Source organism: Cetorhinus maximus, chromosome 9 (assembly GCF_964194155.1).
Source record: "Cetorhinus maximus chromosome 9, sCetMax3.hap1.1, whole genome shotgun sequence".
In the NCBI taxonomy this organism is placed as follows: Eukaryota; Metazoa; Chordata; class Chondrichthyes; order Lamniformes; family Cetorhinidae; genus Cetorhinus; species Cetorhinus maximus.
In genome coordinates this window covers 9,711,111-9,855,289 of record NC_135887.1, presented here as the reverse complement: position 1 = coordinate 9,855,289, position 144,179 = coordinate 9,711,111, and the positions used below count along the sequence as shown (strand labels likewise).

General features: G+C 42.8%; 1 protein-coding gene across 2 annotated transcripts; it reads left to right on the top strand.

Moving 5' to 3' along the window:
• The first annotated feature begins 75,295 nt into the window (after positions 1-75,295).
• LOC144684354 (carboxypeptidase D-like) lies at positions 75,296-143,609 on the top strand. Of its 2 annotated transcripts, XM_078548021.1 has the most exons (21): positions 75,296-76,108; positions 78,374-78,631; positions 99,787-99,929; positions 101,883-102,052; positions 102,895-103,262; positions 104,549-104,740; positions 105,471-105,638; positions 110,308-110,417; positions 113,012-113,114; positions 116,374-116,516; positions 118,300-118,469; positions 119,119-119,421; positions 123,709-123,904; positions 128,487-128,622; positions 129,444-129,593; positions 132,330-132,425; positions 133,198-133,262; positions 134,297-134,428; positions 135,029-135,214; positions 140,956-141,058; positions 141,637-143,609. In XM_078548021.1, exons 1-21 carry the CDS (start codon positions 75,460-75,462, stop codon positions 141,861-141,863), a joined length of 4,068 nt encoding a protein of 1,355 aa, XP_078404147.1. In that variant the 5' UTR covers positions 75,296-75,459; the 3' UTR covers positions 141,864-143,609. The 2 variants fall into 2 exon arrangements, with proteins under 2 accessions (XP_078404147.1, XP_078404148.1); XM_078548022.1 differs by lacking the exons at positions 75,296-76,108; positions 78,374-78,631 and adding an exon at positions 94,621-94,640.
• Positions 143,610-144,179: the final 570 nt, after the last annotated feature.

Below are 144,179 nucleotides of genomic sequence, written 5' to 3'. Positions count from 1 at the left end.
TGGAGGGTGGGGCCAGGTTAGAGCAAAGCGTTCAACACACTGTTCACTGTTTTGGTTGTGGCAAGTATACAACTGGCGTTCCCCTAGAAACAAGATGGAATCACGCAAACTGCCATCAGTCTCAATTTATGTTTCCTGGAAAGATATTTATTTGTTTATTTAGCAGCAACAACACAGGGAAACATGGAGACCGTTGTTCTCCCAATGAGTAGAACACTGCGAGAACAACATATACAGGTAATAGAGAGCTGCCAAAGTATGTATAATGGCTTATCCTTCCCGCCAGAATCTACTTCCACAAGCTTTCAATGGGATCGTAACTCTTAAGAACGTCGCCTTTCTTACAATGTATATGGCCAGCTTTACAAGTTTTGTGTTCTAACATTTTTTATAAGATTTGAGCGGAGAAAGTACTTTTTGTTTCAAAAACACAAGGTAAATTTAAAAAATGAATGGTCCCTTCTTGGTCTTCTAGAATAATGATAATTTGTTGATCACTGATTGCAAAGGATGTAAGTGTCAACCTGATCCAGGCTGCTCCCAGTTAATGAAAGGGCTGATTGTATTCAATCCCTGGGATCTGGAGCTACTGCCCATGGTTGTCAGTGCTTCAGTATGGCAACTTATTAATATTTTTTCCCCTATTTAGATGTAGCTTCAAGATATATTTATTTCCACAATGAGCGCATCATTTTAAGCATTCTTTTATTAAAATCATTTTAAATAATTTCCACATTCTCATTTCGGTTATTGGTTTTAATTACTGGCATTATTAACCATCGTTAGGGAGTTTATGACAGTCCATTAATACAAGTACATCAATTGTGTTTGTTAACTGCGCATAAGCACAGTTTATAAAATTAATTCTAAAGAAAGGGCATAAACGCAGTCAAGCTCTGTATTACTATAATGATATGTATAAAACGCGGTGTGTAGCTAAGCAGAAGAACAAACAATACATTTCCTCCTTTACAGACTTTGAGAGCAGATTTTCTACTCTTGGTGGTAAAACTCAACACCTGCTGCTTTGCTTAAACTCTAATGTGTGAGGTTTCCTGTGGTCGGTGTCTGTGAGATATTGAAATGTATGCAGGTGAGCTCTCAGCCAGCACTGGGCTTGGAGCTGAGAACTTGAACTCTTAAAAGGGTGCTCGTCAGGAGTGCAGCCACTTTTTAAAAATTCATTCTCAGGATGTGGGCTTCGCTGGCTGGGTCAGCATTTATTGCCCATCCCTAGTTGTCCTTGAGAAGGGGGTGGGGAGCTGCCTTCTTGAACCACTGCAATCCATGTGGTGTAGGTACACCCACAGTGCTGTTCGCGAGGGAGTTCCAGGATTTTGACTCAGCGAGAATGAAGGAATGGCGATATATACCCAAGTCAGGATGGAGAGTGACTTGGAGGGGAACTTTCAGGTGGTGGTGTTCCCATCTATCTGCTGCCCTTGTCCTTCTAGATGGTAGTGGTTATGGGTTTGGAAGGTGCTGTCGAAGGAGCCTTGGTGAATTCCGGCAGTGCATCTTGTAGATGGTACACACTGCTGCTACTGTGCGTCGGTGGTGAAGGGAGTGAATGTTTGTGGATGTGGTGCTAATCAAGTGGGCTGCTTTGTCCTGGAAGGTGTCAAGCATCTTGAGTGTAGTGGGAGCTGCACTCATCCAGGCAAGTGGGGAGTATACCATCACACTCCTGACTTGTGCCTTGTGGATAGTGGACAGGCTTTGGGAGTCAGGAGGTGAGTTACTCGTCGCATAATTTCTAATTCCTACTCTTGTAGCCACAGTATTTAAATGGCTAGTCCAGTTCAGTTTCTGGTCAATGGTAACTCCCAGGATGTTGACAGTGGGGGATTCAGTGATGGCAATGCCATTGAGTGTCAAGGGGCAATGGCTGGATTCTCCCTTGTTGGAGATGGTCATTGCCTGACACTTGTGTGGCACAAACGTTACTTGCCACTCGTAAGCCCAAGCCTGGATATTGTCCAGGTCTTGCTGCATTTGGACATGGACTGCTGCAATATCTGAAGAGTCACGGATGATGCTGAACATTGTGCAATCATCACCGAACATCCCCACTTATGACCTGATGATGCAAGGGAGGTCATTGATGAAGCAGCTGAAGATAGTTGGGCCGAGGACACTACCCTGAGGAACTCCTGCAGCGATGTCCTGGAGCTGAGAACTGACCTCCAACAACCACAACTATCTTCCTTTTTGCTAGGTATGACTCCAACCAGCGGAGAGTTTTCACCCTGATTCCCATTGACTCCAGTTTTGCTAGGGCTCCTTGGTGCCACACTCGGTCAAATGCTGCCTTGATGTCAAGGGCAGTCACTCTCACCTCACCTCTGGTGTTCAGCTCTTTGGTCCATGTTTGAACCAAAGCTGTAATGAGGTCAGGAGCTGAATGGCCCTGGCGGAACCTAAACTGGGCGTCAGTGACCAGGCTATTGCTAAGCATGCGCCACTTGATAGCACTGTTGATGACCCTTTCCATTACTTTTCTGATGATTGAAAGTAGACTTATGGGACGGTAATTGGCTGGGTTGGATTTGTCCTGCTTTTTGTATAGCACATAGCTGGGCAATTTTCCACATAGCTGGGTAGATGCCAGTGTTGTAGCTATACTGGAACAGCTTGGCTAGGGCAAGGCAAGTTCTGGAGCACAAGTCTTCAGTACTATTGCCGGAATATTGTCAGGACCCATAGCCTTTGCAGTATCCAGTGCCTTCAGCCATTTCTTGATATCATGTGGAGTGAATTGAATTGGCTGAAAACTGGCATCTGTGATGCTGGGGACCTCTGGAGGAGGCCAAAATGGATCATCCACTTAACACTTCTGGCTGAAGATTGTTGCAAATGCTTCAGCCTTATCCTTTGCACTGATGTGCTGGGCTCCTCCATCATTGAGGATGGGGATATTTGTGGAGCCTCCTCCTCCAGTGAAGTGTTTAATTGTCCACTGCCATCCACGACTGGATGTGGCAGGACAGCAGAGCATAGATCTGATCTGTCGGTTGTGGGATCGCTTAGCTCTGTCTATCACTTGCTGCTTATGCTTTTTGGCATGCATGTAGTCCTGTGTTATAGATTCACCAAGCTGACATCTCATTTTTAGGTATGCCTGGTGCTGCTCCTGGCATGCCCTCCTGTACTCTTCATTGAACCAGGGTTGATCCCCTGGCTTGATGGTAAAGGGAGAGTGGGTTGTCATGAGGTTATAAGTTGTGTTTGAGTACAATTCTGCTGCTGCTGATGGCCCACAGCATCTCATGGATGCCCGGTCTTGAGTTGCTAGATCTGTTTGAAACCTATCCCATTTAGCACGGTGGTAGTACCATACAACACGATGGAGGGTGTGTGAATGTGGGACTTCGCCTCCACAACAACTATGCGGTGATCACTCCTACTGATGCATCTGTGCAGGCAGGTTAGTAAGGATGAGGTCTAGTATGTTTTTCCCTCTTGGTTCCCTCACCACCTGTCACTGACCCAGTATAGCAGCTATGTCATTAGCAGCTCGGTCAGTAGTGGTGCTACCGAGCCATTCTTGGTAATGGACATTGAAGTTCACCACCCAGAGAACATTCTGTGCCTCAGTGCTTCCTCCAAGTGGTGTTTAATATGGAGGAGCACTGTTTCATCAGCTGATGGAGGGTGGTACATGGTAATCAGCAGGAGGTTTCCTTGCCCATGTTTACCCTGATGCCATGAGACTTGGGTCCAGAGTCGATGTGAAGACTCCCAGGGCAACTCCCTCCCGACTGTATACCACTGTGCTACCACCTCTGCTGGGCCTTTCCTGCCGGTGGGATAGGACATACCCAGGGATGGTGCTGGTATCTGGGACATTATCAGTATGGTATGATTCTGTGAGGATGGCTATGTCAAGCTGTTGTTTGACTAGTCTGTGAGACAGCTCTCCCAATTTTGGCACAAGCCCCCAGATGTTAGTAAGGAGGACTTTGCAGGGTCGACAGGGCTGTGATTGCCATTGTCATTTCCGGTGCTTAGGTCAATGCCGAGTGGTCTATCTGGTTTCATTCCTCTTTTGTGACTTTGTGGCAGTTTGTCACAACTGAGTGGCTTGCTTTCAGAGTCAACCACATTGCTGTGGGTCTGGAGTCACATCGACAATGGTCATCATTAGAATTTTAATTCCAGATTTCTATTGAATTCAAATTCACGACGGCCGCGATGGTATTCGAACCCCGGTCCCCAGAACATTACCCTGGGTCTCTGGATTACTGGTCCAGTGACAATACTGCTACATCATTGCCTGCCATTTAAAAGGCCACAAGTAAGGGCAAACATTTTGTTTCAGATACAAAGTCCAGCTTTTTCCAAAGGCAATTGAAGGACTGTAAAATCCAATGGCTGCACAATAAATATGCAGAAAAGAAATCAAGTCTGTGGGCTATTGATGGAATTACCCTGGTTGTAGGCAGACAAAGCCAGCTTGAAATGGGTGTGAGAGGAATTGCCTCATTGACCATACCAGGGCACCCTCTGAGGACAACGGGATAGGAGATGACAACCAGGCCCAATGCTGTGTGCACTCCCTGCAAGACCTTGCCATGGTAAACCTACCCAACCAGATACGTGACCCACTAGAGCACTCCAAAAGTTAGGGCCAGCAATCTGTTGCACATATGCTGTTAGCTAATGCCAACCCCTCAGTCAGTTCTTTCATTGCTGACATTACATAGTTATAGGGCTGTAATTTATGATTGAAAACCTTGGCACACTCATGCCATCAAAGGGTTTTGCCCATAAAAGTAATGTAACTCAAATTAATTGCAATGTTTTTGGGCAAAATGTTCCTGCCATTTCACAAGTAAACGTGGAACATAATGTCTTAAGTCTAATATATAAAATAAAATGAAACAATGCACTTAGCTTTTGGAAGATTAAAGCATCAACATTTAGTAACCTACTAGTATTGTTAATGCCCCTCGTACATGTTCATTAACAGTGGTAGTCAGTTTTGGCAAATGTTCATATCTCTAAGGCAGTCTTTCTCGCTATGTCACCAGCAGTTAACACTAAAGAAAAATGCACTGTAGCAAAATGCCAAGGCTACTTCAGCAGCACCTTCCAAACCCATGACTTCTAACATCTAGAAAGACAAGGGGAGCAGACGCCTGGGAACTCCCACAACCTGCAAGTCCCCCTCCAAGTCACACATCATCCTGACTTGGAATTAAATTGCCATGCCTTCATTGTCATTAGGTCAAAATCCTGGAACTCCATATCTTACAGGACTCTATATCTCACAGATTGCAATGGCTCACCACCACCTTCTCAACGGCAATTAGGACTGGGCAATAAATGCTGGCCATGCTAGCAATATCTACGTTCCATGAATAAATAAAAAGAAAGAAGCATTTTAAGTAGATTAAAAACTTAAACACAAATACGTGCGAGTTGTTTGGACTTGGAATGCATTGCATGTTACAGTGGTGGAAACAGTTTCAATAGTAGCTTTCAAAAGGAAATTAGGTAAATGCTTGAAGGAGAAAATAATTACAGGAATGTGGGGAAAGAGCAGGGGACCAGCACTAATTGAATTGTTCTTTCAAAAGAGCTGGCAAGGTTGATGGGCTAAATGGCATTTTTCCGTGTTCTTCTATTCTATGATTCTATGGCATATGGTCACTTAATGCCACCAAGGATGGTCTGTAACATCGGCATTCACCTATCACTATGAATTTGTTCCTTCAACTTAAAACATGACAGGGATGCTTCTCTGTCTCTAATATAAGAGAATTGGCCCAAGTGGAGGCGGGCTCAGATATCACAAGTCCAGAACTGCTTGGAAAAGGTCACCCAGGAGAAGCTTGGCTGTAACAGCATTAACACAGTAAAAGAAGGTGAAGTTACACATCTTCCCAAAGCTATCATGCTTGCCTTCTCACTTACACATACAGCCATACACTAAATCACACAAACAGTGTCTTGTAACACAAGTTATGTTGGGAAGTATCTTGTGACAGCATTGTAACATTGATCACTTGTTGGTTATTGCAGTCCTGGGACAGCAGCTTGGCAGCACAGCCAGTGGGCTAGGACAACACATCCTGTCATGCACAGCATTGTATCCCTCCCATAACATTTGCCAACACCAGTACAATCACAGCCATCTGGTTGATGCTATTAGTGAGAGTAAGGGAATAGCACTGGGAGAATCGCAATATGCAACTGAAAAGATAAAAGTAGGAACAGGGACCTGTTTATTGTCCACTCACTCCATCACCAGCACATCATGGCTGTAGAGTGCTATCTACAGGATTCAATGTAGCAAGTCATCAAAATTTCTTCAGCAGGATCCTGCCAAACATGTGCCCTCTGCCACCTAGGGCAACAAGTCTATGAGAGCACCAGCACTGTTAACTTTTCTTCCAAGTCACACAGCATTCTGACCTTGGCACTGTTCCTTGGCCGTCATTGGGTTAAAATCATGGAGCATTGCATATAAAGCACTGTGAAAGTACCGTCACCATGCAGACTGCAGACATTCAATAAGAAGACCTGGAACCATCTTCTCAAGGGTAACTAGTGGTGGTAGAAGCAGGTCTCACCAGAGCGTCTATATCCTGAGAATTATTTTTTTTTAAAGACCCATTGCTTTGAGAGATGCAGCAATGCGTTGACATTGGGCAGCCGTGTCACACACATGATGCTACTTTAGTGGAAAAGCAAATAAAAGTCTTTCCTCAAAGAGCCAATGTAATAGTCATCTGTGCAATAGATGTGGGCAGGACATTTGCTGCGTCTGCAAAGGGACAGGAGAAGAACTGTTGAAGGCACTTGTGATCTTGACTGACACCCACAGTGCCAACCTTACGCTGCAGGTGTCCTTGCAGCAAAGGCACAGGCTCCCTATGGCCTGTGGAACCAGTTCCCCATTGTCAAATCTAGGTGTGCCAGGGCCTGCAGATATGGCTGATAGTACTGTGACTGGCGTTACTAATGTGGCTCTGGTGTCTGATTATCTTGCTGTCATGCCACCGGTCATCTTGCACCAGATAAAATATGAATATCATTATTTCTCTTTATCTGTTCCTGGGGTATGTGTATCATTGGCAAGGTCAACATTTATTGTCCATCCTAATTGCCTTTGAGAAGGTGCTAGTGAGCTACCTTCTTAAACCACTGCACTCCACCTGGAGTAGTACACACACCATGTTATTAGAGAGGGAGTTCCAAGAATTTGATTCATTGATAGTGAAGAAATGCTAATATATTTCTAAGTCAGGATGGTTTGTGACTTGGAGGGGAACGTACAGGTGGTGGTTTTCCCATCCATCTGCTGCCCTTGTTCTAGCTGTTAGAGGTCGTAGATTTGGAAGGTGCTATTGAAGGAGCCTAGACAAGTTGCTGCAGATGGTCTTTGTTGTAGGGTGGCCGAGTTGTGCTATTAATGATAGAGTTGATCTGCAGACACTTGTTGGGTGGAAACATAAAGTTTATTTACAATACACTTAGCAGCAACTACACGTGTGCTTTCAACTCCAACACCATCTCTACACTAACTGCTGTGGTAGCCCGCACTGCTCTCCTATTGGTTACTACAGATCATGGACAGGATCTTTAGGTCGGAGGGGAGGGGCCCACTCACCGACACGCAATGATGACTTTGGACGGAACTCCCGGCATCACCCCACGTCATTCCCATTTTCAGGTCGGCGGGGGCGCAGCCAAATCAGCTGTGCGCCCGCCGACCTGTCAACAGCCTATTGAGGCCATTTAAAAAGTCATTAGCATAATTGAGGGGCCTGCCCGTCAAACCTTAGGGTTGGCGGACAGGCCAGGAACCCTGGTGCGCTTAAGAAAAAGCATCAAACCTCATCCACGGGCGGGATGAGGTTTTGTGAGGGTTTTTAAATATTTAATAAAGGTTCGAATTAAAGTGATGGACATGTCCCAACTCATGTGGCAGTGTCACATGAGGGGACATGTCAGGGAAATTTTTTAAACATTTGTCTTAAAAGTTTTAATTCCGAGGCGATATCCCTGAGGCAGCACTTAGCCTCAGGGAGATCTGTGCACTCTTTCATGCACATGCGCGAAAGAGCATACTCCTGGCTGAGGGGATCCACCCTCCCCCCCCGCCCGCACAGGGAGTGCATAGCGCTTCCTGGCAGACGTCACGCTCGGCGGGCCTTAATTGGTCCACCCATGTAAAATGGCAGCACGCCCCCAATTGGGGGCGCCGATCCGAGGCGCGTCTGCTCGCACCCGCTCCTGTACTTCCCCCCAGACAGGGGGAAAATTTTTCACCATGTGATCTTCCTTGACAAATATTTCTCTTTATCTGTTTGGAATATGTGTATCATTGGCAAGGTCAACATTTATTGTCCATCCTAATTGCCTTTCAGAAGGTGCTAGTGAGCTACCTTCTTAAACCACTGCACTCCACCTGGAGTAGTACACACACCATGTTATTAGAGAGGTACCTTAAATGTACCTTAAAGGTACGTTACACACTGAATAAAATCATAATCACTACATTCGTCCCCCTTTAACTCTTGCCATACATATTATATTTACATATTTTTCAATACAACATAATACTTACACTGGGTAAGGAAATTCAGTCTTTCAGGTGGTTTCCTGATACGTGTGGAACGTTGCAGCTCTACAACTTCAGATTCTTTGTCAGGAACCTCCTTTTCCGGAGTAGCCTGAACATCAGGTGCTTTGGTGGGCACTTGCAGCTCTGTATCCTCAACTCTTACAGGAACATCAGACCTGCCTGTCCTGAGTTGATTATCCTCAACAGGAAACACAGACCCGGTCATGGTCACTGGTGGGACCAAATCTTGGCGATTTGTCTCTCCCTTCCTTAAATGGTCCATGTGCTGATGGATGATCCGGCCTTCCACCTCCACGTGGTAAGATAGAGGTCCAGGCACCACACTTATTTCACCCGGAAACCACTTTGGTCCTTCCCCAAAATTTTTCACGTATACCGGCTCTCCCATGGTAAATTTCTTCTCACAACTATGCCAGTCATGTCTAGTTTTCTGGCTTCCCCGACTCCTTTCCACCTTCCCCTCTAAATTCGGCGTTATTAAGCTCAATCTCAACCTGCGACAGTGTTTCAACAATAACTCCGCAGGTGTGATACCTGTTGTTGTGTGAGGGGTAGTCCTGTAAATGAAAAAGCGTGCTAGGTTGGTTGCCAAGGAATCGCCAGTTAGTTTTTTCATGCCTGCCTTGAACATTTGAACCGCCCTTTCGGCCAGTCCATTTGAGGAAGGGTGGTACTGTGCAGTTTTCACATGAGTGATACCGTTGAGGCTGATAAACTGTTGAAACTCAGCATTCGTAAATGCCGTGCCATTATCGGAAACGACTACTTCTGGTAGCCCATGAATGGCAAAACTCTGGCTTAGTTTCTCAATTGTAGAAGCCAACATTGGTGACTTCACCACATATACATCCAACCATTTTGAATGGGCATCGACAATGAGCAGAAACATTGTTCCAGGAAAGGTCCAATGTAGTCAATGTGTAACCGCACCCAGGGCCTACCTGGCTACTCCCATGGGTGTAACGGAGCTGTCGCTGGCAATCTTTGCAGTTGCTAACATTGCACTCAGTGCTTTACTAAACTCTCTAGTTCACTCCATCCCAGGACACCATAGGTAGCTGCATGCTATGGTCTTCATTCGGGAAATTACTGGTCGGGCACTGTGTAGTTCAATTAAAAGTGGCTCCCTTCCCTTTTGAGGAACTATCACTCGTGCTCCCCACAATAAGATGCCCTCCTGGCTGGTTATTTCATGTCTTCTGTTGAAGTACAGTTTCATTTCATCAGATACGGGCTCCTGTGACCAACCATGCACCATGCAGCATTTGTTCTCGTACTTGAGATAGGACTGGGTCCGGACTTGTCCTGTGTCTGATCTGTCGAGCACATACCAGCAAGGAATCTAAGAAATTTAACAGTAAAACAAGTTCCTGTGGAGCTGGGACATGCTCATCATTTTCTTGTGAAGGCAAACGACTAAGTGCATCGGCCTTTGCGATTTGATTACCAGGCCTATGTATGAAAGTGTATTCGTATGCTGCCAGAATTAAAAACCCTATTAGTATTTCTGTAACTTCTTTCTACATGCCCTCTTCTTTCTAGTGCAGACTTTAATCCCGGCCTTCTTTTTGACTTCACTATTGGCCAGACTTCTCTCAGACGCAAGCTCAACTTACCTGAGCTCAGTGGCTGAGTCTCCCAAAATTTCATTATCTGTCTGCTTCCGAGAAAATTCTGCGGCTTTTGCTTCCAAAGCCTCTTCAGCTTCATTTAGCTGATTCTTCAGCTCTTCCATCTCTTTTTTGTAGTTGTTTGCTGCCTCCTGGAAATTTGAACATTGTTGTGTCTTCTCTACCAACTGACTCTTCAGTTTGTTCAGAGAAGCACTGAATTCTGAAACAGAAATACCTGGAAAGAAAGAACTCGTTCTGTTGAAGGGTCATGAGGACTCAAAACGTCAACTGTGCTCTCCTCCGCCGATGCTGCCAGACCTGCTGAGTTTTTCCAGGTATTTCTGTTTCTGTTTTGTTTTGGATTTCCAGCATCCACAGTTTTTTGCTTTTAAGCACTGAATTCTTTCTGTTTCTCTTCATAATTTTCCAGAGGTACAAACATTGGCCTGAGGGAATCTTGTAGTGTGTGAAGGTCTTTCAACAGGTTTTCTTTTTCCCTTCAAAGGTTGCTCACCTCATCTCAAACTCTGTCATCAAGCAGGGTCTCTCCGAGTTCCTTCTGCTGTTCTTTCAGCTTTTGGCAAAGACAGCCTGCATTTCTTCAGGTTGTTGAGTCCTTACACATTCCTTTTTCAAACAGGAACACTTCCAGCTTCCTTTTGGAATCTCAGTGGCCAATCAAGATTGAATTCCGTTAGCCAATTTTGCCTGAGAAGGCTTGGTCACCTGCCTCTCAATGCCAATACTGGTAGCTTTGCTGACTGACTTCCATAATTGCCATTTTGCGCACCCTGTATTGCTTTTGAATCTCTTACTGCACTTTCCATGTCTAGCGCTATCTCCAGCATCTTCTTGAAATCCAATTTCATTTCAGACGATAATCTTTTCTGAATAGAGTCCTCTTTCACACCACGCACTAAATGATCTCTGAGCATGTTGTTCAGAGTTGTACTGAACTCACCATGTTCCATTAGCTGCTTCAAATTTGCCATGTAGCATGCAATTGTCTCACCCGGGGCTCTATTTCACAAATTAAACCTGAACCTCTGCATCGTGACTGCAAGTGATCCTCCACAAGGTCCACCAATTCATCAAAATTCTTCAAATCTGGGGTATTGGGTGCCGTCAAACTTTGAATCAAGCAGTAGGTTTTGCTCCCACAAGTACTCAAGAGGATCGCTCGCCTCTTCTCTTCCGTAATTTCATTCACTTGAGAAAAGAACGTGAGGTGTTCTATGTATTGAGACCAATTATCTGTGGCAGGTTCAAAAGGATCAATTCTCCCAAATTGTGGCACTTTGAGAGGGGATAACTTCTTCAATTCTAATGGAGCTTGCTACTTACAATCACTGGGCGAGGTACAGTGCCAATCTCTTTTTAACTTGATTTCTTCTGTTCAATCCTGCTTTAATCCTCATTTCCAGTTTGTTGCAGAGTGGCTGAATTGTACAAGTAGTGATAGAGTTGATCTGCAGACATTTCTTTGGTGGAAACATTGGGCAGAACTTTGCTCTTGGTTGGCGGGCTCGGTAGTCGGTAGGCAGGCTGCTGCCTGCGATCAGCACTGGACCGTGATTTCATTCTGGTGGGCTAATTAAGGCCTGCCCAGCCGGGGGGGAAGGAAAGCGAGCGTGCCCAGCGCAAACTTTGTGCCTGCGTGCGAGTGAGCACTTCATAATCGCCCTGAGGCACAGAGCTGCCTCAGGGAGATGAAGCGTTGTTAAAAAAATAAAATAAAAAAATAAAAATGTCATAAAACATGTCATGTTATGTCATTATTTCAATTTTAAAACTTTTATTTTATTTTTATTTGCTTTTGGAAACCTCATCCCACCCAAAAAAATGCAAAGGCCGCTTGGCCTTTTCACCTGCCCGCCAACAGTTAGCTTGGATGGGCAGCGAAAAATTTAGGTTAAGTGATTATTTAACGGCCTTAACAGGCCTTTTAATTTTCGGTGGGCACACTGCCGACTCCAGTGTGCACCCGCCGACCGGACTATCGCGTGACTGCACGTTGACGTCGGCACGCTCGGCTGACGTCAACGCGCATCAGTTCACGCTCGAGCGGGTCAGGCACGCGCCCGCCAGCCGAGCAAAACTTCCTGCCCATTAAGTTTATTTATAATGTACTCAGCAGCAACTACACGTGTGCTTTCAACTCCAACTCAATCTCTAAACTGACTGTTGAGGTAGCCCTGGCTACTCTCCTATTGGTTACCACAGATCATGTGATATTCCTTAACAAGTATTATTCTTAAAGGTACGTTACACACTAAATGAAACCATAATTACTACAATTAGCCTTTCCTGCACTTATGGGAAGCTAAATTTGTGGTCTGAAAACTGCAGTCATTGTTTATTTCACTACATCATTACGTGAAACATGTTTCAAAAATGTTGAAGGTTTTCACTTTTTTTTGAGTAACATTTGTCCTATCTTGGTGATACAGGTAGTATTACTTCTGTATAAGTCTGGCATCACAGCTGAAGATTAGTGCCCATTCATCCCAGTTAATAGGCAATGTTGCAACAGAGTCATGGGGCAGAATTTTCTACCTGCCAGGCGGGCGGGCCCGACCCAATCTCCGGCGGGTGGAGAACCAATCCCCGCCGTAGAAGAGGGACCCGCCACCATTTTAAGTGGGTGAGCTAATTAAGGCCCGCCCAGCGTGACGTCCAGCGGGAAGCGCTCTGCGGGCTGGGTGGGGGGTTCCCCAAAAGCGAGAATGCACACATCTCCCTGAGGCTAAGTGCTGCCTCAGGGAGATCGCTGACAGTTGTAAAAATTACAATTAAAAATAGAAAAAAAAAATCCTTAACATGTCCCCCTCATGTGACAATGTCACATGAGATGGGACATGTTCATAAATTTCACTAAAAGTTTATTAAAGTTCTTAAATCCCTACATAAAACCTCATCCCGCCGGTGGATGAGGTTTCATGTTTTCTCTATTTGCCGCCGGGGCTCCTGGCCTGCCCGCTGACCTTAAGTTTGGACGGGCAGGTCCTTTAATTGTTTAAATGATGCTGTCAATGGCCTCAGTTGGCCGTTGACAGGTCGGCGGGCACATAGCTGATTTTGCTGTGCCCCCGCCTTCCTGAAGATTTAAATGGGGCGGGATGACATCGGGGGTTCACCCCAACATCATCCCGCGTCATTTTGCATGTCGGCGAGTGGGCCCCACCCCCTGCTCACCGACGGCAAAATTCAGCCCATGATGTCATTGATCTTATGTTGTTTGACTTGTCTGCTCATTTTATAAATACAACATACACTAAAGTCCCATCAACTGTATTCTATTAGGATTATATGAAGACAAAAAAATTAAATTTCAGCATGTGAGATTCTAAGGTGAATGTGTACAATGTGTATTCTCTCTCTCAGTAGGTGTAACTGATCCTGCTATCTTAGTATCTTCACTGTAAAACACTGGTACTTCATTTGAGGTAGGAGGGTGGTTGTTTTCAGTGTAAACCTCAAAACGCTTGCAGTTTAAATATTTCCATGCCAGGAGGTATTTTAATCAAAACTTTCAGCCAGACCCTCAGCTCAGCAGAGAAGGAATTGCTTCATGCAAATACATTAAAAAAATAATTAAACTATAAAAAAAGCATTTGGCATAATTTTATAAACAAAATAAAGTAATAACATTTACCAGATTCAATAGTAAATGCATTCAAGTGTTAAATGTTATCTTTTCTCATTTCGAACTCCCAACATCAGTGCAGTTCACAAACCACAAAAGAGTGACTGTTCCTCAGAGAAAAAAACCTCAGCGATAAGCCAGACAGACCAAGCTACTTCTTTTGTCGCTGCTATTGCCCCCTATTTCTTCACTGGCAGTGCTGACGAATGCTGGACAAGTTCAACAGCTATCTTTCCCAAATGGCCATTCTTCATAAGTGAGCCCAGTGTAGTCAGTTCACTCAGTCATGGGGAGGTATGAAAGATGAACCCAATACTCTCCACAATGATGTCCACGTATTCAGACGGGTTTTGAGACGGGTCCCTGGTTTCTATGGAAATGCTGAGATCAGTTGCAGCACAACTTCCATTTTCCAAGCTGACATCAACTCATCAAAAACCCAGGATTGAACCGGTGACCTTCTTGGCCTGTACGGTTCAACTATTCACTCATTTAATCTACTGAACCCATTGGATAATTTAACTTTTTAATCTGATCACAGCCAATCACATCTGAATTCCAACAGAAATAAGTTGACCTATTATTTTGATCAGTTTACAGTTCTAATTTCCTGTTGCATTTGGAACCATTTCTTGATACCTCCCACATTATTGAAAGCCAAAACCAAATCAAAGGAAACCAGCAAAGCGCTGGTATTTTGAGTTTTCTATCGGTGTCATACGCATCAGAGTCATATAGGACTTGATTTTCACTCTGTGCAAGTGGGTGCATTTTTAATAGGTTTCAATTCGGCCCATATTTTCAGATGTTAAACAAGATATGCTTTTCAGCTCTCAAGAGAGCTCAGTGGACAATTGCACAGCTTAGTATGGTAGTGTGCAACATAAAAGTAAATAGGTCACAGGGTTCGGTGCCCTGTTTGTTGTTGCTCTTAGCTAGAGCAGCAGCGATTAGTGCTTCTGGGCTAGAAAAGGGTAAAACCAACAATGGCTTCAACTCTTGACCACAGGCCAATGCCCTCTACTGGAAATTATGTGTCTGTGTGTCAAGTAAGGGCAGAATTGGGCTTCATGATCAAAAACATGCTCAACATCGATGGTCACAAATGAAGCGTGGTTTCTTGAAATACATTCTCTACATGCTGAAATGAAGGTTTTTGAAATGATTCAACTTCATCAGGGAGACGACTTATGAAATATATAATTTCCACTGTACAACCTCACGAATGGAGCAAAATTAAAATTGTTGTAATTTGCAGAGAGTTTTAAAAAACGCTAACTACAAGTGCAGCACTAGTTGTCTCATACAGATTATTTCATAAGCTTTTTACAACCTTATCACAAAATCGCAGAATTGTTACAGTGCAGAAGGAGGCCATTTGGCCCATCGTGTCTGCATTGGCTCTTCGAATGAGTAATATCACCTAGTTCAGACTCAGCATTCCAAACCATCACTGCATGAAAAAGATTTTTCTCATATCACTATTGCTTCTTTTACAAATTACTTTAAATATGTGCCCTCTCCTTCTCAATCCTTTCAAGAATGGGAACGGTTTCTCCCTATTTACTCTATCCAGACCCCTCATGATTTTGAATACCTCTATCAAATCTCCTCTTAGCCGTCTTTTCTCCAAGGAAGCAGTCCCAACTTCTCCAATTTTACTTCATAAATGAAGTTCCTCATCCCTGGAACCATTCTTGTGAATCTTTTCTGCACTCTCTTCAATGCCTTCACATCCTTCCTAAAGTGTGGCACCCAGAACTGGGCGCAATACTCCAGCTGAGGCCGAACTAGTGACTTAAAGAAGTTCAACGTAACCTCCTCGCTCTTGTACTCTGGGCACCTATTAATAAAGCCCAGGATACTGTATGCTTTACTAACTGCTCTCTCAACCTCTCTGGCCACCTTTAATGACCTATGCACATATACACCCAGGTCCCTCTACTCCTGCACCCCCTTTAGCATTGTACCCCCTATTTTATACCGTCTCTCCATGTTCTTTTACCAAGATGAATCAATTCACATTTCTCCACATTGAACTTCATGTGCCACCTCTCCAACCATTCCACCAACTTGTCTGCGTCTTTTTGAAATTCTACACTACCCTCCTCACAGTTGACAATGCTTCCAAGTTTTGTATCATCCGCAAACTTTGAAATTGTGCCCTGTACACCAAAGTCTAGGTCACTAATATATATCAGAAAAAGCTAGGGTCCCAACACTGACCCTTTGGGAGCTCCACTACAAACCTTCCTCCAGTCTGAAAATTATCCATTAGCCATTACCATCTGTTTCCTGCCACTCGGTCAATCCCGTATCCATGTTGCTACTGCCTCTTTTATTCCATGAGTTATAACTTTGCTCACAAGTCTGTTGTGCAGCACTGTATTAAATCTCATAACATTCTGGTCACCTTTCCCCAAAACCCACAGTTACCTGATTTATTCCAATCCTCAGCAGTACCAGATCCAGCAACACCTCAGCCCCATCAGCCAACTAGCACCTGGCTGGAGGACTAAGCCCATACACACTGCTGGACTCCCATTCCCTTTACTCCATTTACCACCCCCCCCGCCCTACTGTTTGTTTCCTGTCTGCTCACCAATTCTCAATCCATGTTAATATATTACCCCCAATCCCATGTGCTTTAATTTTACACACTCACCTCTTATGTGGGACTTTATCAAAAAGCTTTCCGAAAATCCAAATACACCGCATCCACCGGTTCTCCCTTATCTATTCTGCTAGTTACGTCCTCAAAAAACTCCAGTAGGTTTGTCAAACATGATTTCCCTTTCATAAATCCATGTTGAATTTGTCTAATCCCGTTAATCTTTTCTAAGTGTCCTGTTATCACATCCTTTATAATGGACTCTAGCATTTTCCCTACTATTGATGTTAGGCTAACTGGTCTGTAATTCCCTGTTTTACCCCTCCCTCCTTTTTTAAATAGTGGAGTTACATTTGCCACCTACCAATCTGCTGGGTATGTTCCAGAATCTACAGAGTATTGTAAGATGACAACCAACGCATCTACTCTTTCCACGGCCACCTCCTCTAGTACCATGAGATGTAGATTATCAGGCCTTGGGGATTTATTGGCTTTCAGTCTCATTAATTTCTCCAGCATTATTTTTTTAGTAATACTAATTTCCTTCAATTCCTCCTTCACACTAGACCCTCAGTTCTCTAGTGTTTCTGGAAAGTTATTTGTGTCTTCCTCCATGAAGACAGAACTAAAGTAGTTGTTTAATTGCTCTGCCATTTCCTTGTTCTCTATTATAAATTCTCTCATTTCAGACTGTAAGGGACCTACATTTGTCTTCAATAATCTTTTTCTTTTCACATACTTATAGAAGCTTTTACAGTCAGCTTTTATGTTCCTTGCAAGTTTACTCTCATGCTCTATTTTTCCCCTCTTAATCAATCTCTTGGTCCTCCTTTACTGAATTCTAAACTGCTCCCAATCCTCATGCTTGCTACTTTTTCTAGCAACTTTATATGACTCCTCTTTGGATCTAATACTATACTTAATTTCTTTTGTTAGCCATGGTTGGGCCACTTTTCCTGTTGTGTTTTTGTGCCAGAAAGGAATGTATAACTGCTGTGATGCATACACTCATTCCTTAAATATCAGCCATTGCCTATCCATCGTCATGCATTGAAATGAAGTCCCCCAATCTATCAGGCAATATATGCCTCATACCTTCGTAGTTTCCTTTGTTTAGATTTAGGACTCTAGTTTTGGATCCGACTGCTTCACTTTCCATCCTAATGAAGAATTCTATCATGTTATGGTCACTATTCCCTAAAGGCCCCCATACAACAAGATTATTAATTAAACCCTTCTCATTGCACAATACCAAATCTAGGACAGCCTGTTCCCTAGTTGGTTCCTAGACTTACTGGTCTAAAAAAAATCTTGCACACGCTCCAGGAATTCACCCACAACAGCATTATTGCTAATTTGGTTTGCCCAGTCTATATGTAGATTAAAGTCACCCAAGATTAATGTAGCATCCCTGTCAAATGCATCTCTAATTTCCTGTTTAATGCCATCCCCTACCTTACCATTACTGTTTGGAGGCATATGGACAACTCCCACTAATGTTTTCCATCCCTTGTTTCTTCTTAGTTCCACCCAGACTGATTCTACATCTAGATTTCCCAATATTCTCTCACTATTGCACTGACTTCATCCTGAACTATCAATGCCACCCCATCTCCTTTTCCTTTTTGCCTGTCCTTCCTAAATATCGAGTACAATTGGATATTCCGTTCCCAGCCTTGGTCATCCTGCAGGCATGTCTCTGTAATAGCAATCATATTGCACCTATTTGCATCTTTTTGTGCTGTTAATTCATCTACCTTTTGGCCACCACTTTCTGTCTCTTGTAAAAGGTAGGAAATACCTCAGAATCAGAACAATATGTAAAACTAACAGTTGGATTTATTCGTGGGGTGATACCACAAGATGCTGAGAATGCAATGCTTAAAAGCAACCATTTTTTTAAGAAAATCTCTTGCATAGTTTGGTAAATAGTTGTATCTTTGGATGAAATGGTCTTTCAGAGAGCTCCATGATGTGTGGTGTCGTACGTGGACAATGTGAATTTAACTTCACGGAATTTGGCTCTTCTGCCAGAACTAAAAATATGACAGAGTTTATATCAGTGCTTATTCCAGTCTCCTATCCTTGAGAACCAGGTTGTCAATGATCTATGATGAAAGGTAGTGGGTGGAATCACCCCAAGTTTGCACAAAGTGCGGGAGTGGGCGGGCAAAAGGACGTTTTACCCGCCAGTTGCCATGGCGAGTTTTCGCCCCGCATTGTGCCAATCCCGGTGCCTACTGCCTCATTAATAACGCACTCACAGGAAACAGCAGGGTCGCTGGCAGGTGGGCTCGGATTTGCCCGCCATGACCTCGGCACTTCCTCGTTCCAGGCACCATGTTTAAAAGGGCACCAGAGCGCACGCCTATTTCACGTGTACAACTCAGGGGTGGAATCATCCCAGATTTGTACAAAGTGCAGTAGCGGGCAAGAAAAAAAGTCATTCTACCCGCCGGCCGCACTGCCGGTTTCCACGACGTATTGTCCCATTCCTGTCTCATTAATTATGCCGCCACAAGAAACACACCATCTCGCTGGCGGGCAGCCTTTGATTTGCCCATCATGCCGTTACCTCGTTGCTTCTTCGCGCAGGGCACCATGTTTAAACTGCAGCCGCACGCGTACTTCTCAATGCTTGCAGCCCAGGACAGCTCCGGTGAAGACATGGACCCAAAAGCCAAGAAGAGTGCAGCCCCCCCACCCCCACTGATTCAGTGATGCATCCCTGGGACATCTTCTGGACACCCTGGAGGCCCGCCAAGGTGTCCTCTACTCTGCTCTGGCCGCAGGAGGCCCATCAGTCTCACTACTCCGGCTTGGGAGATTGTGGTAAAGGGGGTCAGTTCAAATGCTGCACACGAGAAGTCAGCCATCCAGTGCAGAAAACGGATGAATGTTCTCATCCATGCAGCCAGGGTAAGGCAACCATCTTAACACCCTAGACTCACACACTCACAAACTTATCACATGTTTACAGGGATCTCACACTTCAAGGGACAACACTACTAACTCTCACACACCCCCTCACATCTCCATCAGGCTCATATCCTCTGGAGCTCACGTCCTCATCCCGTCCATGGCTCCGCTCACCACACAAACATTCCACTCAGTGCCATGTGTTCTGCTCACACCCTCTCCACCTGTTTTTGTGCAGGAGAAGCTGGCTCACAACAGCAGGGAGAGATCCCAGACCAGGGGTGGAGTGGACCACATTAGGCCCCTCACTCACTTTGAGGAGTGTGCTATCGCGCTGACTGGTGAGGTCATGGATCATGCCTGCGGCAATGATGACGTCAGTGGCATACACCCACATGAGAATTCTGCACCACATCATCCCTCTCTCAACGCAACTGTGAGTGCTCTCTCTCCTGCTTTTAACTCTGCTGCCATGCACTATTTATCTCTACTCTGGTTCACAGGGAGCTTTGCCAAGCGACCAACGCCCCCAGCCAGCCAGTCCTTCAGCTCCATCCAGGTCCTCACCTCCAGGGAAGAGGATACCTCCTTCATTGAAGAGCTAGAAATAAGCAGCCTGGAAGACCCATCACAGCACTTACCCACACCCTGCACCAGTGCAGAGACACACCTCGGTGGAACCTAGATCTAGAGCAGGCTAGGGTTCACAATCTGGTGGTCACCGCATGGACGTGTGTCCACATCAGGAGGAGGCAGGTTTAGCTGAGCTCCCTGGCACTCAGAGGACTGCTGGGTAAGAGGTGCCTGTGAGGTGTGAGTCAGATGACGAGCCCCTGGATTCAACCTTCCAACTTTTCATGGAGAGTTAGCAGAAGGTGGGGTAGATCACGCAGAGCTGTAGGAAGCCCTCAACAGGGTGGCACACAACTCGGAGGAGTGCATCCGCCTGCTCTCTGATGAAGCGGTGCCCACATGTGCGCATATCGAAGTCTCCATGGGAAGGATGGCATATGCCATGGAGACTCTGGACCAGCAGAATGCGGAGATGCATACAAGCTTGCACTCCATCGCTGTAGCAATGGGTGGGTTCCTGCAGTGGCAACGCAAGAGGGAAGCTGGGCACCTCAATGTCCCTCCAGGTGCCCCTTCTCCTCAAGGAGTCAGGCCGGGGCCCTCAAACACCCCTGGGTCATCCACTCAAGAATTTCAGAGGCTATCCGCTCCCTCCGGGTCCCCTTGGCCTGTGACCCCCCCCTTCAAACTTGTCTTCTGTCACTGCAGAGGCAGCAGCTGGCCCACAGGAGGACAGCCAAAGCAAGCCAGGGCTCTCAAGGTCTCGGCTCTCCAGAGGACGCAAGCCAAAGTCATCAGAGGCAACAGGGCCAACCAATGCTGCGGATGTCAGGGCAGCACCTAGAAGAAGTGGTAGGCCTAGAAAAGTTATGAAATTCTGATCACGTGGTTGCACGGGTGAACACATTTTGTCACTTTATAATCTGAAAAGATACTCACTTTCACTGAATAATGTGTAATGTTGTCTTTCAGCTTCATTGACAGGCTTTGCGAGTCTTCCCACTGCATTCCCCGCCAACCCCACCCCCCCAGTAGCAGATCAGCTGCATGGAGTCGAGCCACGAGTGATTCTGGAGGAAGTGTGTGTGTGGCAGGGCCTTTTGGAGCCTCGAGCGAGCACTCTCCCACGTATGTGGAGCCTTCATCCCTCATACTCATCTCACTGTCTGGAGCATTTTCAGTGCTGTCTGCTGGGGTTCTCTTTCAGCTGCCTATCTAAGCTGACCTGTATCTCCGCCCACCCACTGATCACACTCCCATGCAGCATCTATGCCCATCCAACACGAGGCTCCGCTCACTTTTGATTTCGACAGCCATGGTAGTCGTTAAGTTTCTGATCAGCTCCCCCGTCCTTTCCCCTCCCCCAGTCACCCATGTCCATTCCCCCATCACTGTTAATCCCCCTGGCATCATCTTCCACCTCCCCACTGTCACCTACCAACCCAAACCCTTGTCTTTCCAGGATGTGCAGGTAAACGTGCACGTTCCCTACCTTCCCGAGAATCCCACCCCACCCACATTGACCTCTCCGACCTCCTGCTCCCCACCCCCAGGGTCCATGTCTGTCTCCGAGTCTCCACCAACCACCCTCACCATGCCTTCTACCGCTAATGTTGCATTCTCACCCTCCCAACCTTCGGGCTCCCTCTGCCCCCTCCCACAATCACCATTTCCCTTGGCCACGCCCACCCACAGTTCACTCCCCAGGAGACAGTCATTGACTTCACAGGTCCCTGCTTTGCAAGTTCACCCCCCCTTACTCCCTCCTGCACCCTTACTCCCTCCTCCCCACAGACACCTTCCTAACCCTGGACTCCTTTCCCCCCTCCAAACTCCTTTCCCCCCCTCCAAACTCCTCCTTCCATTGCACCTTCCTCCCTCCTTACATATACCTCCTCACTTGCTGCATTCTCCATGTTACATCCTCATCCCCCGTACTCCTCCTCCCCCCTCCCAACCTCGCGCGCCCCCCCCCCCCCCCCCCCCCCTCCCCCCCCCACCCAGTACACCTTCCTCTCCCAGTCAAACCTAGATCTTCCTCCCCCACCCCTCCATGCACCAACCCCCCCGGCCCCGGTACACCTTACACCTTCCTCTCCCACTCATAACTGGACCTTCCCCTCCCCACCCCCTCGCCGATCAAAGCCTTTGTATCCTGCTGAATTTCCAGGTCTATTAACCTTACCAGATCCCATTGGCAAGTTGCCTCCCAGCCTCAACTGTGAAATTTGGTAAGGGAGGATAGCTTCCATTTTTTACTTTTTATAGTAATGTGTGAAATAAAGTCAGAAAGTCATAGCATTACTTCCCTTTACCTCCTTACTTTAGTCTTGTGTATAACACCTCATCCCACCCTATATATAAGCTTATATTCGTTATTCCCCATCCTCCAACAGAAATCTACCAAAATGCCATTTTGAAAGTGTTCTCTGCACTAGTTAGCCTATTATTATACAAGTCAGCAATCATAAATAAGAAACAATAATTCTCAATGATTTTCATTAAGCATATGGTCTTTAATTTTGAATTTAAAGCTTCTAGTCTCCGCCAGACCTCAGAATGAACGGTGCCAACATTGGTGGCAAAAGTAGAACTGCCTCCTTCTGGATGGAAGCATTAAAAACTGTTAAAAGGTGCTATCTGTCCTCAAGCATTTGTGTCAGGAAATTGTAATTTTTTTTGTCTGGTAAATATCACTGTCATATTTCTTATGTACTGGGAGACAGGCTGTTAGCGGTTGTGCTTATGGTAATTGTAGTAAAATCCAGAGTGACTACAAGAGACTAGAACCACTATAAGAAGTGGTTTTGATATGTTAATGAACCAGGAGGAACTTCAATCAGAGTTTTACATAAAACAATAACAGGAGTAATTTTGAATTGAGATGTTTTAGTTCAAAGGGGGTTATCTGCAGGTTGTGAAGAGGTGTAAGTAAATAAGGTAAAGGGAGGGTATGTTAGTTTTTAATAAGTCTAAGAGCTATGTTAAAGAAACAAGCTTGATCAATTCTGGGAAGAAAGCATTTCTGAAGAGACCGGTTGAGACAATAGAGATCAAAGGGAAAGGATGCATTTAAGGGGGTGGCTGCTTAGATCTCCCAGAAGACAGCAGGCAAGCTGGTCAGAACGCCCAGAAGACAGTGTGAACAAGGTGAGAACAAGGGGAAGGTTAGCTCTGAGGGTAGTTAAGTTAAGATCTTGTGGAACTGTTTTAAAGTAATGTTTACTGTGTGAAGCCATTCTGTGTTTAAGTATAAGTGTGTTTTTTTTCTCTCTATTTTCTTTTAATGAATGTTTACTATAAGATCATGAGAACTAGTCAGGAACATCATTTCCTGATTTCAGAACCTCTCCTTATACTATACAAATTACAAAAACCATTTTGGCAGCTGTTTCAAGTTTCTCTCTGGGATTTGGGCAGCTCAGCATTTACCAAGCACCGTGCCATAACAGTTGTTACTATGGAGATGCGTTGAAAGCAATCTGTTAATCTATTAGATTCATTTTGTCTACTCAAGACACTGAGGTACATTACTGCTTGACATAAAACAATATTTCATCATGTTACCTTGGCACAAATTGCATAGGAACCGTACGTAAGTGCCAAATGTATCGAAAATTATTGAAGCCAATAAATATATTAACTAGTACATGTTAGTGTTATCAGCACAAAAGCTATTTTTCTCTCAATTTCTCAGCAGTAAATCCTGCTAGTAATTGTACTGATTTTAATTTGTTCTTGTTTCAATCTGAGATTAACTGAAAGATGTTTAGGCACAGAAGCCAGCCATTTTGACCCTTTAGGCTTTTGCAATAAAAGAAATATTTGCATTTATATTATACCTTCCAGAAGCTCAGGGCATCCTAAAGAGCATTCCAGCCAATGAGGTTCATTGAACTGTAGTCACTGTGGTAATATAGAACCACATGAACTTCCTGTCACTTTATTCACTGCCCACGTCTCATATATCTGATGAATCTGGGTTATTGATCGTCTAGCACCTAAAATGAAGAAGGAAGAAGAAGATCAAAGGAACATTCCCATGAGATGAGTAACTCACAGAAGCTAATGCCAGAGACAGAAGCCAAAACTTTAGAAAATAAGTCCTGCCATGATCTTCAATCAATAATATTTTTTAGGAAAATAGACATTAATTATGAAAAAAGGAAACTTCCCTCTGTTCTTTTTGGCAGTTTACCTTAATGGATTACAGGTTTGAGCAATTCTTTAGTTCCTCACTTTTTTCTATATTTATATAAATTTATGGAAATGCTGTTACCTTCAGAAAGGTTATAAGGTGTTATCAAAAACAAAATGCGATCAAACTAAGCTTTTTGATTTTTTTCACAGCAACGTAAATGTTACATGGCTTTCCTTATAGAAACAATTAGTTTCTTTCAGTCCGGGAACTTTTAAAAAAAAAATTTTCATGGGATATGGGCATCGCTGGCAAGGCCAGCATATGTTGCCCATCACTAACTGCCCTTGCAAAGCAGGTGGTGAACGCTGTTCCTGAACTGTAGGTACACCCACACTGCTGTTAGGGAGGGAGTTCCAGGATTTTGACCCAGCGACAGTGAAGGACCAGCGATATAGTTCCAGGTCAGGATGGTGTGCGACTTGGAGGAGAATTTGCAGGTGGTGGAGTTCCCATGCCTTGTCCTGTCACTCTAGGTGGTAAAGGTCGCAGGTTTGGAAGATGCTTTCAAAGAAGTCTTGGCGAGTTGCTGCAGTGCATCATATAAATGGGACACACTGTGCGCCGGTGGCGGAGGGAGTGAGTACTTAAGGTGGTAGATGGGGTGCCAATCAAGCAGTTTGTTTTGTGCTGGCTGACTGGGAGGATCTTAACATAACAGGCCTATAGACAGCAGGGGGCAGGTAATGATCCGGGAATCTATTTGTAATTGAAGTGGGTTCTGCCTCAGCTGTTTAACAATGATGGTATTAACATCTAATACGATGGCAAAATGTGGTCTCTCAAAACTAGAGGTTCCAGGAGCTCAAGAAAAGTGAGTGGCATCTCACCTCTGTTTCACTTGCCTGGTTAACCCTGTTCCACACAGATTGGGAAACCATGTGCTGGCTGTTAAAGTCGGAATTTTGGGTGAAATCTTCAGTTAATTGTGGATTTATTACTTTAATTACATGCCTGACAGATTGATGGGCATTCACAAGTGCTTGCAAACCTGCCTGGGTTAAACCCCGAAGTGGGTGGGGACTTGTTGGACACCACTTTTCAAGACTGTGACTCCCCACCTACACCAGCCGAACTCACATCCCCTTGGCAGTTAAAATTCCGCCTATTCAGTCTCCAGTGCAGTTGCTAAGCTAACAAGGCCTGAAGAACTATAAGGTGGTTCGTGGGCACCCAAACCACCATTATTTACTTGCTAGCTTTGGCCATAAGTGATTGCGGATTGTTGGATAAATGGGTCAACGTAACCTGTGCCTGATCCTGACTTTACCCAGATTCCATTCCAAGCCACCTCCAGCTGGGGTGGTTGAATAGCAACCTGGAGCTTTATCAAAGGGGTAGTGAGGCCAATAACCATTCCTGTCCATATCAGCACAGGCTGCAAATTGAATTTAATAGAGCATACCAGAGAGCTGCATAACAAAATAGTAGGGCAGCATTAATGAGCCGAATACCCTACTCTAATTCTGATGTCTCTTATTTCTTAATAAACCAGACAGGTAAAACCACAGCTAACCAAGCAGTGGGTATAATTTTCTTAAGGAAGGATTGCCTGTTAAGTATTGCCTTCCAGCAATTCCTTGCAATTTGAAACAGTTTGAAGCCAAGGAGAGAGAAAGCCTAATTAAGTTAAGTGAAAATCTGAACATTTAAGAACAAGTCTGGTATGTTTGCACTGGGGAAAACAGAAAAGAAAACTATCAAGACTAGAGGTTGCTGTCTGCCTGTCAGACAACTCTCCTTCAGAAAATCACCATGGGTCTGCACCAACTTGAAGTAATTTGCAGATCGAATTTCTTCCAATGTTTTTTTTAAAATTTATTCATGGGATGTGGGTGTCGCTGGCTAGGCCAGCATTTATTGCCCATCCCTAATTGCCCTTGAGAAGGTGGTGGTGAGCTGCCTTCTTGAACCGCTGCAGTCCATGCGGTGTAGGTACACCCACAGTGCTGTTAGGGAAGGAGTTCCAGGATTTTGACCCAGCGACAGTGAAGGAACAGCGACATATTTCCAAGTCAGGTTGGTGAGTGGCTAGGAGGGGAACTTCCAGGTGATGGCGTTCCCATGCATCTGCTGCCCTTGTCCTTCATATTCTGAATTTTGGACTGTGTTGGTGTTCATTTACAGCTATTGCTTTTAACAGTGTTCCAAAAATAAGATTATACTGAGAATAGACAAAATGGACAAAAATATTTGCACTTTTTAGCTTCATGATGAATTTGGGAATGGCATGAAAAACATTTTTCTTTTAATTGGGGAGCCAAAGTGATGCAAGGCATTGGGAAGATTGAGTAATGAAGGAATGGTTAGATGTCTCCAAGATATAATTTTAAAAGCTGAAAGATTGTGGAAGGAATGAGGCAAGGGGTGAGCTCCCACTGTTTCTTTGTCCTGGTGAAATCATAGGAACATTCTTTATCGACTGATTTAAGATTTTGTAATAAATCGTGAGCAGTGGAAATCTTTCCATTACGAGTGCCTCAATCCTGAGGACTGAGGAAAGAATGAGTTGGAGTGGAAGACAGTAATATGTCTCCAGCTCAATAAAGGACATAAAAGGAGGTGGAAGAACATGTAACATGGTTACTCAGGGCCAATATGGAACAGTATAGAAAGTGAAGAAAATGCACCCAGCAGAGGTAGCTGTTAAAAACTAAAGATGAGGGTGGGTGGAAGAGTTTTGTCCTTATATCATGTAAGACAGTGTCAATAAAATCAAGTGAGCCTTTCCAGGTATAGAAATAGTATCTACATCTCAAGTGATCTTGCCCTTTGTAGAAAGTTACAAGCTGCTGAAAGGAAGAGGAGTGTTTGCACAAAAGAGGAAACTAAAGGTGGTATTTAATAGAGATGGCGGGACTGGAGAACCAGTGTGGGCCCCAGGTCACCTCTTTTCAGGAAGGCCTGCCGAATTAAGTGCCAATCAGGCACTTAAGTGGGCAGCGGCTGGCCTTCCGTGGAGTCAAGGGCCCCTGGGCAGAAGTCCCGCCCAGCGAGAGCTGCCAGCCAATCAGAGGTTGACAGTACTTCATTGCATGGCAGTGCCACCCGGAGGCAATGGCTGCTGCCGGTAGCACATCCACCCGCGGGCAAGGATCGCCGATGAACCCAGGCAAAGGTGGCTGCTGACAGGGTTGGGGTGGGGTGTGTCATGGGTGTGGTTCACAGTGGAGGGGGGGTCAGCAGCAAGGGCAGGAGTGTGGTTCTCAGCGAGCCCTCCCTCCTTCCCAATGCCAGGACCCTCGGTTGGGCACTGAATCCCTCCCACTCCCTGAAAGACTGCAAGCAACCCCAGCAGGATTTAATTTTTACGGGTTTCCTGCATGATGAGTCCCCTGCCCTCTGCTGGGTGAATACAAGCTGTGGCAGGATGAGGCCCAAAAGTGGGCATTAATTGCCCAGGTAAGGGCCTCAACTGATGACAGAGCAAGAAGGCCAACCACAAGCCTTCTCACCACAGACTTAATCAGGGCACCCTCCCACCAGATCAAATGTTTCCCCGCCATCAAACTCGTCACAGGCGAGGGTGTTAAATTCCACCCAAAGCTTCTTAGAGGTACCTTTAGCAATGGAGGTGATGTAGACTCCCTATTAGAGGTCATTGGAGATGGTGAGGCCAAGGATGGCTAAAGCTGAAGAAGGATCAATGGACACTAAACATTTGGCTCATAAGTCACACATCATGTTCTATATTAGACCCTGAAGAAGCTGAGGGGTGAGAATGACTACCCTTGACATCAAGGCAGCATTTGACTGAGTGTGGCATTAAGGAGCCCTAGCAAAACTGAAGTAAATGAGAATAAGGGGGAAAACGCTCCACTGGTTGGAGCCATACGTATCATAAAGGATGATGGCTGCCGTTGTTGCAGATCAATCATTTCAATCCCAGGACATCGCTGCAGGAGTTCCTCAGAGTACCGTCCTAGGCCCAGCCATCTTTAGCTACTTCATCAATGATCTTCCCTCCATCATAAGGTCAGAATTGGGGATGTTCGCTGATGATTGTGCAACATTCAACACGACTTGCCATTTCTCAGATACTGAAGCAGTCTGTGTCCATGTACAGCAGGACCTGGACAATATACAGGCTTGGGCTGATAAGTGGCATGTAACATTTGCGTCACATAAGTGCCAGGCATTGACCATCTTCAACAAGAGAGAATCTAACCATCGCCCCTTGACATTCAATGGCATTACCATCACTGAATCCCCCACTATCAACATCCTGGGGGTTACCATTGACCAGAAATTGAACTGGACCAGCCATATAAATACTGTGGCTACAAGAGCAGGTCAGAGGCTGGGAATTCTATGGTGAGTAACTCACCTCCTGATTCTCTGTCCACCATCTACAAGGCACAGGTCAGGAGTATGATAGAATACTCTCCACTTGCCTGGATAAGTGCAGCTCTAACAACGCTCAAGAAGCTCAATACCATCCAGGACAAAGCATCCTGCTTGTTTGGCACCCCATCTATACCACCTTAAATGTTAACTCACTCTAGCAACAATGCACAGTGGCAGCAGCATGTACCATCTACAAGATGCATTGCAGCAACTTGCCAAAGCTCCTTTGACAGCTTTGAAAGGTGCCCTTTGGCACCTTCCAAACCCATGATCTCTACCACCTTGAAGGACAAGGACAGCAGATGCGTGGGAACACCACTACCTGCAAGTTCCCCTCCAAGCCATTCACCATCCTGGCTTAGAACTTTATCATTAGTCCTTCATTGTCATTGGATCAAAATCCTGGAACTCCCTCACTAACAGCACTGTGGGTGTACCGACACCACGTGGGCTGCAGCGGTTCAAGGAGGTGGCTCACCACCACCTTCTCAAGGTCAATTAGGGATGGGTAATAAATGCTGGCCTTACCAGCAACACCCTCATCTCATGAACAAATAAACAGCCAATGTAATATAAATGTAACCCTAATATAGCCCTGAACTAGATTAATCTGCAAAAGAAATGGGGGATGCCTGAGTTTTTCTCTTGTAATACTCCAGCATGGTGGTTCAGGGTGTTATTCAATTAACAACTATGTGATTATGACTTTACGGACAGAAGTCTAACATTGCTCCCTTCATCCTACATTAACACTCCAGCCTGTCAAAAAGAAGAGTGCTATATAAAGGCCATGCTTCCTTAAATAGTTTACAGATTTCCAAATGCCCAATTTAAAACCACAGTTAAAGTTAAATTGATGTTTGATACATGTATGTTTCAAAATTTGTTATTGTCAGGACTTGTAATTGAGTTACGCCCTCCATTATGAGCAGTTGGGTGGTTCCCAGCTCCTCAATTTCCTGGCCTGCCTCCAATTTCTTTTTGACTGTCTTCAAACTAAAAGAGATGGGTTTTAAGACAGGTCTTAAAAAAGGTTTTAAAAAGGCTTAAACAAAATTAAGGGGGTTTAAAGTCTGACTTATATCACCTTGTAATGTTTTAAGATTGTTATCCTGGTTTCTTTAGTCTATAAACTCAGACACTTTTAACTAAATGACGTCATTCCCTTAATTGTCAATTTAAAGTTCTCATACTTGTATTTAAATCCTTTTATGGGCTCACCCCTCCCTAGCACTGTAACTTCCTAAGGCACCAGAACTGTTTCTTCGACTCTGGTCTCCTGTGTATCCACCTTACTATTGGTGGCTGTGCCTTCAGCTATCTAGGCCATATGATCTGGAATTCCCTTGCTAAACCACTGCATCTTTCTTTCTCCCTCTCTACCTTCAAGCCTCTCCTTAAAATTCATTCCTTTTAGCATCCTTCAGATCTGCAACCATTTTTCATTGAATATGATTCCATAAAGTGTCTTGGGATGTTTTTCTAAGCTATATAAATGTAAGTTGTAGTTGCTGCCATCTTCTAGCCCATATAGAAAGATCGAAGGTAATTGCAATATTCTGAGTTATAGACTTGATATAGTGTTGAATTGAATTTAATAGACTTGAATGCCATGTTGCTACCTCATCATGCTAACAAATATAGAAATTGAAGGTTTATCATATGGAATCTTGGGTTTATAGTTGGGGGCATTGATTACAAAAGCGAGGAAATTAAACCTATATAAAATTCTAATTCAGCCCCAGCTGTAGTATAATTCCCAATTCTGCTCACCATGGAAGGGTGTGAAGATTTTGGAACGGGTACAGAAGGGATTTAATAGAATGGTTCCAAGGCTATGGGATTCTGGTTGTGTGGACACATTGGAGAGGCTGGGGTTGTTCACCTTACAGCATAAAAGATGAAGATGAGATTTGATAGACATCTATGAAACGATGAGGGGATTAGGTAGTGTAAATGAAGAGAAGCTGGTTCCAGTGGCTGAAGGGTCAATAAGCAAAGGGCACAAATTTAAGGTGATTGGCAAAAGAACCAGGGGTGACATGGGGAGAAACATTTTTACCCAGCGAGTGGTTAGGATTTGGAATGCATTCCCCGATAGGGTGGTGAATACAGATTCAATAAGGATTTGGATAAATAGTTGGAGGAAAGATGACAGGGATATGGGAGGAAGTGTGAGGAAGTGGGACTAACTGGATTGCTCTTTGAAAGAGCCAGTGCAGAATCGACGGGGTGAATTGCCTCCTTCTGTGGTTCTACGATCCTAATCTACATCTGTAGATCTGGGTTTTGCCAATAAGCTTCTTTACAACTTTCAAACCTGTGACCTCTACCGCCTAGAAGAACAAGGACAGCAGTTGCATGGGAACAGCGGCGCCTACAAGTTCCCCTGTGAGTTGTACACCATCCCGACCTGGAAAAATATCACTGTTCTTTCACCGTCGCTAGATCAAAATCCTGGAACTCCCCACCTAACAGCACCATGGGTGTATCTAGACCACAAGGGCTGCTGCAGTTCAAGAAGATGTCTCACCACCACCACCTTTTCAAGAACAATTAAGGATGGGCAGTAAATGTTGACCTTGCCAGCAATACCCACACCCCATGAATGAATAAAACAAACTGCCATTCATCCTACGATTGTGTTTGTCTTACACATAAATGTTTACAGCTATACGTTATTTACATTCAATATCATTTAATAACTATTTTGATTTTGGCCAACAACAACTTGCATTTTTATTCCACCTATAAGATGTCCCAAAACACTTCACAAAGAGAAAGACACTGAGTAAAAAGAGGAAAGAATGCCCAATGACTCTTACAGAAAAGTTTTGATTGGGTATCAAAAGGAGGAGAGAGAGGTGGCAAGGCAAACACATTTTGAAAGACCATATCAGAATGTGGGACTAAAGGCTCTGCCATTGAAGGTACCTGAATGTACATCAGATTAGTGCCAAGGAGGCTATTGTCAGAAGAGTGGAAGGCATCACTGGCATATAGGTCTGGAGGAGATTGCAGAGGGAGGGAAGATTACGGCCATATAAACAAGGACAAGAGGTGGAATTTATTGTGGCTGATCAGGTGTGCCGACGTCATCAGCATAATCATTTAAGCGTCGGTTCTAATCCTCTTTTCTTGTAATTATCACAAATAATGAGTAGCATATGATATGAATTAAACAAACCGAACCTGTTCTTGGTTGGGTGAAACAGTTAACTTTAAGGATAATTGCCAAGCGTGTCTATGCACTGTTTAATGGGGCTGGATTTTAACTGTTCAACAGGCTGGCAGCGGGGAGGTCAGGTAGCATGTGAGAAACCGGTAAGCTGCAGCAGCCCACTTGCCTGTGGCTTTTTAATCCAACCATTACATAGCATCTGACTTCTGGGTTTCCTGACCAATTAACACAAGTGGTCGAGATGAGAACCAAATGAGGCTATTTCAGCTGGAGTAGATAAAGGCATGCTGCTTAGATGAAAGTTGAAGGATTATCTTAAAAGAAAAAACTGTAGCAATGGACCTACAAGGTTGCAAGGCAGAACCTCATTTCAGTGATGCTGCCATGGAGACGATGCTGTGGGCTATAAGGGGCCACAGGGAGTTTCTCATTCCTGCTAATGGGAGGAAGAAGCCTGCCACAGAGAATAAAGGGGATTGGCTGGAAATTGCTGAGGTAAACAACGGAGTGCGGTGCCGCACTCCTGGATAGGGTGCCACAAGGGGTTTAATGACATGAACAGATCGATAAAAATGAGTGGCGTGTTACATTCGAGTATATCCTGCTGACCTCAAACCCCCTGCCTTCCCAAGCCTACTCCTAAAGATTAATTCTCATAACACCTTATCTTGCAGGACACATCCCTCTCTATCTCGACACCTGCTCACATCTCAATCTGATCATCCACCTCTGACATTCACCCTCATTTTAATCAAATGTCAGACTCATCCCTCACAATGTTGCCCATCCATCCACTCATCCACCCTCAATCATAGGTTTCCTCTCTCTCTTTCCTTGCAGGAGTGGAGAGCACAGAGCACTAGCGATAGGCAGAGAACTGGGAAACATCCTCCAACCATCTCCATACTGACAGCTGCAGAAGAGGGGTCTCTGGGGATAAGCCAAGTCTCAGGGTGCCTGGCCACTGGAGATGGGGATCCCCAAGCTACCTAGTGACAGAATTAAATAAACAGTTATTCATGGAATGTAACACTCAATCATGTTGACTTAATTTCAGCAGACAGTGAAATAGGATCATGTGCACATAATTCACTTAATACTTTCTAACCCTGACAGCTCTACTTTATGTCTCTAATTTCCACAGGGTCATCAGGCATCCTGCAGGAGATGGTACAGGAAGAGGGCAATGAATTCTCGGAGGAGGTTCCTCACTCCAAGGGTGCATCATCGCAAGACCATCCATCAGCTCAGATGCACACACTTTGCTGGGACCTTCAGGCAGGTAGTCGGGTCACAATGAGCAAGGGCAAGTGGTGGAGACAAGAACCACAGTGGAGAGTCCCTGTTAGAGGGTGCAGATGCTGCAAGTTCTGCTCAGCTGGACATAGATTTTGAACCTCAGGGGTCACTGACAAAGCAGATAATTCAGGAGCTGCAGCAGTATATGGGTGAGGTACTGGCTGCCTTTCCAGCTGTACTGTGCATGCTTGGGAAGAGAATGGAGCAGTCCATCTTAAACATGAGTGCCCTGCTATTGCAGGCCTTCACAATGCTATGCATGGAACGAGCGGCCACCTGCATGGAACACCAACATGGCACTCACCAGCGGTTTGCACACTCAAAATGCCACCTTAAACAGGACTGATCAAAACTTAACCTTTGCCCTTCAGCACCCCACTGATGTGCAGGAGAATCATCTCCACCCCACTGATGTGCAGGAGAATCATCTCCACCCCACTGATGTGCAGGAGAATCATCTCCACCCCACTGATGTGCAGGAGAATCATCTCCAACTCACTGCCGGCAGGGACGTGAGGATGAGACCCAAGAGGGAAGATGGGAAAAGGGTACATGGAAATGGGGAGTCTGTGCACTTCAGACTGGTAGGAAAAGGAAGAGTAAAGAATTGTTGTTGCACACTGGTACGCACATGGGTGTTTAACACCATATTAGATAGTCACGTTTCTACTTAATTTTTCTGTAAGATTAAAATGATTTCTTTGCAACATTTTGATGTATTGCCCATTTTTTGTCTGCTGCTGGGCACGTGGCCTTCTCATTCACAATGAACAGTAAGACAAGGCTTAAAGCTGAGCAATGGATATCTGTGACAGGGATGTTTTGATGATTGTAGGATTGCTTCATGTTGGGGGATCGGAGTTAAGTGGGTTCAGATTTTGACTGCCAGTTGGGTTCACTGCTCAGTCTAACTGAGGTATGCCAGGATTATGACATACCAGGCTAGCTATGTGTGTGCTGCTGCCAGTGCTCTGGCTATATTAAGTCTCTAACACAAAAACAGAATTACCTAGAAAAACTCAGCAGGTCTGGCAGCATCGGCGGAGAAGAAAAGAGTTGACGTTTCGAGTCCACATGACCCTTCAACAGAACTGAGTAATATTAGGAGAGGGGTGAAATATAAGCTGGTTTAAGGTGGGGGGGGTGGGGGGAGAGAAGTTGGGGGGGGGGCGCGGTGGTTGTAGGGACAAGCAAGCAGTGATAGGAGCAGATAATCAAAAGATGTCACAGACAAAGGAACAAAGAGATGTTGAAGGTGGTGATATTATCTAAGAGAATGCGCTAATTAAGAATGGATGGCAGGACACTCAAGGTACAGCTCTAGTGGGGGTGGGGTGAAAGACTAACAGGGCATTAAAGGTATAGATTTAAAAATAATGAAATAGGTGGGAAAAGAAAAATCTATATAAATTATTGGAAAAAACAAAATGGAGGGGGAAGAAATGGAAAGGGGGTGGGGATGGAGGAGGGAGTTCAAGATCTAAAGTTGTTGAATTCAATATTCAGTCCAGAAGGCTGTAAAGTGCCTAGTCGGAAGATGAGGTGCTGTTCCTCCAGTTTGCGTTGGGCTTCACTGGAACAATGCAGCAAGCCAAGGACAGACATGTGGGCAAGAGAGCAGGGTGGAGTGTTAAAATGGCAAGTGACAGGGGGATTTGGGTCTTTCTTGCGGACAGACCGCAGGTGTTTTGCAAAGCAGTCGCCCAGTTTACGTTTGGTCTCTCCAATGTAGAGGAGACCGCATTGGGAGCAACGAATGCAGTAGACTAAGTTAGGGGAAATGCAAGTGAAATGCTGCTTCACTTGAAAGGAGTGTTTGGGCCCTTGGACGGTGAGGAGAGAGGAAGTGAAGGGGCAGGTGTTGCATCTTTTGCGTGGGCATAGGGAGGTGCCATAGGTGGGGGTTGAGGAGTAGGGGGTGATGGAGGAGTGGACCAGGGTGTCCCGGAGGGAACGATCCCTACGGAATGCCGCCAGGGGTGGTGAAGGGAAGATGTGTTTGGTGGTGGCATCATGCTGGAGTTGGCGGAAATGGCGGAGGATGATCCTTTGAATGCGGAGGCTGGTGGGGTGATAAGTGAGGACAAGGGGGACCCTATCATGTTTCTGGGAGGGAGGAGAAGGCGTGAGGGCGGATGCGCGGGAGATGGGTCGGACACGGTTGAGGGCCCTGTCAATGACCATGGGTGGAAAACCTCGGTTAAGGAAGAAGGAGGACATGTCAAAGGAACTGTTTTTGAAGGTAGCATCATCAGAACAGATGCGACGGAGGCGAAGGAACTGAGAGAATGGGATGGAGTCCTTACAGGAAGCGGGGTGTGAGGAGCTGTAGTCGAGGTAGCTGTGGGAGTCGGTAGGCTTGTAATGGATATTGGTGGACAGTCTATCACCAGAAATTGAGACAGAGAGGTCAAGGAAGGGAAGGGAAGTGTCAGAGATGGACCATGTGAAAATGATGGAGGGGTGGAAATTGGAAGCAAAATTAATAAATTTTTCCAGGTCCCGATGAGAGCATGAAGCAGCACCGAAGTAATCATCGATGTACCGGAGAAAGAGTCGTGGGAGGGGGCCAGATTAGGACTGGAACAAGGAATGTTCCACATACCCCATAAATAGACAGGCATAACTGGGGCCCATGCGGGTACCCATAGCCACACCTTTTACTTGGAGGAAGTGAGAGGAGTTAAAGGAGAAATTGTTCAGTGTAAGAACAAGTTCAGCCAGACGGAGGAGAGTAGTGGTGGATGGGGATTGTTCGAGCCCCTGTTTAAGGAAGAAGCTAAGGGCCCTCAGACCATCCTGGTGGGGGATGGAGGTGTAGAGGGATTGGACGTCCATGGTGAAGAGGAAGCGGTTGGGGCCAGGGAACTGGAAATTGTTGATGTGTCGTAAGGTGTCAGAGGAATCACGGATGTAGGTGGGAAGGGACTGGACAAGGGGAGAGAGAAGGGAGTCAAGATAACGAGAAATGAGTTCCGTGGGGCAGGAACAGGCTGACACGATCGGTCTGCCGGGATAGTTCTGTTTGTGGATTTTGGGTAGGAGGTTGGGCGACTATCAGGTTGGAAGCTTTTAAATTTTTTAATCTATACCTTTAATGCCCTGTTAGTCTTTCCACCCCACCCCGACTAGAGCTGTACCTTGAGTGTCCTGCCATCCATTCTTAATTAGCACATTCGTTTAGATAATATCACCACATTCAACACCTCTTTGTTCCTTTGTCTGTGACATCTTTTGATTATCTGCTCCTATCACTGCTTGCTTGTCCCTACAACGACCTCCCCCACCCACCAACTTCTCTCCCCCCACCTTAAACCAGCTTATATTTCACCCCTCTCCTAATATTACTCAGTTCTGTTGAAGGGTCATGAGGACTCGAAACGTCAACTCTTTTCTTCTCCGCCGATGCTGCCAGACCTGCTGAGTTTTTCCAGGTAATTCTGTTTTTGTTTTGGATCTCCAGCATCCGCAGTTTTTTGTTTTTATATATATATTAAGTCTCTCCTCATCCTCCACTGAAGAGGCAGCGTGCTGAGCACCTTCTCCCTCCTGGAGCTCCAGTTCTCGTTGCTGTGCTATGTTGTGCAAGTCACAGCCCACCACTATCAAGACGCATATTCAAGAGCACCCCAGATCTGTCTGGATGATGTTGAAATATGAATTTACTCTATTGTAGCTTATTTGAGCTGGGGACTAAGAAGAATGATAGCCTGAATCTATGGCTTCTATCCTATCTAAAGACCATTACCTTTTTTGACTTGTTTGTCAGACAATGCTGGAGATTGGTGAGTAATTGTTAGTGACTGTTAGCAGCATGTTCAGTAGCACTGTTGTCAGGGTGATAGAAGGGCAAAACCCAACTCCAATTTATAACAATTACCATTTTGAAAAGCCACATTTGTTGGATCATCTAAACGTGTTATGAAGTTCAATATATTGAACCCATTCAATTATCTTTATTGTGGATTCAGAGCTGAGGAAGTTTAACCAGTCCCTTCTTTATGATTACTAAACTTGAGCTGCACATCAGCACACAACAACAGAGGAATTGGTCTACAATTTGTCTAAATTGTCCACACTTTTCCACAGGAGGCTCACCATGTTTTCCTGCCACATCTGTGAAAAATAACATGTCACAATTCAAATTTACTCGGATTTACTCAAATTTACTTACAGTCAATATTTTATACAGCAACAAAAGCCGCAGAAAGAAACTTCTTCAGTTCTCTGCCTGAAGGCAGGTCTTTGGTGATTATTTGCCAAATTATGACAACATGCAGTGATTTTTTTTTTTCACTCCAGATAGGGTCTACCTCAGCTAGAATGAGGATCGAATCCTGTGCTGTGGCGTTCATACGATCCACATGCTAGCCATCTAGCCAACTGAGCTAACCAGCTCCCAGAAACTAAAGGAGAACAATAACCAGGATTAAAGTAAGTTTATATCCTCACAAAATCTCAAGTTGCCTTTTTTCATTGATTGTTGGACCACGAGATTCTGGGAGTATTTCTTCATGTACTCCTTTTGAGTGCAAGACCAGTTAGTTCCTAGTGCATGTTCAAGTGTTTTGATCCCCTTGCTTTCTTCCCACTCTTACCCATTCTAATCCAATTCACCTTCTACCATGGATTTGTAGACCTGTGCTTCCTGCCATTAAAGGGAATTATTTAATCAAGAATTTACTTCGTCTATTGTTTTGTAACTTAATCACTGTCTCCATTTTAGCTTTTTAAAAAAACACATGCAAAATAAGACAGACCTCCACAATCCTGGACACCAATCTCCTAAAGATAAAACAGTGGTGTTGCAACCAGACAATACTTGACTCACTTCACCCACTTCAATCAACCTGATACAGTTAGAGTTCCAAATAATTCATAAAGGAGATCTTTTGTAAATAAAAAAAAATGAAAGGAGTCAAGCAACTGGTTTAAAAAAAACCCAGAAAACTATTTATGCATCTGGGTTAGGACCACTCATGCATACAGCAAATCTTATGTGCAACCTTGACTTGTCAATAGAGTTACCTAAAACCATGTACACTGTGCAAAGATATACACCATGAAAAAGCTTGTAGACGCCAGTGCATAATCATGCAACATAATAGCTGTATCACCATCATTGTGTTTGTCTTAAAACGCTATGCAACTCATTGTAAACTAGAGCGTTCAGTGAAACGCAGATTCCATTGGAATGCCAATTGTATTGTCAAGTGTGCCCTCTTACCCAGTGTTGTTACTAAAACTGGGTCAGGCTGTAGTTATGTATGATCTCTGTAAGAGTTATGTTGCTATGGTGATGCAACTTGAATTCAACCACTGAAGTTAATATGTTTCTAAATGCCAAGCATTTACTTTAAAGCTAGTTTGCTGGCTTGCTTAACAATAGTGACTACGCTAATTTTTAATTTTTAGTGGCTAAAAGGGATGGGGTGGAATTTTCCATGCCCGCTGGTGCCAGGGGTGTTCAGCGGCATGAGCGGACAATATGGTGAGAAGCCCAGAAACTGGTTTCATGACATCGTAAAACCAGTTTGCGATCGTCCGCTCAGCCCGTCGATGGGGGGGGCTGCGTTCCCCACTATCAGACGTCGGGAACCTCATTGTAATATCACTGCACAGTCAGCCCGCCAGAATCATCCCTCCACGCTGGATCGTCCGCCCACGTCAGCGGGAAGACACGACGGTGCAGAACACGTCTTGATAAGTGTGACGTGCAGAAGTCGGGACTTACCACCTGGGCCTTGCTCACACCGCGGACATCCAAGGAGCAGGAGATGCTGCAGCCTGACAGCAATGGCACATTGGAGGAACGTCCATGCCATGCTGGGTGGATCCTCGTGGACATGGCTCTGCTGCGAAGCAGCTGATGGGAGTTGGAAAGTCACCATTGAGGGTCTGTTCATAATGGACGATGGTCGAAGGGGAAGGTCCAGCTGTGTTTGGGAGAGGAACGGGGGGTGGGGGGTGATGATAGAGGAAGGTCTGGGTTTGACTGGGAGAGGAAGCTAGGGGTGTTGGTGGGGGGGTGGGGGGAACAAAGGTGTTGGGGTGTTGAGGTTGGGGGGAGGGAGAATGGTGTGGGAGGGGGGAGTGAATGGAGGAGAAAACAACAACTGGGGAGGTAGATGTAATGGGGTTGGAAGGTGTAAGGGAAGGAGTTTGGAAGAGGGAAGGAGTGTAGAGAGGGGAGGGAGTAAGGGTGGAGGAAGAAGTAAGGGCGTCTGAAGGAGTTAGGAAGGGGGAAGTAGTAAAGCTGGAGGAAGAATTAAGGCTGGAGGAAGGAGTCAGGAGGAGGGAAGGGCTAAGGGTGGAGGAAGAACTAAGGGTATCGGAAGGTGGAAGGACTAAGCTGGGGTTGAGGGGGAGCCCGGGGCGGGGGCAGGGAAGATGGACTAAGGTGGGGGGGTGTGGTGGGAGTCTTTGGTGGGGAAAGAGTTCCGGAGGGGAAAGGGTTCTGGAGGAAAAGAAGGTCCGGTGGGGGGGGGGAAGAGTTCCGGTGGGGGCTGCGGAGAGGTCTGGAGAGGGGAGATGTCCAGAATGTGCAAGGGAGGGCTCTGATGAATCCATGACTCCCTCCTGGTAGCAAACTGAGGAGGGCGTGGTACTAGGGAATGGTGAGAATGAGTAAGAACACAGTGAGGTGGTAGGGTGGGAGAGTGAGGGTTGGACGGTAGCGGTAGAAGGGATGGCGAGGGTGGTTGGTGGGGACTCGGAGGCAGACATGGACCCTGGGGCTGGGAAGGAGGAGGTTGGAGAGGTGAATATGGATGGGGGTAGGATTGTTGGGAAGGAAAGGAACATGCACATTCACCTAGACATCCCCGAATGAAAAGGGTTGTGGCTGGTAGGTCACTAAGGGGGAAGGGATGCCGAGGGTGGGGGGGGCGGTCAACTGTGATGGGGGTAAGGAAATGGGTGACTGGGGGAGGGGAAAAGACAGGGGGGTGAATGAAATACTGAATCACCGCCAAGCTGTCTAAATCAAAAGTGAAACGAGAGTTGTGGTGGGCGAGATCAGGCGCTGCATGGGAGTGTGATCGTGGGGTAGGCATAGATACAGGTCTGCTCCGATGGACAACTGAAAGCAAACCCCAGCAGGCAGCGTTCAAAATGCTCAGGATATTGAGGTGAGTGTGATAGGTGAACGATCCATGTGCACGCAAGAGTGCTTGCACGAGGCTCCAAAAGGCCTTGACCCACACACACACACACACACACTTCTCCCTCCAGAATAACTCATTGGCCAACTGCTCCCTCTGTGGTGACAGAGGACGAGGCTGAGGGGGTCACAGGCAAAACGGATTCGGAGGTAGAGGACAGCCTCTGAAATTCCTGAGTGGACGACCCAGGGGTGTCCAGCTGCTGCCCCTCTTCCCTTCAGGTTCCCGGGGAACCGGCCTGACTCCTTAAGAGGAAGGAGCACCTGGAGGGACATCGAGCTGCCCCGTTTCCCTCTTGCATTGCCACTGGAGGAACTCACCCATGGCTCCCCCTGATGGAGTGCAGGTCTGCACACATCACATCCTGCTGGACCAGGGTCTCCATGGCATCCGCTATCCTTCCCATGGAGTTCTCCATACGGGCACATGTGGGCACCACTTCATCAGAGAGCAGGTGGACGCACTCTGACTCTTGAGTCACTCTGTTGAAGGCTTCCAACAGCTCTGGGTGATGTTCCCCGCCTTCTGCTGACTCTCCTGGGTGAGTTGGAAGGCCAAATCCAAAGGTTCATCATCTGACTCGGACCTCACAGATGCCTCTTCCCCAGCAGTTCTCCGAGTGCCAGGGAGCTTGGCCACATCTGCCTCCTGCTGCGGACATGTATCCGTGCGATGACCATCAGATTGTGAACCCAAGCCTGCTCTAGATCTACGTCCCGCCAAAGTGTGTGTCTCTACACTGGAGGATTTTGTGTGTAAGCACTGTGATGGGTCTTTCAGGCTGCTTATTTCCAGCTCTTCAATGGAGGAGGTGTCCTTTTGGCTGGAAGTGAGGATGTGGATGGAGCTGAGGGACTGGCTGGCTGAGGGCATTGGTCGCTTGGCAGAGCTCCCTGTGAACCAAGGTGGGGATAATTAGTGCATGGCAGCAGAGTCAAAAGCAGAAGAGAGAGCACTCACATTTGCGTTGAGAGAGGGATGATGTGGTGCAGGATCCTCACGAAGGTGTTTGCCACTGACCTCACCGTCACGGCAGGCTTGGTTCGCATCCTCACCAGTCAGCACGATGGCACGCTCCTCAAAGTGAGTGAGGGGCCTAATGTGGGCCACTCCACCCCCGCCTGGGACCTCTTTCTGCTGATGTGAGCCAGCTTCTCCTGCATGAAAACAGATGGAGAGAGTGTAAGCAGGACACATGACACTGAGTGGAATGGTTGTGTGGTCAGCGGAGCCATGGATAAGTTGAGGATGTCAGCTGGAGGCGATATAAGTCTGATGGAGATGTGAAGGTGCATGTTGGAGTTAGTGGTGTTGTCCCTTGAGGTGTGAGATCCCTGTGGATGTGTGATGGGTTTGTGAGTGTGAGAGTTGAGAGTGATGAGAAATAAGACTTACCTTGACGGAACGGATGAGGCCATTCAATCTGTTGTGGCACTGGGTGGCTGTCCTCTTTTGCAGGGCATTAGCGCTGACCGAAGATGCCACCGCCTCCCATGCTGGATTGGTGCTGCTGCCCATCCTGTGTCCAGAGCGGGGGTAGAGGACATCACGGCGGGCCTCCATGGTATCCAAAAGGCGCTCGAGGGACACGTCACTAAACTATTGGGGGCCGCAGTCTTTTTGCCTTTCGGGGCCATCCTGTCTTCTGTGCAGCATTCTGTGCAATGGGCTGGAAACACTGAGAGGTGTGTGTGCGGCTGCACTTTAAACATGGTGTCTGGCATGATGAAAGCAGCGAGGTGATGGTGTGGTGGGCGGAATGAGAGCATGCCCGCCATGGAAGCGGCGTGTTTCCCAGGAATGCATAATTAATGCAGTGTGTTTGGAACGCTATAGTGTGAGAAGCTGCCATTGCAGCCGGTGGGTATTTTCCCACCCACTGCCGCATTTAGTGCAAATCTGGGACGATTCCGCCCATGGTTCTAGTTTGGAATTTGTAATGTAAAACATTTTGGAATTCATAATGTAAAACATTTTCCATTCATTTGTACTTTTGCAATCCATCAGGTATTGTGATTTCCAAAAGCTGCTTAATAATGCAAGCTCTATTTTGAAAATATTCCAGTGAATTTTCTGCTCCTCAATGTTGCAGATGTTAACAGTGCTTGGATATATATCAGATCAGGTATTTTGCACAAGTCAGGTTTAAAGGTTCCTCTAGTATTACACCTTAATCTCAACATTAGCAAAGCATTCCTTTTTGCAACAGTGTGAATTATTCAATTTCCCACAACAGCGATCCACAAGTGGGCCTTGATACTATTGGGATGGTGGAAAGGGGGCAGGGGAACTTCATGGCAAGTGATGACCAGGGCAAGGCACGGAATGTGGAGGTCCTAAAAATTCACTGACTCCTAGCCAACATCCATCCAAATTGACTGCCCTGCCAGTGGTCAAGAATAGCAATTTAGTGCCAGGAGGCCACAGCTAGTGACCTTTGTGGGTACAGTCTCCTGCTGTCAGTAGACTAAGGGCTCCTGAGGAGATCGGGCTTCATGTCTTGGGTAAATGAGTTAGTTGGCCAACCGAACTCTAACTGCACGCCTTCCTATGTTTTCATCAATTGCTGCTTGCAATCAATAACAGGGAGAGACTGATGTAAGAATAAACAGTGATGGTTTATTGAGACATAGGGCAGAGCACCAGGTCATACATGCTCACTCAGAAACCTCCAGAACTAGACTTACGGTTCCCAGTTGCCTGTGCTGTACAGCGATGTGTTAGTGGTATCACATGATCAGTACACTTGCATTCTTTTAAAGGGACAGGGTACCTCACTTTACCACATCAGGAGTTCAGCGAGATCGAAGCAGGGTGTGGGGGAAGGATGAAAGGGCGAGCAGGTGGCCCATTATGACTCCTTTGAGGCTTGGGAAGAACATTCCTGCTCCTATTGGCCCACAAGGAATTCTAAAAGGAACAGAACATTAATACTTATCTTGGCCAGCCTGCATCTTCCGCCTTGGATCAGTTGTCAGGTAGGCAATGGCATGGGATTCCTTTCAATGTTGCAACATGGATGATTGCATTGGGCCATGATTTTTTTTTATGTTAACTAGGCCGGTGCCTGCCTTTTCGAGGAGCCTTGTCAATGGCCTGATTTGGAGTAATAAAGGTTAAAACAGGGAGGGCACCGTGGGATATAATTCCTCCCACGCATTCCTGAGGGGTGGAGAGGCAAAGGAGTTAAACCAGTACCAGTCTCTGAAAGAACCAGTTTGCGCCAAGTCATTGGAGGATTTCTGTTTTGGGCCTATATTTACTGGGGCTTGGATTGAAACGGTTGAAACTTATTTTTGGTCACCCTCACAATTTAGATAAGGAGCCCAATTCTGTCAGTCAGCATTTGAAACCGTGTTCCTTGTGCAAAGAACAGCAAATTGACTCCTGTGTCGTGCTTTGCTTTTCATAGTTTTTTTTTAAATTTATGGGAAGATGCTAGTGCTGAGAAACTATTCAGATTGACACCCAGTGCAAGTATTAACCACTCCAAGTTCAGGTTTAGTAGAACAGATGCAGAGTATGTATCATGTACATCGATCCAACAACATGTCTTAGTAAAAATCTTAGAAGAGCAGCTTAATTGCAACAATGGCCATTTATTTTAATTTTTCCATACCATCCATCCTTTGGCCTCACTGGGTGGGATTGCCAGGGTCAGTTTTGAGTTGTAGTTCATGGCCACTGGAAATTAAATTGCGACTGCCCAAAGTAATTTTGCATATAATTTGTAAAGACAACCAATGGATGACACTACCAACATACATACAAACATACGAATTGGGAGCAGGAGTAGGCAACTCGGACCCTTGAGCCTGCTCCAACATTTAATAAGATCATGGCTGATCTGACTGTAACTTCAATTCAATATTCCTACCTATCCCCACAACCTTTCACCCCTTGCTTATCAAGAATCTATCTACCTCTGCCATGAAAATATTGAAAGACTCTGCTTCCATCGCCTTTTGAGGAAGAGAGTTCCAAAGATTCATGGCCCTCTTAGAGAAAAAATATTCTCCTCATCTCTGTCTTAAATGGGTGGCCCCTTATTTTGAAACAGTGACCCCTAGTTCTAGATTCTCCCACAAGAGAAAACATCCTCTTCACATCCACCTTGTCAAGACCCCTCAGGATCTTATATGTTTCAATCAAGTCGCCTCTTAATCTTCTAAACTCCAGCAGATACAAACGTAGCCTGTCTAATGTTTCCTCATAAGACAACCACCCATTCCAGTCTAGTAAACCTTCTTTGAATTGCTTCCAATGCATTTATAGCCTTCCTTAAATAAGGAGACCAACACTGTACACACTACTCCAGATGTGGTCTCACCAATGCCCTGTACAACTGAAGCATAACCTCCCTACTGTTGTATTCAAATCCCCTTGCAATAAACAATAACTTTCCATTACCTTTTCAAATTACTTGCTGTACCTGCATACTAACCTTTTGTGATTCATGCACTAGCACACCTAGATCCCTCTGAATCTCAGAGCTCTGCAATCTCTCACTATTTAGATAATACACTTTTTTATTTTTCTTGCCAAAACAGACAATTTCACATTTTCCAAAATTATACTCCATTTATCAGATCTTTGCCCACTCACTTAACCTATAAATATCCCTTTGTAGCCTCCTTATGTCCTCTTCACATCTTACTTTCCTACCTATCTTTGTGTCATCAGCAAATTTAGCAACCATACCTTCGGTCTCTTCATCCAAGTCACTTATATAAACTGTAAAAAGTTGAGGCCCCAGTACTGATTCCTGTTGCACACCACTCATTACATCTTGCCAACCATAAAATGACCCAAATATGCCTACTCTGTTTCCTGTTAGTTAGCCAATCTTCTATTCATGCCAATATGTTACCCCTACACCATGAACTTTTATTTTTTGCAATAACATTTGACATGCTATCTTTTCAAATGCCTTCTGGAAATCTTAGTACAATACATCCACCAGTTCCCCTTTATCCACAGCAGATGCTACTTCTACAAAGTGTTATGACACAGCAGATGGTAAATGCTGAGCTGTTCAAATCCCAGAGGGAAACTTGAAGCAACTGTCACAACTAATTTTCAATTTGTATGTTTCGAGATGTGGGCTTTGAATTCAGCAACAACACCACCAAATCTTAAAAGGTTTTTATAAAACTAAATTAAACAATTATTAATAAAGAGAAATTGTTTTAAATGCATACATAGACCTACAAATTACTACTATGATAACTTATAAATCCCCTAATCAATCTAACTCCAGTTACACTTTCGTTAAGGCAACAGTAAGACACATAGATTTTAAAAGACCCAGGCAAAGGAACATGATACTCTGAACAAGTCGAATTCAAAGTGAAGGCACTCATTGGTACATACAGGCTGCAGGCTTTTCATACTTGTTGGATCTTAAACTGCCTCCCTTACAAACAGCCATCTCTTCTTTATACATATTTTCCTCTTTGAATGCAAATTTCCATTGTTTCGCTATGTCTTTTGAACTTTACTTCTCTACTAATAAAAATTCTATCATAGTACCAATTCCACCAGTAATCTTTGGGAAAAATAAATAAGCACACTATTTCTCACTACTTCTGCTGGCTAGGTATACATTACACCCCCTTCTCTGAATTCAAGCCACTACAATTTGTTTAAAAATATTACGTTCCCTTTACACTTCACATTCTCAAATTTCCTGTGTTTACCTAATTAATATTTCAAACCTAACTTCTCTTCTTACATCAAAGCACCCAGACTAGCTGTCTCTAATTCAATTAAGTCTCTCTCACACACACACAGACACATCCCACTTTTACTCTATTTTACAATAAATTCCAATAACATTTTGGGAATTATTATATCTTCCTGACAAAAGACCTCCAATAAATTGGTTAAACATGATTTCCCTTTTACAAAACCATGTTGACTCTGCCTAATTACCTTGATTTTTTTTCCAAGTGCCTTGCTATAACATCTTTAATAATAGCTTCTAACATTTACCCTATGACAGATGGTAAGCTAACTGGCCTGTAGTTTCGTGATTTCTGTCTCCCTCCCTTTTTGAATAAAAGAGTTACATTCGCTATTTTCCAATCTCATGGAACCTTCTCCGAATCCAGGGAATTTTGGAAAATTAAAACCAACACATCAATTAACTGCCTAGCCAATGCTTTTAAGACCAGTGATGAAATCAGTCAGGGCCTAGGGACTTGTCTGCCCGCAGCTCCAACAATTTGCTCAGTAGTCGTTTGGTAGTACAGAATTTGAGTATTGCTGAAAAAAGACATTTTGTTGAAGCTTTTCGTCTTGCACTCATCAGGATAATCGCAATAATATCATTATCATGGTAAGCAACAGCTTTATACTGTATGACAAGAGAGCACTGATTGGTTGGCAAGTGGAGTCTGATTGGTAGAGGCATTGCTGTGGAAAATGCACCAGTTAATGGTGACTGACAGCTAACTGCCTAGCGTTGTTTGAAATTTAAACCAGGCAGTTTCGCTTTGATTGGTTCCCTGTTGATTGTAATTTTCTTGAGTTCCTCCTTCCCTTCCATTTCCTGATTTACAGCTATTTCTGGGATGTTACTTGTAGCCTCCATAATGATGCAAAATATCTGTTCATTTTTTTCCTCTTTGTTCTTTCATAGGATGTGGGCATCACTGGCAAGTCCAGCATTGTTGCCCATCCCTAACTGCCCTTGAACTGACCTTGCCAAGACATTTCAGAGGGCAGTTAAGAGTCAACCACATTACTGTGGGTCTGGAGTCACATCTAGGCCAGACCAGGTAAAGATGGCAGATTTCCTACACTAAAGGACATTAGTGAACCAGGTGGGTTTTTACAACAATCAATAATAGTTTCATGGTCACCATTACTGAAACTAGCTTTATAATTCCAGATTTATTAACAGAGTTCAAATTCCACCAGCTGCCATGGTGGGACTTGAACCCATGTCCCCACAGGATTAGCCTGGGCCTCTGGATTACTAGTCCAGCAACATTGCCACAAAGCCACCATCTCCCCCAGTTCATCTGCCATCTCCTGATTTTCCATTTTTAATTCCCCAGGCTCATTTTCTATAGGACCAACGCTCACTTTGTTAACTCTTTTTTATTTTAAATATCTATAGAAACTCTTACTATCTGCCTTTATGTTTCTAACTAGCTTTCACTTGTACTCTAATTTTTCCTTCCTTATCAATCTTTTGGTCATTCTTTGCTGTTTTTCATATTCTGTCCAACCTTCTGACCTGCCACCCATCTTTGCTCATATGTTTTTTCTTTAAGTTTTATACTATCTTTATCTTTTTTAGTTAACCACGGATGGTGGGTCCTCCCCTTGGAATTTTTCCTTCCTGTTGGAACGTATCTATTTTGTGTATTCAGAAATACCCCCTTAAATGTCAGCCACTACATCTCTATGGACCTATCCCTTAACCTAATTTGCCAGTTCACTTTGGCTAGATCTACTTTCATGCCCTGATAATTGCCCTTTTTTAAGTTTAAAATAATAGTCTTAGACCCACTCTTCTCTCCCTTAAACTGAATGTAAAACTCAATCATATTCTGATCTCTGCTACCTAGGGGAGCCTTCACTATGAGGTCATTAATTATACCTATCTCATTGCACAATACCAGGTCGACTATAGCCTGTCCTCTGGTTGGTGCCAGAATGTGCTGTTCTAAGAAACGATACTGAAAACATTCTATGAATTCCTCATCAAGGTTACCTTTGCCCGTCTGATTTTTCCAGTCTACATGTAGGTCAAAATCCCCCATGATTATCACTGTACCTTTCTGACAAGCTCCCATTATTTCCTCATTTATACCCTGTCCTACCAGATGGTTACTGTTAAGGGGCCTGTACATCACCCCCACAAATTACTTCTTGCTTTTATAATTTCTCATCTCTACCCAAACTACTTCTACATCATGCTTTCCTGAACTTAGGTCATCCTTCTCTATTCTGCCAATACTATCCTTAATTAATTAATTAAGAGAGCCACCCCTCCATCTTCTCCTAGCTTCCTTTCCTTCCTAAATGTCATGTACCCTTCAGTGTTCAGGTCCCAATCTATGTCACCCTGCAACCATGTCTCCGTGATGGCTATCAGATCGTACTTATTTATTTCTATTAGTGTTATCAGTTCATCTATTTTGTTTCAAATGCTACATGCATTCAGGTATAGAGCTTTTAGTTCTGTGCTTTTATTATTTTTGTAACCTTTTAGCATTATTACTCTTAGATTTGTACTCTCTGCCCCTTCCTGTTCCACATTAATACTTTTCTTTCTTGCCTTGTCTCTACTCTTTGATTTAATACATCTTCCCAAATTTGATCCCTTGCCCCCTACTATTTAACTTAAAGCCCTCTTTACTTCCTTAGTTATGCAGTGTGCTAGAACACAAGTCCCAGCACTGCTCAGGTGTAGACCATCCCAATGGTACAGCCCCACTTTCCCCGGTACTGTTGCCAGTGCCCCAATGACTCTGAGCCAAAGCTCCTTGAGCAGCAAACACTGCAGACGTGTTTGGCCTGGATCACACTGGCATCCAGGAGCTCCCACATGCTGTAGCAGTGGCACATCACCTGTCCTGCCATCCTTAATGTGTCTTAATTAACTCCTTCATTCTATTATTCACTTATTTTTTTAAACATATTTTATTAAACTTACTACCAATTCCTGTGCTATTTTAAACCTTAGGAATAGAATAGACTTAACCACTTACCAGATACTCAGCAGCTAGCCTCTTTCCCTGTGGTAGAGTAAGAACCAATTCCTATAGGGTGAAAAAGTTAGAAAAAGCAAAAGGAAAGGAACACCTCCTCCCCAACTCACCATCTCCCAGGTATACACTCAGTACCAAACTGCACTCGTTTGCAAGGCGGCACTAAAGAATTTACACTAAACTGAACTACAGTTACAGAAACCAGATTAAACCAGTTAGCTAATTAACTACTCGGCTCTCTCAGGAGAGTGTGGGTTCCCTGTCTGAGACTGGCAGAAACTTTACTGAATTACTTACACAGTACTTTCCAGTTACTGCTAATTACAGACGATACTAGGTTTTTCAAGAACAAAATTAACAATTTAAACTCCCCTGCTCACTAAACTCTCAGGTATATTATCGAGTCTCCTACCACTATTGCTCTTCCCCTCTTTTTCCTCCCCCCTTGTGCAGCTGAGCCACTCACAGTGCCATGAGCATGGCTGCACTCCCCAGAGGAACCGTCACTCTCACCGTTTTCCAACACAGAAAAATGGTTCTCGAGCAAGATGCACCCTGGGGATTTCCTGACTAACTGCCTGACACCTTTCTTCTGACTGATGGTCACCCATTCCCTCTCTGTTTGCACTTCCGTAAGCTGTGGTGTGACCACATCTAAAAACGTGCTAACCACGAAACTTTCAGCCTCATGAATGCACCTCAGCGCCTCCAGCTGCTGCTCAAGCTCCGAAACTTGGAGCTCAAGCAGCTGCAGCTGGTGGAATTTCTTGCACACATGGTCAGTCAGAGCGCAAGGAGCGTCTAAGACTTCCCACATGTTGCAGGCAGTACATAACATGGGACTGAGCTGCCCTGCCATGCCTCTAGTTGAAAAAAAACCCCTTACTTTAAGTTAAATACGGCATAAAAAAGTTGAATTATTTATGTACTTTAAATAAAAACTAGAACTTACCTTTCCTTAGCTTAATCTATTTTAAACTGGAGAAAAACTGGAGAAAAACACTTACCCACTACTCACCAGTCAGCTCTCACCTTTGTGTTGACGTCACTTTTTGAAGCTTCCCTGCACTCACGCCAGTTCTGGTCTCTCTGCCACTCTCTTGCGCTGCCTTGTGATGTCACTCTTGTTATTTTCAACAACAGCTGACTGCAGGATACTCTTCCCAGACTGCTTCACCGCGATGCTGACAGCAGGACACTCTCTGAAGATCCAAAAAGGGCAGCCGAAGGCTGGTGACCCTGTGCTACGGGCCGTTGGGGCAAAGGTACTCCTTTGGAGTGATAGTGTTCTGCTCGGCATGGCCAAAGAGCTGAAGTTGTGCTTGTTAGTTGGTGCTTGAGTGCATACGCAGGAATCCAGGGAATGAAATCTTGAGAGGGAGAGATGAAAACCCTACAAGGTGGGCCGTTGTTGATGCTGTGCAAGTTGGAGCAATGTTTGGAGAGAATTCCCAGGTTAGATCTTCAAAGGTGAAGACCGGAATCCCTCATGACAGTGATAGGGTTTCAGTGAGGTTGGTTGACTCACAGTGTTACTGACATCTGGGTGGGTCGCTGAGAAATCCATGGACGTTCTCTTGGGCACATCTGCCATTTATTCTGTAGTGTGGTGTATTCAACCATATGTTTGCTTGTTAATTCGCATGTACCTCATATTATCCCTGAATGTTAGAATATAAGATAGATATTGTAAATTGTTTTATCGTTCTGACCTTGTATCATTAAAGTTTGTTTTTGTTTGTTCAAAACCTGTGGAACCTTGCGGCTTTATTCCATTAGCAAGTCTCTTGAATCTCAAACTGTGTCTACTTTAAACAAAACGTTATTGGTCCCTAACCAAATCTTACCAAAAACATGAGGGCCCTGGTCAAGGATAATAATAAAATATCTGACATAAATACTCATGTCTTAATTTTATATTATTCTTTCTGTAAAAGTTAATGCCATTGAATTATGAGCAAACCTACTGGTTGTACACAAATATTTGCCCTCCCAGCAGAATTTACATACATACAAGCTCTTTGTCAAAAAGTAACTTTCCCCTCTTCAGCTTTTCCTAGCTTGTTCAGCTTTCTGCCCTGTTCCGTAGATCGTCTCTGCTTTCTATTGTTCCTCCTCCCAGTTTCTTGTGCACATCTGGTTGCTCTTTAAGAGTCCTTCTATGGAACGGCAGTTTTAACCATGTTCCTTGGTAATAATTAAATAAAATAATGAATGATTAAGAAAGCAGGAAATCAGGAATGTGAGGCACTGAAGAACTGGTGAAGGGAGGGGAGAGGCAAAGACAGAAAACGCTGCTTGTAGAAATTTAGATTGCTTGGCAGATTAAGTTATAATTAGAAGCTTCACACACTTAATAGAAAGCCCCCTGAAAATGTAAAAAGCACCCATTTCTTGTAAATTACTGAATGGATGAGTGAAAAGCCTCTTCAATATTAGTACATACATCTGTTAGCTTACCCAAAACTTTCAACCAGGGGTGAAGAAATAAATTGTGTACTCATACAACACAAAATCTTGGATGATCGTAATTTTGGTAATTATAACAAATCTTTGGTTTAAGCAGAGGGAGTTGAACAGTTTCTTTCTCTCCTCCTCTTATTTAATTAACACATATAAATCGTACTTAGGGAAACATTTTCTGGAAGTTTTCAGTCCAACACGAAAATCACAATAAACAGCCTGTGAAAAGATGTCCTTGGGGCAAAATTTTAGCTGCGGCACGCTGTTCCCAACAGCAGAAAAGGAAGGGGACGCCACTTCTGCTCTCCTTTTTTGTTGGTCCCCACACAATTACAATTAAAATTTGAAGTACTGGTGGCAAGCAGGGGAGACATGTCTTCACATAGCGGGGAAGATTTTCATTGGTGAAGCCGCAGCTTTCCTGCCTAACGCCATTTCCTTTAACCAAAGACTTACTGAGAGCACAAAGGGTGCTATTCAAATTTAAATTTCACTTGTAAATATTTCACATTATATGTGTTTCACTTTAGTCATGTGTGCGTGTTGAGCCTAGCTTAATCAGAGTGCTAGATGTACTGGCACGCCTCATGGTTGGCACGCATTGATGGTTAGAAAGAAATTGGATAGATTTCTTTATTGTGGAAGAGACGATGTGTTTTTACTTTCACTCTTTTTTGCAAGTCCATGTTAATGTCCAGTGTTGTACTCTCCACTCTGTCGGACATATTTGAACCTACAGGCTCAGCTGGCCCTCCCTTCTATGCCCTGTAAAGAATATTGTCTGAGATCATTCTCAGCAGGGATAATTGAAACATTATGAACTCAAAACTCTGTAAGGACTCTGACAGCCAACACCTTGAGATGGACACACAAATGGACAGTATACTGACAGTGCCCTTTAGGCCCTTCATTTTCTTCCCTTGACTGACAGGTCCCACCTCCCCCCCTCCCCCCACAACCACATCCAGGATTCCAGGCCCATCCCACTTCACTCCTCTATGCCTCTGACCCCACCCTCTTTCCTCCCTTGGATCCATCTTCCACTCCCCCATGCCCCACTGCATCCCCCCTACCCAATCATCAGTGACTAACCCTACCCAGTCCCAAGCCTCCATGCAAGCTGCTATTCTCTTTTTTTTTTGTAAAAATATACTTTATTCATAAAATATCTTCAATCACATTCAAAACCATTTCAAAAACAACATTACAAGGGTACAATCCAGGTTAAACTTTTACAAAATGTATCACCAGGTGCATCAGTACAAACAATATTACAATCATTTACAGCCTTTCATTTTGATCTGTACAGCCCGAGGGGCTCTAAACAGTTCCCAGTCTCTCGGTGCGCTGTGGTAGAAAGGTCTTAGACAGCGACCCTTCCCCATTGCGCCTTTGCGGCAGCTGCCCCAAGCTTTAGTGCGTCCCTCAGCACGTAGTCCTGGACTTTGGATTGTGCCAGTCCGCAACAATCGGTCGGGGACAACTCTTTGTGCTGGAAGACCAACAAGTTTCGGGCAGACCAAAGCGCCTCTTTCACCGAGTTGATGATCCTCCAGCTGCAGTTGATGTTTGTCTCGGTGTGTGTCCCTGGGAACAGCCCGTAGAGCACAGAGTCCTGTGTCACAGAGCTGCTCGGGATGAACCTCGACAGCAACCACTGCATCTCTCTCCAGACTTTCTTTGCAAAGGCACAATCCACAAGGAGGTGAACAACGGTCTCTTCCCCACCGCAGCCACCTCGAGGGCAACATGCAGAGGGGGTGAGCTTCCTGGCGTGTAGGAAGGATCTGACGGGGAGGGCCTTTCTCACCACCAGCCAAGCTACGTCTTGGTGCTTGTTGGAAAGTTCTGGCGATGAGGCATTCTGCCAAATGACTTTGACAGTCTGCTCGGGGAACCATCCCACAGGGTCCACCCTCTCCTTATCCCTCAGGGCCTCTAGGACGTTACGTGCTGACCACTGCCTGATGGACTTGTGGTCAAAGGTGTTTTTCTGCATAAATTTTTCCACCAGGGACAGGTGGTACGGCACGGTCCAACTACTTGGAGCGTTCCGCGGCAGCGTGGCCAGACCCATCCTTCGCAACACCGGGGACAGGTAGAACCTCAGCACGTAGTGACACTTGGTGTTTGCGTACTGAGGGTCTACGCGCCGCTTGATGCAGCCACACACAAAGGTGGCCATCAGTATGAGGGCGATGTTGGGCACGTTTTTTCCCCCTTTATCTAGAGGCTTGTACATCGCGTCCCTGCGGACACGATCCATTTTCGACCTCCAGATAAAGCGGAAGATGGCTCGAGTGATCGCCATCGCGCAGGAGTCTGGAATGGGCCAGACCTGCGCCACGTACAGCAACAGCGAGAGTACCTCACACCTGATGACCAGGTTCTTACCCGCAATGGAGAGGGAGCGTCGCTCCCACATGCCCAGTTTCCTTTTCACCATAGCCACTCGCTCCTTCCAGTTTCTAACGCATGCCCCGGTCCCTCCGAACCATATCCCCAGCACCTTCAGGCCGTCAGCCCTGACAGTGAAGGGGACAAAGGATCGGTCAGCCCAGTTCCCAAAGAACATGGCCTCGCTCTTCCCACGATTTACCTTGGCTCCCGAGGCCAGTTCGAACTGGTCGCAGATGTGCATCAGTCTGCGCACCGACAGCGGATCCGAGCAGAAGACGGCGACGTTGTCCATGTACAGCGAGGCTTTTACCTGAGTGCCTCCACTGCCTGGGATCGTCACTCCTCTTATGCCCGGATCCTTCCTGATGGACTCGGCAAAGGGTTCTATGCAGCACACGAAAAGGACAGGCGAGAGAGGACAGCCCTGCCTGACTCCAGATTTAATCGGAAAGCTATCTGTTTCCCACCCATTGATTGAGACTGCGCTACTGATGTTAGTGTAGAGCAGTTGGATCCAATTTCGAATTCCCTCCCCAAACCCCATTTTGGAGAGCACATCCCCCATGTAGGTGTGCGATATTCTGTCAAAGGCCTTCTCCTGATCCAAGCTGATGAGGCAGGTATCCACACCCCTGTCCTGTACATAGGCAATCGTATCCCTGAGCAGCGCCAGGCTGTCAGAGATCTTCCTGCCTGGCACAGAGCAGGTCTGGTCAGGGTGAATCACCAATTCCAGAGCGGATTTGACCCGATTGGCGATGACCTTGGACAGAATCTTATAGTCCATATTCAACAGTGAAATGGGTCGCCAATTTCTAATTTCCTCCCTTTCCCCCTTGTGCTTGTAGATGAGGGTGATGATGCCTTTCCTCATGGATTCTGACATACTACCGGCCAGGAGCGTACTCTCGTACACCCCTAGCAGGTCTGGGCCGATCAAGTCCCACAGAGCCGAATACAACTCCGCCGGCAAGCCGTCGCTTCCGGGGGTTTTACTCTTCTCGAAGGACTCGAGGGCCTTAGTCAGTTCGTCAGGAGTTAGCGGTTTGTCCAGGCTCTCCCGCGTACTGTGGTCTAAGACCTCCGTGATAGAGGACAGGAAGGACTGGGAGGCCGTGCTGTCCGTGGGCTTCACGTCATACAGTCCGGCATAAAAGGATTTGCTGATCCTCAGAATGTCGGACCGTGATGACTTTACTGAGCCGTCTTCTTCCTTCAGGCTGCTGATCACAGAGCGCTCTCTGTGTACCTTTTGGAAGAAGAAACGTGAGCACGTCTCATCCTGCTCCACGGAGCGGACCCTGGAACGGAAGATGATCTTGGAGGCCTCCGAGGCAAAGTGCGAGGCTTGCTGGCCCTTCACCTCTTGGAGCTCCTCCTTGACATCGACCCCCATCGACTGCAGCCGGAGCAGATTCTGCATCTTTTTCTGGAGTCGGGACATTTCCCTCTGTTCCTTTCTAGCTTTCTGGGTGCCTTTGAGGATGAAAAACCTCTTGATGCTTCCCTTGATCACTTCCCACCAGTGTGTCAAGGACTCAAAGAGGGGTTTCACGGTTCTCCAACCTTTGTAATCCCTCTTGAGCTCCTCAATGTTCTCTGGGGTCAGCAGTTGCACATTTAGCTTCCATGCCCCCCTGCCCACCCTCAGGTCCTTCTCCAAGTGGCAGTCCGCCAGTAGGAGGCAGTGGTCAGAGAAGAACACCGGCTTGACCTCGGTGGATCTGACTGTGAATGCACGGGACACAAACAGGAAGTCTATCCTGGAACGAATGGACCCGTCTGGCCGCGACCAGGTGTATCTACGCTGCGCTCCGTCTGCAGGGTTGCTGAAGACGTCGTGCAGCTTGGCATCCTTAACTGTTTCCATCAGGGATCTGGACGTAGCGTCCAATCTGCTTCCGGCCCTGCCGGATCGTCCAGCCGCATCGATGATGCAGTTGAAGTCCCCGCCCAGAATGACCGGCCTGGAGGTCGCCAGCAGCAGTGGGAGCTGCTGAAAAACCTCCAGCCGCTCAGCCCCTTGTGCCGGGCCATACACGTTAATTAACCGGAGTGGAGCGTTCTTGTACATTACGTCTGCTACGAGGAGTCGCCCGCCCACCACCTCCTTGACCTCGGAGACGGTGAAGTTGCCTCCCCGCAGCAGAATACCCAGGCCGGAGGAACGAGAGTCGTTTCCGCCCGACCAGATCGATGGCCCGTGGGACCACCATCGTGACCATTGCCTGTAGGAGCTGAGGTGCGGTATCGCACACTCCTGCAGAAACAACAGGTCAGCTTTGACCTTGGCTAGGTAGTCCAAGGTCGCAACACATCGCGTAGTAGATTTAATGCTACGCACATTTATGGATACAATCTTTAAACCCATTTTAAAGCATTTATTCTCCTACCAAACCCACTGTCTCTGAGAGTCCCAGACCTTTAGTCTGCTCCTTCATACCCGTAGTGAGCTCAAATTCCTTCACTTTGGATGGGCTGAGGTAGATCTCCTTGGCCGTGTTCTGCTCCGGTGGCATCTGGAGGTTCACGTAGAGAGTGGGTTTTGAGATGACCTTTGCTGGAGAAGCTTCTCCAAAACTCACCCCCTCTGGGGTGTTGCTGTTCCCGGCTTCCTGGAGCTGGGGTGCGATGATTGCCTCACTGCTCCCAGATTCCAGGGGCTGTGGTGCACTGGCCTCCTCAGGTTGCAGGCAAAGTTGGGGTGCGCTGGTCTCCTTGTTGTCTCCAATTTTCTGGAGCTCGGGTGTCTCGTCCTCCAACGCCCTGGAGCTTTGCCGCCTCTTCTGTCGGTGCCGCTCTGGCACTTCATCATCCGAAGAGCTGCTGCCCTTGTCATCCGTGTCGGATGGGAGACGCCTCTTGCCGCTTCTCTGGGAAACGCCTTTGCTTCTTCTTCGCTCCCTCTTACTTTTCTTGTTCTTCACCGTCCGCCACTCCCCCTGCTGCTTTTCCACTGCTGCCTCCTCCTCCATTGATTCGCTGTCCTGAGGACTGGGAGGTTCAGGGGGTAGTGCTGTTGATTGGCTCTCTGTTGCCTCAATCTCTTTCTCCACCTTGTCTCTCTCTGTGTCCTCCTTTGTCCCGTTGAGCTCCCTGGGGGCCTTGGTGGTTGGAGTGACACGGAACATTTCTTCTGCTTCCCCCTGGTCGGCTTTGGCTGCCTGTGCGTAAGTACGGCAGCGTTTGGGGCAGGTCCTGTAGAGGTGACTTGCCTCGCCACACAGGTTGCAGCACTTGGCCTGTTTGCAGTCTTTTGTCTGGTGCCCTTCCTGTTTGCAGATCTTGCAGAGGGAGGCGCTGCAGTTGGCCGCCACATGACCAGCCTTGCCGCATGAGCGACAATGCTTGGGTTGCCCAGCGTAGACCAGGTAGCCCCGGTTTCCCCCGATGGCGAAACTGGAGGGAGGGTGGAAAATGGCTCCCTTACCATCGGTCTTTAGCGTGACCTTAAACAGGCGTTTGCCTGTCCAGATCCCCAAGTCGTCTCGAATCTCGGTGCCGCTCCCCACCTTATCGAAGTACCTGGTGAGGAAGGTGACCTGCTATTCTCTTGCTCCCCTCCCCTGTGCCACAGAGTTCAACAAGGAAAACTACTGGCCTCACACAACTGCAGAAAGCTGATGGTTGCATGCCACCTTTAAATGAATGTGAACCACGTGCCACAAGATTCTAATGCGCGGCTGACCTTATCATGAAGGTAGAACGTAAGTACAGAGATGTTTTAATATTATGAGTGTTCATGGCATTAAAATGTATTACAATTAGGAAACCACCACCGGACGGCATGAAGCCTGACCCACAACAAGACATGCCGCTGAGTTAATCTCTAAATTTGAACCTGCCATCAGGAAAGTGAAATTTCAGCTCTCGCCTCACTAAGTCACCCTGCCCACCATATTTTCCCCTCTTGCAGGCTTAATAAAATCCCCTCCCTCTTGGTGTGCACATTGATATTAGACTTTAATATATAGTCACGAAAGAATTTGTCAATTTAACTATAATGGCAGTTTAAGGCTTGAGGTGAATTACTAAAGCAGTGTTCATCCATCAGAGTCATAAGGAAAAACCTTTGCTTTCCTTTGTCGATCTATCCAAGAGCAGAGGTTTTCAAACTATCACTCAAAAGTTAATTAGCTATTAAGTTTTAATTTAATGCTTTGTAAGAACACAAGAGTAGAATTATGCTGAAGAGAATGATTATCTTTGTCCTCGGGATGCAGGCCGTAACACTGGCAAGGCTATCCCTTGCTATTACAAGTCATTTATTATCTATCCCTATCTGCCTTCAGAAAGTAGTGGTGAGCCGCCATCTTGAATGATCGATTTAAAACTGAATGACTTGCCAGGCAAATTCGGAGAGCACCAAGATCATACCACACACTATGGGACTAAGTCACACATAGGCCCAACTGAATAGAAGTAGGGGTGGCAGGTTCTTTCCTCCGAAGGGCAATAGTGATCCAGTGAGGTTTTAACTAAATATGAACATACGAGTTAGGAGCAGGAGTATGGCACTCGGCCTTTCGAACCTGCTCCACCATTCAATAAGATCATGGCTGAACTGACTGTAATGTCCTGCCCACCCCTAATAATCCTTCACCCTCCTGTTTATCAACAGTTTCCCAACAGCTTTCATGGTTGTTTTCCCTTGTGATATATTAAGTTACCAGGTTGAATGAATTCAGTTTCACAATTGTTTTGGTAGGATCGAACTTATAAAATTACGGCTTGTTAGCCCAATGTTTAACCTATTACACCATCAGGTCCATTCAAGTAAGAGGTGTAATGCAACTTACTGCAATAACAAAACAAATCTTCCTAACATCCTCGAAATAATAATGCTCTGAATCAATGCCAATAAACACATGCAGGTGTCCTTATCAGCACAGTACATCAACTAGCAGAGAGCTGGTTTGGTTTTATGAGTTAACCCTGAAACTGATGCAGGGAGATAAATATTCAGCTGAAAGTAAAAAACATGTAGCATCTTGTTCCTAACTTTTCGGCTGCTTTCTTTACTTCAGGAAAAGAGAACGAAGATTTAAACCATACCAAATGATTTTTAAAGCTTTTAGTCCATTTCCCATTTCAACTTTAAAAATTTTGGTTCCCTCTCTAACATCAATGTCGACTCAATAAGGCACAGAAACTGCTTGTAGTAGATTCAGCACGCCTCTCTTTGGCATATTTTTTGTGCTTTGGCAATGTAATGGCTTGATTTTTAACCATAAGAAACATAGAAAATAGAAACATAGAAAATAGGAGCAAGGCCCTTCGAGCCTGCTCCATCATTCAAAATGATCATGGCTGATCCTCTATCTCAACGCCGTAATCCTGAGCTCTCCCCATACGCCTTGCTGCCTTTAGAGTCCAGAAATCTATTCACTTCCTTCTTAAATTTATTCAGTGGCTTGGCCCCCACAGCCATCTGACCATGGTCAACTTTCCATTGGATACTAAGGGAGGAATTCAGAAGCCCAGTTGCAATTGAGTTGTGAGTGTAATATCATTCTTTTCGTCAGGCTCCCCAGTTTTGCACAATTCTGAATCAAGGACAACTAACCTTAATGGCGAGCGTTATGGCTTTGTTACTTGGAACAACACTGGTGTTTTCTTTTTGATAAACCTTAATAGCTAATGATTCAATATTGACCATTGGTGTCAGTGGTTAAGCTTTATTCATCACAAGTTAGATTTGATGCATTACAACATTTGAGCAGTAGTTTACAAGGTATAATTAAAATTCTATTATCCCATTTGTGCATTGGGTGAGTCTTGCAGTTACAAGTGCCTGGATCCACTGCTTGAACCCATAGCTGATGCTTCAAATGTCGCTTGAAGTCATCGATACATTCTGTCTGTTCAGATTCTCCCTTCTTATACCCCTTTCTCCAATTTGAAATCACTGAAGTTTTCTAAACCAATCATTGACTCGCACTCATTGTTTGGTTATAGGTTTGGCATGTACACAAGATCAGGTTTCAGTTTAGACCGAAACTGACATTACTTCTAAGACCATAAGACATAGGAGCAGAAATTAGGCCATTTGGCCCATCGAGTCTGCTCCGCCATTCAATCATGGCTTATAAGTTTCTCAACGCCATTCTCCCGCCTTCTCCCCGTAACCTTTGATCCCCTTACCAATCAAGAACCTATCTATCTCGGTCTTAAATACACTCAATGAGCTGGCCTCCACAGCCTTCTGTGGCAATGAATTCCATAGATTCACCACTCTCTGGCTAAAGAAGTTTCTCCTTATTAATCTATTATTGGAGTTTTTAATCGATGTAGCTGCGGCAATACAAAGGGGCATCTTTTACACTGAAGACTGTCTAATGACTCTGTCTAGAGCCCCCAATCCTGCCCCTGCTCCCACTCCCCCTTATCTTGTCCTGAGCCAAGATGCTGTCCTCCCTTTATTCCTTATGACATTTCAGTTAAGGTGCCTAGTCTTGGTTCTCAACGGAATGTAACTGCCTCTACTTGCTGTTCTGTCCTTTCTTATTTCTGCAGTAATTTTTAAAATTTAGTCAGCCATGTTACCCATTGCTTCTCTTTGAGTTGTCCTACTTTTCCTTCTAACTGTCTTACTCTTAACCACATCTGCAAGGCATGACAGTTTCTTAGGTTAATACATAGGTAAAACAAACATGTAAATACGTATATAGACATTCTTTGGATTACAGGGTGTTATGACGTAGCAGGTGATGTTTGCCAGGCAGACCAAATCCACAAGGGAAACTTGGCTATGCTATCACAATAGCTTTGCGATTTGTAGAAGATTTGGGAACTGAATTCAGAAGTAATGAATCCACTAACACCTTTAGAGATTTTAAAAATTAAATTAAAACATTAACAAAAGAAAAGATTTCAAGCACATACATAAGCTTATAGTTACTTAATATTATAACAAATCCCAAGATTCCTAATTCCTGACTCCCAGCTACACACCCCCTTTAAGGCAACAGTTGAAAATAGATTTTAAATTTAAATAGCCCAACAAATTTACCACAGTACCCAATTCCAAAGGCTTTTCTCCAACTTTAGTTACTGGACGCAGCAGACTTTTGCAAACATGGCTGGAGGCTTCCCTGAGACTATTTTACACACTCCTTTTAGTTCTTATATGGCCCCCCAGCATTATCTTACTTCCTTCTTTATATATGTTTCCCTCTCTTTAATCTGTAACTTCCATTGTTCCATATGTCTTTGGAACTTTACTTTTCCCATAATATAAAAATCTTTCATGTTGCCAATAGGGTCAGTACCTTTTGAGAAAAATAAACATAATAACCTTGCCCTATTTATCTTGTTAGTTGTAAACATCCTTACCATCCCTTTGAAACCCAAATAACTCCTTCATTTATCTAAAAATGCAAATTTCCTTCACATCCTCCATGCTAAGACCTCGTCCATGTTTACTCATTAGCATTTCAAATGCCATTTACCCCTAACTACTTTTGATAATTTCAAGCTTGCAGCCTATCTGATTTTAATTTAGTTAAATCACACAGACAGAACCATCTACCCTCACACTCATAAGCCTACTTTACAATAAACCACAATAATATTTTGAAACTTATTATGATTTCGTGACAAGGGTAGCAGTATTCTAAAATATAAGTATGCCTATAAAATATACATTTTCTCCTTATCTTAATGAGTAACTAATGAATATACTGGAGGACTCTCAGATACATTAACAACTGAAAGAAATACTCTCACATGGTGTGCTTCAGCTGTAATATAACTCTCTTATGAAACTTATTTGTGAAGCTTGTACCCATAAAGGTGAAGGATGTTAGTGTTGGGGAATGGAACATTTTCCATTTCAGACATTAGTATTAAGCACCACAGTCCAGGAATGGCATGGTCAGATGTAGAACGAAGCACCTTGTAATGTCACAGCAAAATGCCTGAACCTAAGGTTCCTACAGCCTTATAACATTTTTCTATTTCCCATACCATCAACACTTGGTTGCAGTTGCCATTGTAGTTCTAAATTTGAACATAAGGATATAAGAAATGAAGTGGGCCATTTAGCCCCTCAAGTCTGCAATGGAATTAGCCTCTGACTGTACCTGTACCCCTCCAGCTTTGAGAGCCTGCCCACTGTACTTGATTGAATGCCCAGTGCACCCTCTGGCCACTAATAGGCCAATCCAGGTGAAGTTGATGTCGGGTTGCAGCTCCCAACAGGTTGCAGGGTCAGGACCTGGATTTGAGCCCAACAATGGAGTCCTGACCCAAAACACAAAATCCTGCCCTTAGAATCTTATTTTTTTTTAATATGTTGGTAGAAGCCATTTAAAATTAGGACGGTCCAGCCCAGAACAGGTGAGCTGCCAACCCTACATTAGGAAGGAAGGCATAACTGGAGATGTATTTAACCCAAATCACCAAGTGATACTGAGGGGCATAGGTGAAAATCTGGGAGCAGGCCGTCAAACCTTTTTGTGTGCTGTAGTGAAACCTTAGAGAAACAAAAATAGCTCTACACAGCAGCATTTGAGATGGACAATCAGTATTTCCTGTGTTCTATTGACATATCAGCGTGTACCAAAAAATAAACCCTGTGCTTTCAAATGCCACTGGCCCCAGTCCTTGGGTTTCTGGAGAATGCCTTGTAATTCGTGCCCGCACAAACAGTAACACAGGGGTCCTGCACTGTCTCATCATCGGCATCTGGTGGCAAATTGCAAACTTCGTCAGTTCGAACTCTTCTCCTTCCACAAGCCACAAAAATGGAAGTGAGTGACTTCTGTGTCAAGTGAGGGCCCACATCAAATGTGGTTGTATTAGTCTAAAGATGTAGTTACTGCAAAATAAGTATTTTGATGAGTCATATCACAGAAATCAGTCACTTTTAGTGAGTGAATTCACGGACTACACTATTCATGGGCTTCACAGACTAAGGACGGAATCTTTCCCTTCCCGTTGGTGATGGGCGTGTTTGGCGGCATGAGCGGACAATATGGTGAGAAGGCCAAAAGTCGGTTTCACGCCGTTGTGAATCCAGTTTGCGATCATCTGTTCAACCTGTCAATGGCAGACCGTGTTTCCAGCCGCCGCATGTCGGGAGCCTAATTTCAATACTTTAGCATCTCATTATAAGCCCTGCTCGCTGGAATCATCCCCCCCACGCTGGATCATCCCGCCACGTCGGCATGCTTTCACAACTGAACATAAGCGGTGTGCACCTGCAAGCTGCACTTCACTCGGGACTTTGAGATTTGTTTGTCAGCCTTGCTTCATGCAGCACTCATGGCCATCAGAACCAGACTTCGCAGGCTGCACCACATCACTTTTAGGGGGGGATCAAGGGCAGGTCTCTACCTACCAGGCCAGCTGTAAGGCGGGGGCAGCAGTTCAACAGCTGCAGGGCTAGGGTTTGCTTGGGGAAGAGGGAGAAGTGGCTTCGGGCAAGGGAAGAGGCTGCAGGGCGACGGCTGTACTGAGGAAGGAGGGTATCCCTGGGTGTGTGTGGGGGCACATGTTGACCTGTGTAAGTGGCCTCAAGATGGTGAGGGCTGAGGAGGCAGTTTCCAGAGGAGATGAGGCCAGATGGAGATGTGAGGGTGTGTGCGAGAGAGTGAGTGAGTGATGTCCCTTGAGCTGGCAGTGAGTCAGATGCCAGTGAATGTGTGATGGGCTTATGAGTGTGTGAGTTTAGAGTGATGAGATGATTGCCTTACATTGAGATCATCATCCTTTCCTGCACTGGATGGCCGATCTTTCCTGTGCAGCATTGGCACTCATCACCACCGTCACCACCTACTAAGCCAGAGCGGTGAGATTGCTGGACCTCCTGCGGCCAGAGCGGGGGTGGAGGACATCATGGTGGGCCTCCAAAAGGCATTCCAGTGACAGGTCACTGAACCCTTCCTGGCTTTCATATCTTCACTAGAGCAGTCCTGGGCTGCAAGCATTGAGAACTGTGCGCGCAGCTGCGGTTTAGATATGGCACCCGGAGTGAGGAAACGGTAAGGTAACAGCATGGCGGGGCGATTCAGAAGCTGCCTGCCAGTGAGACCGTGTGTTTCCTGTGGCTGCATAATTAATGAGGCGGGAAGCGGACGATATGGTGCGAAAACCCGTCATTGCGGCTGGCGGGTAAAACGTCTTCTTTCACGCCAGCTACCACAACGAGAGTGATAGAGTTTAACAGCAGAGAAAGAGGCACTTCGGCCCATCATGTCCATGCTGGTCATCAAGCCCCTATCTGCTCTAATCCCATTTTCCAGCACTCGGCCCTCGGATGATTCAGCCCTAAAAATCCTGCTGTGTTCTATTCAGTATGTTTTACTGTACCTTCTGACAGTACAAAAATTAATTTAATTTAATTCTGTAAAATATCTTTATTTTATTATTTAAATAGTTGTCACCTTTGCAACACTAGTGGTTTATGTGTTTCAAATATAGAATTATAGTAAATTCCAAAATGATGAAAAATACACCAGAATAAGTAGAGAAAAGTCAAGACCAGGCCATCAAGGGAAAAAAAATGACACTTCATTGTTCAAAGATGGGATACTAATGCTACCTTTGAAAGATCAAAATACGCAGAGACAAGTTAAGGCCCAGGTCACCAGATGACATCCAGTACATTTCTAGATTCCCCATACAAAAACTGCACTTCTGTCTAATTTAATTTTTCCCCTGCCATACTTGTGATGATATAAATAGTATATCTGTACCTTAAGTTGCAATAAGTTCATGTCCCACTGCATGCTCAGTGCAATTGCCCGGCTCACTACCACCTTCTCAAGAGCAATTAGGGGCAGGCAACAAATGCTGGCCTAGCCAGCGATGCCCACATCCCATGAATGATTTTTTAAAAACTCATTTTACATATCATAAGAAAGGCTTTTGGTTTTCATGAAAAATATTGAAATTCCACAAGATTGAAAAAGAATTCAGCTAATTTCAGGGGCGTTAAACATCCAGCAGCAGCAAAGCCGGAGATCTTCCACCACAACCAGCCAAACTGACAATCTGGCAACCAGAGTCCAGTATCTGGAAGTCAGCAGAGCCTGAAAGCTCCTGATAATGATTCAGGCTGCTGGGGGAGGAGGGGATGGTTAGTGGCGGTGGTCAGAGTTTGGATTGGGGGAGTAAGCAAGATAATGGAATTGCCATCATGAGATGGGAGTCAGTACCAGTTCCTGAGGTCATGATCAGGGTTGGGAGAGCCTGATGGTTTCCCTATGCACCTTGTGGGGAACAATTCTTCCTCCTCCTGGCCCACAAGGAATACAAACAGGACCTGATCTTCGGTACTTAGCTTAGCCAGTCAGCTCCTCCCACCTCAGATCAGCTTCCAGGATTCCCACAGCCCAAGCCTTCCCAACTTACTGTTACGTTTTAGGCACAATGCTGATGATGCCACTTGGCTACGCCATTTTGAATATTAACTAGCACCCGGCCCCCACCCCTGCCTTTTACAGGAGCCTTGTGGAGACCTGATTGGTATTTGTAAAGATTTAAATGGGCAGAAATAGGGTCAAGTTGTGGGAAGGTGAAACTTTGGGATTGAGTAACCCTACCCTGGCCTGAGCCATTTGCACCCATTGTAGGGTTGGAGGCAGAGGTCATGGGTGGACAGTAAAACTCAAAGCCTAGGAAGCTCATCATGGTAGAAAATATGCAGAAAAGTTCCATGAATATATATTTTCCAAATTAGCATAGTGACTGGAAGAACAATCAATACTACTCTCACATCAGCTGCAACATTTGATTCTTTCATGGGATGTGCGCATCTTTGGCCAAGCCAACATTTGTTGCCCATCCCAACATTTGTTGCCCATCCCTAATTGCCCTTGAACTAAACATCTCAGAGGACATTGCTGTGGGTCTGGAATCACATGTAGGCCAGACCAGGTAAGGACTACAGATTTCCTTCTCTAAGGGGCATTAGTGGACCAAATGGGTTTTTATGACAATCAATTCAAGGCCACCATTACTGAGACTTTCAATTCCATGGTGTTCAATTCCAGATTTTATTAATTGAATTGAATTAATAATTGTCACAGTGGGATTTGAACCCATGTCCCTAGAGCATTAGCCTGTGTATCTGGATTCCTACATTATTACATTACCACTATGCCACCATCTCCCCCTGAGATTTTATGAATGTTTACTAATGTTTGCCATGTAAGCAATTCTGCTGTTGAGCCAAGTCACATGAATGCCCATGAAATTACTATGTTATCAACACCATTTTCTGAGGGAGAATTGTTGAACAACTGCATGCTAAAAACTGCAGAAGTAGTGTGTTCAAATAAGTAGCAAGCTTTTGCAAATATCAGCCTCTCAAGTAACACAATCTCTGAGAGAATCAAAGATTTAGTTGAGAATTTGAAACAGCCAACTCTTGTCAAAGCAAAGTGTTTCACTCCTTTTTGAATTACAGTTGATGAAAGCATTGATGTAAATGACATGGGCCAGCTGGCAGTATTCATTCATAGAGTTGATGGGAACAGAAGAGCTTGTTAGAATTGGCATCAATGAGAGACACAGCATCAGCAAACTGCCTCTTCAATAGTTTGATGGGAACTCTGAATAAACTGGCGGTGGACTGGGCAAGAGCTGTGAGTGTGGCCACAGCTAGGGCACCATCAGTGGTCTGCAAGAAAGCTGGAGTTGTGATATATTGAAAGTCAAATTGCAAACTAACAATCCAACCTAGTGGTAGATGCAGGAAGGATGTTCCCGATGGTGGGGGAGTCCAGAACCAGGGGTCACAGTCTGAGGGTATGGGGAAGATCATTTAGGACTGAGATGAGGAGAAATTTCTTCACCCAGAGAGTGGTGAGCCTGTGGAATTTGTTACCACAGAAAGTAATTGAGACCAAAACATTGTTTGTTTTCAAGGAGTTAGATATAGCTCTTGGGGCGAAAGGGATCAAAGGGTATGGGGAAAAAGCGGGAGCAGGCCTTTGAGTTGGATGATCAGCCATGATCATAATGAATGGCGGAGCAGACTCGAAGGGCCAAATGGCCTACTCCTGCTCCTAGTTTCTATGTTTTCACTGCATTTTGCATCAAGACTTGTGCAGTAAAGCTTTGAAAATGTGTCTTAGTTTGGATGTGGCTATTAAAAGCGTAAATTGTTTTTGAGGTACAGGCCCCAAATACTGGTAGTTGGAAGATTATGCCACCCACAGTAAAATACCAAAGCACACTGGAGTTAAGTGGCAAAGTTCCTGATTGAAGGAGCTGTTCCTTACTGAATTACTGATCAAACTCTTCATGGATCAAAAAGGGAAAGATGTTACTGACTTACAGGACAATGAATGGTTTCAAGTCGATATAAACATACTAATTAGGAGCAGAACTGGGCCATTCGGCCCCTTGAGCCTGCTCCACCATTCAATAAGATCATGGCCAATCTGACTGTGGCCTCACTCCACTTTCCTGTCTTCCCCCCATAACCCTTGACTCCCTTGTCTATCAAAAATCTATCTAACTCTGCCTTAAAAATATTCAATGACCCTGCCTTCACCGCTCAATAGGGAAGAGGGTTTCAAAGACTCACAACCCTCTGAGAGAGAAAAATTCCTCCTCATCTCCATCTTGGGAGACCCCTTGTTTTTAAACTGTGTCCCCTAGTTCTCTCCAACACGGGGAAACATTCTTTCAGCATCTACTTTGTCAACTCCCCTCAGGATCTTTTAAGTTTCAATAAGATCACCTCTTATTCTTCTGAACTCCAACAGACAGCCTGTCCAACCTTTCCTCATAAAATATCTCCCCCATCCCAGGTATCAGTCAATTAAACCTTCCCTGAATTGCTTCTAATGCATTTATATCCTGCCTTAAATAAGGAGACCAAAACTACACAGTACTCCAGATGTTGTCTCAACAACACCCTGTACAACTGTAGCAAAACATCCCTACTTTTATATTCCATTCGCCTTGCAATAAACTTCAACATTCCATTTGTCTTCCTAATCACTTGCTGTACCTGCATACTAACTTTTCCTGATTCATACGAACATACGAATTAGGAGCAGGAATAGGCCACTCGGCCCCTCGAGCCTGCTCTGCCATTCAATAAGATTATGGCTGATCTGATTGTAACCTCAACCCCACAATCCCTGATAACTTTCAACCCCTTGTTAATCAAGAATCTATCTAGCTCTGCCTTAATAATATCCAAAGACTGCTTCCACTGCCTTTTGAGGAAGAGAGTTCCAAAGCCTCACAATCCTCAGAGTAAAAAAATTCTCCTCATCTCTATCTTAAATTATTTTTAAACAGTGACATCTAGATCTAGGTTCTCCCACAAGAGGGAACATCCTCTCCACATCCACCCTGTCAAGACCCCTCAGGATTTTAAAGGTTTCACTATCTTTCTGAAACTAGCTTCAACCACCAAAGCCATACAGGGTCCGCCCCTGGCACTTTAGTGTGTACACCACATCCATGGCCGTCACCGTCTTGCGCTTGGCGTGTTCAGTGTAGGTGACTGAGTCCCTGATAACATTTTCCAAGAAAACCTTCAGGTCTCTGCGAACCTCTTCGTATATGAGACCAGAGATGCACTTGACGCCCCCAAGGCGGGCCAGGCGCCTTCTAAAGGTTTCAATTAGTCAATTAAGTAATGTATCCAAAATTCTCAATCTTAGAATTCTGCAATCTCCCTCCCATTAAATAATATGCTGCTTTTCTATTCTTCTTGCCAAAGTGGACAAGTTCACATTTTCCCACATTATACTCCATCTGCCAAATTTTTGTCCGCTCATTTAACCTATCTATATATCTTTGCAGGCTCCTTATGTCATCTTCACAACTTACTTTCCTGCCAACTTTGTGTCATCACCAAATTTAGCAACTGTACATTCAGTCTCTTCATCCAAGACATTGATATAAATAGTTGAGGCCCCAGTACTGATCCCTGTGGCACTCCACATCTTACTAACCCAAAAATGACTCATTTATGCCTACTCTCTGTTTCCTGTTAGCTAACCAATCCTCTATTCATGCTAATATGTTACCCCACACACCATGAGCCCTTATTTTGTGTAGTAACCTTTGATGTGGCCTTCTGGAAATCCAGCACAGCACATCCACAGGTTCCCCTTTATCCACATTGCTTGTTACTTCCTCAAAGAACTCCAATAAATTAGTGAAACATGATTTCCTTTTCAGAAAACCATGTTGGCTCTGTCTGATTGCACTGAGATTATTTTTTATTTTTTTCATGGGATGTGGGTATCCCTGGCAAGGCCAGAATTTGTTGCCCATCCCTAATTGCCCTTGAACTGAGTAGCTTGCTAGGCTATTTCAGAGGGCAATTAAGAGGCAACCACATTATTGTGGCTCTGGAGTCATATGTAGGCCAGACTGGGTAAGAATGGCAGATTTCCTTCCCTAAAGGACATTAGGATTTTCTAAGTGCCCTGCTGAAATAGATTTTAGCATTTTCCCTATGAAAGATGGTAAGCTAACTGGTCTGTATTTTCCTGCTTTCTGTCTCCCTCATTTCTTGAATCAAGGAGTCGCTATTCGCTATTTTCCAATCTGATGGGACCTTTCCAGAATCTAGGGAATTTCAGAAAATTAAAATCAACGCATCAAGTTGTTTCAGCAACCACTTCTTTTAAGACCCTAGGATGAAGTCCATCAGGATCTGGGGATTTGCCAGATGTTAGTTCTAATAATTTTCTTATCCTTTCCCTGGTGATTGTAATTGTTTTAAATTCCTTTCTCCCATTAATCTCCTGATTTGTACTTATTTCTGGGATGTTATTTATATCCTCTACAGTGAAGGGAGATGAAAAATATTTGTTCAATTCATCTGCCATTTCCTTATTTACTATTATTAATTCCATAGAATCACTCTCTAGAGGACCAACGCTCACTTTACTTACCCTTTTTAAATACCTGTAGACATTTGCTATCTGTTTTAATATTTCGAGATAGTTTTCTCTTGTACTCTAATTTTTCCTTTCTTATTAATCTTTTAGTTATTCTTTGCTGTTCTTTATATTCTGTCCAATCTTCTGACCTGCCACTCATCTTTGCAGAATTATAGGCTTTTTCTTTCAATTTGGAAAGAAAAATTCTTTAACTTGCTTGGTTAGCCATGGCTGGTGCATCCTTTGTTTAGGAATAAATAGGTCTTTTTCGGAATGGCAGGCTATGACTAGGGAGATACCACAGGGATCAGTGCTTGGGACCCAGCTTTTCACAATATATATCAATGATTTTGATGAGGGAAGCAAACATAATATTTCTAAGTTTGCTGATGACAAAAAAACTAGGTAGGGTGTAAGTGCTGAGGAGGATGTTAAGAGGCTTCAAAGCCATTTAGATAAGTTGAGTGAGTGGACAAATACATGGCAGATGCAGAAAACGTGGATAAATGTAAAGTTATCCGCTTTGGTAGGAAAAACAGAATGGCAGAGTATTACGTAAATGGTGATAGGTTGGGAAATGTTGATGTACAAAGGGACCTTGGTGTCCTTGTACACCAATCACTGAAAGCAAGCATGCAGGCGCAGCAAGCAGTTAAGAATGCTGGCTTTCATTGCGAGAGGACTTGAGTACAGGAGCAAGAATATCTTACTGCAGCTCTACAGAGCCTCAATGAGACCACACCTGGAGTACTGTGTGCAGTTTTGGTCTCTTTACCTAAGAAAGGATATACTTTCCACAGAGGAAGTGCAGCGAAGGTTCACCAGACTGATTCCTGGGATGGCAGGATTGTCGTATGATGAGAGATTGGACTGACTAGGCTTGTATTCACTGGAGTTAGGAAGAATAAGAGGGTATCTCATTGAAACATATATAATTCTGACAGGGCTGGACAGACTGGATGTAGGGATATTTCTTCTGGCTGGGGGGGGGGGGGGGGGGGGGGGGGGGGGGGGTCTAGAACAAGGGGTCATAATCTCAGGGTAAGGAGTAGGCCATTTAGGAATGAGATGAGGAGAAACTTCTTCACTCAGGGGTGGTGAACCTGTGGAATTCCCTACTACAGAGGGCTGTAGAGGCCAAGTTACTGAATATATTTAAGAAGGAAATAGATAGATTTCTAGACTCTAAAGGCATCAACGGATATAGGCAGAGCGCGGGAGTACGGCGTTGAGATAGAGGAGCAGCCACGATCATATTGAACGGCAGAGCAGGCTCGAAGAGCCAAATGACCTACTCCTGCTTCTAATTTTCTATGTTTAGAGTCTTCCCTTACTCACTGGAATGTATCTTTTTTGAGTATTCTGAAATATCTCCTTAAATGTTTGCCACTTCATCTCTGCTGATCTATGCCCTAACCTAATTGCCCAGTTCACTTTAGCCAGCTCTGTCTTCATGCCCTCATAATTGCCCTTAAAGCATTAGTCTCAGATCCACTTTTCTCTCCCTCAAACTGAATATGAAAGTCAATCATAATATGATCATTGCCACCTAGGGGTGCCTTATTAAAACTTATGCGATCCTGAGGGGACTTGAAATGATGGGTGCTGAATGAATGTATCCCCTTGTGAGAGAGACTAGAACTAGGGAACACAGTTTAAAAATAAAGGCTGGTCCATTTAAGACAGAGATGAGGAGAATTTTTTTTCTCTCAGAGGGCTGTGGGTCTTTGGAACTCTCTTTCCTAGAGACTGGTGGAGACAGGATCATTGAATATTTTTAAGTCAAAGGTAGATAGATTCTTGACTAACAAGGGAGTGGAAGGATATCGGGGTTAGGCGGTAATGTGGGGCTGAGGCCGCAATCAGGTCAGCCATGATCTTATTAAATGGCTTTGCAAGCTCAAAGGGGCTGAATGGCCTACTCCTGCTCCCAATTAGTATGTACATATGACATCATCAATTCATTCTGGCTCATTGGGAGGGTGGGGGTGACATTGGTCAGGGGGGTGGGCGGTGTGAGAGGTCAGAGGGTGGGGGATGTCAGAGGTCAGAGGGTTGGGGGGGTCAGGTGTGGGGGGTGTTAGAGGTCGACAGGTTGGGGGGTTCGGAGGTCAGGGGGTGTCGGAGAGTCCTGTGGGGGGGACCGGGGGTGTGTTGGGGCGGGGGGGTGACTTGTGGGGTCAGTTTGGGTCTTTACTTCTTTACTCAGAAGTTAGAAGAGGTTTTAGTTCTTCTGGCTTTTTCGAAGTAACTATTGGTTTAACCCTGGCGGAACCATGTGAAGTTTACGATTTAAAACACATTTTCAGAAGGTTCCCAATGCAGCGCAATTGTTAGAGTCATAGAGGTCTACAGCACAGAAAAAGGCCCTTCGGCCTATCGAGTCTGCGCCGGTCAAACAAGTACCTAACTATTCTAATCCCATTTTCCAGCACTAGGCCCATAGCCTTGTATGCCATAGCATTGCAAGTGCACATCCAAATACTTCTTAAATGTTATGAGGGTTTCTGCCTCTACCACCCTTTCAGGCAGTGAGTTCCAGATTCCCACCACCCTCTGGGTGAAAAACTCTTCCTCACATCTCCTCTAAACATCCTGCCCTTACCTTAAATCTATGACCCCTGGTTATTGATCCCTCCATCAGGGGGAAAAGTTCCTTCCTGTCTACCCTATCTATGCCCCTCATAATTTTATAAACCTCAATCATGTCCCCCCTCAATCTCCTCTGCTCCAGGGAAAATAACCCCAGTCTATCCAATCTCTCCTCATAACTAAAACTCTCCAGCCCAGGTAACATCCTGGTAAATCTCCTCTGCACTCTCTCTAGTGCAATCACATCCTTCCTATAATGCGGATTCCAGAGCTGCACGCAATACTCTAGCTGTGGCCTCACCAGCGTTTTATATAGTTCCAGCATAACCTCCCTGCCCTTATATTCTATGCCTCAGCTAATAAAGGCAAGTATCCCATATGCCTTCTTAACCACCTTATCTACCTGTCCAGCTACCTTAAGGGACCAGTGGACATGCACACCAAGGTCCTTCTGATCCTCGGTACTTCCCAGGTTCCTACTATTAATCGTGTATTCCCCTGCCTTGTTTGTCCTGCCCAAGTGCATCACCTCACACTTATCCGGATTAAATTCCATTTGCCACTGATCAGCCTCATCTGACCAGCCTGTTTATATCCTCCTGCAATCTAAGGCTATCCTCCTCACTATTTACCACCCCACCAATTTTCATGTCATCCGTGAACTTACTGATCAACCCTCCTACATTCAAGTCTAAATCGTTTATATATACCTCAAGCAGCAAGGGACCCAACACCGATCCCTGTGGAACGCCACTGGACACAGGCATCCAGTCATAAAAACACCCCTCAACCATCACCCTCTGCTTCCTGCCACTCAGCCAATTCTGGACCCAATTTGCCAAATTGCCTTGGATCCCATGGGCTCTTACCTTCGTTATCAGTCTCCCATGCGGGACCTTATCAAAGGCCTTGCTAAAGTCCAAGTAGACTACGTCAAATGCATTGCCCTCATCGACACACCTGGTGACCTCTTCAAAAAATTCAATCAAATTGGTCAGACATGACCTAACCATGCTGGCTGTGCTTGATTAATCCCTGCCTTTCCAAGTGTAGATTAATTCTATCCCTCAGAATTGCTTCCAATAGTTTCCCCGCCAGAGATTAGACTAACTGGCCTGTAGTTCCCTGGTTTATCCCTTCCTCCTCTCTTGAACAACGGTACCACATTGGCTGTCCTCCAGTCCTCTGGCACCTCTCCTGTAGCCAGAGAGGTATTGAAAGTGATTGTGAGCGCTCCTGCTATCTCCTCCCTTGCCTCACTCAACAGCCTGGGGTACATTTCATCCGGGCCTGGAGATTTATTTACTTATAAGCCTGCCAGACCACTTAGAACCTTTCTTTCTATATTAATTTCTTTAATTATATCACAGTCCTTCTGCCTGATTTCCATACCCACGTCATCCCTCTCAATTGTGAACACCAACACAAAGTATTCATTTAGAACCCTACCTACGTCTTCCGGCTCCACACACAAATTATCACTATGGTCCTAAATGGGCCCTTCTCTTTCCCTAGTTACTCTTACTCTTAATGTACTTGTAAAATAACCTTGGATTTTCCTTTATTTTACCGCCAATGTTTATTCATGACCCCATTTTGCTCTCCTAATTTCCTTTTTAAGATCCCCCTACACATTCCATACTCCTCTAGGGCTTCCGCTGTTTTGAGCCCTCGTTATCTGCCGTAAGTCTCCCTTTTTCTCTTTATCCAATCCTGTATATCCCTTGACATCCAGGGATCCATGGATTTGTGGGTTCCACCCTTCGTCTTTACTGGAATATGTTGGCCCTGTACTCTCCCTATTTAATTCTTGAAAGATTCCCACTGCTCTGATGCAGATTTACCTAAATGTAGCTGCTCCCAGTCCACTCTGGACAAATCATATCTGCTCTTATTAAAGTCAGCCCATCCTTGTCCTTTTCCATAACAACCTTGAATCTAATGGCTCTGATCACTATCTGCAAAATGCTCCCCCACTGATACCTCTACCACTTGCCTGGCTTCATTCCCTAAAATTAAGTCCAGGGCCTTGTAGGACCTTCTATGTACTGGCTTAAAACACTCTCCTGGATGCATTTTAAGAATTCCGTTCCCTCTAAACCTACCACACTATGACTAACCCTGTTAATTCCCCACTATTACTACTCTATTATTTTTACATTCTCTGAAATTTGCCTACATATCTGCTGTTCTATTTCTCTCTGACTGTTTGGAGGGCCTATAGTACACTCCCAGCAATGTCATTGCTCTTTTTTTTGTTTTTCAGTTCTGCCCATATGGCTTCATTTGAGGAGCCTTCTAAGATGTCATCCCTCCTTACTGCTGTATTTGATTCCTTGATCAATATTGCGAAACCCCCTCCTCTTTTACCTCCTTCCCTGTCTCGGCTGAAGACCCGATATCCTGGAATATTGAGCTGCCAATCCTGCTCCTCTCTCAACCATGTCTCTGTGACAGCAATGACATCATACCTCCATGTGTCAATTTGTGCCCTCAACTCATCTGCCTTATTCATCAGACTCCTTGCATTAAAATAAGTACCATCCAACCTTGCCAAACTCCCTTGTGCCTTAACTGGCCTATAATTTCTATGTTCCATGGAAGTGCGCACTTCTGGGCAATTGCACTTTGAACCCTTACATGGGAACTTCCAGAGGGATTTCCCCCCGGCGGCATTTGCGGGCCATTTGTTGAAACGATACTCGGAGCTAATCATAAATGAATGAATCTCAAACCAATAATAAACATCCGACCTGAAGGTGCAGCTCAAGCACCTGGGTGGCATGGAGGAGGAACACGCATGCGTGCAAACGTTTGCCTGTCGCGTGAAAGCGGCCAATCGATGGAGCGCGACGTGATGACGCGTCGGAACATGAGGGCCCTGCGAATGCAGCCTCAGGTGACGCAGCGCGCCGCGTCGAACGTAACGGCCCTGCCAAGGCAACCTGACTCACTTGACGCAGCGCGACGTGTTGACGCCGCGTCGAACGTAACGGCCCCCCACCCACCCACCCACCCACCGCGAAGGCCAACCAGCGCGACGCAGCACGACGAGAGGCCCCGCCTCCCTCCCCCCCTCTCCGCCGAATGAACATCGGCTCCGGGGAGGAGAGAGTGCGAGCGGGTTGGTCGGGAGGCCCGTCAATCAGGCAGAACAACGTTCGGCCGCCGGTTGGTGTGTGGAGCGAGTGGGGAAAGGCAGGCAGGCAGGCAGGGGAGTCCGCCAGCCAACTCGCTGAGGCAACGACAAGAGGAGAAAGGGAAAGATGGCGAGCGGCCGGCGGTGGTGGTGGTGGTTTGGCGGGGCGGCCTGGGCCCGGTGCCTGGTCTGTCTCGGTCTCGGGGCTTTCACTTGGTTTTCCGCCGCGGCACCGGGGGGCGGAGCGGCTTCGCTCGCCATCGACACGTCCCGGTACTACGACTACGCCAACCTGACCGAGCTGCTGAGGGCTTCGGCCGCCGCTCACGGCTCCCTGGCCAGGCTCTTCAGCGTCGGCCGGAGCGTCCAGAACCGCTCGCTCTGGGTCATGGCGATCTCGACGACGCCGCCGGGCCAAGCCAGCCCGGGCAAGCCCAAGTTCAAATACGTGGGCAACATGCACGGGGACGAGACGGTGTCCCGCCAGGTGCTGGTCTACCTGATCCAGTACCTGCTGCAGAGCTACGGGCGGGACGAGCGGGTCGGCCGGCTGCTCAACGGCACCGACGTCTACATCATGCCCAGCCTGAACCCCGACGGCTTCGAGAGCTCGGTGGAAGGCGACTGCACCGGCGAGCACGGCGGCAGGAACAACGCCAGGAACAAGGACCTCAACAGGAGTTTCTTGGACCAGTTCGAGCTGGAGGAGGAGGGGGGAGTGGAGGTGGAGGAGGAGGATGTGCCTGAAGTGGTTGCGATGGAGAAGTGGATTAAAGGTAACTGTCACAGCTAACATAACAGTTCATGTTCACTTGGGTGGGTGGGGGAGGTTAGCAAAGCCCCCGTCCTGTTTATGTCTATGCATTTTATCTTTAGTTACTGCAGCAACTTGCATCCATCCATCCATCGCCTCTGACCCAGCAAAACGTCCCCCCAGGCGCTTCACACAGGAGTAAAACTTGACACCGAGTCACACCATCTCGACTGATGCAAACAAGCAGATTAGATTTCCCTCCATCGAACAAACGTCCAACTGAGTTACATTCTGTTTTGAAATTAAACACCCCTGATTCGCCACACTTGTAGGCTCAGACAACCTGTGTAGTACACCGGTTTTAAATTGCGTACTTCTGATGGGGAGCCAAAAAAACAAAGGTCGTAAGGTGCACCGTGCTGCCTGTATCAAAGGCTGCTGGCAGCCTTTTACAACGCGGCTTGCCTATATCTTTCGTAATGCCTCACTGACACTTGAATCATCTTTATTGCACTTAATCGGAAACCAAATGCGATGATGATCTGCTTTATCTAGATTTTGGACGGATCTGAATAGTAAATGGGTCATCGCATTCCACTTCTGTTGATGCCAGCCTCCTGTGTAAAATACTGTTAATCCTCAAATTATATCACCAGGAACAATAGTGTGACCTGATGAATAATAGCAATGGGAAGAGCTCCAGAAATCTGATATTGGCCTTTATTTTATAGGCACACAAAGTGATACGATAAAAGAATGTTGGATATCATAAACTGAATAAAAATCTTGCCCTAGTCATATTATCCTTTAACGTGCACACTGAGCTCATGCCATCTGTTGTGAACACGTATAATTTTCCAAAACTCTAGATGTTGACTGACTTTTGTGACCCAGTTAAGTTACATCAATTAAGATCATAATTTGTTAAGAATCAATGAAATCTAATAGCACATCTTTTGTATACACAAACAAAAGAGTTTGTGTTTATCTTCTTGTGCTGCATTGTGAAACCCCATTTTTATTTCTAATTGCGCACCAACCTTTTCACTCTCAGCCACCCTCCCACGTTATTGCTACCGTATTACTCCAAACGTGGAAGGATTGACAATTTATTTTTCTGAACCATATGAAGTCAAGGAAGGAAATAGTAAACTTTTTTTTTGGAGAGAAGCCGTAGGGATCAGCAAATCAATCTGTCGAAGCAGTGGAAATCCAGAGTCAGAAGAATGAAAAATGTAGACAGCAGTGAAGGGGTGTTCATACATGGTGGCTCAAGTTCTTGAAGGGTTTTGAAGTCGCTTCTCTATGGCACAGGGAGCCAGGAGAGCTTGACCAGGATGCATTTATGCATGTACAGGAGCAGTTGGGGGCCATGAAGCCCCCCCGATCATTTAAACATTGTGTGAATGTGGAAGTGTGAAGGATGGCATTGATCACTTGAACAGTCAATTTTTGAGACGAACACATGGATTAAAGTTCAGCCCATGTGGCTGCAGAGTATATTCTGGAGGTATATGAGTGTGTCTGGGAATGGACTCGGTGAAGAGTAACCAAATCCAGACCACCTAGACTAGGTGATCCTGTCTGAAATTTTATATTACAGCTGTCTGCCTTTAGTCTTGTAAAATATGGAAATCTTGGAAGTAGATTGTGGAAATATTATAAATGTAAGCGTGGCCGAGCAAAAAACTCAGTTAAGTAATGGTAAATGTATGTAGATTACAGAAGAAGTAACAAAACTGGAAATGTATTTGAAGTAGTGAAACAGCAATTGGTGTGTGTCAATAATGTATCTGTTAAGGGGAGGTACTTGCTGTCCATGAAGTTGCTGCCCACAGAGAAAAAAACCTGCCACACTATTGCTGTTCACTGGATGTATGAGCGTCTGACTCATTCTGGATCAACATGACTCTATTTTAAGGTGTAGCTGTTCAAGGTGAAGTAATATAAGGCAGACAAAGCGCCAGTTGTGCAATGAAGCAACCATGGTCAGTATGAGGTAAGAGATCGTATCAAGCTAACGGAAAGAAGTTAAGCGAATGTAACGGTAAGTGGAAATGCAGCAGAGTTGTGAAAAGGAAAAAATAATGGATACAAAGAAAGTAATAAGTCCAGAAAGAAAAACTGAAAAAGGAACATGCAAGGCTAATGGCAAAGAGCAACAGTCTTTACCAGCAGCACACCATCTTGTGGAGCAGGGGTTATCCAGCTGAAAAACACAATTTTTTTTTAAAAATGTTTTTTTTTCCATTCTCTAATTGTATTTTGTAATTTTTCATCCCCATAGAAAACAAGTTTGTGGCTTCTGGGAATCTCCACGGTGGGTCTGTTGTTGCCAGTTATCCTTATGATGATTCTATAACTCACAGGCCAGAGGGATACTACAGTAAGAGTCCTGATGATGAGGTGTTTAAATACCTGGCAAAAAGCTACGCTTCCAAGCACCCGGTGATGAAAACTGGCAAGCCACATTGCAGTAATGACCCTTCCGAAGAAACCTTTACGGATGGGATCACAAATGGAGCCAAGTGGTATGATGTGAGGGGTGAGTTCAACATTGAAATGTGTACAGAGACAATAATTTCCTTTTAAACTGCAAGTGCACTTCATTGCGCTAATATGATTCAGGTGAACTTGTAATTGTAGAAAAACCTCAAAGAAAAAGCTAGTCCACTCTAGTTCTGATACATCCAGCTCCAAAATGTTCCCTGCTTTATTACTGGACAGAGTTTCAATAATTATGTCATGATTGCTAATCCTATAGTGCTCTTTTTCCTATTCGCTAACCATTATGGTGTTCACTGCCTGTTGGTAGTACATCTCATGAGAGCCAGTGTGGCAAGAGAATATTCAAAGTCCGCTGACTCGTGGCTCTGTGGACAAATGCACTCTGAACTGTAAAGATAAGGTAGACTCTGGTCTCTCTGTTCTCAGTGTGAGGACAACCACCAATTTTGTGCTCGTTGCTACCCACTGACTTCCTTTGGGTGCTGTATGTGTGTAAACGTCAGGATTTGGAGTTGGTTGTGATACATCTGTAGCTGCACAGCCAGCTATCTCTCGCTGTCCAGCTGGTCCATGAAGAATGGCTAGTTCAGTCATATTCACAGGCTGCTGGCGCTTTGGAACTGCAACTCGTTGTCTTTAGGAGAGGGTGGACAGTGGCGGTGGGGAGGATGATTGAAATAGCAATAGGGATGAGTGTCACATTACTTATTGGTACTTATTTGCACTGTGTTTGGATCTAAGATATATCAGGCAGGTGGGTACAGTCAAGTATTACACTGGTGCCTGTTGCAACAGCATCAGTTAATTAGCTAAGTTCTAACTAACAAAGTTTTCTTTCTGTTGATATCATGGAAATGGAATTTTTCTGCCAAAAATAAGATGGAAAATAGAGTTAAAAGGAAAATTTGCTGCCAGTTAAAGTAGTGACATCATGGCTTCTTTTCGCAGCAATGAAGAAATAGCTTTGTCATTGTTGTTGCCTCTGCACAAACAGCTTTAATTGGCAGTGTGATTGTCAGGGGAATGTTTTAAGGCCCTAATTTTTCTCTTGCACCTGAGAAAATGGAAGATAATTGGCTAAGCAGTAAAACTGTTCTGTTCAGCTTTACTGTGAAATGGAAATAGTTTTGTGAAAGTCATGTCTCCTGTGCTGAACTGTAGCTGTTATGTGAATCTCACAAACCTGGAAGTGATTTTGGGACTGTACTTTTCACCTCTAGTTTCAGAGGATGGTTTTAAGACCATCTGAATTTCTTGAGTTTGTTGACCATCAATCCTCAGTCTCAATTTGAATTGTGCTGTATTATGTAGAGATTTTTTGTTGGGGTCAGGTAGGGGTGGTGGTGAAAGGAAAAAGGCATGCACACATGCTGCACTATTCCCTGCATCGGTTTCATCTTTCTCCAATTTGGGTTTGCATGAACCAGTCTCCCAAGTGAGAGGGCTAGCAGATCTTGGCCAATATACCCCTCTTGCATGAATAACTGTAATAACAATTCCTGTTTTTCCTTCCCTATGAAAAACTGTCGTTCAATTCTGTAACTGATTTGAGAGCATGATCAATAATTCAAAATTGTGAACATTTAAAACCATTTCATTATAGTATGTTGGAGCAGACGAATTTTGCTTCACTCATTTCCCCAGTTAAACTGCACTTTCTTGTGCTAGTCGTCTTTTCTCCTGTAGACATTGGCTTCTGTTCTATAAACTGATTGGACCTCTGGTAATTTGCCCAAATAACCAATCACCCAAGGTGTGCCTAGGACATTCCATTGTGGAGGGGCACCGGAGGCCCAATCCTGTGCATGTGTTAGTATTTTCCCATGGGCCTCACTGGATAGGGCTGACAAATCCTTGGTGATTCTCTTGCCCCTAACCCAATGGCACTGAGACCAGTTGTCTCAATTTTCATCAGGGGTAAGTCAACCAAGTGCGCACATATTTGAAATCAAACCTGAGGCTTTAGGGCTTAAGTCTGTTTTAGCTTTACCATCTCTGTCGTTGGGAAAATGTAATTCTTCATTTTGTAAGCACAGACATTCAGGCATGAACAGAATACCACTTTGTCTACATTTTTTAACTATGACAACTAACTTTTTTTTGTTCATTTAAACTGTTCAACTGATGAGCACAAGGCAGTGGGAAATTAACAGTTTAGAAAATGATAACCAGCTGAAAGAATAAACCAGAACAACAAGATGAGAACCAGAACCTTTTGTACTGAAAGCACTTGTAGACTCTGAAATAACTGGAGAAATGATTGAATGTAGGATTATAAGAATTTTAGAGACAGCTAAATTTATTATGGGTGTGAACAGCGCACAACATACACCCGCCTTCTGCTATAAATCTGTGCCTGAGAGATTAGCCTGGCAATTGTTAGAAGCAAGTAGTGGGGCTTTCTGTGCAGGCACTGCCAGCCAATTAGTGGAATTACTAATTAGTGGAATTACTCCGAACATTCATATTAGATAGAGGTGGAATAAGAAAAGTTTGCACATTAATTGATGTCTTGAAATTAATGGATGAAATAATAAGACACTTTAAGTATTTTAATAGGTGCAGTTTTAGCATTTTTAGCACATTTGAGCCATAGAATTTTCTAACAAGGATAGATATCTGGCACTTAGTTTAATGACCAACATAATGGAGAAAATAATTTGAGTGCTTTTTAAATATTTATCAGCATTAAATGGGCATAATTTCAGTGATTCAAATTGGCCTGATTCAAAAGTACTATGTATTGTAAGATCCAAAAATGAATCTCGCATCTTGCAATTATCTCCAGCATGGAGAAGTTCCTGCCATATTTGAGTATCAAACAATTGTGATGCTTGTACTGTTTCTAGCCATTCTTTTCACAATTCAGAAGTATCATGTTTCATAAAATTTTCACAAACTTTGCAATGTGTCACATTGAGGCTATTGTACACTTGTGCATTTTCTTGATACAAATCTGTTCAGAAATTTGCTCAATTTCTTAATCACCATGAATCAAAATAATTGAGAAGACCTATACTTTTTCTGCAATCATGTCGCCAAATGTTTACACGAATATTTTGTTTCTCAATACTGCAAACTTAAGAACTGGATGTTGCATTAGATTAGCCACTGGCCTTTCAGCTGAGTTCATACTGGGTCCTGGTTCAAATTCAGTTCAGACTGATGAGATAGAAGCCTGCTATAAGATTCCTATGTCAAACGAGTCTCAATCGAGTTCATATTGGGCATGGTTCATTCAAATTGCGATATCAAACAGTTTGTGAGTGCAGTACTGACCTTTGCATCAGTGGAGAAGGCTGCAAGAAGGTAACGCTGGCTGTCATCAGCATAAAGTGGGAACTGACCCCGTGCTTCTAGATAATGGTCAAAGAGTGGCTTGTAAATGAAGGAGGAGGAGGAACCAAGGATAGACTTGTACAGTGCATCGTAGGTGGCCGTGCAAGCAGGAGAGACAAATCCATTGGAGGCACTGGAATGCTTGTGTTACCACAACTTTTCACAGGACCAGGAGAGAGCAGCTATTAATAGAGTACTTGCTGATCTTGAGCCATGGTTTGTAAAGTGTAGCAAGGCTGTATTCTGAGCTAGGCAGCAAAGTGCAGGAACACTGAAGCCAGGGGACTAAGTTGAATTTTATTTGAAAAGCAAGAGCTTAATTATTCATTGGTGGGCAGCTGTTCTGATGTTGACTTTGAAACACGGATAAATGTATAGGGTCATCACAAACTTGCATTGTACGAAGCAATCAGAAATTTGTTGTAAAATGTCTGCATATATGGCAGACCATGATTTACTGTATAATTATGAACAGAGAAAAATGAAAGTTAAATGATCAAAATCTTAACATTAATGCTGTAATTTAAACATCATGCACCAAAAATAATGCTTAGTTGCAGTTTCATTTCTTGTGCCCACCGTAATGCTGTTGAAGAGGAATTAATAAAAGAATACTTGAATTTTTTTGGTCAGGTTTCACAAAGTTTTAACATCTGTTGCAAGATTAAAATATTGCTGGCTTCAGTAAGGTACACAGTATGTCTCATTGCAAAGGTTTATTTTTAAAGAAAGAAGGAAGCATCATGAAGGGGAGGGCAACACTGTTTATATGTACATTTTGCTAGACTTAATGGGAATTTTGAAATGTCCTAGACTATCTTTTCTGGATTGATCAGCAGCTAAATGAACCACTATGTTACTAACATGGTTCAGGAAGATTTTGGATTAGATTCCTGATCTCTCCTATAATAGTTAGTTAGTCAAAGATTGACATTAGCAGTACAGCTGGTTTCAGCATCCTTTGCCTGGGAGCCAGGTTGGTGGTGATGATTAGAGTTTCTCCATCTAATAACTATCCAGTGACCCTTGCTTAAAAACACATCCACATAGATATTAGTTATAGACAGAATCAAATTTGGTCTTGATGCTCCCAATGCAACCTATTGCTTATATCATGATTTAACTTGGGTCCGGTATTAAAGGGCTGCATTTGAGAGCAGAGGTGTACTTCAGCCTGTGTTAATATTTGAAATGCAGATGGAGAAACTTAGGGTATGGGGTTCTAAAATGCCTTAATGTTGTTTTCGCTGGATCTTGTTGAATGCTGGTAAGCTTACTTCTGATTCCATCTGTCTTGCGAACCTGTATGTTGGAAACCGATGCCACTATTGCCAATTTAGCATGATGTGCAAGCAGCTAAAATAGTAACAGAGAAAGATTCGTTCATTTTAAATTAGAACACACCCAGTTATGAGTGAGCGATGTAATTCACACCACATATGGTGGCATTATCCCAGTAAAATACTATTGGTGCTTCGTAGCAATGCTACAAATGAGAACAGAGGGCTGTCATCTACATTGATTTATTTTTCTTGATGTCACAGAACAATTGTAGGTAAGCAATTGTAACATTACATTCACAGAATACAATGTACATGGTTTATTATACATAGTCATCGGCTTTACTAAATAATTTGGATTATGGGCATGATCCCAGGGTATGGCAGTAGTGTGTGTGTTTTCAGCTTTCCCACTGTTTTGTTTTTGATTATTTTGATTTGTAATCCAGAACCTTGTATCAGGAGGAGGAATGTACTTATGCTCAGTAATCAAACTTTGTGGGGAATGCTGTCCCACTTATTGACTAAATTTCCATAGCTTCTGGAATAGGGACTGGATGTTTAGTTCCACTCGGTCAAATTTTCAATTTCTGATGGCTCAGCTGGTAAAAGCAGAAGGTCCTAGATTTGATTCCTGGCGTGTGAGTTTGCTGCCTTCTGCTGGAACAACAGGAGGTGCGTTACAATTGATCTCGGCACCACTGGCTTAGGGATACCCAATCCTAAACATTATCCATTGACCCTTGCTGGAAAGTGTATGTTTCTTGTTGGATGATGATGATATGGTTGTATAGCCTATCAGCAATCACTGTCGAACAGGCATGAATGAAGGTATCAGAAGGCACTTGCTGTTCACATAAGTAGAAGAACACCCTTGGGATCAGAAGACAGGAGCAAAAAAAATCACATTTTATATCTGTCATTTTAGTTTCCTAATGTGTGTATTTATTAATGGAACACACACTTTGACTTTAACCCACAATGAATTAATTCCTGCACGTTATTAGCAACCTGGGGATAACCAGCATTTCATAGTTCTACAAAAAAAAACTTCACCACTAGCGCTTAATTCCCATTTCATTGGATGTGGAGTGTACACAATTGTTAAGGCAAGCAATGATCTCCTAGAATATTACTAGAGAGGTTGATTATTTAGTAAAATTAATTATAGGGATTTCTTCTACTTCAGTTCGTAACTAAGTTCTCTAACATGGAGAGGAACCTTAAGATAACCTTAAACTGTGCCTAGCAGATTTGTAAGATGCTTAAATTTCTTCTTAAAACTCCAGTAATCATTTGTAATTTAAGATGGAACTTGCTGACATCGTGGATCTGACTCTCAGAACTACTCTACATCCTGTTGTTGTGGTTTGCCTTCGGTTTTTTTTTTGCTTTCTGGAAATAGTAACCAAGAGATGAAAGATATCTGTGAATTATCAGGCTGTTGGTAATTAAAATATTCAGGCTACTCCTACATCCATTGCATTGATCTAAAAAAAGTAAAGATCGTTTCAGCAGCATTTCTGATTGCATTCCTTTATAATCTGAGGACTGTAAAAGAACCCGCTGTAACATAGTTCTGTTAAACGTGTTCCAACTTCCAGGAACTGAAGCTATATTTTTGAGCCTTTTTAATTTTTACATTCCTTGTATGAGTTCATCTCTTTCCACTCCCCAAAATTTTATAACTACTGTTCTTAAAGTGCATAGGAGCATTGGCTACAGTTCAAAACAGCCCACAGCTGTAAAGTGCTTCGGAATATCCCGAGAGTGCCACAGGTACTTTATCAAGTTGTACATCTTTACCTGTCCTGTCAGCCTTCCTGTCAGTAATTGTAGCAAATTATATTAAGACATGCATTCCCATTCTCTTAGAGTGAATGGTTAACTTTCAGGAACCCGGTGTTAATACCTAAACTATGTAATTTAACATGTAATGAGCTTTGTTAGGAATCTGAGAACAAACATTATCGAGGTTGAAAGGGCCCATTGTTGACAAAGATAAAAGACTAAAAGCAAGTTGACCAATTTTATTTACACACAAGTTGCAGGATATCCTGTTCAAGTAAAATAAATGAAGTCAGTGTTATGAAGTCAGGCAGCATTCTTGATGCACTTCTGGGAAAGTGCCTATGCGAGGCTGCTGTAATTTCTGAAAATGGAAATAGACAAACCAGTTACCATCTATCAAGAGGAAAGACTAATTAATGTTCTGTATTTTTAAATCTGAATTGAAAACGCCTTCCAGTTTTCAGTTGTGATAAAGGAAGAATAGCCAAATTCTAACGTCTTTTCTCTTTTCAAATGCTCTTAAAACTGTTGTGCATTTCCAGTATTTTCTGTTTATATTACCAAAATCAGTAAATGGGTCAATCTATGCTGACACTTAATTTGCAGTACACGTGGAGTCCTCTGCTGTTGGAGGTGCCATCTTTTGGATGAGATTTTAAGTGGTCAGGATGTAAAAGATTCCATGGGAACTACTTGAAGAAGAGCTGGGGGGTTCTTCCTAGTGTATTGTAATATATTCCTCAACCAGCATCACTAAAACAGAAAATATGAGCATGTGAATAAAGAAGTAATAGACAAACTAGCAGATTGTCAAAGCTTCTGTAGGTTAGTAAAAAAGAAATTAGTGGAAGTAAACATGAGTCCCTTTTTGGCAGAGATGGGGGAATTTCTAATGGGGAATAAGGTAATAGCAGAGATATGAACACTGCTTTGTATCTGTCTTCGTGGTAGAAAAGAAAAACCATTCCAAAAATAGTGGAGAACCAAGGGCCTGGCGAAGCAAAGAGCTTAATAACTAGTACAGGAGACCAAAAACTGACAAATGTCCTGAACCTATGGCCTCCACCCTGGGGTTTTAAAAGAAGTGGCTATAGATAGTGGATGCTTTGGTTTTCATCTTCCAGAATTTCCTAGATTTTAAAATGGTCCTCATGTATTGGAAGGTAGCAAATGCAAGCCCGCTATTCAGGAGAAGAGGGAGAAAGAAAACTGGGGACCATAAGTCATTTATTGCTGGAAAAAAGAGATATGCTGTCAAAGGTTTTCGTCTTGCACTCATCAGGACAGAAAAAATGCCAAATTTCAAAAGGAACAGCAATTTATACTGCATGAGAAAAGGGTGCTGATTGGTTGGCAGGTTGATTCTGGTCGATGTTGCCATGGAGCATGCACTAGAAAACTATTCCCCCATGCTTGAAGGACCAAATTGCTGACTCCTATTTGTTATGTTCTAATATGTGCATTACAGTGATGCTGAACAATGATTTTGTAATATTCCAGCCATGCAGCCTTAGATTCCCATTCATTGTTGTGTTTGGTTAGTGCAAATACATAGAGCTACAATAACCTCACAACCTGATTCTAACATTATTTTCTGCTAAAATATGTTCAATATCCTTTCAAAATCACAAATTAAAACTCTGGTATGGAAAGTTATGATGGAACGTTTAAAAAAAAAATTACATCTTAGGGAAAGATTAGGATAATGCTTCCTTAAAATCTGTCTTTTTCATTCTTTCACAGGGTGTCGGTGTCACTGGCTAGGCCAGCATTTATTGCCCTTTCCTAATTGTCCTTGAGAAGGTGGTAGTAAGCCGCCGCCTTGAACAGCTGCCTTGTGCTTTGAACTATCTGGATTATGTACATTGACTAATGCTGTAGGTTCATTGTTTGTTTTCTAAAGGACAAATACCAGGTGGTCCTTACAGCTGGCAAAGTTCCCTCTGACTAACCTGTGTAGACGTTGACAGTGGAAAGAAGTTGGTTTCTTCCCCTACAGTTTTCTCTCTAAAAAGTTTCCAGTTTGACTGTCTTGGAGTAAAGACAGGGTGAAGATGAAGACATTTTAACCTGAGTGAATCTATTTTGTCATTGAGGGATTGTCTGACCAGTAACTTTAACAGATGCTTAGAATGAAACTCTATTCTAGATCAAGAAATCATGCAATGGAAAAAGCTAATGAACTGGGATTTTAAAATTCTAAGGAAACCCCTGCATGGCCTCGCCCCCCCCCTCATCTTTTAAACTCCTTCAGACCTACAAGTTTCAGATCTCTATGCTCCTCCAATTCCGGCCTCTTGTGCTGCCCAATTTTAATCTTTCCGCCATTGACTGCTGTGCCTTCAACTGCCAAGGCCCTAAACTTATCAATTCCCTCTCTAAACTAAAAACCTGGAATGCACACAAGGATGGGAGATGGCAGGCTGGGAACGTTGGAATTGTAAAGTCTAGAAGTAACTAAGGCACGTATTAGGGTTTCAGTAGCAGATGAACTGAGGCATGGTTGTAACTTTTTCAGGGGTTTTTTTGCACTGAAACTAATAGTGTAAATATTGGAAGTTCCATCTGCAAGGACTTCAACAGTGCACCTCAACCCAAGCCACTAAAACTGGTTAATTACTTTTTATTTATTTCTGGGATGTGAGTGTCACTGGCAAGCCCATCTTTTGCTGCCCATCTTTTGCTGTCGATCTCTTATTTGCCCTTGAGAGAGGTTTCTTTTTATTCTTTCACGGGATGTGGATGTCGCTGTCTAGGCCAGTATTTATTGCCCATCCTTAATTGAACTGTGCCACCTTCTTGAACCACTGCAGTCCATGTAGTGCACCCACAGTGCTGTTGGGGAGGGAATTCCAGGTTTTTGATTCAGCGACAGTGAAAGAATGACAATATAGTTACAAATCAGGATGGTGTGTGACTTGGAGGGAAGCTTGTAGGTGGCAGTGTTCTTATGCCATTTGCCCTTATCTTCCTAAGTGGTGGAGGTTGTGGGTTTGGAATTATTTCATTGCTTTTTGTAAGATTATGTTGCGCACAAATTGGATTTCAAGTTTGCTTAATGATAACAGTACAAAAGTGGCCATGAAGCATTTGAAACATCCTGAGGTCGAGAGTTCTTATTATTTAGGGCTATTGGCATGATTGTGCTGATGTTTTGAATTACACACTCTTTTGGAATAATTTGATAGTTCCTAGATTATGAAAAGTCTTGCTTACATGTAAGATAAGATTGTTGTTCTTTCTAAGAAGCTGGAAAGAGATTGTTGATTTGTGGATCTATTTTGACCTTGGGATCTGCAAAAGGTTTAAATTCAGTTACACAGTTAAATGTTTATGAAAAATACAGATTGTACAGTCTCTTATTGACTGGTAGTAAAGCAGTGCCTGCTTCAAACTGTTATCTGACTGTTAATTTGTAAACTCTACAGTTGAACTTTTGATAAGTTTTTTTTAAAAAATCTGATTGTCGGAAGACTAAAGCCTCGCACAGATATATTTTCCTTTCTTTGACAGAATCACAGAGCAGCATGGAGGCCACTATCTCCGTCACACGCTCAGAAGTCTCAATGTACTGAAAGACTTCCTTCTATGCTGCAACCATTCTATGATACTTATACCCAAAGCATTTTAGAAAAGTGGTAATTAAATGTCAGAAATACTAATAATTAGCCTCTCTGAGCTAATGCTAATTCCTATGACTTTTCAAAGCATCTATTAGAAATGCACACTTAAGTACAAATTATTTATATCTTTTGAGGACAGTTTTGAATTGAAGCTAAATTCCTGAAAGCTATCCCTCCTGAGCTGAGAACAATTACTTGTCCTTTTTGATTTTTTTTTAAAGATCTGCAACAAAACTCAATTTAGTTTCTTCAGAGTTCTCTTGAGACTTATAATAAAAGATTTGCAGTTTTACTGTGGTTTGCTGCAGAATTCATTTCTTGCAAACATGAAAAACCTCTAACTACACACTGCTGTTAAACTGGAGAAACGCTACAGGCGTTAATACTGGAGATATTTTAAATTTAAGTTTATCGAAGGATCAGATCGCTTTCTTGCTCGGTATGGCATTTCTCATTTTCCTCCTGCCAGGTCTGCACTCTGAATCAGCCATAAAGAGGGGTGGTTCTACATGCCACAACGTATTGGAAGTCAGTCTAGATTTGCATTGCATTGATTTTCATTTGATTTGTTTTTTTTTTCCTTACTTGTGTACCATGACTTTAGTTGTGAAAATGGATGTGACAGTGGTATCTTACGAAATTTGATTTGTATTTGGAGCTGAAGTACAGAGCAGAAAAGGCTGCTTGTGCTTTATCAGCAGTAAATGTATGACTGCATGATAATTTGGTGTTTACATTTTTATCATAATTGAAAATCAAAATTGAATTTTTATTAGCATAGTTACTGAAATGCTGGTAGGTAGGAGGAGCAGTACACTACACATGCTTGAGGCTATTGCTTGACTCTGTTTCTATAATAACTAAATAACTACTTGCCTAGTGTAAAATGTAATTTTTGCGGGTAGAGTATTTGACAGTTATTGCATAGGGCCTTTTGTATTTCGGTGTTATGGTCATTTACGTGGAATGTTGCCGTGGATTCTGATAGCTGGTATGCTGTGTCAGAATTGCACATTTCCAAAAAAAGACCCCCACTGTTTTATGTATCCATTGATGCCTTAGCATGGGGCATAACTGAGCTGTGAAGTAAGCCTTTTACATGAAGCACAGTTGGACCATTTTAATTTGATGTTTTGTGGCCTGATCTGAACCCACTGTTACCCTGCAGAGAAATTTTGCTGGGCTCTAGGGAAAGTGCAGGGGATTGGGTCTAGCTGAGTTGCTCTTGCAGAGAGCTGGCATTGGCACAATGGGCTGAATGGTCTCCTGTGCTGTCTCTGTTCTATGATTCTATAATATCGGTTGTTGACTTGCGTATTTAAGCTGTATAAGGCTTTTGATAGCTTGGAGGGAGTGGCTGGCAGTGGATAGAGGCAGCATGCTCACTAGCTGGGAGGCAGGGTTCACAGCAGTTGTTACTCAGCAGCATATGGCACAGGTAATTGTAGGAGGCAGTGTTGAATGACGCAGCTTTATTGTCTTCACTTATCACCCCACCAGCCTCCACATTCAAAGGATCATTCTCTGCCATTTCCGCCAACTCCAGCATGATGCCACCACCAAACACATCTTCCCTTCACCCCCCCAGGCGGCATTCCGTATGGATCGTTCCCTCTGTGACACCCTGGTCCACTCCTCCATCACCCCCTACTCCTCAACCCCCTCCCACGGCACCTTCCCATGCAACCGCAGAAGATGCAACAACTGCCCCTTCACTTCCTCTCTCCTCACCATCCAAGGGCCCAAACACTCTTTTCAAGTGAAGCAGCATTTCACCTACACTTCCCTCAACTTAGTCTACTGCATTCGTTGCTCCCAATGCGGTTTCCTCTACATTGGAGAGACCAAACGCAGACCGGGTGACCGCTTTGCAGAACACCTTCGGTCTGTCCGCAGTCATTACCCAGACCTCCCTGTCGCTTGCCATTTCAACACTCCACCCTGCTCTCATGCCCACATGTCTGTCCTTGGCTTGCTGCATTGTTCCAGTGAAGCTCAACGCAAACTGGAGGAACAGCACCTCATCTTCCGACTAGGCACTTTACAGCCTTTCGGACTGAATATTGAGTTCAACAATTTTAGATAATGAACTCTCTCCTCCATCCCCACCCCCTTTCCGTTTCTTCCCCCTCCTTTTTGTTTTTTCCAATAATTTATAAGGATTTTTCTTTTCCCACCTGTTTCCATTATTTTTAAATGTATTTCCACCCATTGTTTATCTCTACCTTTTAGCCCTTTTAGTATTCCTTCCCCCCACCCCACCCCCACTAGGTCTATATGTACGTTGTTTGTCCTGCTGTCTAATATTAATTAGCACATTCCTTTAGATAATATCACCACCTTCAACACCTCTTTGTTCTTTTGTCTGTGACATCTTTTGGTTATCTCCACCTATTACTGGCTTCTTGTCCCAACAAACCCCCACCCCCGCCCCCCCCCCTTCCCCCAAACCAGCTTATATTTCACCCCTTTCCTATTTTTACTTAGTTCTGCTGAAGGGTCATGAGGACTCGAAATGTCAACTGTGCTCTTCTCCGCTGATGCTGCCAGACCTGCTGAGTTTTTCCAGGTATTTCTGTTTCTGTTTTTGTTTCAGCTTTATTGTTGCGTGTTATTTGCTCTCCTGTTTCTAATAACAATAGTAAATCCTGTAAATTGGTATTGAATGTAAATTAAGTTGACTAGATTGTGTATTGAAGAGTTCACACATGAGATATTTACGTCATTGCTTACTCTCTGACAGTAATTTGAATGAATGCTTGCTCATGGGGTGTAAAACTTTGAAATACATTTTAGGCAAGTGAGCAATAGAATATTCTAGAGAAACAATATATTTATTCCAACTGTGCCAGTGCTTTGATGTTGCAAAATATTTTAACCATAGCATATAAATATTTGTGGGTAAAATGAGAATTGGGTTTGACAGCAATGCCCTTTTTCTCTCTTTCCCACTCCTGCAGTTTGATTCTCATTTTGGCACCAGGATTGCACAAGAAGGTGGCTTTTGGAAGATTTGAAAGAATTTGTGTCCGTTGATCTGGCCTTTGGCATGAGTCACTGCTTTTAGGAGAGATGGGAGTAAGGGTGGGGGAAGGCCAGACTGAGAAGAATGGAGAGGTTGTGGCGAGAATTTTGTAGTGTTGAACATTCCAGTGATGGGCAAGGCCATAGCAGAAATTTTTTAAAAAGCAAGCATTCGAGTTTTGAAGTTTTAGCACTGGTACCAGTATCCAGTTTTGGTCAGCAAAGGTGAGAGACGAGTGGGACTTGGATAGAATATAGGCAGAAAGTTTTGGAGTTTTAGCTAAGGTGAAGTTTACAGAAGGTGGAGGACAGGAGACAGCTAGATGAGTATTAGAATAGTCAAGTATTTAATTCTGTCCCTGGATAAATGAGAAACTTTTAAGGCAAATTAACTGGTGAAAGTGGAGAAAGTTGCACTAGGTTATAGAGTCGTGCAGTCTGTCCAAGTTTGATCAGTGGACAGCCAGCCGATTTACATTTTCAGGTACCCATGTTTTGTTCCAATTATAAATAAATAAATTATTAGTATGCTTTTTTCCCTTTTGCTTTGTATTTGATGTTCAGTGCGGTAAATCACATTTTGATTTCATCATTGCATGTTTGAATTGCATTTTAGTCTTTTAGCATTTTTATCGTCACATCTCTACAAAATATGATGAACTTATGCTTTTAATTGTGACGCAGCTCCTAATCCTTAAAGGCTTATGTAGAGGAAATGCAGCATGTAATTGACTGCATAATACCAACAGATGTTATAGTAGGTCAAGGCCAGGCAAAATTGTTGCCTGTGTCATTGGTTGTGGTGGAGAGCAGAATGTTTTCGCATGTGATTCCTACACTGCCTGACTTGGCTGTGCCTTTAAGAAGAACGTTCTAGCAGAAGCTAGATGCTTCTCCTATATCCCTTCTGATGGAGTGCATGGATGAGAAGGAGACCAGATGAAAAATCAAATGCAGAATTTCTTGGCCAGCTATTAACTGATCATGATAAATTGCCTGTGCCAACAGATTGCCTACCCAAACACTGCTGTAAAATTGTGTACAACTTGAGAGACCTGGAAAGGTGGAACAACAAATCACAAATGGGCAGAAGAAAAATATTTTTAGTAGAATTTTTTAAATCGCATTTTGCTTTTGTACTGTATTGATCTCCCCCTTGACCAATATATAATGCAGTAGGGGATAGTTGACCAAATGTGTAGTGACATCCCTTGATATTTAACTTCATGTCTTTGGGTAAAGCAAATTGTCATCTTTAAAACTTCCTATGTGCTTTGTAGATAACATGGTAAGCATTTGGATGACTGTATAGTTCTCTCAGTTGTATGAAACAGCATTTTGGGTCTTCATGTACAGCACTCTGAGTTCAGTTTGTTACTTCTGCATGTAATACAATATCTATCCACACAATGTGAAAGTTATCTGCTGTTACAACAGACCTGAAGCAAATTGATTGAAAAATAGTTTGCTTTTTCTTTGTAAGGAGCTATTTATTTTAAGTCTTGTGGGCTTGGACACCTTCCATTTGGTTTATATGTAATTTATTCATACTTTAATCTTGGCTGATCATATAAGCAAACATGACGTGATTTGTGTTCAACAAGATCCAACAAACAGCAACTTCAGTTTTCTGGTGGTGTGGTTCACTGTCAATGTTGGCACCTCCAGGCACTGGAAGACCTCCTTGATCTTTAAATTATGCTGTGGGTTTAGTTAGTCCACTTGAACAGACACAAAGCTTCAGTTTAACATTTCACCTGTAAGATGACATCTTCAGTAATGTACAGGAGTGCACTGCAGCATCAACCTGGATTATGTACACAAATTCGGGAACTTGAACCAAAATTTCCTTCTGAGGAGAGAGTGCCAACAACTGGTAAATAATTCAGCCTATTTACAAAAGGCATGGCAAATATTGCATGTCAAAAATTAAAAAGGGCCTTCACCTAATGTAATAGAATCAAACTCTACAAAACATGGAAATGAGATTGTACCAGGGAATGAAAGAAAAGATGATGGAATTCCAGCTATGAAGGGTGATCCTGGTACACTCGAGCTCGGGCTCAAAATTACTCTGACTGGTTGAGCTGAGGCTTGTTCTTGCCATTTCTTGGTTAGTTAAATATAGTATCGAGTCCCTAGGACATGAAAAGAAATCCAGAGCTTAATTTTTTAAAATGATGGCAAAATAATAGACTTTCTGCTGAACCAAAAAAGATGCTACAAGTCACATGACCCTTTGGTCACAACCTAAAGGGGTTGGCCCTTTGTTCTGGGATCTACCACCAGGAGTTACAAGAACATAAGAATTCTTTTCTCAGCTGGTGGAATCTCTCAGCTCGTTACAGCCCTTGTAATCATGAAACCTTGAGACTTGCACATCGAAACTAGTTATTTCTGCAGAACCACGAACAGGCTCATCTCACATCTGGCACTGTCCAGGTCCATTTCAAAAAGGAGGCCAAGAGATGTCATTGGACCTGATAGGCTCATCCTTCTAGCAGAGTCAGAGGGCCTGCCTAGAGAGTGGCTTTCTGACACCAGACCCTCAATATTGATGGTAACTCAACAACTAATGACTGGGACATTATAGGTCCTGAAACCAAAACCAGTTCCAGACACTGATTAAACATTCCTTTTGAAGTCACTGTGAAGAAAGAAGGTCATATGACTCAAGTGACCATTTTGAAATCTCTATATGCCTTTGAGAACTGAGAAATCATCAGACTGCTGTTTTAACATCAATTGGAAAGGTCTCCAGCCACCTGGCTGAGCAAACAGTAGGTTACCATCTCTCAGCTCCTCCAAGCCTGTCTCTGCTGGAAGATTTCTACCATCGCCTGCAAAACTGACCCAGCCTCTGCACCTACTTAACTTGTGGGATCAGCACCAGCTATAAAATGAACCCTACAACTCCTGTCTTCAGCCACCTGAACTTAGAACTCCTGCATGAAAGAATTCCTCATTGGACTCTGACTCTGAAAATCATGTGAGCTATTATTCATTTCTGTGTTCCTTGTACTGTTAATATCTATAGTTGTAAAATTCCCTTTTCTCTTATACACACACACACACACACACACACACACACACGTAAAGGGTGTGGGTGTGTGTGTGTGGCGGGGGGAGGGCATTGGGGGGCCAGGTTGGGTAGTGGCAAACACTCCTTCCCCTGGGTTTTGAATGCGAAATTAACTAACCTTCTGAGTTAATCATAATGTGAGTTTATTCGTAAATTAGATCTCAAACCAAGGGTTTGGGAAAACATGCCACTACATACTCAAAAATAATTCCAAACCTCTTTTGCTTATGGACAGATGGTAAGAAGAAACCAGTAAAATTTGCCTGTGTCTCTCCTGTCCATAATAATAGTATCAAACTTCAAAATCTTAGTAAAACAGCCTGTGCCCTTGCACCTCATCCTTTCTATGATCAGCTGTATATTCAGCTAAATTAACTGAATGCAATCAATGACATTTGTGCGCTTGTTATGGGTGTTTAAAGCCCATTAAATTGTGAGAATTACAGTTCTTGTTTTACTGACTAGATCTAGTTTCTTCTGTGGCACACATGCTCCTTATTGTTCTGATCAGTTCCACCTTGAAGCAGAGATCACTTCACTATTTCATGCACAAGTGTAATGCTATTGGCCATTGTAATTTAATACTTGCATTTAGCAGTATTTTAAATGATTAATGTGTTTTGGGGGATTTTGTCAAGGCATAATTGGTTAACTTGAGAGCAATATATTCAGTTAGAAAATATGTTATGCATCAGCTTTAGAAAGGGTTAAATATTTTACTTATAAATATTTGAAGTCCAGAGTATAAAATACAGGGATTTATTGCCTCAAAGCTGAAAACAAGCTCCAAAATCTTGGCATTCAGTTACAACAATTGTTACCAGAGTCAACCGCCAACGATTTATTGAGCCAGCAGGTCATCAGAGCCACCAGGTTTGTGAATGTAAGAGTTCACAAAAGAATTTTTAATGAAGGCCATTTTAATTTATTCACCCAGAAAGATTCTAGATTCACCTCATTGTAATACCCAGTTAGTTCTGAAGTCGTACCAGTATTTTTGCCTCCATAGTCTTTTTAGAAGTTATTCACTCTTTGTATGTAGAAGACATACAATACTCTTGATGTCAGTCTTGGAATTTATCTTTTCCATTCCATTAATTATCTTATAAAATTAACTGTTGGATATTTCATTTTTTCAGGCTGAAAATCTCCAAATTTCTTCAGCCATTCCTCATAACTCTGACCTTTGTCAGAAATCAGCTTCCTGGCTGTTCTTTGCACTGCCTGCACATTGTAGGGCTATGGCCACTGTTATGAGCAGCTGAGGAGGGATCGAATGGCTCCCCTCTTTTCTCACCCCTCATTTGATCGCAACAGATTTTTTTTGATTTGAAAATGATATACTTGCCACTTTAGTGAGCACGTAACTGTTTGCGCACTGTGATTATAAAAAGAATCAATCTGACAGGTTTTATTGAATATAACAAAGAGGTTACAAACATAGAAACTAGGAGCAGGAGTAGGCCATTTGGCCCTTCGAGCCTGCTCCGCCATTCATTATGATCATGGCTGATCATTCAACTCAATAGCCTGCTCCCGCTTTCTCCCCATACCTTTTGATCCCTTTTGCCCCAAGAGCTATATCTAACTTCTTGAAAACAAACAATGTTTTGGCCTCACTACTTTCTGTGATAGCGAATTCCACAGACTCACCACTCTCTGGGTGAAGAAATTTCTCCTCATCTCAGTCCTAAATGGTCTATCCCATATCCTCAGACTGTGACCTCTGGTTCTGGACTCCCCCACAATCGGGAATGTCCTTCCTGCATCTACCCTGTCTAGTCCTGTGTTAGGGGGAAATTAAAAATGCTAAAAGAGAACACTAAGAATTTACTGAAAAATACCTAAAATCTCCAGGCAGACATGGCTGCTAAACATATTAAGAGTTGAAGATTACCAGATGAACACTGCACAGCCTTGAGAGTCAGACTGAAAGACACAAGCAGGACATAAATTAGATTAGGTGTGCTCCCCTCTCACATAGGGAGGGGGCAGATGGTTTAGCTTAGATATGGCAGGACATAAAATAGACAAAGAGGGGGCTTTGATGAAACACAAACAGTCTTGAGTTATGAGAACCAAGGTCTTTGCGTACATGTTTTAATTTTGATTGGATAATATAATTATGTATACATCCTTTAGAATAATTGGTTGGCAAAATCACATGTTTATGTACTCAATAGGGTAGATTTAGCATGAGACCAGTGTGTCGGTTACTGATTGGATATATTCAAATGTACTCAAATGTGTTATGATAAGAAAAAGTACAAAAGTAATGAAATGTAATCAATCTGGGAGCTGGGTCTTCATTCTTAGGAATGATTGCGGCTCCCTTGCATGTGCTTGAATAAAACCGGTTAAAGGAAGCCCGAGTGTCTGTGGTCGCTGTATGATCGGGGATTGTAACTTCTCTTCAACTGGCCTATGTGGTAGTTGCTGGATTGGAGGGGGTACCCTCTTCATCCTGTTAGAATTTTATAGGTTTCTGTGAGATTCCCCCCCCTCATTCTTCTGAACGCCAGCGAATATAATCCTAACCGACTCAATCTCTCCTCATATGTCAGTCCCGCCATCCCAGGAATCAGTCTGGTAAACCTTCACAGCGTTCCCTCTATCGCAAGAACATCCTTCCTCAGATAAGGAGACCAAAACTGAGCACACTATTCCAGGTGTGGTCTCACCAAGGCCCTGTATAATTGCAGCAAGACATCCCTGCTCCTGTACTCAAATCCTCTTGCTATTAAGGCCAACATACCATTTTCCTTCTTTACTGCCTGCTGCACCTGCATGCTTACCTTCAGCTACTGGTGTACGAAGACACTTAGGTTTCGTTGCACATTCCCTTCTCTCAATTTAAAGCCATTCAGATAATAATCTGCCTTCCTGTTTTTGCTACCAAAGTGGATAACCTCACATTTATCCACATTATACTGCATCTGCCATGCATTTGCCCACTCACTCAGCTTGTCCAAATTACACTGAAGCATCTCTGCATCCTCCTCACAGCTCACCCTCCCACCCAGCTTTGTGTCATCTGCAAATTTGGATATATTACACTGATCGCTTCTCGGCCTTTTGGCTAAGATCACGTGTAGTGTAGGTTAGCTTTATCATACTTAAACTGATCTAAGTAAAAATAATAAAATACGCTCTAACTTTGGCACACACACGTGTTCGAAGGTCACATGTGCACACAAATAGATTAGAGTGAGAAAGGATAGGTTGGCCAAATTATAGTCCATTAAAATAAAAGAAACGTATAGCCTGTAGTTTGGTTGGCTTCAGGCTGAATTTGGTGGTCTTACAGCTTTTATTTGGTGGCCCTGCTGCTTGTGACTTGAAGGTGTAGCTGATTTGGCTGTTCTCCTGGAGACAGCAGTGCTAGGTTGAATTCTTTTAAGAAATCACTTTCTGCAGCAGGGGCATCCCTGGATGTCACAGTCAGCAAACAGGGTTCAAAGCTTGCAAAGTAGGTTGGAGAGAGCAGGAGGAAGGAGGGATCCCACATGTCTTCTCTTGTCTGTGTCTCAGCTGTTTATCCTTCCTACTGAAGAGAAAGCAGAAGTTTAAGCACACAAAGGTTGGGCCTGCCACATTGACCATCAGCCAGTGATTCAAACGTGGTCGTCACTAGTGTCATGTTCATAGCTCAAGGATTTACTTTTTATACATAAACTTCAAGGCAGCAACCATGCACAAGGGATTGGTTAACATATTGTTTGTAGGTTCATTTATTAAGATGATAGCTGTTTTACATAGTTGCAGAGCTGGAAACACTTCTGAGTTGTTGTCTGCCTGCTGCATACATAGTGAGACTAAGGCTGAATTACATGATACATTGCACCATTTCCCTTCTAGTGATGTACACAGGTACATATTCATATCCTTGAAGGTATACCACAACAACTAGTGTATTCCCCTGTTGCAACTTTAACCATTTATGTGTAGAATCTACATCTCACAGCGAGGGTCTATTGTTCGTGATTGGGTTTAAAGCATTCCCATTACAGCTCACTGAGTTCATGTCTGGGGACCCTTTCTCAACTAGGGTTCTGTTGTCCGATCGATTAGGCTTAATCGTTCATCTCCACCAGTTGAACTCCTCTGGTGATTGCCTTGATGCCTTGCTAATGGGTACAGGATATGTGGTTCACTCATATTCCCCAAGCCATTGTCCTTGATGGATCTTTGCAGACATGCTGTCTCCACCTCAATGACTTGGAATGGGGAATTTACAGTGAGGCAAATTGGGGTAACCATCTTTAGCTGCAAGTTAAAATCACCTTCAGCCTCTGAGTTTAAAAACAGAGACTTTTAAAAGGTCAATTCAGGTTTCCAGCCAGTGGATTAAAAATCATTATTTGACATAAAGCACGTTTTCATGGAACCACATTCTGTGGCACAGTGACTGAAAACCAGTGTCTTGTGACAACCACTGTGTTATAAACTTTAATAGTGCATGCCAGAAGAGTATTTGTTTAGTAAACTTTCCTACCTGTCTTTTTGGGATTAACCACTATTGTTTTTTTTTTAATCAAAATTTTAGAGAACAATTAAAGAACATTTAAAGCTCAAGTTTTATTATTCAATCTCTAAATCCTAAATTTGATCCCCAGATAGGTTTGAGACACTAGGTGGCTTGATATTACAGTTGGCTTGATCTCATGGCACTTTGCTTATGTTTTCTCCCCCTGAGAATGCAAAATCTTCTATTTTCAAAATAGGCAATTTGGTGGGTGTGGATAATTAATCCAGTGTGGATCAAGCTTTTTTTTACTTTAGGCATAGACAGAGCAGCCCCTGCTAAAGAGGATATAACCACTAGCTGCTACCAGCACCTCTGATCCAAAACTGGAACTCAATGGAGTGATGACTAAGTGGTACTTGGATATAATTCGTAACTCCATTTTTAAGTGTGTTATATTGAAATTGGTGAAAAGATAAATTTATTTAGAAGTACTTGCACGTTGGACTGTACTGTGATTGGAAAGTAAAATACTGTTAGGCAGCAAGTAGGTCCACTGTATGACATCTAATTTTAATTATCTTACAGGAGGGATGCAAGATTACAATTACTTGCAGGGAGACTGTTTTGAAATCACACTGGAACTCAGCTGCTGCAAATACCCGATGGCCTCTGACCTTAGTATGGAATGGGAGAAGAATCGCGATTCCCTTCTAAGCCTAATGGAGCAGGTAGTGTAAGAGAAAATGACGATAAAAAGACCAAATTTAAATTATATTTAATTGATTTCAAAAGGGATTGAGCGCAAGTAGATTGGGAAAAACGTTTCCAGGGTAAAGCAGTCAGAGCATTGGAAGGCAAACAAAAACAAAATGCTGGAAAAACTCAGGCCTGACAACATCTGCGGAGGGAAGGACAGAGTTAACGTTTCAAGTCCATATTACTTCTTCAGGGCTCTGAAGAAGAGTTATACAAGAGGACGTTGGAAGGCATTCAGGGAAGAGAGAGTTCGAGTACAAATTATTCCACTGAAGGGAAAAAGTAGAGTATCCAAAGCTAAATATTGCATCCTGGGTAATAAAGGAGCTAAAAGGTAAGAAAAAAGGACTTTAGGCACATTATGAACAAGATCCTGTTAATAGCCAGGAAGATATGGAAAGTACAGGAGGGAATTGAAAAAGTTAATACAGGAAGCACAAATAGGTGGTATTAAATTTAACCCTAAAACATGGATTAACACACAGGGTTAGCCACAGAAAGAATTGGACCCAAAGGGATATCTCCTTGAGAATGTAGACAACATGGCAAAAGTATTAAATGAGCACTTATAAGAAAGTGGTGATGTAAAGATACACTAAAAGAGGGTGGGTAATAAAGTTTATTAACAAAGCAGTAGTAAATGGAGAAGATGTACTGAAAATTTAGCATTGCTGAAAGTTGTTAAGTTACCCAGTCCAGATGGGGTGCATCTTGGTTGCCGAAAGAAGCAAAGGTAGAAATAACAGAGGCATTGTCACAATTTTTTCAATCCTCATTGGATACAGTATTGCTGAAGGTCTGGAGAATTGCAAATAATATGTGATTGTTCAAAAAGGGAGAGAGATATTAACCAGGAAACAGGCCAATCGGCCTAACATCAGTGGTGGGGAAGCTATTCAAAACCATTATTAGGGACAAAATGTGTATTTAGAAAGTCAATCAAGAAGAGCCAGCATGGATTTATTAATGGCAAATTATTTCTGGCCAACTTGATTCAGTTAATTGATGGGTGGAAGTAGATCAATAGTGCCGTAAATGTGCTACGTAAGGACTAGCGGAAAGCATTCGCCAAAGTGATTCAATGGGAGCTCATTAAGAAGATGGATGCCCATGGAATAAAGAGAAAGTGGTAATATGGTAACAAAATTGACTCGGTGATGGGAAGCAAAGGATGGTGATGAATGTTTTTCAGACTGGGTGTTGTTCTCCAGGAATTTTGGATCCGTTAACTGTTTTCAATTTTTATAAATGACCTGGACTCGCCGCAGGGAGCAGCATTATCAAGTTTTCATATAATAGATTATGATAAGGATAATTACAGGCTTCAGGGTGTCAGACATAAGTGAACAGAAATATAGGGTTACAGACAAAGGGACATGGGACTAAGCCTGACTGATCTTTCACAGAGACAGCATGCATATACAGCATCCTTCTTTGCTGTAAGTTTCTATGATTCTGTACTGCCTTTCATCTCCTCAGGATGTTGCAAAATACTCCTCAAACCATTGAAAAATTCCAATGTGATATCGATTGTTATGTGCGTAGGAACAGGCCATTCATTCCCTTTAGCCTAGACTACAATGCCATTTGACCTCCTTTACTCCGTATCTTTTTATCCCTACTTTATTGCTCTCAGCCTGAGAGCTTCAATTGATCCAGCACCCACAGCCTGTTCTTGGAGTAGCCACATGCAAAGACAGTAATTCAACTGACATACTGATTCTCTCCTTTCCATGCCACCCAAAAGAGAGAACTCATTGAACTGAAAGTGATATCTAGGCTCCATTTAGTTCTAGATGATTTGGGCTTGAAACATTTTATGAATTAACTGCAGTTTAATGTATCCTGAGTAGTGTTGATCATTTCCCATAAATGTCAACTGTTAAATTAATTGGAAATTGCATTTTTTTACTTGCGTTCTGCAGGTCCATATTGGTATTGCAGGATTTGTCACAGATGCTGTGTTTGGCTCGGGGATTTCTAACGCAGCTATTGTAGTCGCTGGCATTGATCATAATATTACAACAGGCAGTTTTGGCGATTTCCACAGGTTGCTTGTACCAGGGACCTACAATATAACAGTTGTTGCACAAGGGTAAGGAAAATGAAAGACATGATTCTTTCGTCTTTGATCCATTGACAAAGCCATATGCCAGACAAAGCTAGATCATTGAAGAAAGCACATTTATTGTCCATCCTTTATTGTCCATCCTTGATTGCCCTCTGGAAGGTAGTGGTGAACCACTGCAGTCCTTGTAGTGCAGGTGTGTCTACAGAACCATTAAGGAAGGAGCTCCAGGATTTTTGATCCAACAACAGTAAAAACACAACAATATATTTCACAAGTCAGGACGGTGTGTAACTTGGAAAACCTGAAGGTAGTGGTGCCCCTATGTGCCTGCTGCCCTTCTGCCAAGTGATAGAAATCATGGGTTTGGAAGGTGCTGTTGAAGGAGCCTTGGTGAGTTGCTGCAGTGCATTTTGTAGATGGTACACACTGCTATCATGTTGTGCCAGTAGTAGAGGGGATTAAGATCTCTTGATCTAAATAATGTGAGACACATCATATTGAAATTAATTTAAGCAAAAAAAGTAATGGATCATTGAAAGCATATAGCAAACTGTAAAGCTGCAGTAATGATCACCCAAGACCATCTAATTTGATGTGATATATTGGCTGAACACTGTAAAGTTACCTTTTTAAGTGTGTACGTCTTTTATTGTTGACTTTGAGGGGTTAAATTGTCATTCTAGCATCTTGTTGTAAAATTAACAGTTTAAAAATTGATCTTGGCCTTCAATAGATTTGGCTGGATTCTAAAGTCTGGTTAATTTACAGTTAGTTACTTTTTGAAAATGAATTATTGCAAAAGATTTCAGACATTCATTGAAAGACATATTGAAAAAATGCTAGAGGTGTTGCTCTTGTCTTCACAGTTACATGCCTGTCACTATCTTCAATGTTGAGGTGCTTGAGGGCCCAGCCACGCAACTTAATTTCACGCTTCAACCTCAAGTAGCTGCAGATAATCATACCTTTGAGACGACTACTTCCACTGAATTCAGGACACAAAATGTATCGGAAATGGAAGATGAGCATCAGCCCAGAGCCACCGAACCGGAGTCCGAAACCAATGAACCTGCAAACTTCAGGCACCATAATTACGCAGACATGGAGATCCTGATGAGGAAATACGCCACAGACTACCCAGCAATCACACGTCTATATACAGTTGGGAAATCAGTGGAGCAAAGGAATTTGTATGTTATGGAAATATCGGACCATCCAGGCATCCATGAAATGGGTATAGTTGCAAGAAAATAGTACAGAATTTGATTTAAATGCACCTAGATTGCAAGGCTTGAAATGAGTGCTGCAGAAATCCTTATTCTAACAGTAGAAACAAGTTCAAAAAGTGCTGGATAAACTCAGCAGGCCTGACAGCATCTATGAAGAGAAAGGCAGAGTTAACGTTTCGAGTCCAAATGACTCTTCTTCAAGAGTCAAACGGACTCAAATCGTTAACTCTGCCTTTCCACAGATGATGTCAGACCTGCTAAGTTTTTCCAGCACTTTTTGTTTTTGTTTCAGATTTCCAGCATCCGCAGTATTTTGCCTTTATCTTAGCAGAAACTAGTTGTTTGTTAGCAAGTAACAGGCCTGCAATCCTGCAATATTTTGCTTTCAATTAACTGACTACAAACAAAAATTAAAATTTGTTTTGTATATCAGGAGAATTTGAAGAAAACTGGCACAAGAATCTTCCCTTGCTCACTCTAACAGCACAGAATGTGTTTGTCATTTTGAACATTTGTTCTAGTCTAGTAAACAAGCCATACCTAAACTCCAACTCTTCCTAAACTTAATTGGCTTACATCGTTTCAGAGCTAAGATTGTGTTAGGATTGGAAATGAAAGCTTCTCAGTAAATACATGAAATTATTTTCTATTCTATCGGAATGTGTCTAGATAATGTGACAATTTCTATTCCACGGGGTAAATAATTGTTTCATGAGGTTTTTTCCTGTTTTGTGAAATATACTTTGGCAAGTTTTTAATTCACCCTAAAATGCAAGGTGGAAATGAGAAGTCACAGGAAAAAATATATATCACTATATAAATATTTCCTGGAGGGAAATGTAAAAAAAATATTTTGTCTAGGAGCATTTGGAATGCCAGGGAAATTTGGTAAAGAACTTGGGGCTCTTTTGCACAATTTTCAAGTGCAACTACTTTGTGCATTATTGCCCAGCTGCCTCCCCCAACCCCCACCCCAAGCTTTTGTCTTGCATGTCCATTTCAGCTGTTAACAGCTATTTGAGGAGAAGCTAGGGCAACCCGTCCACACACATGCTGCCCAAACAGAAGTCTTGCTACCACTCGTGACTTGGATGTGAGATGAAAAGCACCCTTTGTGAGAAGGCCATGTTTGCATGCCATTTTATTAGTGAATTTGCATTATTCAGCAGGGCTTTCATTTTATAGCAAAAATATTTGCCTTGAGTACGTGTGTGTATTTTTAAAAATCAATGACCTACAAAGGAAAATGAATTAAGCCATGCTAAGTGCATAAATGTTTTTATTTAATTAGGCGAGCCTGAATTCAAATACATCGGAAACATGCATGGGAATGAGGTGGTAGGCCGTGAACTCCTCCTGAATCTTATTGAGTACCTCTGTAACAACTTTGGAACTGATCCTGAAGTAACCAGTTTGGTGAATAAAACAAGAATCCATATCATGCCTTCCATGAATCCTGATGGATATGAGATGTCAATAGAAGGTGACGTTTTGAGTTTGAAACAATAGATTTCGGAAGCAAGTTCGTTAAAATGTTTTTACCCTGGATGAAAGAAACTATTCTAATAATCAATTCCAATATTCAGTAATGAGTTTCAAGGTCTGTCCTACAACACTCAACTTTAATAGCTCTAAATATTTCTTGTTGCCACACTCCTCCAATTGAATGGCTGCGTTGATGTTTACTTTCTGATTTGAGACACAAATAAGATTACTTCTTGAGAGCTTTCTTTACTATTTCCCTCTGTCCTTTCCAAGCCGAAAATTATGTTGTTTTTCCTTGTAGAGATTTTTAAGATCAGCAATTCTTGTGTCAAATATCATTCTGCAAAAGGCTCCTGTGACGGTAAAATGTGTTTAAGAGCCATGCATTATCAAAGCGATAAACAACTATCTTCAATACTTTAACGCTTCAGTCATCGTGTGCAAAATATGACTGGCTTGGACTTTCAAAAAAATGAAAGAACATTGATAATATTGCGCACAAACCAATTGCTGTTAACTTCAAATTTCTTAGCAACTCTGAAAACTGGTCCACATTCTGATAATTCTCATGTTTTTGCTTACCTATGCATATGCTCAGGCAAGAATTTATGCATTCTTTAGTTTTCCAAAATGCTAATGAGTTCCACTAGTCAACCAATAATGTTGGTGCCCTTGTTTCAGATTACTATACATGAAATCTCTAAAAACGCTTCTGCTTCAACTTGCAGGGGATACGAGTGGTGTGGTTGGCAGAAACAATAGCAACAACTTTGATCTGAATCGCAACTTCCCAGATCAATTCTTTCAAATCCGTGAGCCACGACAGCCAGAAACATTAGCTGTGATGGAATGGCTGCAAAAGACTCCTTTTGTGTTATCTGCTAATTTACATGGTGGTAGGTACCTGTCGTCTTGAGTGGCATTGGAGGTTTAGTAATCAGATTTATTATAGAGTTTGAATAATTAGTGTGCTTCAAAAAGCCGGAGATTGGACTAGAATTTTGCAATGTCAAAACAGCAAATGGCAGTTTATTACAAAATGTTCCAATTTATTATTTCTCCCCTTTATCAAATTTTCTTCTCTCTTGAAGGCACACTGACTTCTTGCTGGAGTACAGTTCATGGGCAGTGAGCAACCTCCATCTTTCCCTGGTCATTGCCAAAATTCAAATATGAATAATAATGAGTGTTGGGAGGATTTGAAGGGAAGGAACCACCAAGCCTGGTCATCCTTTCCCACATCATCCATTCATCTGTACATCCAACAGCAGCAGCTGGGTAGTGATTTGGAGCAGTACCACCATTTGGTCATGTCTTTTCTTTGCTGCCCTCCTTGACCCTTACCACTACCTCAGCCTTTGATCAGCTAACTTAGCACCTGGTTTAGACCTTCCTTGTTGGTCTGATGATCCTGATTTTTGGGACTATGTCTTAAAGATGCACTTGATCGCCTGTAGCCCAGTCTACCCTCCTTTCTGTCCAGGTGTGATTCTCTGTGTCCATCCAGCTCTTGTTCCCTGGTATAGATGATTTTTATGCCACTAGGCCTGCTAAACTTACTGTACTTCTAAGCCACAGTGTTCATCTGGTCAAGTGATGACTCTCTTAATTAGGAGGCAAATCTAAAAGGAATGAAACCAGGTGGACCACCCAGCATTGACCTAGGCACTGGAAATGACAATGGCAAACTCAGCCCTGTTGACCCTGCAAAATCCTCTTTTCTAACACCTTGAGGGTTAGTACTAAAATTGGGAAAGCTGTCTCACAGGCTAGTCAAGCAACAGCCTGACAGAGTCACAGTCATGGAATCGCACCTTACAGATAATGTCCCAGACATCACCATCACCATCCCTGGGTATGCCCTGTCTCACCGGCAGGACAGACCCAGCAGAGGTGATGGCACAGTGGTATACAGTCAGGAGGGAGTTGGACTGGAAGCCCTCAACGTCTAATCCGGACCCCATGAAGTCTCATGGCATCAGGTCAAACATGGGCAAGAAAGCCTCCTGCTAATTGCCATGTACCCCCCCCTCCGTCATTGCCCGTCAGCTAATGAATCAGTATTCCTCCATGTTGAACACCACTTGGAGGAAGCACTGAGGGTGGAAGGGGTGCAGAATGTACCCTGGGTGGGGGATTTCAGTGGCCATCACCAAGAGTGGCTCAGTAGCACCATTACACACTGAGCTGGCCAAGTCCAAGAGGACATAGCTGCTAGACTGAGTCTGCAGCAGACAGTGAGGAAACCAAGAAGAGGGAAAAACATACTTGACCTCAACCTCACCAATCTGCCTGCCGCAGCTGCATCTGCCCATGACAGTATCAGTAGGAGTTACCATCGCACAGTCCTTGTGGAGACAAAGTCCTGTCCTCGTGGAGAATACCCTCATCGTGTTGTCTGGTACTACCACCTTACTAAATGGGTTAGATTTCAAACAGATCTAGCAGCTTGAGACTGGGCAACCATGAGGTGCCAGAGGCCATCAGCAGCAGCAGAATTGTACGACCACAATCTGAAACCTCATGACCTGGCATATCCCCCACTGTACCATTATCACCAAGCCAGGGGATCAACCCTCGTTCAATGAAGAGTGCAGGAGGGCATGCCAGGAGCAGCACCAGACATTCCTAAAAATGAGTTGTCAACCTGGTGAAGCCACAACACAGGACTACTTGTGTGCCAAACAGCATAAGCAGCAAGTGATAGAGCTGAATGATTCCACAACCAACGGATCAGATCTAAGCTGTGCAGTCCTGCCACATCCAGTCGTGAATGGTGGCGGATAATTAAACAGCTCGTTGGAGGAGGATCCACAAATATCCCCACCCTCAATGGTGGAGGAGCCCAGCACATCAGTGCAAAAGATAAGGCTGAAGCATGAGTGGGTGGTCCATCTTGGCCCCCCTCCGGATGTCCCCATTGTCACAGGTTTCCTGTTTTCAGTCAATTCTATTCACTCTACGTGATATCAAGAAACTGCTGAAGGCACTGGATGCTGCAAAGGCTATAGGACCTAACAATATTCCAGCAATACTATTGAAGACTTGTGCTCCAGAATTTGCTGCGCCCCTAGCCAAACTGTTCCAGTACAACTACAACACTGGCATCTACCTGGAAATGTGGAAAATTGCCCAGGTATTTCCTGTACGCACAAAAAGCAGGACAAATCCAACCTGGCCAATTACTGCCCCCATCAGCTTATTCTTGATCATCAGTAAAGAGATGGAAGGGGTCATCAATAGTGCTGTCAGTCGGCACTTGCTTAGCAATAACCTGCTCACTGATGCTCCATATGGGTTCTGCCAGGGCCACTCAGCTCCTGACCTCATTACAGCCTTGGTTCAAACATGGACAGAAGAGCTGAACTCCAGAGGTGAAGTGAGAGTGACTGCACTTGACAGCAAGGCAGCATTTGACCGAGTGTGGCATCAAGGAGACCTAGCAAAGCTGGAGTCAATGGGAATCAGGAGGAAAACTCTCCACTAGTTGGAGTCATACCTAGCACAAAGGAAGATGGTTGTGGCTATTAGAGGTCAATCATCTCAGTTTCAGGACATCACTGCAGGAGTTCCTCAAGATAGTGTCCTAGGCACAACCATCTTCAGCTGCTTCATCAACTACCTTCCTTCCATCATAAGGTCAGAAGTAGGGATGTTCACTGGATGATTGCACAATGATCAGCACCATTCGTGACTCCTCAGATACTGAAACAGCCTATGTCCAAATGCAGCAAGACCTGGACAATATCCAGGCTTGGGCTGACAAATGGCAAGTAACATTCGTGCCAGACAATGACCATTTCCAACAAGAAAGAATCCAAACATCTCCCCTTGACATTCTGGCAGTGCCATCATTGAATCCCCCACTATCAACATTCTGGGTGGGTCACCATTGACCAGAAACTGAACTGGGTCAGCCATAAAAATGCTGTGGCTACAAGAGCAGGTCAGAGGCTAGGAATCCTGTAAGTGAGTAACTCCCCTCCTGACCCCCCCCAAAGCCTGTCCACCATCTACAAGGCACAAGTCAGGAGTGTGATGGAATACTCTCCACTTGCCTGGATGAGTGCAGCTCCAACAACACTCAAGAAGCTAGACGCCATCCAGGACAAACCAACCTGCTTAATTGGTACCCCATCCACAAACATTCACTCCCTCCACCACCGACGCACAGTAGCAGCAGTGTATACCACCTACAAGACGCACTGCAGGAACTCACCAAGGCTCCTTAAACAGCATCTTCCAAACCCACAACTGGTACCATCTAGAAGGACAAGGGCAGCTGACATATGGGAATACCACCACATGCAAGTTCCCCTCCAAGCTACTCACCATCCTGACTTGGAAATACATCATTGTTCCTTCATTGTCACTGGGTCAAAATCCTGGAACTGTAGCGGTTCAAGAAGGCAGCTCACCACCACCACCTTCTCAAGGGACATTACGGATGGGCAATAAATGCTGACCTAAGCAGTGATGCCCACATTGTTTAAAAAGGCACAACAGTCAAAGAATGGCATACTGGACTAGTATGTGACAGAGTTCCACAAGTTGATAAGAGATACAAGATAGCCTTGATATATCAAGTATTAGTTTAACATACTGAAGTTAATTTGATGCTAGGCACCATGACAATATTTTGATATCTTGAAGTTTAGTATAATAAAATCCTTATTATCCAACATGTACGGGGAATGAGTGGTGCCGGTTAATGGAGAGTTCCATATACCAATGGAATACAGCGCAAGACTTGTAGCATGAACTGATATGGAAGTAGTCAGGAAGTAAAGAGCAGTATTCTTTTACTCTAATCTTCAACAGTACATTAAAACATTAAATAAAGTATAACATAATACAGTATACAGGTACGGGTTCAGGATAACTTCGTAATTGCTTCCAGTTGGTAAAGTGACGATTCGTTTTAAGGGGAACATCAGAAATTCCAGTTAGTAGAGAATTCCAGTTGGTAGTGCAGGATAACGGTTTACTATAAATCAAGATTTAACTTAATTCTTACATTTCATCTGTCAAGTCAATTAACAACCTATCCAGCTTTGTGTATGTATGAAAAATTTAGAGCTACAAGGTGGAAGTATTTGTATACGACTTGCTAATCTCACTGAGCATGGAAACAGGGAACTTGAGAAGTGGACATGCAATAATGAATGATAGGAGATTCTTCTTGAGTGGAATTGAAGTGCCCTTTAATGGGATTAGGGCATGATAGTAATTTAGAATTACCAGATGCCACTAGATGCAAAAGCATGTATTTAATTCTCTATTTACTTGGACTAGCTTGATAAACCAGCGACGTCTTTGGAAGGAAATATATTTAAGTATTTAAAAATGTTTCTTTCTTAATGCAAACTTTGGGAGGAAAAAGGTCATTTAGCAACACACACATTTTGGGCAATTGTGTAAGCTTTTTAATGTTTCCTTTGAACGTTTTCTTTATAATATATTTGCAAACATAAGTGTGAACTGTATTGTTTTGGTGTTTTACTTTTAAATAACTTTGGGATATCGGAAGAAAGAATAAAACTGTTGTTCTTGTATTTTGAAAAGGTTCCCTGGTAGTGAACTACCCTTATGATGATGATGCAGAAGGCATTATTGTGTACAGTAAGTCACCGGATGATGCCATCTTTAAGCAGTTGGCACTTTCTTTTGCAAAGGTACCCAGTTTACTTAAGTTTGTTTCACTTTTCAAGCAAGTCTTTGTGTGCTTCCTAAGGTGATTGGTTCTAAAAACTTAACCAAAGTTGTACTGAATGTACTATTGTAAACTTAATCTCGTTTTATAAATGGGTGTGTTTGCAATTATGTCACCATATTTAGATTAATTACTCCAGTAAGATTGATTAGTATTTGATAGATTTCTGTAGACGAGCCTGATGGAGAGATGGCGGCGTGGTGGTAATACCACTGGACTAGTAAGCCAGAGGGAGACAGGTTCCAATCCCATCACGGCAGCTGGAATTTAATTTCAGTTCAATGAAAGCTATTCTCAGTAATGTTGACCATGACAACTATCATTAATTGTCATAAAAAACAGCTGTTTCACTCATGTCCTTTAGGGAAGGAAACCTACCATCCTTACCTGGCCTGGCCTACATGTGACTCCAGATCCACAGGAATGTGGTTGACTCTTAACTACACTCTGAAATGAACTAGCAAGCCACTTAGTTGAATGGCAATTAGGGATGGGCAACAAATGCTGTCCTTGCCAGCGATACCCACATCCCGTGAAAAAATAGGCTTTTTTAAAATGCATGAATGTCATTTGGTGAATAGTAGTGAATTTTCACCAACATATTCCATTGTGCAGTAAGGTGAGTTCTTAAACTTCAGTGTAGCATTACTTAAATATAACATAACTTTGGAATTACCATCGCTGAAGCCCCCACTATCAACATCCTGGGGGTTACTGCTGAATCCTTGACTATCAACATCTTGGCGGAGACCATTGAATCACCCACTCTCAACACTCAGGGGGTTACCGTTGACCAAAAACTGAACTGGTTTTAGCCATATAAATACTGTGGTTACAAGAGCAGGTCAGAGGCTGGGAATTCTGCAGCGAGTAACTTGCCTCCTGACTCCCCAAAGCTTGGCCCACCATCCACAAGGCACTCGTCAGGAATGTGATGGAATACTCTCCACTTGCCTGGATGAGTGCAGCTCCAATAACACTCAAGAAACTTGACACCATCCAGGACAAAGCAGCTCTCTTGATTGCATATTATGGTGGATGGGGTGCCATTCACTCCTCCCACCACCAATGCACAGTGGCAGCAGTGTGTACCATCTACAAGATGCGCTGTAGCAACTCACCAGAGCTCCTCTGACAACACTTTCCAAATCTGTGCCCTCCGCCACCTAGAAGGACAAGGGCAGCATGGGATCACCATCACCTGCAAGTTCTCCAAGCCACATGCCATCCTGACTTGGAACTATATCGCCATTCCTTCACTGTCATTGGGTCAAATCTGGAACTAACTTCCTAACAGCACTGAATGTATGTACATTGCATGGACTGCGGCTGTTCAAGAAGGCGCCTCATCACCACCACCTCGAGGGTAACTAGGATGGACAATAAATGCTGTCCTAGCCAGTGACACCCACACCCTGTGAAAGAATAAAAAGAACGTTTTGGATGCAAATCTTTCTCCCCCTTCCTTCCACTCCTTTTCTCTCTCTTACCCATTTCCCCCCCACCCCTCCTGCCTTCACAGTCCACCCTCTCTCCATTTTCTGGGAGCGGAACGGCAGAGGAAGGCGAAGGAAGCCAATCCAGGGCTGTGATTTCCACACCCCTGCGCAACAACGTGCCCCACTGCGAAAGAGCATGTGGATCCAGAATTGGGCCCCTCGGTCACCTGAAATCTCACCAAGCCTGACGGACGTCATCCTTGATTCCAAGGGACCGCTGCCACTGACAATTTTCTGGGATTAGCCCTTACCTGTTTAATTTTACACACCATAGAAACTTGCCCATTACCAAGCTAAGACTAACTAGCCTATAATTTCCTGGTTTATTTCCCTTGAATAAAATTGTAATATTTACCACCCTCGAGTTGCCACTATTCCTGTGAAAAGGCCCTTTTGTTTGACCCTTGAGATGAAATTTGCATTTTGTCTGTGGACTTTGTTAAAGTAAACATCCTAAGATCTAGCTGTCCTATTTGAGAAATTGGTCAAAGGAAATCATTCATGAAAGCACTGCTCCCTGAAAGCACACCCTAATAGTTCAATGAAATGTTTAAAAGGAAGTATGAATTAATAAGACCCTATGGTTTTATCCCATTAAAGTCAGTGGACCTTGAATACAACAATGGTCTAAATAAACTAATGCTTTTTGGTTGGAATATGTGAAATTTTGAAAGCTTTGAATTTTTTGTACTTTTCATAACCTTTTGGTTTTTCATAATTTGGATTTTTACTTCACTGCCATCATTGCTTAATGATGTGGAATGATAAAAGTATTATACTGGTGGTGGTTTTTGAAGTTACTTTACCTGACTTGAGAGTAGTTGGTAATGACTGTTTCAATTTTGGGCACCAAGTTCATTCTGCTCAGAATGGACATCTCTAATTTTGATGCGTAATTTTCCCCATCAATCTAGAAGTTTTTTTAATTTAAGACAATCATCTGCAGACAAACTTTGAAGAGAAATTTAACAAAAGAAGCCTGTTGTAGGTCAAATGATCAGATTTGTTTGAGATCCAGTTACAGTACACCTAATTAGTTCAGCAATGTTTTTTTTAGGAAAACAGCCCAATGTTTGAAGGTCATCCTTGTAAAGATATGTACCCTGAAGAATATTTCCCTCGGGGAATCACAAATGGTGCACATTGGTATAATGTACCAGGTAAGAAACATTTTGGTACTTCACAATCCTCTTTTAGCTGAAGTCTTTTTACTTTGGACCAAGAAATCATTCCATTGTTTTATCCATTGTCACACAAATCACTTGAACGGTAGAGATGCTTGCAGGGTCCTAACTCGTGTTTTGTGCAGAGCTATTTTGGCAGTCTTTTTAATGATTCGCTACTTTATGATCCAAGGGCCCAAGGCAAATCCTGCAACCTTAGTTTTCTAGTGGAGGGCCTTCACCGGGGTTGGCAACTTTAATCACAGGAAGGTCGTTTTTTTTTAATTAGTCAAACTGCAAACACCTTAAGAGCCACAATACTGTAACTTGAATGTCAGTAATAATGAAAAACAAAAGAGAGACATTTCAGCAACATTTTGAAGGTTTTTATAAAAACCATCATTCACTTAATGGCTTTTATCACAAGTGCAATGTTAATAAAATTTTAAAAAACAATTGCCATTAGAATGGGCTTGAACGATCAAGGTTGGGAGCTGTGCATGAGTCCTTGCTGAGCCTGTTGCAGACCCCTGGCATACCTCTAAAATGTTAATTCTCTTTGTAAATGTTAAAGTACCTCCTGTTTATTTCTGTAATTTAGGGTTTCATCCTTTAACAAACTGGTGACTAAGCATTGTTCAGGCACATCAATGGTTTTGTATCCTATGCTGCCACTGTCTTTAGGGAAGGAGCCCATAAGACTAACTAAAGGTTGCATAATTGCTTTCTGCACGCTGTTTTAATCAGTGTTCAATTGATTGATAGCAGATGCAAAGCTTTTAGAGCAGTCATCACCCATTTACTATGTTACTGTCCAGCAGAAACTGCAACACGTGAAATTGACTATGATGGATCACTTTTTTTGTTCATTCATGGGATGTGGGAATCGTTGGCTAGGCCAGCATTCATTGCCCATCCCTTATTGTCCTTGAGAAGGTGGTGGTGAGCTGCCTTCTTGAACCGCTGCAGGCAAGAGCTATGCCTTTCCTCTATGCTGCTGGATTATGTGGTGAATGTGGAATAAAGAAAGTTGTACTACTTAGCTAGGCGATCATCTTCATTCGTTGAACAGGTTGCATCCTGTACACATTACAATCCCACAGGGTCTGCAAGAGTGCAGTACTAACATAAGAAATGGGAGCCAGGAGCAATCCATTTGGCCCTTCTCGCTTGCTCTGCTATTCAATAATCTTTTACTTCCATTCCACCATCCCCTATCCCTCATTCCCTAAATAACCAAAAGTATTTATTGACCTCTGCCTTAAATGTACTCAACGACTGAGCATTCGCAGTTCTCGGGTTAGAGAATTTCAAAGATTCTCAACACTTTAAGTGAATAAATTTCTCCTCATCTCGGGCCTAAATGGATCTGAGACTGTGACTCTTAGTTGTGGATTCCCCAGCTAAGGGAAACATCCTCTAGCATTAATCCTATCAAGCCTCTTGAGGATGTTATGCTGCAATGAGATGACCTCTCACATTCTTCTAAACACTGGTCTAGTCTACTCAATATTTCCTCATAGGACAATCCCTTTTATCCCAAGGATCAGTCTAGTGATCCTTCATTGTACTCCCTCGTAAGAAAGTCTATCCATCCTTGAGTAAAGGGAACAAAATTGTACACAGTACAGGTGCTCAAGGTGAGATTGATTAGTGTTGTTTAGCTTCAAGTTAAAATGAATTTATGCTATGGTGCAGGTTAGAGTCATAGAGGTCTACAGCACAGAAAAAGGCCCTTCGGCCCATCATGTCTGCGCCAGTCAAACAAGTACCTAACTATTCTAATCCCTTTTTCCAGCATGAGGCCTATAACCTTGTATGCCATGGCATTGCAGGTGCACTTCCAAATACTTCTTAAATGTTATGAGGGTTTCTGCCTCTACCACCCTTTCAGGCAGTGAGTTCCAGATTCCCACCACCTTCTGGGTGAAAAAATTCTTCCTCTCATCCCCTCTGAACCTCCTGCCCCTTAACTTAAATCTATGCCCCCTGGTTATTGCTCCCTCCACCAAGGAGAAAAGTTCCTTCCTGTCTACCCTACCTATGCCCCTCATAATTTTATACACCTCAATCATGTCCCCCTCAAAATTCTCTGCTTCAGGGAAAATAGCCCCAGTCTATCCAATCTCTCCTCATAACTAAAACTCCTCAGCCCAGGCAACATCCTGGTAAATCTCCTCTGCACTCTCTCTAGTGCAATCACATCCTTCCAATAATGCTGATTCCAGAACTGCACACAATACTCTAGCTGTGGCCTAACCAGTGTTTTATACAGTTCCAGCATAACCTCCCTGCTCTTATATTCCATGCCTTGGCTAATAAAGGCAAGTATCCCATATGCCTTCTTAACCACCTTATCTACCTGTCCCACTACCTTAGGGGACTGATGGACATGCACACCAAGGTTCCTCTGATCCTCAGCACTTCCCAGGGTCCTACCATTGATTGTGTATTTCCATGCCCTGTTTGCCTGGCCCAAGTGCATCACCTCATACTTATCTGGATTAAATTCCATTGAACCCTACTGGACCCAGGTGTCCAGTCACAAAAACACTCCTTGACCATCACCCTCTGCTTCCTGCCACTCATCCAATTCTGGATCCAAATTGCCTTGGATCCCATGGGCTCTTACTTTTGTTATCAGTCTCCCATGCAGGACCTTATCAAAAGGTGCTTTACATGATATAGGGATATAAGTTCATTGTTAATGCCTGTGATAGGATAAAACTGACTTGAAGATGGGGTAAAGCTAGCTTGGAGCACCAATGAACAATGGACTATATTTCTGTCATGGTGTATCTAGGATGTATTTCATTCCAATTTTAAAAATATTCTCCACAGCCTGTGCTAAACTATGCTGTTGTGCTATGGCAAAATGTATCTTAGTAGTTTCATTGAGAAGGTTGAAAACAGCAGTGTAGTACAGATACAATCAACTTTCTGTTCCTTGACTAGTTGTATAACTTTCTACCGTGACAACCTGTAAGTTAAAGCAAACACTTTTTAAATGTACACTTGGACTTTATAATGCAGGACAATGTTGTATAGAATATTCAACCAAAGGATTGCATTTATTTATTTTTTTTAAAAAGTTAAATCCCCCTTTAAATCAAATCTTTGATTAAACTGAAGATTTGTCAGAGGCTATCGATAAGGTTTTTTTTTGAAATTTGTTATGAAATATTTTGCTCTGAGTCACTCTCTTTTCTGAAACTGCTGAGCTGTTTGATGAAATAAATAAATTCTTGCTCCTCAGGTGGTATGCAAGACTGGAATTACCTTCATACAAACTGCTTTGAAGTTACTATTGAATTGGGCTGTGTTAAATTCCCCTTTGCTGGGGATCTACCAAAGTATTGGAAGCAAAATAAAAGGTCCCTCCTTCAGTTTATAAAACAGGTAGGTTGAGGCTGATCAAACAAAGTCTTTCTTATTTGTTTGTGTGTGAAGTAATAGTTATAAACAGGACTCCAGTGCCATACCTGATTGATACTAGTGTGCTGCATCCCTCCCTGAGGCTACCATTAAAACAAATTAGAAAACTAAGTACATTTAACATCTTAGTAACACTGTATCTTTCCCTCTCCCTGCCAAAAAGGAGTAACCTGATGTGAAACAGCGTTGTATTAAAAAGAAAGATTTGCATTTATACAGTGCTTTTCAGGAGCATGGGATGCTTAAAAGTCAGTGAAGTACTTTACAGCAAGTGAAGTACTTTTGAGGTGTAGACACTGTTGTAATGTAGGAAACACAGCCAATATGCGTACAGCATATTTCCGCAAACAACAATATGAAACTGATTATCTTGTCATTATTTCATGTGTGATGTTGATTGAGAGACAAATATTGACCAGGACACCGAGGATAGCTCCCCTCCTCTTTGAAAACAGTGCCATGGGATCTTTTACATCTACCTGAGTAGGCAGTTGGGTATAAAAGCAAAATACTGCACATGCTGGAAGTCTGAAGGCACTGGAAACACTCAGCATGTCAGGCGGCATGTACAAGTAGAGGTGAGTGGACTATCCTTGACATCAAGGCAGCACTTGACCAAGTGTGGCATCAAGGAGCCCTAAAAAAAATTGAAGTCAATGAGATTCAGTGGGGAAACTCTCCACTGGTTGGAGTCTTGCATAGCACAAAGGAAGATGGTTGTGGGAGGCCAATCATCTCAGCCCCAGGAGTTCCTCAGGGTAATATTGTAGGTCTACTCATCTTTAACTACTTCATCAATGACCTTTTCTCCATCATAAGGTCAGCAGTGGGGATGTTCACTGATGATTGCACTGTGTTCGGTGTAATTCACAAGCTTGCGACTCCTCAGAGACTGAAGGAGTTCATGTCCATATACAGCAAAATCTGGAAAACGTTCATGCTTGGGCTGATGTGTAGCACGAATGTTACTTACCACTCAAGGGCCAGGCAATGACCATCTCCAGCAAGAGAGAATATAACCATCTCCACTTGACATTCAATGGCATTACCATCACTGAATCCGTCACCATCAATATGCTGGGGATCACCATTGACCAAAAACTTAACTTCACTAGCCATGTAATTACTATAGCTACAAGTGCAGATCAGAGGCTGGGAATTCTGCAGCGAGTAACTCACCTCCTGACTCCTCAAAGCCTCTCCACCATCATCAAGGCACAAGTCAGGAGTGTGATGGAATACTCTCCACTTGTCTGGACGTGCAGCCCCAATAACACTCAAGAAGCTCAGTGCATTCCAGGACACAGCAACCTGCTTGATCAGCACCCCATAAATATTCCTCCACTACCAATGCACAGTGGCAACACTTTGTTCTATTATACAAGATGCACTGCAGCAGCTCACCAAGGCTCCTTCAAAAGCACCTTTGAAACCCTGCAACCTCTGCCACCTAGAAAGAAGGGGTGATGGCTAATCTAGATTTAGGGAGATAAGTATTTAAATCATCCTTCAAATTTGTAATGCAGCAATATTAACATCTGTAATTTTAAAAATTGCTGATTTCTTCATTTTATTTGCAAGCAAACAATTTCATAACGCAAAATATTTTTGTTCACCAATTATATGCTATTTAATCCTTTGCTGAAAATCTACACTGGTGGCTGATGAAGATAACATTGTAACTGCTGACCCATTTTGCTGCACTCATACTCAAACTGATCGATTTTGGTTAATGTTTTAACATTAGGTCCACAAAGGTGTGAAAGGATTTGTACTTGATGCTACCAACAGAAAGGGGATTTACAACGCTACCATTATTGTCGCTGAAGTGAACCATCCAGTGAGATCTGCTAAAGATGGAGATTACTGGCGTCTGCTTGTTCCTGGTGTCTATAAAATTACTGCTTCAGCCCTAGGGTGAGAAATAATGAAATGTGCTATATATAAATCACATGACTGCGATTGGCACAAAAGTAAAGATTCTGTTCTCTTTATTACTTGCATCATTACAAGTAATATAGAATTACAATTATATGAAATCATATCACAACATGCTTAATTCTAAGGTAGTTGAGTTGGCATTTGTGCAGGAAAGGCAGTTAGTTATTATAGTGTGTCAAAGAGAATGGACCATTTGATATGGAATTGAAATGTTGTACTTGAGGCGGGATCAGCACCATATTCCAGAAACATTGACTGCTGAAGAACAAATTCTATTTGGAACATCTTTCAATATATAATAAAACAAAGCCAAACTTGGTTCCATTACAAGCCAGTGAGAAAACTTTTTTTTAAATAGGTGTTTCTTTGGTACTTCTGATCTGTGTCTTAATTTTAGGTACACTTTCATAATTTGTAAATTCTGCTGGATAATTTTAGCATAATATTAATGCTCTACAAAAATTTTGGTTAAAGTTAATTGTGACTATTCAGTTATCAAGATTACATTGTCATAAGAAAATCAGGAGAAATATTTTTGAGAAAGAAGTTTCTAATCACAAATGTCCAAAAATTTCAAACCATTTTTTTTGCAATGTTTTAATAGTCGCAACCTCATTTATTACAGGTATATCCCAATGACAAGGAATGTGACTGTAGTGGAAGAGGCTGTAGAAGTCAATTTCACTCTTTCGCGTGTTACAGATGACTATGTCAGCATTGGTGATCAAGGCATGACAAACTCTTCAGCAGAGCCTGGGGAGGAGTTACAACAACTTGTAAGGAGTTTGTCCTCTGAAGAAGGATTGAACCACCTGATTTCATCTGCACGTGTTGATCTCAGTCTCGACCGTTACCACGACTACAAAGACCTGTCTGAAGCTTTGCGTGGGTTACACAGTAACTACCCAGCAATTACTAATTTGACCAGGTGGGTATTATATTTTTTCCTCTGGATCTCTCTGCTTAACTATTAGGTGGACGATGTTAGAGAGCTGTCCAAAGTTGCTGTTCCTGTGGGAAAAGTCCCTGGTTACTGCTCATTGTCTCCTTGTGATAACAATGTTGAGATTTGTAACTTGGCGCATGGGATATTGAGGTCCTTATGCTTATGGTCCTTTGTGTTCGTTGGCTAATTACTTGCTTATCTTACTTATATGTTAGTACTCCTTTGCCACTAGGCTGAGAAGATTAGCATTTTTGATTGGGGAGACAACTCCCATCAAGTCTTTCCCAATAGTCTATGACTAGACAGTTAATAATAGCTTCTTAATCCTGGTGCTTTATTTCAATACTTAGGATAAATTCCAGTTGAGCTACATTGTGCTTTAATAAATCCTTTGTTCCTTGTTAGTTTATTTTATGTATAAATCCTTATTTCCTTGGTATTTGTGTGGCATCACAAATGTGTATTCATATTTGTAAACTTTGACCATGTCAGAAATTCCGTGATGTTTTGTGTAACATAGGAGTGGACTATACTTTCTTGTCGTTTTCTCCACCCCTCCAAAATCGAAACTAGAGTCAGGATTTAACTTCTCCGTCACTTCACATCAGGTTGCTACTTCTATCTGATTCTACTGCACTTAGGTTCTAATATTTGAGGAGTTTTACAATATTAAATACTTAAGTACAGCTTCCACTAGTGTATAATGGGTCCTGGAGCATCTCCATTTACTTCCACTCATTAAATATTTTCTGTAAACCCTAGTTACCAAAAAGCAATTATGCACAGTAAAGAATTTATTGTGCAAAAGTTACATACAGCATATAATTTTTTGTATTTTATCCATTCTAATAACTACACATTCAGCTCCTGTATTTTTCCATATTTGACTTGGTATCTCCTCTTGTGTTTGAACAGTAACTTTGTGATTTTGTGAGAAGTTTGTCTGAATGAGCAGCATTGGTCATTTATTAGGAGTTAGTACCAGTCAGTTTTTCGATTAGTCTTTAATCACTCCTGTGTTGGGGTCTATAGTTAATTTGGCAATGTATATCCTTCTGTAATTCACCCCAATAATTCTCAATTTAGAATTCCTTTCCTTGCAATTTTTTTTGGAGTTAGCAAAGTTATATCGTGCACAGTACTACAATGTGCAATGCAATATTCCATTCCAGAAGGACAATGATTTGGTGTGTTGTTATCATTGATTCATGCTTCACAGTTCAGTGTAGACTCTTTATTAAGCACCTATCTACCATGAGCTGTTTGCCATTCTATTTAAATAAACATTTTGGTCCTGGTTATATTGGAGAAGCTTGGCTAATTGGCTAAGTTTCTTTTGAATTGAACTGAATTTTAAACCTGCCAAGTTTATCATGAAAATAGGATACTGCAGCCTTAAAATGTATATTTAATAAAAAGGTTATAAGATAAATTCTGCAACATAACCTTTTATATAAACTTGTTGAAAATACCATAAATTCTAATTGCCAATGAGAACCATACCGCGTAAAGTTCTAATCTCTGTATTATAAAAAAGATGTAGAAACTCTGGAGAGGGTGCAGAAAAGATTTACAAGAATCATGCTATAATAGAGTCAGGAAGATTGAACACCTTCCCACCTATCCGTAATTACCTTTGACTCCCTTCTTAGTCACAACCTATCTACCTCAGCCCTAAAAATATTCAATGACCCTGCCTCCACTGCTCTCTGGGGAAGAGAGTTCCAAAGCCTCATGACCCTCTGAGAGAAAAAAAATTCTCTTCATCTCCATCTTAAATGGGAGACCCCTTATTTTAAAACTGTGTCCCCTAGTTCTAGTCTCTGTCACACGAGGAAACATCTTTTCAGCATCCATCTTGTCAAGTCTCCTCCGGATCTTGTGTGTTTCAATAAGGTCACCTCTCATTCTTCTTAACTCCAGTGGACACAGACCCAACCTTTCCTCATAAGATAATCTCCCCCGCCCCCACCACCCCATACCAGGTATCAGTCAAGTGAACCTTCTTTGAACTGCTTCTAGTGCGTTCATATCCTTTCTTAAATAAGGAAATGAAAAATCTACACAGTACCCCAGATGTGATTTCACCAAGGCCCTGTCTAATTGAACCAAAAGATCCCTCCTTTTTTATTCTATTCGCCTTGCAATAAACTACAACATTCCATTTGCCTTCCTGATCACTTGCTGTACCAGCATACTAACCTTTTGAGAGTCATGTACCACGACATTCAGATCCCTCTGTACTTCAGAGTTTTGTAATCTCTCTCCATTCAAATAATATGCTGCTTTTCTGTTGTTCTTGCCAAAGTGGACAATTTCACATTTTCCCACATTATACTCCATCTGACAAATTTTTGCCCACTCACTTCCATGAGGAATAGTTGAAGCGTATAGAGTAACTGCATTTGAGGGGAAACAAGACTAAATCTGAGAGAAAGGAAGAGAAGGTTATGCTAATGAAACGAAGAGGGGTTGGAGAAGGCTTATGTGGAGCTTAAGAACAGTCTTGGACCATTTGAGTTGGTTGACCCCTGTTTTGTACTGCACATTCTATGTATGTACTAGTTTCATGAGTTCTCCTTTTGGTGAGAGAGTATAATTATAATTAAAAGTTACTTTTGAGAGGGGACTGTATTGTACTTTCTGCTGTATAAAAATGATAGGCAATCTTGGTTAACTATTACATCTATCTTTGTGCCATAAGTAGAAACTTGCATTCAGACACTGACCCTCGTCATCCAAAGCTATCTCTACAAACTAAAACACTTGGAAAGTTGAGTTAGTCTAAACCAATAATTGTATATCTACAAACCAAGTCCATCTTGACCAGCTGCATATAATTCTTTTGAATAACAGATGAGCAAAATGCACTAGATAGTAATATGGATTTTCCCAGAATATTTGGTAAGGTAACACATGAGACATGTGGCAAAGGTAATGGTACACCGAATTCAAGGGAATGTGATCATGTGGACAGAGATGGTTGAATGGGAGAACACCTAAGGATAGAAGGTATTTTCTCAGATTGAAAAAGGTGTGATGGTGTTCGCCAGATGCCTGCGTTAGACCTGCCCTTGTTTGCTATACATGGAAATGGTATGGACTTGGGAATTGGAGACAAAACAACATTTGCTATTGACACCAAATTTGGTGGTGTGACAAATTGAGATTTAAAAACCATGGAAAATTAAAGGACATAGCTAGCCGGATGGGCAGATAAAAGACAAGTCAATGTCAAAACCTATGAAATAAAAATAAGGAAATTAAATACACTTGAAACAGTAACCTTTGAAATGGAAAAGAGGAACAAAGGAACTAATAAACCTTAGTTTGCTGATATGCAGACCATTAAAGATGCCTGCAGAAGTAGGCATGGACATTTAAGTGAAAAACCAAAGTCTTTTTTTAAAAGAGGTGTTGAATACAAAGGCAAGGGTTTAACATCATAATAGCTTAATTAAGTGCAGGTTGGTTGCAGTTTTCAGCAGCCTATTATAAGAAGGGTATAAAAAGGAGCAAGATAGTTTCCTAGGATTTTATCAGTGATCAGGAGTTAGTGATGAAGGGAGACATGAGAAGGTATTGCTTGCTTCACTATAATTCAAAAGGTTAAAGGGGCCTTAATGATTATCTTCAGAACTATGCAGAATCCTGATAAATTGCTTCCATTTCTCAGTGAGACAGTAACAAGAGTGCACAAATTTAAGATGGGCACAAAGACTTAGAGGATGTTAAGAGGAAGAAAATCCTCTTTCACAGGGTGGTTATAAAATGGAATTTGCTTTAGCAAGAATCCATAAATTCTTCTAACATAAAGTTAGAGGAGTTTCTTGGAAAATTAGGAAATTGTAGAGTATGGGAATGTAAAAGTAGAGGGATTAGACTAACTATCTAATTAAAGAAAAGTACCAGTACAGGTTCAATGGGTGACTTTTCCGTTACTGTGCTGTAGCAGTGTAATGATTCTAAATATAGCTTTACAATCCAAGTTATCTTAAACTACTGGATATTTTAGTTACTGTTTCATGTTGCATTGAAACACTTCGAAGCAGCTTTCAGGAATGAAGGTAGGTTTTGGGGATAAAGACTGGAAGGTGATTTTTAAGGAAACTATAGATGAAATGTTCAGCACTTCGGATACTTCATGGGGACATACAGTGACTGACGTTTGTATTAAAGACAAAGCATCATCAAAATATAAACAAGGATATCTATACAGATTTATTCTAGAATGGACTTACATTTTATTTATTTTTCATGTTGATAAAGTTTGGGCCAGAGTGTGGAAGTTCGCCATATTTGGGCCCTGGAAATATCGAATAAACCTGGAGCAAAAGAACTTACGGAACCAAAGATTAAATTTGTTGCTGGAGTCCATGGGAATGCACCTGTTGGGACAGAGCTGCTTTTGGCATTTGCAGAGTTTCTTTGTATTCTTTATGGGAAAAATCAAGCCATTACAAAGGTAATATTCTGCCATAGCTTTCAAGTGTTTCCTTCAATGTGTATTTTAAAGCTGTTTCTTTGTCCTTCATGATCAATACAACCAATCAGTATATATGTTGCTTTCATTGTCTCCTGAAATTATTAGCAATATTGTTCGACTCGGTGTATGTATTATTGTTCTGATGAAATTTCTAGCCAATGTTTGTGATTTTAAAAAAAATCTTTAATGGGGTCTGGGCATGGCTGGCAAGGCCAGCATTTGTTGCCCATCCCTAATTGCCATTGAACTGAGTGGCTTGCTCAGCTATTTTAGAGGTCAGTTAAGAGTCAACCATATTGCTGTGGGTCTGGAGTTTCATGTAGGCCAGACCAGATTTCCTTCCCTAAAGGGACGTTGGTGAACCAGGTGGGCTTTTATGACAATTGGTAGATTGATGGTCATGATTACTGAAACTAGCTTTATATTCCAGATTAATTTAATTTAATTTCTACCAGCTGCCGTTGTGGGATTGAGTCCAGTGACATTACCACTACGCCACACCTCCCCCGAATTGCTTTTAGTAGGAACATGCTGCTTTTTTTTAAAACAAAAATCATTTTTGCATTTCGTGTCTGAATCTTTCCTCCCCCTCTATCCTTAGTAGGAAGGCAACTGAGACATATGGACCAAGACAATCCTGGATTGAATGTTGTGTTTATGTAGAGCTGCTCGATTTCAGTTGGATTAGCAGTGGGGATACCACAATTGATTTCCGTATCCAGCTGCTGCAAGTGCCCTTGTGTGCAGTTGGCTGAGGAGAGGGTTGACTTGTAGGCAATGCTTCTGTAGTGAGATAGCCTAGCATGACTTGATGTATGGTATTTTCCCTCCATGTAATGAAATTTAAGTTTAGAAGTTACTCAAGTAAGTGTTCATTTCTCCAGTTCATATTTGAACTCTGGCCCTCTGATAAGCTTCAGTGTTTAGAATTGCTAAATTAGATTGTTAGCTATATTGCTATCACACCTCTGCTAGCAACATTCTTTTGCTTAGATGCTTTTTTTTAGTGAGTGGTTCTTAATAGTTACATCTCTTACCCAAAAATCAGCCGTTGTACCATGTAAAGTGCATAATTTGATGCTGTGGGAGAATACTATATAAGTTGTATTTTTCTCTACAGTAGGTAAAAATTCCAACCGTTGTATTTGTACATGTTTGGTATTCTCTCTCTCTGTCATTGGGTCAGTGGCTAAGCCTAGTCCTGGGTTAATTAAATCACAAGTTTGCATTTTTCCATTTCCCACTACCAGTGACTATAACATCATTACAAGAGTTGGCAATGTTTTGTAGATTATCTCCTGGCAGCAATTGTAAACTGCAAACTCCTTCCTGTACAATTGAATGCTGAATAATTCTACAGCTAAAACACTTTTTTTAGTTATCAAGTTTACTGAACTGCATATTCTATGCAACAGCTCAACATTTCCTTGTAGAAAGGATCCTTAACTGTGTACACAAAATTAATGCATATATGTGGCAAAATGTTAGTTTATCTAGATGTTGTCATTAACAGCCCAGCATTAAATTGAAGTGCTTACTTCAGTTGGTAAGCAAGTGCTTAAGAACTAATAGTATAATCTGATTTACCAAAGCTGACCCATTGAGTTCAAAAGGTCTAGTTCTTGTGTAGTAGTGGAAGATTTAATACAAACTTTAAGGAAGCAACATGTGCTTTGTCCATGGATTGGGTGGGGGTGGTGGGACATATCACAAAAGGCCCAAGTACAAGTACACGCGGGAAATTTGCTTAAAGTTTAATAATTGCAAAGTTACTTGCAGATCTATTGCAGTGCTGTCTGAGAATTATGTCTGCAAAGCAAAAAAAAAATTGTTCAATTTTTTTTCCATCCATGTGTATCAGTAGTGTATGTGACTAATTGTTCCTTTGAGCTAAGTATTCTGGATAATGGGCCCTCCATTAACTAGCATCTTCTGTGGAAGATATGGATAGTTAAGATGTTTACATGGTTGTAACATAACTAAGCAGGGTGACCAAATGTCCTGTATTTGGTGGGATTGTCCCATAATTGAGGCCATTATCCTGTGTCCTGGGTCGAATGCTGCCGGGACACTGTTTTTCCCATAATTTGGTCCTTTAGATCTCATGCACGCGCTCTCCTCCTGTTTGCCTGTTTGCACCGCTCTGGCAGCCCACCCCCTCTGAGTTGATCACCCTTTAACTGACATTTTAACTTGAGCAATGCAGCGAGCTTGTGTATGAATGCAAGAATTACTGGAATTTCTTTATCCCTGTTCCCATAATTCCCTGTGGTGTGATGCTGAAACATCCATATTTCTAACCTATATAATATATTTAAATGTAGGCTGTTGACAATATGATGAAATGGATTATTGGTGAATCTCGCGTATTCCATTGTATAACCATATCAGTGAAACAACTGTCTTGAATGATGTGCAATGAACAGCTTTTTCTCTCACTTTTGTGCTTGCCACCATTTTAGTGTTATTTTGTTGACCTTATAAACACTCTGTGAATCGTTGGAAGGCCCACCCCTAATGTTAGCTTTCTTTTCCTGATAGAGCTCATTTTCATGTTTTTGTTTTCATTTGCAGTAGTTCAGCATTCTCAGTTTTCAATTAAGCATTTAGACATCTCCCTTTCCTTTTTTTCTAAGTTGCTTTTGAATATTTGCTTTAACAACTTATGATGGAAGAGTAAAGCTGCCTGTAAGAGTCTCTTTACTATGCAACCTACATAGATTTTGCCAAGGCTTTTGACAAGGTCCCATTGGTAGACTGGTCAGATAAGTAAAAACCAAAAGGATCCAGGAGTAAGTGTCAAGTTGGACCCAAAATTGGCCCAGTAGCAAGAAGCAAATGGTATTGGTTGAGTGTTTTTGTGACTTGAAAGGCTGTTTTCAGTGGGGTTCTGCACAGGGTCCCTTGTTGCTTGTAATATACATCAGTCATTTAGACTTAAATGTAGGGGCATGACTGAAATGTTTGCAGATGGTACAAAAATTAACCATGTGGTTGATGGAAAGAAAAGAAAGACTGCAGGAAGCTATTAATAAACTGGCCGGGTGGACAGAAAGCTGTCAAATGGAATTCAGTCTGGAGAATTGAGGTAATGAATTTGGGAGAGCAAACAAGGCAAGGTAATACACAATAGCTGGTAGGACACAAGTGTAGAGGAGCAGAGCAACCTTGCGGTGCATGTCCGCAGATCTCTGATCGTGAGATAAGTTGGCTAAGAAGATACTTTCTTTTATTAGCTGAGGCATAGAACATAAGAGGAGCTTGTGCTAGAACTGTACAAAAAGCTAGTTAGACCACAGCTAGAATATGGAGTGCATTTCTGGTCACCATGTTACGGGGGGATGTGATCACAATCGGAGAGGATTGATTTTGGGTGATTTTGAAGGATGTTGCCAGGACTGGAAAGTTTTAGCTCGGAGGAGAGATTCAATAGGGTGGGGTTGTTTTCTTCAGAATGGGGAGACTGAAGGGGGAGCTTGAGATATATAAAAATTAAGAGGCCTGGATGGAGTGATTTGGAATGACCTATTTCCTATAACAGAGGTCAGTAGCCCGGGGCATAGATTTAAAGTAATTGTAAACCAGATTAAAGGGAGGTCGAAGAGAATTTTTTTTCATCCAGAGGACGTTGGAGGTCTTGAACTCACTGCTTCTAAGAGTGGTGGGGGAAAAACACTGATTGCATTAAAAAGCACTTTGATATGGACTTGAAGTACAATAACATACAAAGTTGTGGGCCAAGAGCTGAAAAGTGAGATTAGGCTGGGCAGCTCTTTTTCAGGTGGAAGAGGCATAATGGGCTGAATGGCCACCTCCTATGCTGTAATTTTTTTGATTCAGTGACAGTCAAGAAAATGTGGAGTGGAAATGCTGCAACACACATTTCCCACATGTCACCATTGCTGTTATATCCTCTGGGGATTGATGATGTGAAAATGCTAACAACAAACCAACATAAGAAAAATGGTTAGGCAATATCAGTCATCATAAATGCCCTTACAATCACAATCCATTTTATAATTGCCGGCTGCCCAGGGTACATGCTTCATTCTATAATTTTAATTTAAAAGAAAATTTGGCAGTCTTGAAGCTTGGGACAGGAGCTGAATTTAGCAATCAAAATGGATGCTGCCAATGCATATGCATTCAACAAGAGTTTGTGAAAGATGAAAACCATTAGATTCACTCTATCCTCCAAAACACACCAGAAACTCCTGAATAAAACTCTGAAGCAGAACCTGGTGAAATGTGACCATTTGTGTTTTATTATTTATATGCATCAGAGCCACTAAGTCTGCATTAACTTTTAAGAGCAAAATGCTAAGTGCTTTTACAGGCAGTAGTCACGTAAATACTTTTCGGGTTTAGTTGATTGGCTTTTGTTTTCAATTATTAACACAAAACCTTTTGAATTTGTATTTTAGATTGATAAGAACTGCAGTTTACCTTTCCACTGAGAACATGGTTGTTGTAAATTGTGCATGCAAGTTAAGTTTTGTATTTGATACAAGATTTGCTGTCTAAGCAAATAAAAACCAAATCAAAACTTTCTTTTCTCCAGTTGATTGAAGAAACGAAGATTGTGATTGTACCATCAGTGAACCCAGACGGCAGAGAAATTGCCCAAGAGGGGCAGTGTATGTCCAAAGTCGGGCTGACCAATGTAAATGGCAAAGATCTGGACACTGATTTCATAGGTAATCTGCTGAAACAGGCAGCTGTTTTATTTTCAACACTGGGGTTGCTCCCTATCCTTGGATAATGGCATTTGACATCCCATCTGGGATCTGTTTTCATTTTTAATATAGGAACTAAAGTTTCAAAACCAAGCCATTTTTGGTCCCTGTGAAAGCCAGTATTGTTTTAATTAGAGCATGCCACATGTGCATGTGCAGCTTTTGTTTTCAACACTTGGAAAGCTAGCTCATTACCTAAGAGTGGGTATGTATTTTGGAATCATTGCACATATATATGCCATCCTGACTAACTTGGGTTAAGCCCTTGCAGAAAAGTTATTTAACCCAATCATCCTTTATTTTAATGTGTAAGCATAGTAAATCAGCTGTATAGTGTTGCGATAAAACTGAGAAAAAACATTTTATAAAGGCTGGCTCCTAAATTGATGCTTTTAATACATCTAATCTAAGATTGTTAGAAATATTTAAGTTATCCATCCCAAACAAGTTTCACTAATAAACTCACCCCACCTCACCAAAAAGTGAATGGTCTTGCTGGTTTCAACTCTTGTTGTAAACCAGGGTTTTAACCTAAATTTCTTGGCTGCTCATCAATGTGCATTCTGTATGGTTAAAAACTTATGTACTAAGTTCATTATATTTTAGATCATTCTTTACAGTACATCATCTTTGAATATTATGTATGGAGTGCTATGATGCATATATTTTTCTTGTCAAATTGGCTACAAGTGATAGTGTCCATTTTCACAGACTGGTTAGGAATGGTGCCTCTTGAAGACTGGATTGTACATATTAAAAGTTGAAAACTTGTGTTTTATCAGGAAACTCCTCCAAGCAATTCTCAAAGATGCAACCTGAGACTAGAGAGATTGTTAAGAACCTGATCCTCAACCAAGGATTTACACTGTCTGTTGTTTTGGACGGTGGCTCTCTCCTCACCACATATCCTTATGATAAGCCCGTACAAACAGGTATGTATCTATTATGACCCATGTTTATTCCACATTTAATTGACCTTATTTTGTTCAAGCAGTGAAATATTTGAATGTTGTTTACCTATTGGCTCAGTGGGAAGTTACTTCATAAGTGTATTACTGAGCAGGATGATCCTAGGTTTAGCTTTTTTGTTGGAGTTTGGTAAATCTTATTGCAAATTCCACCCAGCATGGTAGCTGGAAATATGGAAATGTTACAATTAGCTTAACATTCCCAGGCTAACAAGTGGAAAAAGTCTTAACTGGGGTTTGTCTATTGATCATTTAAGTGACGTATGGATGCCAGGTGAGAAGATCAAATAAGGTGTGGTAACTTCCATGGTTGGGCAGTCTGCCAAAACTCGCTGTTCAAGCTGTTGCACACTGTTAAATAAGTGGTTGAGATACAAAAATGCCTATCGGTAGGCTTTTTTTTTTTGCAAAGATCACTATTTTCCTCCATTGTCAGAAATACTTATCCATTGTCACCTGTTGTGAAAACTAACTTCTCATTGAGAACAGAGGTCGGGAATTCCAAGTCCCGACTGATCTCAGAGTTTCCACGCATGCACAGACCGGGAGGGGGGCTGCGCATCCGCAATTCAACGTTTATAAGTTCTTCTGCCTGCACAGAAAGAAATAACTTTGCAAAAACCCAGACTATGTGACTGAGAGCATAGTGCCCTTGCAGAGAAAAGTCCCAGGGAGGGGACAGAGGGATTCCAAAAGAGGAGTTCCTGACGGGAAGAGAGACAAGTCCCAGTTAAGTGAAGGGAAAATGATTGGAGCCTCTTTCTCTGCTCCTCTCAAAGGGCCACGGTTGTCAGACTTTGTGGTGAGGGCTTAGGAGAAGCCCTGGCAATCAAAGAGGGCTCAGGAGAAGCCCTGAAGATCCAAAATGGCTGCAGAAGGTTGATAACTTTGTGCTGTGGGCCGTTGAGGCAAAGGTACCCCTTTGGAGCAGTAGTATTCTGCTCGCTCCGATGAAAAGCTGAAGTTGTGCTTGTGAGTTGGTATTTGAGTGCATATTCGGGAATCCAGGGGAACGGAATCCCAGGAGACACGATTGAAACCCTATGAGGTGGGTCGTCATTGATGCCGTCTGATTTGGAGTGACTTTTGGAGAGAATCCAAGGTTAGATCTTCAAAGGTCAAGACTTGAATCCTTGAGAGAGAGACAGACAGATAGAGTTTCAATGAGAGTTGCTGACCCAGTACTGATGTCTGGATGGGTTATTGAGAAATCTGTGGGATCTGTCTTGGTCACATCTGTCATTTTATTGCACAGTATGGTGTGTGACCACAGCTTGCCTGTTAATTTGCATGTACCTCATATTAACCCTGAGTGTTAAAGTATAAGATAGATGTTGTAAATTGTTTTCTGTTTCTGACCTTGTAACGTTTATTTTTATTTGTTCACAACCTGTGGAATCTTGTGGCTTTATTCGTTGAGCAAGTGTCTTGAATCTCAAACTTCGTCTACTTTAAACAAAATGTTATTGGTCCCTGACTTTTCTTACCAAAAACTTGGGGGTCTGGTCTAGAATCATAACACACCAAAAGTGCATACAACAGGGACAGTATAAATGGCATGTAAGTTATTGATGCTTGCAAGATTATATAGTTGGCTGTTTCAATAGTATGTGTAGAATCACTCGAGTCAGCCTCCTTTAGGGGAGGAGAGAAAAGTGTTAGTTGGAAAACTGAAGAAAATGTTTTAAAGTCAAATGAGAGGTTATTCTGAAATTCTATGATTGGGTCACTGTTACACTAAGTGAAACAGGGTATGGTTGCTCAGGTTAGACCATGACCATGCTGAATAGGCAGACTGCACACAGGGCTCTCATTTGTGTGCCTCTTAGCTCTCCTTTGAATGCAGTGCCAGATTTCCTCCCTAGATCTAAACATTAGAAGCCGCAGAAGTGCCAGAGCTATACTAGTTTCCTGGAGTTCCTGTTCCAGGATGTCTTTACCCATCTCCTAACCTTTTTAACATTTCATTTACCCTTACTTACATTTGTAACAGTAGCTGTTGGTACCTTTTCTACAAAAATCCTAAACCAAGAAGTGCAAAAAAAAACATACAACATCCAAATATAGGGGGATATGCTGAGAAGCCAGCATAAAAAGCAAATGTTATTTGAAGTGGATTTAGAAATGAAAAAAATGAGCCCAAATGTAGATCATTTTGAAATGCTGACAAATTATATTCGGGTTCCGGGGGGGTGGGGGTGGAGGGTGGTGGGTGTTGCTGTGATGGCAGAGGGTGTGGAGGTGGAGAAAGATCACAACCTCACTGGCTTGGTGGCATCAGCAGATAGCATTATCAGTATGTGGAGGCTGGGTCAGTTAACACATTTAGGACCAAGAGGTTTTTGTTAGATTAAAGTTATCCAAGGACATGGAGCATTCTTATGCAAATGGAATTGAAATGTAAATAATAATGAAAAGCAGTGAGGTGCAAAGAGCAAAAGGTGGTTGAAAATGGGAGGTCTGGCATCTTCTGCGTTCCAAAAATGGTATAATCATTGATTGCGTATGATGTATTCATGAGTTGTTGTTTGCAAACAGAATTAATTGAAGGGTTGGGGTTATGTTTCCAACGTTCTCCAACATGAAAAAAGTTAAGAATTTTTGTTTTAAGAGAAATGTTTCTTATTGTACATTGTAAAAGTTGAAAACTACCACATTCAATACTGTGTGACCTGCATATGACACTGTTTTCTTCAACAGTGGCGAATGAGGAAACCCTGAAATATTTGGCAACTGTGTACTCTAACAATCACCCCAAAATGCACTTGGGTCATCCAGGTTGTCCTAATAACACTGGTAAGAATTTAAAATAAAATCAAGCACAGTGTAATCTCTGTTTTTTTTTTAACACGGATGAAATCAAAAATAATTGTACTAAAATCTGGAAATTCGGTTAAGTCTTCACATATTTTGCAAGCTCAGATCAAACTTTCAGATGAATGTTTGATTGTAGAACAGAAAGTCTGACTGAGTCAATAGATATTTTAACCTGAGGGAATCCTGGCTCTTTATCCAGTCTCTTTCCTCATCTCTGCTGGGTTTTTTTTTTTGACGCTTCATCTGGGCCCAAAATATGTTAACTGTCAGTCCTGTGTTCTATATGTTGTTTGCTCTGATGACCTGCTTGCAACCTAATTGAGAGGGGACTAGAAGGGATGATCTAATACTGTAATTACATTTGCAATATGAAAGGCAATTAAAGTATTAGTAAAATTGTGTGAAATAGAAAATAAATGCACTGTAAACATTAAGGGCAAACACTATAAAGTACAGTATTATATGAAATGCGTTAGTAACCTCGCAGTGAAGAAAAAAACAAAATTCTTAAACCAAAAGCAACGTACTGCAGATAGGAAGGTCTGCATTACCAAAATATAAAATATTCTCTGCTATTTGTTCAATTTGCAAAAGCTTTGTGCCATAAGATTATATAGGCTCACTTTAATCACTCAATTATTTGTAAGTGCAAATTGAAAATTTTTATTATATGATAGAACGGGAGTATTTTTTTTCCCATTTGCTTCTGGCACCTGAAGTTTACGTCAGTCACTGGTTTAATCTATTTCAGATGAAAGCATCCCTGGTGGTGTTGTACGTGGTGCACAATGGCATGGTCACATGCATAGCATGAAGGTGAGCATTAGATAAGTGGTCATAATGAACCCATAAAACCTTTCAATTGACTTAAGTATATATATCACTAAAAATCTGAAAGACGTTCTTCTATTTTTAAATGCCAATCCATGATTGGTTCAACAGAAGCAAGTACTGTATACTTTTCCTATACTGCCCTCTTATGGCTGGTTGAGAGTTGATGCAATCTGTTGTAATTTGTAAGCACTATGACATTGCTCTCTACAAAATTAAGTAAACTGTACTGAGTCCTGCAATGTAAACTGTAAACCTTTTGAAGTGATATATTGAAGACTTTTTCAATCATAGAAGATAATTTAAATGTTTGCGCCACTTCATCCACTGGTTCTTTTATTGGGTTGCCAACTGTGATTAAATGTATTCCTGGAAGTTTCACCACATGACTTGTCCCCAAGCTCCTGCCATTCGTTGGTCAACACATCCACCCTTGTGACATACTGCCTTCCTACATCAATTGGAAAGCAAAAAGACTGATTACTCAATTGAATGATGCTTGGCTGTCAGTCAGCCAAACAGCCTCTCCCCACCACACCCCAACACCACCCCGCCCCCTGCATTTTCAATATTTTTATACCTGGTAAAGAGAAATGTTCAAAGAAAACTTTAAAAACTATATTTTTTAATGCCCCTATGATTTTGCTCAAGGTTTGAACACAGCAGTGTCCTGGGATTGGTCTTCATTTCCTGGGGACTCCAGGCCAATCCTGGAGGGTTGGCAACCCTATTCTCTTATAATGTTGTGAAGAGAGAGAGCGAATGGTCTGTGTTCCCCAAATAGTAATTGGAGTATTGGCTAAAATGACAAATAAAATCAAACCAGCAACTTGAATTTTATACAATATCAAGTTTAGTTTTGATGGCTTGAGACTGAATGTCTGCCTTGTTTGTGGTAAAAGTTCTGTCCAAAGAGAAATAACAGTGTGAAATTTGTGTTTCAGATAAAACTATTATGCTTTAATCCTTTTGCTAGCTCCTACTGTAAAGCCAGTTTTTTTCAACTTGTGTCTTGTCAGGATTTTAGTGTTACCTATGGCCGCTGTCCTGAGATCACAGTTTACACAGGCTGCTGTAACTTCCCACGTGCAAAAGAGCTTGCTACAATTTGGCAGGATAACAAGAAGTCTTTACTCAGTATGCTTGTTGAAGTAAGTATCATTATTAATATCTCATCAATGCAGGGGTGCCCATTCTGAGCCATACCACCCTTAATCCCTGACAACTCAGCCCTGGACACCCAGGCAACTCATTCTTATTTGTGGGACACCCAGGCAACTCATTCCTATTTGTGCAAATGTTTCTTCTTTGCTTGTCCATTCTGCTTGATGTTTGTCATCTTGGAGGTTTGGAAAATGCTGTGTTACCACAATTGTTTCAAGAATGGTTAAATCCCAAATCAGAACATCCCAGATATGTTGCCATCAGAAGCTTGAGATCTACACAAATTAATGGGAAAATGAAATTTGTACACTTGAGGTTAAGCAGAGTCCACAATGCAAAAAGAGTGGGCGTTCGTGACTTAATATAGTATCGGGAGGTTGTATTCTCTCAGTATACTTCATTACATAAAACCTATCTCCAGTTTCAATCAGTAGAATCCATGGTGATGGGCAAAATGATAAATTATTGTGTAATTACGGAAAAGAAAGATTTGTTTTTGCTTTGTTTTCCAATTACTTTGTTTCTAATTTTCCTACAGCTGTTTTAAGTAGTTTATATATTTTTAAATCTGATGTTGTTTCCCTGAGGTTCATAAAGGCTTACGTGGACTGGTTACTGATAAAGCTGGAAATCCAATTTCAAAAGCAGATATTATTCTGAATGAAGGCGTTAAAGTTCTGACTTCAGAGGCAGGCTATTTCCATGTCCTCCTGTCTCCAGGACCACATCATATTGATGCACTTGCAGCAGGATACCAGCACCAGCGCAAACAGGTACAAAATCCAAATACCTTTTCTAATTATATATCTGCTTAGCTCAGTCTTAACAGCATCCTGAGTAAGACCACAGGTACCTAATGTGTCTTAGCAAGAGAGTCCCAATTACCAGTGAATTAAATTTTAATGTGAAAGCCAGCCACAACTTCAGGGAACTTTGTAAACTTGACTCTGTATGAGGTGTAGCTAATTCCAATGTAACAAAGTTCAACCAGTGACCCACTTTGTGGCTTCAGTGTACTAGGGAGTCACTTTCCTGACCTGACTTCTGAATTACATTTGCCTTTTGCATGTCAATGGCGTTTAAAATTACTTCATCTTGGCACAATAGGAGTTGGATCACCACATGTTAAAACCATTTTCAAAATGCTATTAAGATTTTTTAAAAATGTATTGATATTGGATTTATTGTGTTTCCAAAATTTTGGAAATAAAATTGTTGTTTTAAAAACACATGAAAAATCAATCAAAGGAACCCACCCCACAAATGTGTATATCCTGATTTTTTTCATATTGAAAATGCATTTGCCAATTGTGTTCCAGCTTATTTATTTGTGGTCTCTGGCCCAGACCTCACGCTCAATACTTCTATTCAGCTAGCTTTGCTCCTTTTTACTTCTGTAAAATGAGTGCCAGATTTGGTGCAAACAGCAATTGTTTTCTTTTTTTTAAAAAAACACCAAATATTAACACTGGAAACTCTAGGAATAATTACTGCCAAAACGCAGCCAATAACAGTGGCTCAGTACAGCAGACTATAGTTTGTTTAGAATTTACCATCCGTTTTTAGAGGAGGTTTACCAGGATGCTGCCTGGTCTGGAAGTTATTAGCTATGAGGAGAGGTTGGAGAAACTCAGATTGTTCTCACTAGAGCAACGGAGATTGAGGGGCGACTTGATAGAAGTTTACAAAATTATGAGTGGCATGGACAGAGTAGATAGTCAGAAGTTTTTTCCCAGGGTGGAAGAGTCAATTACTAGGGAACATAGATTTAAGGTGAGAGGAGAAAACTATAGAGGAGATGTGCGGGGCAAGTTTTTTATGCAGAGGGTAGTGGGTGTCTGGAATTCGCTGCCAGAGGAGGTGGTGGAAGCAGGTACGATAGTGGTGTTTAAGAGGCAGCTTGACAAATACATGAATAGGATGGGAATAGAGGGATACGGACCCTGGAAGTGCAAAATGTTTTAATTGACGGGCAGTATGATCGGCGCAGGCTTGGAGGGCCGAAGGGCCTGTTCCTATGCTGTACTTTTCTTTGTTCTTTGTTCTTTTAAAATTATTCAAGTTAATTGATGATGTGATACAATCCTTGATCGTTTGGGCTGATTTCTGAAAGGATATTGCACACTTTTGTATTGAACTTAAAATCAGAATTGCTATTTTAACTCCTTCATTTATCAAACTAACAAAATAGTAGCTGATCTGTATTTTCTATTGGGAAAAAATGATTTGTAGCATGACACATGCTAATATTTCACACTTTTTCCCCCTCCAACACTCAGTTGTTCCTTCAATTTCTTTAAATTCCAGCGGAAACAAAACCAGCCACAACCTGATATCTACCACAATCTGATCCAGTACAGCCACAACACTGATATCTACCCAGCAATGTTAAAAATTGTCTGGTATGCCCTGTCTATAAAAATCAGGATAAATCCAATCTGGCCAATTACTGTCCCACCAGTCTACTCTCAATCATCAGCAAAGTGATGGAAGCTGCCGTTAACTTACTGAGCAATAACCTGCCCATTGATGCGCAGCCTGGGTTTCGTCATTGCCACAACACCAGATCTCATTACAGCCTTAGTCCAGAAATGGACAAAAGAGCTGAATCCCAGAGGTGAGATGTGAGTGACTGTCCTTGACATCAAGGCAGCATTTGACTGAGCATGGCATTAAAGAGCCCTAGTAAAACAGAAATCAATGGGAATCGGGCAATGGTTGGAGTCATACTGAGCACAGAGTTAGATGGTTGTGGTTGTTCAAGGCCAATCATCTCAGTCCAAGTACATCGCTGCAGGAGTTCCTCAGGTTGATGTCCTAGACCCAACCATCTTTAGCTGCTTCATCAATGACCTCTCTCCAACATAAGGTCAGAAATGGGAACCTTTGCTGATGATTGCAGTGTTCAGTACCATTTGCAATTCCTCAGATACTGAAACAGTATGCAGCAAGACCTGAACAATATTCAGACTTGGGTTGATAAGTGGCAAGTAGCATTGATGCCACACAAGTGCCACACAATGACATGTCCAACAAGAGAGAATTTAACCATCTCCCCCTGACATACAATGGCATCATTGAATTCTCCACAGTCAACATCCTGGGGATTAGTATTGACCAAAAATTTAACTGGTAAATAAATACTTTGGCTACAAAAGCAGTTCAGGCAATGGAAATTCAGCAGTGAGTAGTTCACCTCCTGACTCCCCAAAGCCTGTCCACCATTTAGATGCAAGGTCAGGAATGTGATGGAATACCCTCCACTTGGCAGAAGAGCAGGTCCAGGAACATTCCAGAAGCTTGACATCATCCAGAACAAAGCAGCTCACTTGATTGTCACTCCCTCCTCCTTTGGTGCACAGTGGAAGTGGTGTGTACCATGTAAAACATGCACTATAGCAACTCACCAAGGCTCCTTCAACAGCATTTTCCATACCTATGCCCGCTACCACCGAGAAGAACAAGGGAAGCATTCGTATGAGAATAGTACCAGTAAGTTCATCTCCACGCCGCACACCATCCTGACTTGGAGCTACATCACCGTTCCTTCACCAGGTCAAAATCCTGGAACTCCCTCCCTGGCAGCACTGTGCATGTACCTACGCCACATGGACTGCAGCAATTCAAGAAGGCAGCAGGAAGGCATCACCTGCTCAAGAATAATTAGGGATGGGCAATAAATGCTGGCCTTGCCAGTGAAGCTTACACCGCAAGAAAATAATTTTTTTAAAATTGCTGGTCTGTCGGGATCTGAACATTTGTACCTGAAATATTAAACTCTCTTCTCTTTCACAGGCTCGGAGACATGTGTGTTGTCTGTTTCCTTTCAGATTTTCAGTATAGTAGTAGCTTCTTTTTACTAAATTTGTTCTGACAAAATTTGGTGAAGTCATAAATGAGCTCATGATTACAAACTACACACACCCAACAAGAGGGAAAAACATACTTGACCTCCGTTCTCCAACCTGCCTTCCACAGAATCATTTGTCCATGACAGTATCGGTAGGAGCGACCACCGCACAGTCATTGTGGAGACAAAGTCCCATCACATTGAGGATACCCTCCTTCGTGTTATGTGGCACTAACACCATGCTAAATGGGATAGATTTCAAATAGATCTAGCAACTCAAGACTGTGAACCATCAGCAGCAGCAGAATTGTACTTGAACACAATCTGTAACCTCATGGCCCGTCATATCCCCCACTCTACCATTAGCATCAAGCCAGGGGATCAACCCTGGTTCAATGAAGAGTGCAGGAGGGAATGCCAGGAGCAGCACCAGGCATACCTAAAAATGAGGTGTCAACCTGGTGAAGCTACAACACAGGACTATTTGCATGCCAAACAGCATAAGCAGCAAATGATAGAGCTAAGCGATCCCACAACCAATGGATCACATCTAAACTGTGCAGTCCTGCCACATCCAGTCGTAAATGGTGGTGGACATTAAACAACTCACGGGAGGAGGTGGCTTCACAAATATCCCCATCCTCAATGATGGAGGAGCCCAGCACATCATGCAAAATATAAGGCTGAAGCATTCGCAACAAGCCAGAAGTGCCGAGTGGATGATTCATCTCAGGCTGCTCCGTAGTTCCCCAGCATCACAGATGCCAGTCTTCAGCCAATTCAATTCACTCCACGTGATATAAAGAAATGGCTGAAGGCAGTGGATAGTACAAAGGCTACGGGCCCTGACAGTATTCCAGCAATAGTACTGAAGACTTGTGCTCCAAAACTTGCCGCACCACTAGTCAAGCTGTTCTACAGCTACAACACTGGCATCTACCTGGCCATGTGGAAAATTGCCCAGGTATGTCCTGTACACAAAAATCAGGACAAACCTAACCCGGCCAATTACCGCCCCATCAGTCTACTCTCAATAATCAGTAAAGAAATATAAGGGGTTATCAACAGTGCTATCAAGCGGCACTTGCTTAGCATAACCTGGTCACTGACGCCCAGTTTGGGTTCCGCCAGGGCTACTCAGCTCCTGACCTTGACATCAAGGCTGCATTTGACCGAGTGTAGCATCAAGGAGCCCTAGCAAAACTGGAGTCAATGGCAATCAGGGGCACAGTTCTCTGGTTGGAGTCATACCTAGTGTAAAGGAAGATGGTTGTGGTTGTTGGAGGTCAGTCACCTCAGCTCCAGGACATCACTGCAGGATAGTGTCCTCGGCTCAACCATCTTCAGCTGCTTCATCAATGACCTTCCTTGCATCATAAGGTCAGAAGTGGGAATACTTGCTGAAGATTGCACAATGTTCACCATTCAAGACTCTTCAGATACTGAAGCAGTCCATGTCCAAATGCAGCAAGACCTGGACAATATCCAGGCTTGGGCTGACAAGTGGCAAGTAACATTCGCGCCACACATGTGTCGGGCAATGACCATCCGCAACAAGAGAATCCAACCATCACTCGCCCCTTGATGTTCAATGGCATTACCATCACTGTATCCCCCACTATCAATATCCTGAGGGTTACCATTGATCAGAAACTCAATTGGATTAGCCTCACCTCCTGACTCCCCAAAGCCTGTCTATCATCTACAAGGCACAAGTCAGGAGTGTGATGGAATACTCCCTCTTGCCTGGATGTGTGCAGCTCTCGCAACAAGCCAGAAGTGCCGGGGTCAGTCACGAGGGGACACAAGTTCAAGGTGAGGGGCAGGAGGTTTAGGGGCGATGTGAGGAAAAACGTTTTTACCCAGAGGGTGGTGATGGTCTGGAATGTGCTGCCTGGGAGGGTGGTGGAGGCGGGTTGCCTCACATCCTTTTAAAAAGTACCTGGATAAGCACTTGGCACATCATAGCATTCAAGGCTATGGGCCAAGTGCTGGTAAATAGGATTAGGTAGGTCAGGTGTCTCTCACGTGTCGGTGCAGACTCGATGGGCTGAAGGGCCTCTTCTGCACTGTGAGATTCTGTGAACACTCATTAAGCTTGATACCGCCCTGGACAAAGCAGCCCGCTTGATTGGCACCACATCCACAAACATCCATTCCCTCCACTACCAATGCACAGTGGCAGCAGTGTGTACCATCTACAACATGCACTGCAGGAATTTACCAAGGCTCCTTCGACAGCACCTTCCAAACCCACAACCACTACCATCTAGAAGGACAAGGGCAGCAGATGGATGGGAACGCTACCACCTGGAAGTTCCCCCCCAACCACCAAGTAACTCACCATCTTGACTTGGAAATATATCACCATTCCTTCACTCTCACTGGGTCAAAGTTCTGGAACTCCCTTCCTAACAGCATTGTAGATGTACCTACATCACATGGACTGCAGCATTTCAAGAAGGCAGCTCACCACCACCACCTCAAGTGCAACTAGAGATGAGCTATAAATGCTGGCCCAGCCAGCGAAGCTCACATCCCATGAATGAAAAACAAATTTTTTGGTGTATTCCATTTTTCTTTTAGGAAATATAGTTTACAAACACGCTTCTGCTCCTGCTTGAAAATAAAACACTATATATTAATTATATTTTTGTGCCATAGGTATTCGTATCTTCATATGAAGCTGCCACCTCTTTGGTAATAGTTGTTGAGCTGGATAATAAATTGTTCGGCCTCCCCAGAGAACTGGTGGTGACAGCAGCAGGTAAGAATTAGTATTATGAGGCAGTATTATAAATTGCTTGTGCTAAGATTTATTTTAACAATGAGCTATAGTTTGAAATTTGTTAAAATTAGCAATTAGCAATTCATACTTCAATCAAAGTGACATGACGCACATCTGACTGTTAATGCAAGATTTGATCGTGCTTGGCTGTTTGTGATAGTCCTTTTAGTTGACCACTTGAATTTCTTGGCATTCCTCTAAAAATTTGAACAAATCAGTGGAACACTTAACCTTGCCACTGTGTTTATGGTCGAAATGTGGTGAAGTTGAAGCTAGCAGTCCAGCTGTCTCAGTTTTGACTTTGCTGCTTACCTGTGTGCTGTCCCCTCAGTTTAGCATTAATCCAATGGAATTTTAATTTTCTATTAAACTCTAAAAATTTAAACATTAAAGGCAATCAATTTCTACACACACACAACTATTCTTTTGCATGTATATCAATAGCAGTGCCATTGCTCCCAATACGAGTGGATGTAGATACTGAACTCTGATTTTCTACTTTGTGTAATGCTGCGACATGATAGATATTAAACAAGGAATATTATCTTCTCCATTAGGTGCAACCATGTCAGCAATATTTGTGACAGCTTGCATTGTTTGGTGTGTTTGCTCCATCAAATCCAATCATCAAAAGGACGGCTTTCATCGTTTGAGACAACACCGAGATGAATATGAAGATGAGATCCGAATGATGTCGATGGGCTCAAAGAAATCTCTTCTCAGCAGTGAGTTTCAGGATGAAACAGAGAGTGATGAAGACACTTTGTATGTTAATAAACATTAACATACCAAGCCAGCCCTGCTGGACTGGCAGTAATGTTTATCCTTTTGCCAAGTAAAATGAACAAATACGCATTAAACCTAATAGAGGAATGCCCGATCTACTGCACATTGGTGGAAATCTTGGAGTGATTTCTGTGACATTCTTAGTTGTCCTTTTGGAAAAATAGATGCTACAAGAAGGAATAGCAACTTGCACCATCAGTTGAGCATTGCACATATCCTGAACTGACTGCTGATCTTGTGCTGTGGTTAAAGGTCGACCACATAAAGAATGTTATTGTACCGTATCTACCATCTGAGCCTCTGCCTGTCATAATACTGAGAAATTGTGCCAACATCGAAAGATGCAGTATACCTTTTACATTCTTTTTAAAGAAGAGAAACGTGTATGCTGAATTCACCTTTCAAATCAACAACCATTCATATTTCCTTTTGGGAACGTTACTGTATTTTGTACAAACATAGTTTTGAGAAGAAATGGGGTAAAGGGAAATTGTGCAGTACCACTGCTGTGCCATTTGTATAGGTTGTACTTTTTACTATTAAAGGGTGGACAAATTTTAACCAAAGGTATACTGCAGCTTTATGTTGTGTATGAATTTTGCCAATGCTGCAATGGAGGCAAAGTGACTGCTGTATGTGTTTGCCTTCCCCACCCGTCTCCCAAAAAAAAGTATGACTTTCATTAATTTAAAATTTGGACTGTTCTTTGCCCCTTTGGCACCACTCAATTGTATTTCACTCCATAAAATATAACTAGCAAATAAAATTAAAAATAGGAACAGACTAATTTGCTGATATTTACATAATTCAAAAGCTAATGCAAGAAAAAAATTGATTAATGAAGTGCATTTTTTTAACATTGAATGCAGTCTCAGCAATTATCCATAGGCTGCATACACTTGAAAGCCAGCCAATTGTGGTATTTGGAGGGGTGGGGGTGGGGAGCTGCAAAATGGCGGGGGCTACAGAAGGAAAGAAAGCCAAATGGACCATTTTTGGAAATGGTGTCTTCAATTTTGTCATGGGTGTCCTTTTTATGTTTGAATTTATTCTTGATGCACACTGGATCATTTTATAGTTGGAGAATTCTCAATTACAATTACAAATGTTAGAGAACCGAACATCTAATTTTAAAGGTGCTCTTTTATTGTAAAAATTATGAAGTACTATTAGTGAGGCAGTGAAGTTGCTTAAATTGAATCATGATGGTAGAGGTGGCTACTGAGAATTTATGGTCCTATTGTATGCTGTTTGAAGCATATTTTTTCATAGTTTTTATAATCTGAAACTGGGTGTAAATTTTTTTCAATATACTGTAGAGATGCATTGAATGTGGTTGAAGGGTCATAGAATAACACACTGTACAGATGAGTGTTTGTGTGTGTTCTCAGTGTGTGCCACTGAATGTACACCTGAATTGCCTAAATACAGTATATGATGATCATCAGAAATACAGCATTGCCAAAAACACCTGATTCATATTGTTAGATATTAGACAATTTATTAAAAATGATTCACTGTACCTGAGTTTTTCCACTCCATTGTGTTCGGAGAATTACTTCAAAATGTTAGTATTGTCACTCATTCATTTGTACTTTTTTGCACAGGACTTTTTGTCAATATTGTGTATTTGATTATATACTGTGATGCCTTAAATTTTTCATATTGCTTTCATTTTGTGGTGATGTCACTGGATTTCAGTGAAAGGATTTGGCATCTAAAAATAAATGCTTTATCAAGCGCACTTAAGTTGTTTATGGTGGTGTATTCAGAGTTTAAACCATTGATCACATCTGGTTAAACCACTAGCTGTCCCCCTTGAAGAAATTCCAGATGGAACAAGCAAAAGTAAAGCAACAAGCTTGGATGCATTGTGCATGACTATATATCAAGGGTGACTTAGATTAGCTTTGAGTCAAAATTGTGTTTCTTTTTTGTATTACTTAATCACCATTACAGCGGTCGGGGGTGAGGTGGAATCAGTTGGAAAAAATATCTCCAGTAATGAAATGCCGAATAAATATATTTTTTGTTTTAAATGCTGCCTACTCCAACTGATTCAGGTAACTTATATTCGGAGCTACTGTTTTACAATGAATTTTGAATTAAATTACATTTTTATTGCAAGAGATTAGAATTTCTATTCATATTTTGGAGAAAAAATTCTGCAATTACACCCATACATAATTAGTGTCAATTTATGCTAATTGAGTCAAATTGTGTTTTATTGCACAATATTTCTAGACCTAACCAATAATTTGAACATTGTATTTTTCAATTCTATACCCATTTGTACAAATTTATAATATCCATC

Excerpts from the sequence above, each read along its gene's own strand:
- LOC144684354 (XM_078548021.1), top strand. The coding sequence starts at position 75,460 with ATGGCGAGCGGCCGGCGGTGGTGGTGGTGGTTTGGCGGGGCGGCCTGG. Across the intron at positions 128,623-129,443 it reads TCTGGACACTGATTTCATAG|GAAACTCCTCCAAGCAATTC; the intron begins GTAATCTGCTGA and ends GTGTTTTATCAG. Across the intron at positions 133,263-134,296 it reads GTCACATGCATAGCATGAAG|GATTTTAGTGTTACCTATGG; the intron begins GTGAGCATTAGA and ends GTGTCTTGTCAG.